Here is a 118524-nt window from a genome sequence, read left to right as displayed (position 1 = left end):
ATTATGCAATTAATTAGTCGTTAGAGACTTAATTGTTCTTAATGAATAAATACCAGTCTTTGGATCCTTGTGAGTGATTCACAGAGTAAGCCATTTTTACTTTTGCGCTCTACTAATCTCGTTGGTCAGTCACTTTCGGGTATTCCCAGGTTTTTTTTATGTTTTGTTTTGGTGTGTGTGTGTGCGTGTGTGTGTGTGTGTGTGTGTGTGTGTGTGTGTGTGTGTGTGTGTGTGTGTGTGTGTGTGTGTGTGTGTGTGTGTGTGTAGCAGTGTGACAAACTAGCTGAATCACAGAAGCATGTTCTTCTACTAAGATGTCTAACAAAAATACCCTCATTCATGTTTTTATTCATAAGATTAAAGAGAAGGAAGACCAGTCTGATTTTTTTTCTTTTTTTTTTACTTTGATACACTCTTGACATCTCTTGCTTTATTCATTTCTAGCTTCAAACCCCCTTCACACTGGCCTGTCACTTCTAGCAACTATAGCTTTTCTAATTAAAGATTTAATATTGAATGGAAGTTATATCCTGGTCACTACTTCAAATTCTAATCACTAGTTCTAAAATAGCATGAAAACAGTGAGTTTTTCTTGCATCAATCTTCTTACTCTCTGAGGTCAGGGATTAGTACAAGGTTTATGTTTCTTACCACCAGATGTGTGACTTGAAGTAGGCCTACATGTACCATAAGAAAGAAGTAATGTTTCACAACATTGTCAAATACATCATGATTGACTATTGTTATTGTGTTGTTGTTTGAGTGTGCTATTTTATTGTCTCTTGCATTTTTAGATTGGCGTTGTTGCATTTAATGTTAAGTGAAATAATGACATCTTTCTCTATTATCACTATCAGACAATGCATCGCTATTTGCTGTGAGTTTGTAGGGGTGATGGGTGATGGTAAGCCCACAGTTGTCTAACGAGAGAAAGTAAAACTCTGGCATCAATTGTCTAATCCTCAACAGTTGTCTGCCCAGAACAAAAAGGGTCAGCTCTGACTCATCACATTATTGTCATTGTCAATCCAGAGCAATCCTACGGGCTGTAAACAAATAAAACAAACTGCACTCAGGTCAAAAAACATCAGACCTAGAGGTAAGTTGGCCGAATTGTGCCCAAGCCAGCCTGACAAAAAAGCCTTTATGGTGACCGGCTGCTCTTTTCCCATGCTTCTTTTTGTGCCACTCAACCAGCTCAACGCATGCCTACCCCGGGCCCCGGCCACACCGTGCCAAGATGTCCAGCAGTCAGTGTCTACTCCGTCTCAGGCTGGGCACTAATCCCCGAGCTGTCAGGGAACCCCGCGCTGAACTCATCCTGGCCCGCAGGAAAAGGCTCTAATTGGGGGATTTTCTACATCATTAACCCTGATGAGCAGCCATCCCACCCGTGCTCCCACCCCTCACAATTATTAATACTTCCTCCCAAGGCAAAAAGAAAACTTTACAGGCTGCACAAGAATGTTGTTTTAATCAGGCAGAGCCTTGTGTGGTTAGTTATACATACTTTATGTTTGCATAGAAGGGGGAGCTTTTCAAGATTTGAACCAAGACATCATAACTCAGTTTCTTAGTTAAAAAAAAAAAAATTAAACTTGAAGCAAACGAATAACACAGAAATAATGATATCTGAATTACAGATGATGACAGTTCGACAAGAATTCTCATCAATGATTTGTACATCTGCTGTATAATTGAAAAAAGACTAACCTCTCTCTTGTGAAACAAGAACCAATGTAAACATCACAACACCATAAGTCACTCATATGTTTTTCAATTTCCCATCCCATATTTGCATGTACAAGTCAGACCCAGATGGCCCTGCGATAAAGGGCCCCCTGATAAGATGTCCTCCCTGCCTCCCATCTGTCTGAGGATGCAGTTCACACACTGGAGATGTGAGCCCGGCGGGACTGGCTCGCTCTGAACATGTGCTACAGCAGCAGCACCTGGGGGCAATTAGGGAGCACTGGCCCCTATGGCCTGCTGCCCCCCCTGGGGATCCTGATTGATTGGAGCCTCATCTTCCTAACGGGCTGGCAGGGTGCCACCAGTCAGGAACGAGAGGTGGGAGAAGGGCAGAGGGAGGAAGGGATGGGAGGGGGGGGGGGGGGATGAGGGGTGCCAGCCCATCTCCGCTGGGCGTCTCACTCTGTCCCTGTCCATCCTGCACATGCAGAGGACTGGACCATGTTTATAAACGTGTATGACACAGTTTACATTCAGTGCTCACACCTCTTTGACTGAGCTTGATTTGAATTCTGTTCCACAGAGAAATGGCAGACAGTGAAATCTATCAAACTAGACTTTATTTTTAAATCATAGTTGTGCAGAACATGGTCATGAAGATGTCCAAAATGTATCAAATGACATTACAGAATATTACATAATCTATACTACGGTATGTTCAAAGATGACTACACAGGTTGATCACCTGTGTATTTACCTCCAGGTGGTAAGACAGCTTTCAACTTTGGCTTACTTTCAGTCCAAAAAAGAATTGTCATCAAAGGCAGGAATAAAAGTTTTGCATGGCTTAGTGAATGATTTTCTCTGCAGAATTTGTGTTTGTTTGTTTTTTTCTTTGCATGGAAAACAGAGGCGAGGTGATGAAACTTAAAAGGGAGCGAAGGGAATTCAGGATAGCTCATTGGTATTCAAACAACCATATCTCTCTCTCCATAAAATAGAGATAGGCTACTCCTTAAAAAACACAACATTTTCAATATGAGATCCTATACAAAAACAATAGAACAATTTGAACAGGCGGATACCCTCTGTTCCACCAAAATGATTTTCCTTTTTTGTAAAAAAAAAAAAAAAAAAAAAAAAAAAAAAAGGACCAGCAGGAGAAGAACAAAAAATGGAACTGACTGTGAACATTGTGTTTGCTATTGCCTGTCAGCACAGACTATGCAAGTTTCCTTTCAAAAATAGTCCAATTGCACTTCTGTGTAGAGGGGCTTTTCTACCCTCCCTTTCCTCCCTCTATTCAAATACAGTACACTCATCTTCAGGGCACCTTTCAGAATGTGATGCTACTTAACAAAGCTGAGGAGAACAATGGGGAATTCAATTAAAACAGATCACTTTTATCAGGGTCAGTGTGCATAATTACTTTCACATGACTAATGTGGTGAACAGTAGCGGAATTACACGTCAGTGGAGTTCAGCAAAAGAGCCCATAGACCCCAGACCTTATTTCAAAATGTCCTTTAGAGACAATGTCGTTTTTTCTTCTTCTTTTTTTTTCATTATTCCATATCTGAATGCTGGTGCAGAGACCTTGTAGTGTGGCCCATGACCGTTTTTCCTTAGGAACTTTAAACAAAGGAGATGGGCTTGGATCAATTGAGCCGAACAATGGCGAAGCCTAGTGGGGTGACACATCAGTCAGGTCCCCTTCTGCTCCTCTGCACGTACAGGCCAGGATGGAAGGGTTGAGCTGCCAACAGGCTTTCTCCTCTAATGACCACTGAAGCAAAGAGGCTTCTATGGTTGACCTCTGCTGCTTCAGTGCCCTACTATTTAAAACTGCTTGTGACTCGGATGCACCAGCTAGTCGGTCATGATTGGAACCACTCCAGGATATACACTCAACAGTATAAAATGAGGTGCCTTGTGCCAAAACCTATTTTCCACCTACATCTCCAAATCGCTTGATAAATTCACATTATAGCGATTCTTGATTGTCATGGTAACTTTTGGGGCAACTGGCAACAGTTCAGCCATGGCCATACATAAAAGTTTATTAGACTTGTAATATTAAGTCACCAAATCCAACCAAAATACCAGGGTCAATTACTATGCCCTTGCCTGAGGGGGATTGACCATCCCTTCATACTGCATGCAACTCATCCCTTCAATATTGAGAAACATACCAACATCCAGGAGGTTGATATACATGTTAGCCATTGTTATAACAAAAGTGACATGAACCTGTATTTATAGACCCTAATTCTGTATGTCTATGACAAATCTGCCACATTTAACCTTGCATTTTAAAAGGTATGTTCAGATCTGCAAAATAGACAGCTCTCCACTAAATCCCAAATCTAAAAACTCAAGAAGTATTATACATGACAGTCCAACATGTAAATGATACAGAGTGGCTATGTCACCTTAAAGAAAAGAGTTCATTCAGTCATTCTTAGCTGTAGCCTATGTGCTTTGTACTCTAACTTTAAAGTTGCATACATTTGTGTGCAGTTACAGGTCTCAGGAACTTCAGTATCAGGACCAGGAATTTGTTTGCCAGGAATTATTTTGTTTGCCAGGAATCATTTAAGAGTTTGAATTTGGAAGATAAAAAAAAATGTGTACATCTGTAGAATAGATTTATATATTTTTCTTATAAAGCCTGGTATAAAAAATAGTTATGCCATCAAATTCCTGTGGTAGAGAGGATCACACCTTGATCAATGGGACCATGGTGCATATAAACTTTAGACTAGATGAATGCATATAATGTAGCACGCTGTTCTTTGACAGGGGGGCAACAGTGACCTCATACAATCCTCTTTCACAAAGTGAGGTCTTTGAAATAAACCATGAGATGAGAAACACAACCAAACCAATAAGGTTTGTAAAAAAGTACAAACTACCGCTGATTTAAAAACAAATCAGCACACATTAAAAAAAAGTCTTGAAAATGTTCGTTCCACAAGATTTCTCATAAACCCTCCAGTTTTTACAATCCCATTGCTCCATTGCAGCCGTAGTCCTTTTGCTGAGGTTCATGTGTTTGACAGATATGCAGGTGTTCAATGGCACTCAAGAAACTTGACACATTTTAGTATCATGTTCTATACTCCAGCCTGCGCCCCATCCGTAACCATGCACCCGACAGGTCCAGAGGAGGGAACACATAAACAACCCACTGTTACTGTTTCAATGTCAAGAAAGGAAGCAGGACAAAAAATATAAAATGTTCCCGATGCCCGCATCATGTGCTCAATATGAAATAGCCCTCTGGAGAGTGGAAGGACACAGTTAGGTGACAACCATTTATCAACTGATCACATGGGTTGCCACGTCTTGTCCATGGACTGAATGTGTTCCTTGGCTTTCATCCTCAAAGAGGCAATACTGGAGCTTCGCTGATCCACATCCTCCAGCGGGTACTTATCAGTGAAAGGTGCAGGGCACTGGTACGGTGGCGGGGCCATTGTCTGCATCGCTTGGCCCATGGGCTGAGGGGTGTTGAGGAAGCCATGGCTCGTATATCCTGGTTGAAGGCCCTGCGACGGGCCCATGAACCCTGGGATGCTGTGCACCGGCGTGGCACTGGTCAGCGGGGATGTCAGCCACGGGTCCAGGGGCAGAGAGTTGGTCACCTGTCCCATGTTGGCGTGCATGGGCGGCCGATTGAAGGACAGCACCGGAGAGTCGTGGAGCTTCATGCTGCTCGCGTCCATCTTCTCCTGGCGTCGCCACTTGGCTCTGCGATTCTGGAACCACACCTAAGCGCCATGACAACGATGACAACTTTTAGTATACTCTGTCCAGTTCAAAACATTTACAAGGCTTGATTTACAAATAAAATGCAAAACTTTCATTCAGAAACATAATCTAATGAGCTAATTTAGCGAAGATATGAGCTGAGTTAAGACTAAGAGAGGCAACATTCATTTCTGAATGAAATGCATCAACAGGTTTAGAGTGAACGCGAACCACCCAGTTCTAATTGTCTTACAGGGGCGTAAAAAGGTACTACACATGTCTTATGGGATTCAAGCATGTATGGCCAAATGAGACTTGAGAGGTGAAGACAGCATAACAAACACACCTGCACTCTGACTTCGGGGAGGTTAACTTTCATGGCCAGCTCCTCGCGGCTGTAAACGTCGGGGTAGTGGGACTTCTCGAAGGCACGCTCCAGCTCGTGCAGCTGGTAGGTGGTGAAGGTGGTGCGGTTGCGCCTGTGCTTCTTCTTGGGCTGCTCCTCGTCGGCAGGCTCCGGGGATTTGGCCTCGCTGTCGAGGCCCTTGTGGAGCTCATTCATGCCCACCTCACACTTGTTCGAGTACATCTCTGGATCTAGCCGAGCAGACAAGGCAGAGGATTAACACAGAGAAGGAAACTGGCCAGGAATACAGGAGGCCATCGACATACAGTCGGCAACACACTCAATGCTGCAATTGGAGATAGCAATGCGGTAAAAAAAAAAAAGGCAAAATCTAATTTTATGAAGCCAAATTTACAATAACAAAATAGTATAAATGCATACTAAAATAGTTCAAACACCAGTGTGTCATCGTATCACAAACATCAGCTAAATCAAAGTGCCCTTGTCATGCCATATACTGGTATGACGGCAAGTCCCAATGGCTTTCGCTTCAGTTTCTCTCCCTAATCCTACTGGTGAGAAACACCTCAAGACCAGTAAAGCCCCTAACAGTTTCCTTGTAGACTCAGCTCTAATCCACCTACAAGCGTTATAATGCAAAGACAGCTTTGTCAGTAAACACCTTAAACATTTCCTAGAAAAGAACACTAGGTTGTGTGCCTATATGGAGGGAAATGATTCAATTAGCAAAAGAGGACCATTAGATCAAGATCAGGCTGTCAAATCCCCCAAAACAGAGTGCAGGTGATGTTGCCCAGGTGAAATTTACGACATCATAGCAGACAACAATTAATAAATACATATTATCACAGTGACATTACATTCCAGTAGTAATTTCAAAGTAATAACTGTAAACTTTTACTCTCATGACTACATTCCTTTGAATGGGTATTGCATTTAAGGCTAATATGGAGCAATATTACAGCTTCAAATGGATAGCATTTTACAAATATACAGAGAGTGACATAAACACATGGTTGGTGCTGATATCAGAAACAGCTGATTTGTCTATTCTCTCTGTTGCTAAAGGATTGATAAATACAAGGCCAAATGGTCATATGGATGAAACTGCTTCAAAACATCAGATTTTTGGTTAATCTGGTGTGATGCTCTACTTTGCTCTCTATGCTTTGAGTAATGCGATGATGATGGCAGACACTTTCCATCAACTATAGTGAATGCCAGTCACAAGGCTGGCTCACTATAGTCACCTTGTGTTTTAGCAGGAGATGAACACCGTTTTAACTTTACCATGAGTGTATCGACTGTGAGTCTTACCATGAAAAGAGGGCTGCTCAGGATTGTCCCTCAGACTGGAGAGGTGTCCATATGAGTGGGTTTGGTCCTGTTTTCTGGGGTCTCCTAGGCCCTCCACTCCAACTTTATGGGGCCCAACATGTCCAGAGGAGTTAAGCGAGGGGTCCTGCTCCTTACTGAAGCCTAGGATGACATCAATGCTGTGGACTCGGGTTCCCACAGCCGCCCCACCTCCTTTAACCATCTCATGGAAATTATTGGGCGAGAGGCAACCTTCGTCCACCATGTTCATGCTATCCAGTGATAAATGCATTCGAACGTTAGGGATTGTCCCAAGTCCTATTGGAGAAAGATAGCACCAGCGGAGATCCAAATTTATGAAGGATTCAGAGGGGTCCACTGATATCAGAACCTGTTCAAGACAAAGGTGAAAAGGTGATTAAGGACCCCATTTAGAAAACTAGGATTTATACTGGGCCACCTGATTCTATGAAGAGATTCCATATGATACATACTAGTGAAAAGTTTATTTATCATGTCTAGGTAAAGGCTCCTACTTGCCATAACATTTGCAGTGGATGATGATGCAGGCTTAAAACCCAACGTTAATAGATCACTAAAAAGTAAAACAATAAAGCAGTAGGCTATGTGCCAACAGCATAGGCTAACTAATATTTCTAGAGCGACGCATGATATTCCATACAGAGAACAATGGTTTTCTGCATACTGAACTAAAACTGTATTCTGAACTATATTGTTCATCCCCATTCAAATGCTTCTCATCAGAATGACTACAGACTGAAATACATACTTCGATGCATGAACCTGCATTACAGTTGCGATTATTTTGTGAAAGTAGTTAACCTTATTTCTATGACATCAAAGTTCACAATTTCGATATCCCAAATGTAAACATCGACTTTTGTTTTGTATTTAGGAAAACGACAGAGGTAAAAGTTGGGACCTACCTCCTAGCGGATGTGATTCCAAGCTGAAGTATCCTTCGATGATATTCCACCTGTTCCTCTCCTCTCTGGCAGAAGAGCAGAACACGCCTTCGCTTTCGAAAAGCCGCTCAATCTCCACTCTGGAAGACTGTTTACTTTTGACGCTCATCCAGATTCGTCAACATTTGGTAATGTTGTTTGAAAGCACAACTCTCTCCTATTTTGTCTAGCGCCCTTTCTCAATCTTTAACCCCAAAGAACTTCACTGTGGAATGGCAATATCACGGGGAGTGAAGAGGTTTATTAATTGGAATCCTTCCCCTTTAAGAATGATTGACAGTTGTTTTCTAGTCAAGTAATTGCTCTAAATGTAGCTCGCATTCACCCCACAGGAGGAGGCCGAGGCTAATGAAGCCGAGACAAGACTGTCTTTCAAAAATCCATTGTTTTAAAGACAATGGACTGACCAAAAGTTTTCGTTAATCCCCTCATTATCCCAGTGAAAGACTATATCTCTCATATATAAACTTTCTACCCATGCACGTCATGCATGTGTATTCGAATGGAAGAGGAAATGTTACGATTTCATTCATGTTCAAACTATTAACATCTCAACATCCCAGTTCATTACTCTAACTGTGTCTAGCCTTTCGAATATGTATTATTATTATTATTATTATTATTATGTTATTATTATTATTATTATTATTATTAATAGTAGTAGTAGTAGCCTAGTAGTAGTAGTAGTATTAGTATTGTTATTATCATCATCATCATCATCATCATCATCATCATCATCATCATCATCATCATTTCCTATTTGTCTATAGCCTAAAGATAAAAGAACACATTTTGGTAAACAATTACCACAGTTGAGGAAATACATAGTTCATGATCTAAGGTTTCACCCCCACATTGCATTGAATGGCTGGCACAAAAAGAACTCACAAGAAATCAACAATTACCCTGCAATACACCACATCTCCTGTTATATATGTATTTTGCTTATCTTTTCAAATCTGTTATTCAACAGCTGATGTGAATATATTACCCAAACATGTAATTTATTGTTTACAATAATTACTGGTTTGACGCAAATATATCCCATATGATCTTTTGCATTCACAGCTTTAAGATTGGTCACCTCCATGACAGGAATTGGCACTTCTGGACATGTATGTCAGTCTTGATAGGTTAAATGAGGCAGATCTCCACTGCACCATACTGAGACCAAAGACCCACACTTCCTTTCTTTCCCTCAGATGAAACTCTTGAACTCAATCCAAATCCAAATAAAGGTTTAAAAATGCATTTGTTTTCACAAGAGAGAAAAAGGAAGAGCATGATTCCCTGGTTAGTAATAATGTGTTGGTCGCAATATTTGGTATTTATGAATAAAAGTCAATCAAAATCCTAAATGTGCAGTGTAGGTAATCTGACAATATAAATATTGCAAATCCCAAACAACCTCTGTTGTATGGCAATTAAAGTATTGAATCTTGATATTGCTGGTCAAATACCCACAAATACCAGTGAGAGTTTTGAGTTTCTTTGAAATGGACTCATTGACTCTTGGGGAGGGATAAGGTGTGTTTCCAGGAAAGCCTATGAGACTTGTAGTGTCTGGGATTTTGTACAAGCAATCCCATATGGCTACTCGTGCAAAATCCCCAAGTGTGCATGTGCGTCTCTCGTGAGCATCTCAGTGCACACATAGTTGTCCCTCAATTCTCAACGTCAGGATGAAAGAAGACAAAAATCAGGTTCTGTGATAGAGGTCAAAGACCAGTTTCTGTAAAGCTGCTCATGCAAAACTCCTATCCAGCCAAACCGGCACCACTGAGCTATACACAGACCAAGCCAAGTGCAACTCGGCAACTCGTTTAGAAAGGAAAGCCAATTGCCACAGAGAGGAACTATCAGGATACTTAACACCTTTTTTAGATCGCAGCATGGGCAAATGGCTCCTTTTCCCAGGGTAACTAAGTAAAGAGCTGGGATAATGTGTGTGTGGAAACAATAAATTACTGTGTATCAACAGGCAGCAATGACTCGATAGCCACCTGGCACTGTGAACATTCCTTGCTCCCTCCTGCAAATCAATTCATTTCTGAGTCTGATTGATAAATGCACTCTGCAGGGCACAGTGATAAGGAATGGTCGAGTGGAGAAAGAATCCAAAAGTCATCTGTGAGAGCACAATCAATCAAGCTCATGTATTTTACAATTATCGGCCATTAGTCAATCAACCCCATGCATTTTCTGAACTTCTGCTGTTGTTTTCCCATTAGCCTAATTGAGTACAAATTGGTTAAGAAGGTGCAGCACAGCTATCAAGCTGCTTAGGTTTATCAGATGACAATATAAGCCCCTCTGATCCTATTAGGGACAAAGTAGCTAACGCTTAAAGGCGCTGTGTCAGCTTACTGGGGACAGGGCTTTGGAGAGAAGAAAACAACATGAGAGGAAGAGAGAAAGAGAGAGGGAGAGAGAGGAAGAGAGAGGGAGAGAGAGAGGTGGAGAGGGTGGGAGGAGAGACAGGGGATGGGGAGATGGCTGAAGTGAGGATGAACAAGCACGACTCACACTGTCCAACATTCTTTCCCCGTCTCTCTCTAGGAAATCGTGACAAGGTGATCTCTTACAGGCAGAGATAACTTCATTGGTTCTTAAGACACACGCAGACACTTACTTAATAAAGGCCTCCTAGTCTCTTCTCCTGTATGGGAATTTTAGTGGTAGGCTACGAGTGGGGGGTAAGCACACATGAGGGGAATTAGCATAGGACTTTCCATTGTTAATTGAGACCACATATGTAAAGCTGTTCAAAGGACTAGATAGATAGATAGATAGATAGATACTTTATTGATCCCCAAGGGGAAATTCAAGAACATGTTTAATAAAACTAGCATGTTTAATAAAATCAGGACTCTTTTAAAAGACACTGATTGAAGACCATGTGCACAAAAAACCAACAAGATGTGTGAAACATGACAATATACACTGTGTTCTGGTCACACTTGAGGTCTTACTTCAATAATCCAAATAGTGAAACTTGATTAATTAATTTGTGAACATTAACATGGCATCATTAACATAATAAATTAACACATGTTAACAAATTCTTATATAAATAATAAATAAAAACGGTTCCTAATTTCAGTACAACTTACTTTTACACAACTCTAGTGAGTATATTGCACATTTTTATGTCCACAATAAAAGTATGTGAAGTGCCTTTACTGTCCAAACAAACTACTTGATAAGTGATTGTAAGACTCATAATGCAGTTTGGCAAGCCAATCAATTGATCAAGGGGCTAACCAAAAACCAAGAGTCGGATAAACAACTTGAATGAAGTTCAAGCAACTCTTCTAAAGTGCATGCCCAGGAAGATGCCCCTTGTTCCTTTTATATTAAAGAGTGCGGATTGAACACTTAACATCATCTGATGGACCCTCAGCTCTTTCTTTATCGCTTAATCTGATTCTCTTAACGTCATTAAAGGCGTAACTGCCTGAGACAGTGATGCAGACCAGCCTTTAATCTGCCATTTAAGTGCCTTACCTGCCATTTATTTACATCTGAACCTTCTGAACGAGTTTCAAACTGTCCTCTCAGTGATGACAGGAACAGGAGGCTGATGTAATATATTGCATCAAGAGAGGGAGTATCGACACATCTGTATATCATGCTGGAAACTAGAGTGGGACACATTAATTGTCGTGCACGAGTTGTATGATGAAGTGATAATTTTTCAGGAGCCAGCAGAGGGAGTCAGTCAGTCCAGCCACCAAACACCATAGCTGATTCTGCTTACAGCCTTAATAGGATTAAACTAAATCAAATTATTAATGTTTGCTTTTAAATCAGGCCCTTCAGGGCAACTCATGGGCCAATCATGTTGTACCACCTCTCCACTTTAGGCCCACCTCAGTGAGGCGTAATGCACTGAACATTACTCGTGTAACTCACACGCGACACATGAGAAGCTTTTAAGTAATACACACAGAAGAGAATGGTTTTCATGAAACTCTAAAGGTATAAAAGTTTTCAGGTGCCGCAAAACTTTGGCTTACATCGGATGTCTATTTCAAAGCGCACCTTCAGTTGATTCTAGACACGCATTATGTCCAAACATTGCTTTAGGGTATTTGATTGATGGCAGTCGTCATCCCAACCCCCCCCCCCCCCCCCCCCACACACACACAAAAATGCACAAATTTCAAGCTACGGTCCACAGGTCCTGCAATTACATATTTTAATATCATCTTCCCTGTCGGATCACTTCCTCCTGGCTGGCATGGCTTTATGGCCCTGGATTACTGCATTCCCATAGGGGATTAGGAAGGGCACAAATCATAAGAAACACACAAAGATAGAAAATCACAAAGGGAGACTCTGGGCTAATCCCTCTCCATATGAGACATTTTATTCATTTGTTTTATTATTTATTGAGGCTATATAAATGTCATTACTCCATATCTTTGGGGTTCAAATTCATAGTGTTCAAATAATTTTTTTATGATATGATCTTTTTAAGGTAAGAAAAGGTGAACTGTCATTATTGTTGGTCAGTGACCCTATCATGTCATAAATGTTGCTGACCTCACAAAGCAACATAATCAAATACAAATAATTTCTTATCCCAATACTTTATCATGTAGTCAGTTTTGTGAATTGGTCAAGATCACTATTCGTTCTTTCAAGTGTGTTAGATCATGGCCATTTACACTATGTAGGACAGTGGGAGAAAACAGACAGAGAAAGGTGGAAGAATGTGAATACTTTTGACAGCAGTCTAAATTTGACAAAGCCAGGGTAAAATACTAATATTTGGTAAGAGTTTTGATCAATCCTTGACCAATTAGTAGTAGTATTTTGACACTTTTAATCATTTAGAAGATGAATAGTTCAGCCTAGCCTCCCAGAAGTTCTAGAGAGACTTTCTTAATTTAGGTCTTCAAAATGAATGACATTTTGTTGTGAATTTTAACACAGAGATTCTTAGGAGCAGAGTTTTACAATAACAAAAATAGAATATAGATTTTTAACCTCAATAGAATAGTAGTAGAACTCTTGATCATATGAGCGCATTCTATCTCTATTGGGACCAAATACATCAAGTAGTAGACCAAACCCATGTCAGAGAATGTCCATTTTCAACATATGGCTGTTTTCTGGTTCACGAGAATGATTCATTTGACAATGAGTTCTTTTACCCTGATTGGCAAAAGACAATTCCCCAATGATGCATGTAGTGTAATCTGTTCAGTTTTACACATGGATCACCCTTGACTCGCATATGAATTTCCCATTCTTAATCCATAGGGTTTAATATGATGTTGGTCCACTCATTGCAGCTATAACAACTTCAACTCTTCCAGGAAGGATTTCCACAAGGTTTAGGAGTGTGTTTGTGGTAATTTTTGACCATTCTTCCAGAAGCGCATTTGTGAGGTTACACACTGATGTTGGATGGGGAGTCTCTGCTTGGATGGCTCTCAGTCTCTGCTCTAATTCATCCCAAAGGTGTTCTATTGGGTTGAGGTGAGGACACTGTGTGCATGTTCTTTATGATGTCTAGGTGGGATAGTGTAAAAGTGGAGAGGGCCTCCACACCAAATTATTCTAAGCATTATAAATTAAGAGAAAAATGGTCATGCCATTCACTTCATATCAGTCACTGACATGTATTTTGACTGTTCAAATGTTTAGGGCACATGACATTTCCTTGTACACTAAGAGGGTGAACCGAGGTGAGGGATGTAATCCCTGATTGACTTTACCAGTTAAATCCACTTTAAACGCCGATGATACCTGGAAACGCAAAGAGGGTTTGATCCTAAATGCCATTGGTCAATTAGCTACAGGCCATTCAGATGGGTAACATATACACTTTGGATGACACCTCAAAAAAGGCTCATGTCTTAAAACAAAATATTGGCACAATTCCACAAAGCATTCCATGGAAATATTGAAGGAGGAATTATGGCTTAGGCCCATAATGGACTGAACACTGGGATCCCACAGGAGGTCAGACATGTGAAGACCACCGTCACTAAGATACATGGCAGACACTAGCCATGCAGCTACCTGATGACCTCTCCTCACCCCTGGCTTACAACTTCCCAACAGCGACTCCTGTAAAAAAAGGGTGCCTTAAGTAGGAAGCAGTCTGCTGCCAGACTCAGGAGTTCAAATCTAAGGGGACAGCCTTGGCACCCACAGGAGCTTGCTCTAACAGCGCTGTCATCCTTTTTTTTTAAAGAACCTGGCGGTGTTCAGGTGCATGGCGTTCAGCTAAGGACAGCAAGTCTCAGAAGCCCACCTTTACTGTGTAAGTCACATGCTAGTGCCCTTAGTCCACAAAAGGCTCAGGGCCAAGAGCTGCTGCATACAATAGTCAATAGAGTATGTTAACTTTAGCTCTACTTCTACTGCAGTTTAATTTGAATTGTATCTCCAGTCAAATAGGTGTTTTCAGTTCAGGAGATAAATGCAATTCTGTTTTATTTTTGTATTTTAAATTTGCATAGCACTTCATGACTAAAAGAGTGCTGAATGTGACATCGGAGAAACCAGAGAATTCCAAGGAAATTCAAACTTGTGCCCAAGCCACATGTCACAGAAATGTCTCTGGCATAAAACATACATGTAACTGATTCCTGAACAATCAGAAAATGTATTTATCCTGAAGCAATAACATCTCACTCTGAAGAAGGCGAATGCCCTTTTAAATCCTCTAATATGTTTGAAATTTTCCACTTGATTTTCATTACTTCTTTAAATATTAGATCTCATCCTTTTACAAGCTTTAGCAACACAAAGCAAATCCAGTCCAGGCCCTATGGTAATGAAAAGAAAGAGGATAAAGACTCAATCTGTGGTATATCCCGTGGGTAAAAGACAAATACGAGGCTTACAAAGCATTAAATCTAATGACATATTTAATTTTGGATGTAACGTGACAACGAAACAAAACAAAAGGTGGGGGGGAACTCTCCCTGCCTAAGTCTTTGAAAATCTCTTCAGTTCTTTAGGACGACAGTGAGAGCAGGTTTCATTATGCAACATTTCAATGCTCCATGTCAAGTGTGAGAAGGGGGTGCATGACTCAATATCAAAACACCAGCAAATGCCCTTCTGTCCCAAGAGCTCTTACAAAACTGTGATGAGTCAGAGGAACTGTTGTCCTGAGATCTTAGCCCGGATGAATTGGGAAGAAAAGAGGATATCTCTCCCCAATCCCCTGTAACTCCAGAAAGCCTCTCCATGCAGGCAGGCTGCTGGGCGCTTTGTAATTCCTTACTTATATCAGCAATAACATTCAAGATTTCGCATATTAAGCCCTGAGGCGCTGGGCATATTGCTGGACAATTACTGTACAACACAAGCAGATACTGGTGATCTGAGTTTTAATCCCGGATAAAGCATTTCCCCCCCTCTCTCCCTTCCAGATTCCGCTCAGCTAGAGAACGGCAGCAAGAGAAGTGAATCACAGTGGCTTGGTGCGATACCTGGGCTAGACGCTCTGTCAGTGGAGAGCTCATGTCTGTTGAGTTCATCTCTGAATCACCCAGATGTTGCTGCAAAAATACTGCAGACCATCTGCAACATCTTGTAACATTTTATGTAATACATTAAATACCAACATTTAAATAGAAGGACACAGGTAGTTTTTCTAGAAAACGTACACATTTTGAAAATATCCTCTTTACAAAATATGAGCAGAAGTTTCCAATTGTATTTACACAATAATAAACTGACAAGCACAGCAACAATCAATTCAGTATACAGCATAAATATTCAATATAATGGTTAAAGAAAATATAAAGGCATAGACAGATGTATCAGTATTATTTACACACACACACACACACACACACACACACACACGTATATACATATATATATGTGTATATATGTGTGTGTGTGTGTGTGTGTGTGTATGTATAGGCTATATATTATAATGGCATAGTAGTAGAGTAGTAGTAGTTGAACAGCACATGACCATGTCTATGACTCCTCTGCTGGAGGGTCCAGCCGGTCCATCTCCTTCTGCAGCTTGTCCCGGAGTTTGTGGAACGAGGGCCTCTTCCCCGGCTCATGGTGCCAGCAGCTCCCCATGAGCTGGTACAGGGCCGGGGGGCAGTCCTCGGGGGCCTCCATCCGGTAGCCCTGCTCCACCCGCTCACGCACCTCTTTCAGGGACTGCAACAGCAAACACAGAGGAGGGTATGTTTATTTTTCTCCTTAATAATAAACTCAATATGGAAACTGTTTGCATGGTTGAGTCCTGAACAAAGGTTTTTTCACTTTCCCTTAGATCTAACAGGTTGGATCATTCTGTACAAGTATAGTGCTGTGCATTTGGTGGTATTTAAACTGATTCTGACTCAGAGAAAGACCTGTTGTCAGTCTAAGAACCACAAATAGGACTTAAGCATATTATGAAATACCCTTAAGAGCTAGTAACCACTGCAAAGTACTGTGGACTGTTGGCTGACAACCCCTGGAGACGGGAGGTCATCTGAGGAGAGTTGATCAGTCCAAAACAAGAGACTACAGAAATAAGGCTAGTTGGACTGTGTACCACTGACAAAGAGTTTAACGAGATGTCCTGATACTAGTCCTGACAAGCAGAGACTGTTGATTAAGCAAGACGACTCATAAGAGGGTCATTTCCTGTATCTGTTCTATCTACAGTATCTGAAGTAGCTTAGGTAGTAGGTGGTAGGTCCTAGCTCCAAAGTTATATTTAAAAATCTGATTTATATTCTCTTATTGCTTATTCAGAGAAAAGTTTATGTTTGACATACGTGCCATTTCGTTCCATTGACAACTCCCTTTAAGATTCATCTTGGCAACTAGACAATCTTTGTGACAAGGCTGTTTAAAAACTCATCATTGACTGAGTGAACCTTGCCCCATTAACAGACTTTTGATTAAGTCATTTGACTCATCTCATTAGCTCGAACTCTGCCCCACTCTTTCTCATTTTGCACAGCTCACCTTCCCCCTGGTGACACCGAAAAGAACAATCACTGTAAAATGTAATTTCAGGTCTCTACGGGAAGGACAAGGACATTAAAGAACCTCACACCTTATTCCACCCTAAAATCTGCTCAGGTCACACCGGCGGAAGTGCGTAAAGGAAATAATAGTGGCGGTTAATCTGACACAGTTAGTGTCGATTGGCTTGAAACTGTCTGGGTCCATGTCGACGTCAATGACACCACAGACAGGAGTAATGGAGGTGTGCAACAGACTGATGATTATCATTGGAGCATTCGTCGCAGTTTCACCATGTAACGCTAAACTAAAGAGGAGCACATTGAGGATACTCCTGAACTGTCTTGTGACCCTTTGTTGTGAATGACAAACTGAGCAGAGTAGCTGGTAGTAATGGTGCGTGGGCCAGGAGGTTTGTTCGACGAGCCTTTAGGACCATGTGTAACACAGGGATCTGTAAGTAAGATAATCCCTGCCCCATGCTGCCCCACCACTCCACCCCGCCCCACCCCACCCCACCCCACCCCACCCCGCTCACCCCACTGCATTTCCTCTGCTGGCTTGCTGCCATGAGGAGCTGTTGCCGTAGAAACAAGCCCCACAAGCATTAATCCGGGTTTATCCCTGCCTTTATTACCTGCTTAGTGAAACCGCTTTGATTTCTCCGTGTCACATACCTGTGTGGTGAGTAACTGACGGAAACGTAGGCAAAGGAGAAGATGGGCTCATGCAGTGGAAGCAGGTGACCATCATCAGACTACCACATGCATGCTATGATGACTGAGACTCAATCAACATTTGCCTAGACATCTTTAAATGACTTCCAAAACTAGCTTGCATTAACTATTATTATAGTTTGCAAGAACATTAATGTCTGCATTTCCTACTGTCTTGACTCCTATCAAATTTTGCTGAGTTCTGCTTGGTTATTTTTCCCTAATAGCCCATCAAAGCTGATGCACTAACAATGTTGATCTCCATGACCAACAATGTCTCTGAACTGATCAGGTAGCCAAGTGGGCCCTTCTGAGTGGATCTACTTAAGTCTCGTCCATTCATTGGCTTTAACTACATTCTGCATGTAGCTAAATGTTTTTAATCACATCCCAAGTCCTGACTGACCACAGACTATCCTTACAGTCTAAGCTGGAGAGGGCTGACCTTAACTCACCATCTTTGGGTAAGGCTGACGGCCGTAAGAAAATGTTTCCCACAGGAAGATCCCATAGCTCCAAACATCTGACCGAGTGGAGAATTTCTGGAACCAACAGAGTCAACAAGTACAGTGTTTTTTCAATACTGAATTATGAAAGATTGCTGTTGGCATTTCTATAAGCACAGTGCAAAGTGAACACCTCAAAACAAAGTGTGAAGGACACCAACCCCACCTCTTTCCTCAAGGCCTCAGGTGCTGTCCATTTGACAGGTAACTTCACCTGCTCCGAGCCCTTTGAGTCCCCTTTGGTGAGCCCAAAATCACTGACTTTGGCCACCCTGTCCTCGGACACCAGGATGTTACGGGCTGCCAGGTCCCTGTGAACCAACTTTTTGGACTCCAGGTACTCCATTCCTTCACATACGTCACTAATAACAACAAATGCAATAGCACACTAGTCTCAAACAGTGTCAAACAGTCTACTGTGGATCTCAGTGAAATATTTCATTCAATCATATGGTAGTGAAGACTGGACAGGAGGGAAAAAAAGACAAAGCCTTACAGTGCAAAACGCATCAGCTGGCCTGTGCTGATCTGAGAGCGCCCTCTTGTGCGTAGATAATTCACAAGATTGCCCTAAAATATAATAATCCATTTTAAGGCCTTTATGAATGGTTATTATTAACTTATTTATTATTAATGATTTTTGTTCATGTGTTTTCACATTAATCTAGTAGAACATAATATATCATAACATGGTTTGCTATAAACTTACCTTGACCATCAATTCTGTGACTATGTACAGTCCATTGTGTAAAATCACACCCAACAACCTGACCAAATTATTGTGCTGGAGTTTCCTATGGGTGATAACACAGCAATTTAGGGAGTTCAAAAATGTTCCACTAAACAGAATGAACTCTCAATCATTTTTTGCAATTACTTTACCTCTATGTATCTGTACATATTTAGTCATGTTGATTTGTTGACTTGCTTTTTATCATCCTGTTTACATTGTAGTGTATGTTGTGTGTGGTAACTTAAGATGCCAGGCCCTTGAATTTCCCCATGGGAATCAATATAGTATCTATCTATCTACAAACTGATGTTTAGTGTACAGATTTCAGAGATGTATAGACTGTACTATACTACTATAACACTAAACTCAAGAAATATTGAAAACCACCCATACTGAATGGCCTGTGGACTGAAGTCTAAGACAAATTAATGTGAAAATGGTTCTAGTTTAAGGCATAATAAAATATAGAAGAGCATACAAGAAAATGTCAACATGCACTTCCTTAGAGGGAGTAAAACTCACGTCATAACTGCTGTTTCTGACAAAAAAGCTTGAGCTGTAACATCACATTTGATGTTCTTCACTGCCACCTGCTGGCCCATGTACTCCCCTTTATACACTTCTGTTGACAAAAGAAGAACTCACTGTAACTGTCGTTAGAAAAACTGGTGAAAACTGGTTTCCATTGACAGAAATCATTAATAAGAGATGTGCGCCATCTGAACCACACCAAATACAGCGCCCTCCACAATTATTGGCACCCCTGGTTAAGATGTGTTCTTTAGCTTCTAATAAATTCATTTTTTTTCCCAAATAATATAGGACCACAATGAAAAAAAGCGTAAAATCCAACCTTTAATACAAGTGCATTTATTTAGAAGGAAAAAAATCCCACATTAAGAAATAATTATTCTTCATAAAATCACCTGTTCCACAATTATTGGCACCCCTAACAATTCCTAGGAAATAAATGTAATTCAAGTATTTCTGTCATATCTGTCATTTCTACAGTAGTTTACAAAGTCAATCAGAGTATGTAGGAACATTTAATTAGTAATTCTTAACATCCTGTTTCCCTGGGCTATCAATATGACGTGACACAGAGGCCATTTCTCTTCAACATGGGAAAGACAAAGGAACACACTATTCAAGTAAGGCAGATGTGTGTCGACCTTCACAAGTAAGGCAATGGCTATAAGAAAATAGCCACTCGCACACCTGCCCATATCTATGGTCAGAGGAATCGTTAAGAAGTTTAAAACAACTGGAACAGTGGTAAACAAGCCTGGAAGAGGACGCATGTTTATTTTGCCACCACGCACAGTGAGGAGGATGGTATGAGAAATAAAAAAATCTCCAAAACTCACTGTTACAGAATTGCATCAAATGGTTGCATCTTGGGGTCACAAAGTCTCCAAAACAACCATCAGGCACTATACATGCCAACAAATTGTTTGGGAGGCATGCAGGGAAAACAACCTTTCTCACTCAAAATCATAAGCACAAACGTCTGGAGCGGTACTGGGCCTTCAACTGGGACTGTGTGCTTAAGTCAGATGAGACAAAGTTAGAGCTTTTTGGCAAACAAACACTCTAAGTGGGTCTGGCGTAACAAAAAGATGAGTATGCAGAACAGCACCTCATGCCCACTGTGAAGTATGGGGGAGGATCAGTGATGCTGTGGGCCTGTTTCTCTTCCAAAGGGCCTGGGAACCTTGTTAGGGTGCATGGCATCATGAATGCTTTGAAATACCAGGACATTTTAAATCAAAATCTGGTGGCCTCTGCCCGAAAGCTGAAGATGGATCGTCACTGGGTCTTTCAGCAAGATAATGACCCTAAACATATGGCCAAGTCTACACAGAAATGGTTCACCAGACACCGTATCAAGCTCCTACCATGGCCATCTCAGTTCCCAGACCTCAACCCCATTGAAAACCTGTGTGGTGAGTTGAAGAGGAGAGTGCAGAGGAGAGAACCCAGGTCGTTGGGTGATTTGGAGATTTTGTGCAAAGAGGAATGGTCGAAGATCCGTCTTTCTGTTTTCTCTAATCTTGTGAAACATTATAAGACAAGATTAGGTGCTGTTTTATTAGCAAAAGGGGGTTGTACAAAGCATTTACATCAGGGGTGCCAATAATTGTGGCACACATGATTTGATGTAAAATAATTATTTCTTAATGTGGGATTTTTTTCCTTCTAAATAAATGCACTTGTATTAAAGGTTGGATTTTACGCTTTTTTTTCATTGTGGTACTATATTATTTGGAAAAAAATGAATTTATCAGAAGCTAAAGAACACATCTTAACCAGGGGTGCCAATAATTGTGGAGGGCGCTGTAGATATTATCTGACATCTGACATGCCAGTCATGTCATTTTGCTTAAAATGAATTGTCCAATAATTGAAAACATTCAATTTCAAATCCCATTTTAGAATTATGTCTTATTTTGAAAAGTGAAGAGACTCACCTCCAAACTCTCCCTCTCCAATGCTTGCTCCTAGGATGAGCTTGTCCAAATCGAGGAGCCATCCCGCTAAGACCAAACGGGGCAATAGACAAAAGCCAAACAAATCACTATCGATGAATGATAATATTGTATTTTATTTAAAAGTCCATCACTTTCATCTGTTTTGATATCTATCCAGTGAAATACATGACATCTACAACCCTTGAGGGCTTTACATACTTTTCTTTGGAAGGTAAAGAGAATGAAACATGCAAGTCTTCATCTGTGGGCTAAAATAAAGCTTCACTGTAAGATATTTCTTTATGTAAGAACAATGTAAGCCAAAATTCTCTACATATATATGAACACTTACTTTTAGATAGTTCTAACTCAGCCGATCGGATTCCTTCTTTCTCTTTGGCTTTGTGCAGAATGGTAGCAATGGCTCCCTTATTTTTGGAATAGAACTATAAAAACAGTAAGTGGAAACAAATGCTGAGAGGGTAATCTTAAAAACACTTTAAAAAAACATTTTTTATCAGGTACAACTAACACTGTCTACATTAATACAAAGAAATAATATAGGCCTAGACCTCATGTTTGAATTCATTTCTATAAGAAAAAGTGTTAGATTTTAAGTCCAGAGGGCAATAGAGGATTAGCATCTGTGGCTTGTGGACCTGCGTTTGAAAACAGTGCATACTGTCATTTTTTCATGATTTTGAAACCTAACAACCTTAATATGTAGTGTTGTTGTTCATCCAGATTTGTCTGGATTAATCAAGTCTTTTTCTGTGGTGTGCGTGGTGTGTCTGATTACAGGCTCAGGTAACTGTCCTGATATTGCTAGCTCTTTAGTGTGTTAAATACTGTACACAGAGGTGGACATCCCGGGTTCAGAAAGTAAGCACCTGCCAAGCACTTGATCCAACCATTTAGTGAACCATCTCATCCTAATTAGTTGCCAGGTAGATAATTAATGATATCACCTGTGTTACAGTAAATGCACTGGTAGAATATATGGCAGGACTTCTACTCCTTGGAACCAGGAATGTCCGCCTCTGACTGTACATCAGAGAATACTGCAACAGATTAGAGCACTGGGTTGAACAGGACTAGTCTTGAAATGGTGCCCATAATCACTTACCTAGCACGTGCTCTGGCTTTTACATTGTCACATTTGTATCTGTGCCCTACTGTAGCTGCTACTCTACATTTGCTACTGTCAAAGTTTTAAGGGTCTTTTAATGACACCTGAACAGGAAAACTGAATCACTTTTGACATTTTTTGTGCACTGGAAACGACAAAATGGTAGTGATTCTTGGTAGTCTTTGATATGACGAGTTAAAGAGATGGTGACGAGTTAAAGAGATGGTGATGTGGGGGAGATGGGACTACAAAGGTCAAAGCTAATGCTTGGTGTACTGAGAGGTAGTCTTTTGGAGTTTGTAGTGGCACTGTCACTAACTAAAGACTACTCTAAAAAAAGGCTATAGAGGAAGTAAGTCAGACACCACATTCCTGAGAAGGACAGATAGGGCAGGGAAGCTGTTCTGCAGTAGCGCTACTCATTCAAACCACTATCTCACGGTTCTTCAGAATACAGTTTATCTACATGACTAAGAACATGTTATTTTCAAAAGCGGATGATGACTGGGTTGCAACCATGGCTTCAATTTGATTATATTCTTCTATACATCTATAGCTCAAAGTAGGCTAATGTAGAATGCAATATTTTGCTGACAATCGGGCTGAATAAAATAGGAAGATCACATTATTGTCATTTCACCATATAAGTGTCATAAGTTAAGTGCAACATAAACATACTGAACGTCAATGCCTTGCAAGTCCTTGTCAGTATCCCAAGAAGTGGCTGTTTCAAAGAGGTTGAAGAAGTATATAAATCTATAGTTTAAGGGATGTTACGGATAATAGTTCCCAAAGAACGCATATCTTAAAGAGGACATAAAATGGATGAATCAAGTATTGTACTGTGTTCTCTGATGTTTAAATAGTATTATTCAACTTTGAATTATAAAAAATAACCTCAATTGCAATTTTACAAGGGCAATTAAAACCTTATATTCAGGCTGGGTATTGAAATGGTCCTTTTGACTTAATGGCGCCCTCTTTGGCAACTCCAATTGAACTTCAATGGCTTTGCGATATTTGACATCACATTTAGGTTCTGTTAATTCGCACATTTTTAGTGGTTATTTCTAAGTTAAAGATTTTCTTATGAAGGAGGACACAACCATGCCTCATGTTATGATAGCTCTTTGGTTATTATGCACATCAAAACTAAGACAAAAATGGTTTCCATTCTATGTAATCTTTAAATTCAGAAACCATAAATCTGTACAGGTTTATGAAGCACCCACCTCAATCATGTCAATAAGGTTATGAAAGAACTGTGTTTTGTCAATGGTCAGTTTGCTGTCCTGGTAGATGACTCGGTAGTGAATGACCTCCCCAGCAAAGTTGACACACAGGACATAATCGCCAGGGTGGCGGATGGACTCGCGGACCAGAAACAGACCATCCTCCCTGGGCTTCAACTTCTTCACAGCCTGGGGCCCTGAAATCTTCCCATGAAACCAACTAACCAATTGAGAAGAGATGTTTTAGTACAACACCAGCTTGTAAGTTAAAGACAATTTGACAGCTTTGGTGGAGTTCAGTTGTGCAGATGTGCAAAGAGACTGAACAGAATAGTTGTGGCTGTATATCATTTGGTTAAGCTAGGCTATTTTTTCATTCATTACTTTCATTTCTCTAAGTATGAACTTCCTACTACAATTCTGTATCAGGGGTCGATGAACCAAGTAGGCCCTAGGCTAAATGTTATGGTGTAACTTGAGGCTACATATGTGTACCTACAATGATATAAAGTAACAAGATAGGCAAATAGGCCTAATGGGGGAGAAAATCTTCATAGGCAGAAAGTAAAAACTCAGTTTGCATTCCAATAATTGGCTACCCCTCAGAGTGTAAGAAAGGATGATGAACTTTTGTCTGAGGGCCACGCAGCCATACAGCCGACTGCAGTGTCTATCTCAGCGAGAGATATATAGGCTAAACAAAATCATGTGGAAACTTACGGCATTAGGCTGAGGCAGGAGTCTATGCGGATAGCCTCTCGCTCCTTCATATTACTACAAGAAACCAGCCCTTCATCTCCCGTTTTGTTGTTTCTGGCTTTATATATACCACTGTCCTGAAAAACCACAAGCCATCATTGATTTGTTCGGTCATGTTCAAGAAATGTAGGCTTTAACAAATGAAAGTTGGCTTTACCTGCGTTATCTCCATAGTAGTAAGGATATCTCCTTTATGATAGGCAATTTCTCCAGGTTTAAGCTTTAGGTGGTCACATTTGGCGACACACTGACCACCTGCCACCAGAACATTCTTATTTGAAGAACAAAAAGAAAAGAAACACACATGATGTTATATCACTGGGCTAAATAATCCAACAGATATAGCCTTCAAAATCAACAAACAAATTAATTTCCTTACCGTTGCCATATTCAAGAGTAGCTGTTTATTCGCATTGACGGTGTATATTTTCTCTTTGACCAAGTCATCATCATCGCAATCGTTCGTCCATGACAGGTAAGGCGTAGCCAATTCTATTGCCAAATTTCAGCATTTTTCACTACTGCAGGCTATAAAGGACATTATCTTTGGACTAAATTGCGATTCGCTGTCTTGGATATCCAACAGTTTGTCACTCACTCACAAACACTCAAAGGACAGCCACTCAAAGACAGTTCAACCAAACTTCCGCTAGATCGTCACGTATTAGTCACACACTCAGTAACACCCTTCAGAAGCCTACTGTAGGCTACGAGTCTGAAGAAATATTACACATTGGGTGTTCTTTTATAGGTTATGAGGTCAGTGTTGTATCAGATAACCTACAAAAATCCAAAGAAAAAAACATAGGAGCTTTTAAGTTTCGTACATCTTTTTAATATTGTAATGGTTAGGCAACACTACAAAGACTTTGAAATTACATACGTTCACACAGTCTTTAAACAATATCTGTAAAACAGATGATTGTAACACAGTATACCAGTACTAAAAAAGGGAAATAAAATGGGTTAAAATAATAAAATTTAATAAGACGGACAAAGTAAATTAAGAATATTACAGTGAAAACACACACCTCACACAGACAATAAAATGCGTAAGTGCACTGTTCCATAGAGGAAATTGTTAATGTTTGTCATCACACCATTTTAGGGACTGGAGCCACCCATATTGCATGGTACATGTCAAGTTTATTTACTAAAATATTCACTTTCCAGAGTCTTCACACTAAAAAAAGTATGAAAACTCACACTGACCACACACACCCTTCATACATCAGGCAAAAGAAAGAAAACTCCAACTCTCCATCTTGTTCATGCATGCCATTCTCTTTTATAAAGCCCACACTAAAATAGAAGGCTTTAACCAGCAAACCTGACAGCATACGCTCATTACCTCAAGTCACAAGTGCCCCTCTGAAAGTGCCTTATTTGCAGCATGCTTGGTTCTCAATTGTGCAACTTAACAAATCTAAATATACTCAAGTCCCAATACTGAGACAATCGTAATTGCTTCAGCACTATTAATCCTATGATTTTGCTTAAAAATGTATCGAGTTTTTTTGGTGTACATTCTTTTTTTCACAAGGTATGACCTTACTATTCATGTGTCTGTTTTACAAACAATCACACATAAAGAACATCTTCCCACTATGTGGAAAGGTGCTTTTGATAGTTTTATACAGTTTATATTTTCCTTTTGGAATACCACTTAGGCATACTTAGGCTACAAGTTCTATCACATATTAATGTTTATTAATTTATCTGAAATTGGTCTTTTTTTTATTTTTTATTTATTGTCATCTGGCTTCCCCTTAACTTGTTCAAGTTCCTTGCAAACTCATCTCTTTTCAAGGCCTTTGAATGAGTGTAGTTTTAGTAGGTTAAAAAGCCTTGAACTGGCCTGTTTTGGTGGGCTTAATGCGTATACAGGACAAGATGTTTGAAAATGGCTAAATCTAAATGTACAGTCAGTAATATAAGAATAATAAAAGTAGTCAATTCAGATTACTCATTGAGATCTTCAGCAGCTAAACTGTCACCGGTCCTGGACACGGAATGATGCTATGATATCCTTCTCATTTAAGTGACAGTAAATCAGATTTGAGTGTAACCAAAGTCAATCTTACAGTACCTTAAGTAGGAGAAACAGCAGTGGTTTCTCCTGCCTCCTCAGCCCTAATCGCGGGCCAGTCATCACTCTAGTCATTTAAGGTGTCTGTGTAGAATATATGGAAAAGAAAGCATAAACCATGCTGATGCCAGTCAGTGAATTGCACTTAGCCTCGTATCATTTTCAAGCATCTTCTAAATCTTCCTTTTTGTCTTTTTTGCCTTCCCCTTCTCCCTCCCCAACTTCGCTGCCATCCCGTCGCCTCTTGCGGTTCCGGGCACCGGTCTTCGATGCCGGCAGGGAATCCATGCCGAGGACTTTGTGAATCTGGCGGAATGCGAGTAGTCGCAATGCATGCTAAAAAAAAGAAGAGGTGCAGATAGTAGTTGAAAAAAAAAAAACACTTGATAAATATGCACATACACACAGAGGTACAGCATCATCCTCCACAGTATAGCGTGATTACCTGTGCGCTAGCAGTTATGTCCTCTCTGGCTTGCTTGCTCATACCATCCAGAGCATCAGTCTGGTCTTTCTCACAAGGGTCCAGCAGGCCAGGGCCATCTGAGTGAAACATACAGAAAGAGATTGGTACACAATAACGATATCATTTAATTACAGACAAAACAAACATGCAGAACTACCATTTCATAATACATTTCGTAATGCAACTTCAAAGTCTCCATCTTCACGGTTCCAATTACAGGTGTGTCCAGAGATATGTTCAAATGCCTTGAACATAAGCAAACATGTACCGGGAACATGTTTTCTCTAAACAGATAATTCGAACAATTTCAAAACATTCCACCTCAACAGTAACCAACTCCCAGCATGTTTGTGAGAACTACCTCCTCAAACTGTTTGCGAGTGTTCGCAAATGTTTGAAGCAAACAAAAAAGTATTTGCAAACGTTTGTGAGCGTTTGCGAACGCCGAGCTATAAAGCACTTACCTGGCAAGAGGATTCCAGTGGCAAGGCATTCTAGAACCCTGCGCATGGCCTCTCCAGGACTCAGAGGACTTGAGGCACTACTGATGGCCTTCTCCACCAGCAGCTCCATAGCCTAGCAGTTAAGAGGAGACATGGTTGGTTTGCACAGCCCTGAAATAAAATTACATTACACCACAAGATTTGCAACTCACCCAGCTTGGCATCTTTGCCCAGGTTGGTACTCGCTGACAGAGGTCTCGCAACACCCTGATGATAATCACGCAGGATTGCAGGCCATTGGCTCGAGCCTGAGGTATCAAAGGCACAGGAAAAACATTGCTGATCTAATGTAGGCTACTTCCTGTGCAATGTGCAATATACATTTTTATAGCATTAAAACTCTACATGCTCATGCAATTCAAACAATGTGCCACTTTGTGTACATAATACATAATAACTTGAAATAATAAATCCTAGTCTTCATTTACCTGAAACCATTTGGCATGGCGCAAAGCAGCCAGGTACTCTAAACACCTTTTCTTGCTGAGAACGTCTGGCGGGTCTTTTTCTGTCACAACTGTAAAGAAGGAACTTTGTTTATTAGTCACTGCTGTGATTTAGAGATACAGTTAAAAAACAAATTTACCTTAGAGTAATACTAGCTCACACATTCAACACCAAAAGAATATGCCTGATATGTACTAAATACACCAAATTAGCACAGGAAATCTATATGAGAACACAGTAGCCTCAAAATGAACTCTTTTAGAACATTTCCAAGGAAATAAGATCACATAACAGGTCCTTATGTAACCTTATATAAAAACTCAAGATCCAGGGATGAGAGAGAAGTGGTACATTTACAAATACCACAGAAGTACTGAACTGTATAATCCTCAATAACTAGACTTGATTTGAAAGTTTTTCATCTAACCTTAAAATGAAGGCAAGTCAATGTATGCTATAAGCATATAAAGCTATACACTATAAGCTGTAAGCCAAACCCAGATTTGGGTTTTTAAGATGAAAAGAATAAACAGACTCTCATCCCTGGATATAACTTTTACAGACAGCTTCTTATCACCACTTTACGACTTTACTGTGAAGAGAGTCTATTTTGGCAGCAAACACATGCCACTGTGGCATAGAAAGGTGAGAGATCCTGCTTCCAATGTAAATTGAGCTTCCAAGAAAACAAACAAATAAATAAATTAACAAACCATGTAAGGGAAGGCCTGGACTATTAATTACCTGATAACACAGACAAAATAAAAAGACTGGCCAATGGTTTGTTTCCTTATTTTCAATGTCAAGGGGTGGGGGAGACCATTTGGACATTCTTAAAAGTCCGGTCTAAAGTTACTCTGACATGCTCCAGGGGCAGACTTGTTTTGGTCAGGAGAGACACACAGTGCACTTGGACTGAAAGCATGGCTTCTCTAACCTTTCTCGGCCGCCTTGGCTCCTGCCTCTTCCTCCTTGTCGGGGGCAGGGGCAGGTTCTTCCCTCATCACTGGCGACGTAAGAGAGATGGTGACCTGCATTTTTGGTTCCTTGCTCGCAAAAATCACGATGTTGGCTTCGTCTGGGTGAGCCTGCACCTCATACTGATCTTCAGAAAATGTCTGCCGGTTAAAAGGACACTGCGGATTACTCACTACAGAGGAGGGGCTGCTGCAGCTTTAGAGGACAGTTTCAGCTGGTCTCTTAACATCTGGAGCACACAATGCAACCAGACTGACCTTCTGTCAAAATACAGTGTGTGTGTGTGTGTGTGTGTGTGTGTCTATGGTGGGATGAATGGGAGAAGCATGGCTTTACTTCTTTTCTTTGTAATTCTTAGACAAATTATTGCCCCAATGTCACTCTGTGGTTTGGGTGTCATAACCAGGCAGTTACACTAAAGATCAGTTATAACATTTTCATTGACACATTCACTCAAACATATTGTGGAACTTCTCTTGACATTGTAGGAAGTAATAGAGCTCTACTAATGTGTGTGTAAATGGATGAAATTACAAGCACTTATACAGAAAAACTAACAGAAGTTTTAAGATGTTAAATCCCTCTAATAATTATTGAAACATCCAAACGTAGAATCCCTCGGAATCCTGTTGCTTTTAATAACAGCTCAACATTCTCATTTACCGTTATGTCTCCCCTGTAAAATCTGGAAATTTGTTTGTTCCACAACTTCCCCATATTACTGAAATTACTCAACCAAATGAGCCACATATCTTCTTTTCACAACATTACCACAGAAAGTTTGCTCAAGCAAAACATCGCATGGTGTATATCACAAACTTGTGGCCATCAGTCACATCCAGTAAACATTTCACATGCTGTTTATCTGTAGCAGTCTAAAACAGGCTCTTGTTGTGGACCTATTCCATACCAACTTTCAGATCAGAGTTAGCTCCAGGTTATAAACACTTCTTCAGGTGGTGCTTCTAAAATGTCTTTTAACACAATAATTCAGTCTTTTTGATCACATTCTATTAGATAAAGAGTCTGTACCTTTCTTAAGATTACACCGGAACTCTATCTAGTTTAGATAAAGATGAGTGGATGAACACAGCATTTTACCTCGTTTTCTAATGTTACCGAAGGAGGTATGCAAAACATGCTAAGATGCCATTTTCGGGCCCATTCACAACCCTATAATTAGGCTGTGGAATAAAATGGCCCACTTGATAGCACCATTTATTAAGTGTATCTGGCACCTAACTGGCCAATTTAATTCATCAATTTAATCTCAATTGGTCGTTTTCATCTCAAAATTCATCAGTAATGTTTTTTTTTTTTAATTCTGATTCCTGATGCAATACATTCATCAAATGTATGTTTGTTTGCCCCATATGGTGACATCATTCTTGTGAAATGCTCTTACCGCTAACTGACTGGGTAACTGCTCAGCGACCATCTTCAGCAGCGAGCAGGTGGGTTTCTTGGCGGCCAGGAGAATGAGCTGGACGTTCCTGTCACCGTGAAGCAGCAGGCCCTTGGCTAGGATACCCACACGCATCACCCCCTTTAGCATCCGGGCCTGGGGGTCCACTCTGAGTTGGGGGGGGGGGGGGTCACAGAGGAGGAAAACAGATAAGAAACCACCCAGACAACAGTCACAGGAAGTGTCACAGAGCTCCTGATCCGCGCACATTCTGACAACAGTTGAGTGCAAAAATATTACATATGGGTCATTGCTCATATATTCCCACTCTCCTTTTCATTCCACTTTGCTTCTCCACCTAACCTAACCTAATTTTCACAAACCACTAAAATGTAAATGAGATCTTTGAATCCCTCCACAATTGTTGTGGTAGGCTTTCTATGCAATGGATTAAAACAACTGACTATCTATCCATCTCCATCATTAGTGGAGGGTGTGGATCGCAAGAGAAGAAAAACGTGTTAGTAATACTTGTACCACTTGTACCACTACGACAACTACCACCAGAAGTTGCTTGTTTATTTTTTCGCTTGCTATTTCTCTTGCTTCCTGTCTGTTGTCATTTTGTGGCTTCATCTTTGTGCAAACATTGCCACAGGTGATTCCGGACTGCTTTGAAACGGGGTGTGTAATAAACCGTACGTTTTCTCCTGCTCAGCATCTTGTGCGTCCCCACAGGCCTCCTTCTCCAGCAGGGAGTCCGAGACCAGCTTGAGGGCCCTCTCGGAGTGCGAGACGATCCTCTGCACGGCCTGGAGCTCATCTTCCACCGGGTAGATGGTGGAGTGTTTGGCCATGATGTGGCGGTCATCTGGGGACACAGGCCGGCGGACAGGCTGCAGGACGGGACAAATCAACAATGATTTGACACATCTATGATATGGTTACGGTTATGGTTACGGTTACAGTATGTTGCTTGGCAGACAGTTTTGTCCAAAGCGACATACAAACAAACATAAACAGCGTCAATATAAGCAAAGCTAATGAAAATAAAACAATGACTAAATGGGAGAATAGTAGTCATTCAATCAATTATATAATAACAATAAGCAGAATAATAAAAACAATGTCAATTTAATCAATGGCCTAATGGAAACAAAACAACGCTATAACATACAAACCTTAATCATAAGAAACACTAATAGACTAAGTACATATTGAATAGATATGCCTTAATTCTTCTCTTGAAAGACTCAAAACTACTATTAGATCGAAGAGCACTGGGCAACCCATTCCAACAACATGGAACCACTGATGAAAATGATGCAACGTTGTTGTGGAAATACCCGCAGCACGGGTTGCAGCACACGCGACTGAAGTGAACTACTATGGAAGTGTATCAGGTCAGAAGACTCACACCAGAACCAGTCATGAAATTGCTTCCAAGCAATGCACAGAGAAAACATGTATGAATTGTGTAATTTATGATCACATCAAGCTCAGCATTTCATCTCAAAAGTGACAGCAACAAAGTTTTGTGATTTCTGACAGCACTGACTGCTGTACTGTTGCTACAGGGACTGTGTCAACTTTCTCATTTTTCCAAAACAAAAGAATAACAGGAGAGGACAGAATCACAGAACATTCAGGGAAACCAAAATATTACAATGCTGGCTAGCTGTCTGGCTGTTGAGCTTGACAGCATAACAAGCATAACACTATGACAAAGTGACTTAAACCACCCACAACTACCATTACCTTTAAACTAGTTTCAGTTGCTATGTATACTCTTTTAGGCTGCATACAATTTCCTCAATAAATGTGTATATACTATATATATCACTGTTTCAGAGTGCCAGAAATAAATCAACAAAACGTCTCCTCAGTTTCAAATGTGTCAAATGAAAACTTGAAGAGTAAAAACAGGCTTAGTCATGAAGCCCAAATAGAAGTATGAGTGTACAAATGTGCTATAAGGAGCCCATGGAAACATACCACCTTCAAACCACTTCCACCTTTACTTTAAAACTCATCAAAAAAAAACACAAATACTAGCCTTCAGCGCATTACCCCCATGCATGTTAAAGGTGACATAGAATGGAAACCATTTTTGTCTTGGTTTTGATGAATTAGGAGAGGTTGTGCACAACCAAAGAGCTATCATGAACATAAGGCCCTCCTTCATATGAAAATCTTGAACTTAGAAATAGGCACTACTTGTGATGTCAATATCGCAAAGCCATTGAAGGTCAATTGGGGTTGCCAAAGAGAGCGCCATTTAGTCAGAAGGACCATTTCAATACTCAGGCTAAATATAAGGTTTTAATTGGGCTTGTAAAATTGCAATTTAGTTTATTTTTTATAAATAAGTTGAATATATACTATTTTAACATTAGAGAACACAGTACATTACTCGATTCATCCATTCTATGTCCTCTTTAAAGTGAAAGTTGACTGGTATCTAGCAAACTCCTTTATCCTAAGTGACATGGACTCTCAATGACAGGTTAGGAAATTGAACCTGTTGGCTGATTGTCAGACGGAGACTCATGCTCCATCACAGCCACGTGTGCATTACGATACATATGGTACTGGACACTAACCAGAAGAGGCGGGACAGGCATGCCGGGCCGACTCATGAGTGGGGGAGGCGCCATCCTACGCCGCTGCTCCCCCCAGTACATCTGCTCCTCCTCCAGCCTCCTCCAGTACAGCTCCTCTTCGTAGCGCCTGCCGGGGCAGAAGGAGAAGCACAGTTAGTCATCACCTGCCGGACTCTGAGGAACAACTCCACAAAGGGGAGAAGTCCAGAAAAACGAGAAGAGGAACTGATGTCAGGAGGACCTTTTCTGACATTGTTGTGGACCTGTGTATGTGTATGATTGATCATCTGCCAGAAGGAGAACTTTCTCATGTGAAGCTGCTGTCACATGCCTCATCACACATGGTGTTGATTCACTCGCTCATGGTTTTCCCCATCCATTTCTCCGATTCATTCTTTCCCTTCTGTTTTTTAATATGTTTGATCTATTTTATGCAAGGGATTCCCAAACTGTGGTACGCGAGCTGCTTCTGCTTCTGTACACGAGATGAAAGGGTCTATGGCGGAACGGTGTTAAAAATTAACTTTTCAGATTTTCTGTAATTAATTCATGAATGAATCAACAATACTTTTGGATCGGGTTATAACGATATTACACATGAAATGAAAGGAAATCATTTGTATACTCTATAGTAGGCTACATTTCCAGTAAGTTAGATTTTTGTTGTAATGTAACACACAACTCCTGTTGTACAAATAATAGTGACCTGACTTGATTTGACAAACACACACACACACACACACACACACACACACACACACACACACACACACACACACACACACACACACACACACACACACACACACACACACACACACACACACACACACACACAAACCGAGAGAGAGAGAGAGAGAGGGAGAGAGAGAGACAGACAGAGAGAGAAAGAAATAGAGATTCCATACCAGCCCATGTCGGACCTCATCTCCATGTGCCAGCGCTGCTCATCCTCCTGCTGTCTCTTCAGCACGGCCTTCTGTTTCTGTTTCCTCAGCTTGCCCTCCTGCAGCTTCCGTGCCCGGTTACTCGGCTTGATCTCCACCGGCAGCTCCGGGTTCACTTTTTTCTGCCGGAAAAAAATGTCACTGCACATCAGACACCCCATCAAGCACCATACAGCTAATCTGAAATCATCCTGGAGTGGAGGAACAATGGAGGGGTACAGTTAGCTTGTCAAGGCTGCCATCTTGTGGTGAAGACATACTAAGACACGCAGACTAACCTTTGGGACTACACTAAATACAGCTTGGAACAGATGTATTAAGTGACTGGCAGAAACCAATGTAATTTGGGATTACATAACAAACACAGGGGAAGAATCACGCTATCTAAATCCACCATAGAATTGTGCCAATCTTGCTAAATGCTTGAAAAGAACTACTTGCCAAGCACCTCAATTGTTTTTTTTTTTTGTTTTTTTTTGCACTGATAGGCAAACTGATGCCATTTTGATTTCGCACTTAACACTGATGTGATTCTAGCTGTTTAACGGGCATCTTTTGCATGGTACTGCATATTCATGTCCTATTAATATTCCTTTCACTGAGCAGAAAGGAACCCGTTTCATTCCTGTCAATGTTAGATGGCAGTTTACTCATTTTCTTCTTTATTTTTTTATTTAGAAGATGCTCTCCAAAGCGACTTAGATGTCAATTATATTACAAAGGCATTGTTACCTTGTCCCCAGAGCAACTTGGGGTTAAGTGCCTTGCTCGAGGGCACAACAGTGGAAGCCGCAAATTTAATCCACAACTATTCAGGCTACTGCATGCTAGCCCAGCTCCTTTACCACTACACTACCCACCACACATGTTCCATATTCCAATTATGACCGTCAAAGTAAGCCAAGTCTCTGTTTGTACTATCATCTCTAATGTATCTCAGTACCCTTTTCGTTTTTTTTTTTCGCCCACCTTATATTGCAGACGGTGCCTCCGTCCCTTCAGATGCATCTCTTTAGCATTGGGATCATTAAAACTGCATTCGCAGAGCTTGCAGTGGAAACGGATGACCTTCCCATCCTCATTGTGAACCTGCACAATCGAAACAGCATGTGATCATTGCAGAGAAAAAAAAAATCAATGGTAATCCCTGCCAGACAAAAAGACAATAAATGTCATCAAGCCAAATCCATACTGTACCAAGCATGTATTTATAATATGGCTATGGGCCAAGTGGGCAGAGTGAGTAGGGTGCTGTTCGGAGGATATCTGTCCACCTACCTCTTCCACGTAGTCATGGCCGACAGGCTGGATGTCCCCTTGGCCACCCACACTGTCCCCTTCGTCATCGTCACTGTTCAGATGCTCGTCTGATTTGACCGGCGTCTGCTTGGCCTCGTCCAGCTTGGCTGGGATTGGCGGGGTGGGTTTATGAGCTAGGGCATCAAAGATGTGAAATGATTGTACATGACTTTCATCAAACACCTACGGTATATTCTAATGACCTTCAAATATGTTAACATTCTTTTTTTACATTGATCATGTTAATAATAAATATGAACAAAAATGACAACAAGCAGTATATTGAATACCACTATCCCAACATCCCCCACAGAACTATATCATACTATTTATATTACCGAAGCAATTACTACATAAAAGGTCTCAGATTTATCACAGCTGAGTCCTACCAACAATAGGTGCTTTGGGTGGGACAGGTTTTTTCGCAGGTGTTGAGGCTTTGGTGGTGTTCAGTACAGTAGCTTTCGGGGGTGTGGCAGCAGCGGCAGCAGCAGCAGTAACAACAGCAGCAGCAGAGGAGGTGACGCTGGGAGCTGTAGGCTTCCCTGCGGTCACTGTAGTGGTAACGGGGGCAGAGTTCACCAGTACCGGCTCAGTAGAGGGAATGGGCTTGCCAAGCTTTGTGTGCAACTTCACTACCTGTGGAGAGCAAACACCTTACTGACTGGAAACATGATAAACTTGAGCCAGTCACCTCGAGCCACTATCTGCTTACTCTCTACCGATAGTTAAAAAGCAATTCAGCATATTTTCCTCAAGAGGAACTAAAAGGCAAAACCACAAAAGAAAAATATTATGGTAGCATGTGTACTTGGGTAAATTCAACTCATGCCTTTGTCCGCTACTAATAGAGAACAGAGCAATTGTTATGTCTTAACCACCTGGACAACATCAATTTTGCATGCTATTATGAGCTAGCGGTTCCAGCTGCCATGCTAACCTTCTGGTGCTTGGCCCCCCGTATGTGCGCAGCGTAGGCGTCCGCTCCGGTGCAGGAGACGTCACACAGCTCACAGCGCAGCTGAGTCTGGGCACCGCGGGGCCCGTTGATGGGCTGACTGCCTGACTTCAGCGTCGCCTCCTTCTTCTTGTGCTTCTGACCTTCTAAGTGCTCGCGGTACGTCTGTGTGGGACAAGGACAGTAGAATGCAGAGCAAAAGACCTTCTTTGTGATAAATAGATAGATTACTTCACTATTATATGTGATACATTGGTTACATTAGCTACAATAATACGATAACTTGATATTTTTTACATCAATTATTTCTAATCAGCAACACAATAAAATAGCAAAACCATGCCTCCCCTTTAGAACATTACTTCTACTGTAACTCTACTAATGCTATTTCAACTTGATTTGCACACATCAATGCTAGACTGAATACAGTCAGCCCTCAACCGCCGTTATCTGGCAGACCCAGCAATGGAGGCCTACGGTACCTGTGGTCCTGCGCAGCTGATCTTGCAGATATCACAGTAGTGCAGCTGGGGCTGCTTGGGCGGACCTTTGGGCTTCTGCAGCTTGCCCTGGTGGAACACGGGCTTCTTGTAGGAGTTGACGGCCGGCGCCGTGACCATGTTGCTGCCCGCGTTGCTCCAGGAGGAGCTGGTCAGCTGCTTGGGAGGGGGCTGCTGTGGTGGGGGCGGCGGCTGCTGGGGGGGCGGCTGGGACTGGGGGGGGGGCATCTGGGCGGGCTGGTAGTAGGAGGGGGTGGAGGTGTAGCCAGTCGATTCATAACTGGAGTAGCTTATGCCTACCAGGAGGAAACGAAAAGAGAATTCATCATGTCTAGAAGTCTAAAGTTCTTCATTTTCGTACACCCACCTATGACGGCGCCACATATTTTTTAAACCTCTGCATTCTCTGAGAGTGGTTAAACTATGACTCATTTAGCACTGAGCACCGTTAGCGCTCTTACCCGAGTAAGACGTAGCAGCAGTGGTATTGACGCTGTAGGAAGAGCTGGGAGTGTAGGTGGAGATGGGGGTGGGGGCCTGCTGTACACTGGTAGACACAGGGTACAGGCAGTAGTTGGAGGACACGGAGTTGGCCGGGGTCAGCGGTTTTAAGGCGGTCACCTGTCTCTGAGGTGGCGGCTGGGTGTAGCCTGTGCTGACCGGACTGTAGACGCTCTTCAGCGCTGCAGGAAAACAGATGCAGTGAAGAGAGAGAGAGACAGAGATGGCCAGTTTAGTGTCTGCCCAGGCGAAAAGTGAATTATTCATTTGCTGCCAGTCTATGTCAGCAGAACTGTATGTGGTGCATCAAAGAGCAATAACAATCATAACCACAACCCAAATGTGATTCAGAGTCAACGGCTGATACTTACTGTATCTGTGGCACTAAGAGCTAAATAAGAAATATATAATCACCAGGCTGGAAATAAGTGTCGGTTGAGGTCCGCTGAGCAGGAGCAATGGTGGTCTGGTAGTACTGTTTGTTTTCATAACTGCCAACGGATGCAGCGCGGCCATAGGTGTAGTTATCCTGTAATATTGGCAAAGCAAAGCAAAACAAAGGATAATATTATATAATGACAATATTGTTACACTATCAGTGTATAATATTCTGGTAATAAATAATCAATATATATTTTTGGTGAATTTGATACATATCTCAAAAGACAACATAATTCTAATAGTATTACACATATTTGCATTTTGTCCAAGAATACAATGAAAAGAGCAAGAAGAAGTTGGCTCTGACAGCCCCCTAATTAGCCTAGATTACAGGGGCAAATGTGTGCAGATTAGCAGGAAGGCAGGCACTGACCGCCTCAGTGAAGACTTGGTACGTCTGTGGGACAGTGGTGGGCTGAGGCGTCGGGTCCTGCTGGCGGTAGACGTACTCTGGAGCCGGCTGGGTCTGGTACCCAGGATAGGGGGCCGCCGCCACGGGCCGGGCCGCCTGGGGGCTGGGGGCCGGGGCATAGGAGGCAGTCACAGCGTGGGCCACACCAGCTGCTGGCTGCACGCTGTAACTGGCTGAGGTGGGGTGTGAATATGCATTGGGAGGCTGCGTGCTGCGAGACATAAACATACAGTAAGACCACATAGCGTTAGGAGCATACTGCAAACAGGAGTACTACAAAACATACAGCAAACAGGAGTATTGCAAAACATACTGCAAATAGGAGTACTGCAAAACATAGCAAATGGGAGTACTGCAAACAGGAGTATTGCAAAACATACTGCAAATAGGAGTACTGCAAAACATACTGCAAATAGGAGTATTGCAAAACATACTGCAAATAGGAGTACTGCAAAACATATTGCAAATGGGAGTACTACAAACAGGAGTATTGCAAAACATACTGCAAATAGGAGTACTGCAAAACATACTGCAAACAGTATTACAATATTCTTCTTGCAGCCCCTCTTGGAGAGATGCTCATGAAAAAAGTCAACCAGGCTTCCATTATTTCTCCATTGACTACACTAAATAAATCTCAACACTAAACTACATAAGAACAATACACCTACAAAGGCAACTGTGCAGGATAAATAAGTATGTGTTAACAATATAGTGCAGACAAATGAATCCAACAGTTAAGAAAAAAACTTTAACAGGTCAGAGTACTTTATCATAACTATCATACTATCATGTCATAATCCTTTCTCGACTAGGTTTCTAGTCTATCCATGTTATACAGAAGCAATTCGCTGTGTTCACTGAACATAGCTGGAAACACTAAAGTTAGAGGATGTATTGAACTTCTACTGATGTAGGCTACTGAATAACACTGCGAATAAGGCACAGAACAACTGTCATGGCTCCTGCAAATAGCATAGCAGCTAGTATTGTAAAGTCAACCCACAACTTATATCTGAACAGATGAGGGTTGCTGGGATTTTTTGGAAATCTAGCAATTCTGCTGTGCCCTATTCGTCGTATAACTTTAACTATACAATCTAACTCTGGCAGTCAAGCCCACTTGACATAACTGACATAAGCAATCATGTAAGCTACATACTGACATTACACTGAGCCATTCAAGCATCGCATAACAAAACCTGCTTGCACATATTCTGCACCAACCAAGACTAACCTCTCTGACTTCTTTCGTTAGCAAGGATTTTTAACTAGCAAGGTTCAGACCTTGTTAGCTAGATTAGCCATTTCCTCATTCAAAGACCTCTGTAGCAACCCCAAAGCGACGCAACACTTTCAGATTTACAGTATGTCTGCAGGACACAATAAACTGTTACATGTTTACCGCATGTAGCTCTGACCCGGCAATTACCTGTACTGCGGACCGGCACCATGTGTGAACCCATAATAATTACTTGCAGCCATCTTGGCATTTTCAGAACCGCTGTATCGGTCTGTGGTCATGTGACAAGACCTAGCCACTCGCAAACCGCTGTTTTAACTATATGCGGGCTGCTGCGATACCCTCTAGTCTAGCCTTTATTACTTTCTCATTTTATGTTTTTAACCTCACTGACTGAAAGAAGCTCTCCAGAATATGTCATCCGTCATTTTACGACTAGAGTGACAGAGGTTGCATGGTTGAATAGTTTGCTGGATCTTGAAAACTGGGAAGAAAATTTGTGCAATTGTAGTCTACTCTTTTGCAGCCGCGTGAGATACATCCCAGGTTCTGAAGTGAACCAGATAGCCTACTATGGAACACAAACCTGATGCACGCTGATGTGATTGGAAGGGGTCACTTTGGGGAGGTCGGGTGAATTTTTGTGGATTGACTGGCAGATGCGGTTGCCATGGACCAGGCAGTGCAAAGACTATTTGAATAATTTCTTAGAATAAATTACAACGGAAGTGCATGAGAACAGCAGACTTCTTGCCGTGGGAGACACATTGAGACAACCATTAAGAGATGTTTGTTGTTTTATTGAAGTTAAGACCTTTCGAACAGGTAGCCCTCTCTCTGAAGTGTGCACCATGCGGAGTTTTGGCTGAAGCCATGGCACCTGGTAGGCCTTTAAAATAAACGATTTTTCCTCCCTGGAGGATAATTATTTTGAGAGAATGCGGTTTTGTACTGGATAGGCCCTCGTTTTTTCCAGTCAAGTTTTAACACTGATGAGGAAGGACACAATCGACCTCCTGGCATCTGCAACTGTGAGTATCAGCAGTTTACCTTATGTTCTTTAAAATGTTTTTGTCATGTTCAAATTTGGCTCAATTGTGTTTTGTAGATCAGCCAACATCTACACAACTCTGCAAGTACTTTCAAGAGAGGATATTGACAAAACAGTGTAGTTCACATGAGAATATTCAGATTAAATGGTAACTGCTCAAATAGTGTGAGACTCTGCCCACATGTCAGTTTTGCCTCAGCAGTCCAACTATTTTGCACAGATGAACAAAACCAAAAGCACATCTGCATGTCATACAGAATGCACTGCCCTGCATTCACTTGGTTGGTGGGTCTAAGAAGGTCACACATCAATTTAAACAGCAGAATATTGCATACATACAGTACATGCATAATCACATCATGTATCTGGCTCACAACCAAGTCAAGTCAAGTCAAGTTTATTTATATGGCACATTTCATACACAGTGTGTGGTACAAGCACAAGCAAACAAAGATAGCTAATAAAAGCATAGAACGGCAATAGTTTACAAAATAAAGAATGATAATAATAATAATAATTAAAAAAAAAAAAACTATCCAGCCTATAGCTGTCTTGTCTACATTTACTTTTTTTTCAACCCTCTACTTCAGGGAACTGCTGTTTCATTTCAGTTAAATATCTTACAGTGACATTGAAATCTCTAGCCCTCAAAATAGTATTTTCCAAATTGTGTGGTGAGATTTGACACAACAAAGTGTGACAGCTCAATTTAGGATTAGAGGATTGTGTAGGAAGATTACATTTTGCTTCTATTTAGGATGACTTTGAGGAAAGTCAGGGGGTTGGTCACATGTGCCTCACATGCTTTTGGTGAGGTAGGTCTTGTGACCTGAATGAAATATTAGATATTTAATCAGAAAACAGTATATTGCTAACAAAGCAATCAAACAATCAGATACAACTGAAGCCAGTACTTCCATAGCACTGACCATCATGTTTTTCCACTTCCATGTGATTCCTCAATGTGTACCTCATGTCAAAAAGTACAGGATATGCACTCCTCGTTTGAAATGAGTGCTGAGATGATTTTGTAATTCAAATGGATCAGGTTGTGCCTGCCTTGGTAACACAAGCCCCTCTTATCCCTTAAAGATGGCTGCCACTGAGGCCACATCACTGCTGGACAGCATGGAGGTGAGAGACGAGTGGCAGGATGAAGACTTTCCCAGGTGAGACCCTTCATGGGTTCATAGACCATTTGATTATCATTATTGAGTTTTAAAAACACAGCCACAATAATCCTTGATAGATAATCCAGCGAAAACCTTCCCATGTATCTCAAAGGCTTACTACTGAATTATTGGATTGTTATGTAGTAGGCCCTATGTTGTGTTTTATTTTAAAATATGGATTCATCTTGATTGATAATGCAGATTAATTACTGAATTAGAAGTAGTAAAAGTGGGAACGTTACTCATACTGAAACTTTCATAATGAAATTGAGTAATTTTAAATCATTGATTTGGGTTTTGGAAAGATTCCGTAAATCCTCCCACGGCCACTCAGAAAAGGACCAGATCTGACAGCAGAGAGGACTCGGGTGTCAGTTCCCTCTGCCTGTGGTCTTGCAGAGATGAGCAGGTGCAGCTCTCTCCTTAAATGGAAATCAGTCACGTCATGTGACGTGCACGGCAGCCAACAACACAGCATCACCAGGAAAATGGAGGCTGGTCAGGAATAGAGAGGAAAATAGCAGAGGCTGTGTTTTAGCATCTTTAGGCAAGGTCTTCAGAGATGTGGTTCTTAGCACAATACAAGTGAAAGGCACAAGATTATCATTGAGTGGGGATAGACTTAGAAATTACAGACACAGGACAATCAGTCTTCATCAGATCCATTTCTCCTTCTGTTTTTCTAAAGGTAAGTGCAAACACTTGATTTTCCATATTAGCTTCTCAGTATTTGCCCTCCAGTGTTAGTCGTATCCCTCTGGATCAATGGCATTATTGATGATACTCTTCAGGCATACTCACTGGCCAGCCATCTAACAGTTCTGTTTACAGCTCAGTGTGTATCAAATCATGGTTATCAGATATGCTAACTTCAGATAAGGTGCGTTACCTGCAGTGGGAAAAGAAACATGAGAGAGGGGGGGGGGCTTATAAATGGCTGCAGTGTATTATTTTTAACCAAATTGGCTACGGTACTGTGTTTGCGTCTATACTCTATAGAACGTCCAGTCCTTTGTTGATTTCCTTCGGACGCGTGCGCTTTGTTTTGCCGACATCTCTGCTCTCGCACCCCCAATGGTATTGTGTCTTTCCTGCTCCCCCTCTCCTCTTGCCTCCCTGCCTGCACATTGTGTGGGAGGTGAGGGAGATGACACCCCATGCAAGTTAAGTAGCGCGGAGACAGCTGCTACCAAATACAACCACCCCTTTAAGTACCACTAGCTATCCCTCCTCCTCTGTTGAATTCATTAGAATCCATTATTAGGGGCTTACGACCATAGCAGCCTCTCTGTTCTCTCCATGGGAGCTTCATAAAGACAGACTTGATCAGTGACTAGTGCTGTGTGAGTGATGAATAGAGTGAAACGGCAAGTGTGTGAAAGGGCTTTCAGGAAATCCGGCTGTTGTGATAAAGGCTGACTTGCTGCTGCAGTAAATAGTATATTGTTGCACTGCCTAAATTTCCCTTGTGTCAAGATTGTGTTGGTTTTTTTTAGACCACTCCCGGAGGAAGGTGAAATGGAGTCATCTTGTGGCCTTAATGATGACAGAACATGTAAGTGAAGCTATCGTAAAACTTCAATCTATCACCCAATCATGTTCATCACTCAACTACACTCCCCAGTTGATCATACTGTAATATTCATTATGTCAACTGCTTTAAAGCCTCATAAAGAATACTCATGCTTCTTCCTCAATGTCCTCAACCACACTTTTTGCCACCTTTGCCAGTTAGAGTTTATTTTCTCTAAAAAGAGATGTTGCGAGGTATATGATGCATCTTTAATTACACTCCTCAACTTATCAGCCAGCCTCCGCTTTCCAGTGGGCAGTAATTGAAGTATTTGTGTATATTCTGTTGGCCATTGTAGCTCCACCAAACTCCCTTCATCTTGGTGGGGCGGGGGGGTCAGCATCCCACCGAAAACGCCGCACCTTAGTGGCTCCAGACATGAACCTTTCGCTGGACCAAAGTGAAGGGTCACTGCTGTCTGATGACTTCCTGGATACACCTGATGACCTTGATATCAACGTGGATGATATTGAGACACCTGACGATGACTCTCTTGAGTTTGTCCCTAACGGCAATGACCTTGAGTGGGAGGGTTAGTCACTTTGACTTTGAGTTTTATGATTGTATTGCTCACACATATGATCTACAACAATTTTCAACAAATTGTTTTTACTACAATCTAGAATAATTTTCCAAAAGGACAAATAATAAATCTGTCTATCTACGCAAGCTGTTCTACTACATGCTTGTGTTTCTAGAATGTTTCTAGAATCTTGAGATCATTTGGATGAACTGCTGTAATATTTCGCCTCACTCAGATGACACCCCTGTTGCGAAAACCTCGGCGGAAGGAGCAGGCGCCGAAGTGGAGGATGACGATGCCGCAGGTGGGAATGGACGACTGTGGAGAACGGTGATCATCGGGGAGCAGGAGCACCGCATTGACATGCAGGTCATTAGGCCATACCTGCGTGTCGTATCTCACGGAGGTAGGCTTTGCCAAACCGCTAACAATTCACAGGCTCATTTGAATTTAAATGGAAACGTAAATGTCATGCATTCAAATTATTATGTCTGGGTTTGTATGTATGATTTTTCAGGTTACTATGGAGAAGGATTGAATGCCATCATTGTGTTTTCTGCGTGCTACCTCCCTGACAGTAGCTGTACGGAATATCACTACATCATGGAAAATCTCTTCCTGTGAGTATGAGTGATCCACAACGGATCATTTCAGTGAATGCTTTCGCCGACTGATGAAGTGTTTACCCCTCCACAAACTGCTTGCCCCTTCACCTCACTGAAATCCCTCAACTCACTCCCCCTTCCTCTGAACCACACTGACCCACCCACCCCCAGGTATGTGGTGAGCAGTCTTGAGATGCTGGTTGCGGAGGACTATTTGATTATCTACATGAACGGAGGCACACCACGGAGTAAGATGCCAGGCATAGGATGGCTTAAGAAGTGCTATCAAATGATTGACAGAAGGTATGAACGAGTGTGCCAAAATGCAAGCATGCCTTTCTTCACTTTGTGATGCATGTGTGACACAGACAACACACAGCCAACAAATACGACCGCATGTAACTGATTATTTGTGATGTCTTGTTAAGGTAATTTCCACACAAACAAATCTATATTGATGAAGAGGTTTGATTGGATAACATTGCTTACTCTGTCTAACTTTTTTTTTTATTCAACTAGACTAAGGAAGAACTTAAAATCTCTCATCATTGCTCACCCCTCCTGGTTTATTCGCACAGTGGTGGCCATTTCCAGGCCTTTCATCAGGTAATTACTGTTCTGTGTGTTGTGGACGTTCACTAAGGCATGTCAGTGTAAGTGATACCACCTCATTACGCTTTCACAGCGTGAAGTTCATGAACAAGATTCGCTACGTGCACAGCTTAGAGGAACTGGAGCAGCTCGTCCCCATGGAGCATGTGCAGATTCCCCAGTGTGTCATTCAGTGAGTATTTTTGCCACTAGGGGAAGACAGATCTGTCACCACCAACGCTCTCATCAAAAACACAGGCCTGGAAACCACCAAAGGCGGGAGAAATATTTATAACAGATGCGTCTTTAATCTGAGACTGTTATGGCATATGGGACAATGTTTTGAATATTAATTTGGTGTTAGGGGCAAATCTGTTTGATATGCAGTAATTTGGTTTGTGCAATGTCATGCTATTTTTTGTTGTTATATACATGATAAAACATTTCAGTTTCTCTTAATCATTATTTCAAGGTTTGAAGAGGAAAGGATTAAAGCACGGAAAGAAAGGTAGAGCTTTGATAACTGCAATATTTTCTTGCCCTCTGATTTAATGTTGCCAATGTGGAACTTCTAAAGAGTTTTATGCATGAATAATGTATATATGATTGAGAATAAAAGGATATGAAATAATCAATATTCTGTTTGAAGACTGGAACAGGAGCAAAGGGAACAGCAGATAAGGCAACAGCAGCAGCAAGGCCCAGTTAAATCCAACTCAGAGAGGTCAGTCAGACATGGCCTAATTTCTTTGTCATGCTTTTATTATTTATTATTTATTTATCCAATTTAAATACTCCTATTCAAGTAATCAAACATATCAACTGTTCATCATGTTTTACAGGCCTAAATCTATAATTGAGGACCAAGGATTGTGAGAGGAATCGGATCTCAAATGACCATTTACCATTAGGTAACAGGACCTGGAACTTTCTAGCAATTTTTAGATGGCAAAGTTAGAGGGAGTAACCTTTACATGTATGCCTCTTAGGTCATTTTAGACATTTAGCTATTTGTTTTCACAGTTCACAGTTCTGGTCATATATTGTCCTTTCTATTTCTCTGTGTTTGATTTAAATACAAAAGCTCTTTGTGTTTGTGTTGGGTAGATGGAGCGCCTCTTTCCAAATGCTATACCACAGCACCATATATCCAAGTTCCATCACAGGACTTGCCTCTGTCCTGGTTTGCCAAATAGGAGCATTCATCTGAAGATCCATGTGACAGATTGGAGCATAGCACATATTCTCCAAGCTTCCATTGCCTTGTCATTCGTGAAATGTTATTTTTTATATATTTCCTTAATGTGTAAATTGTTATGGCCAAGTTTTTCATTTTTTTTAATTTCTCATTGCCATATGCATGTTGACCTTATTGCTGTATGTCATTTGAAGGCACATGCACTGATAGACCAGAAGAGATTGTTTATTTTCTGTGTTAATCGAATGGCATTATTGGGACCTTACTGTATAGCTGCTTTGTTCAATATGTTATAATGTTATTGAATGTATTATTTGCACAGCTCAAGTGCGCCTTTGAATTAGCCCTTTTGTTACCTGCTTATGTCCATTTATATTATGTATTTTGGCATGGATTTTGATGTTCTGACAAATCCATAACAAGGGAACTTTTCCGATTGTATTCCAAACATAAGAAAGTGAGCTATGTCACCAGCTGTGGAATACAACACTATTATTACAAACAAATGTAAAAAATAATGATCTGTACTGACAAAGGAAGAAATGAAACAGCAATACAATCTGCTGGATATGGGCCTCTCTTGGACTTGTGAATTACTAGAAAATGCTGGTGCCTCTGTATAGCTTGACTATTGAATTCTGAATATGAATCACAACTGTTGTGAACAGCTAATATATCCTTTAGTTTTGGATAAAGATATGTGATATGGTACTGCAAAAAAAAAAAAATGCTGTCCAGTCATTTGTTACTGCTTCTCACAAACGTTGAATGTGACCATTTTGGTTTGATTAAAACAAGATTACTCTTTTAATATTGTGTTGATGCCGGTGATAATTAAAATCAATACTGAATGTTAATAGAATATTTTCAGAAAATAACTTATTTGGGCACACTACATGTTCATCACAGGTTGTGCCATGCCAAAACTTTATATAAGTCAGTCAAGACTATTCACATCTCTTTGTTGGGCTACAGCTATTTACCAAGCTTAACTGCTCATACACATAGATCATGTTAATCTCACTAGTCAAAATGTCCTCTGGCCAGTGAACGGAAAGGCAGGTGTTGGTCACATACTGTAAATATTGCTCTCATGCCTTTGACGATTTATGTGACATCTTGGACTGTGAACATCAGTCACTGGTCTTCTGTGTATCAGTATAATTTAATATGATGAATGTAAGTAATTTGTTTTACATCATCATCAAATTAATGTGGATGGCAGGCTACACTGCATGGCCAAGTAAAGGATAAGCATTTCACTGCCCAGGCTATTTGCATATCTGTTGTCTGGAATGGGTTGCCACTGAAAACGTGAGCAGCTTCCACACACTCTGTTGACAAAAGATGTTGGAATACCAGCAAGTTTTATCAGCTGTGCTGCTGTTGGTGCTGTCAGGTTGTTGCCTAGTTTGTTAGTCAGACCAAAGCTCCTCACTTCTGTTTTACATGGTTATATTAGCCTATAGCCTATAAAAGTTATCTCACTTTGAACTAATATAAGATAAAAAAATAAAAATAAAAACTCACCTGATTGTGCCCATTAAATCACATTAGGCTAGCCTACTGTACCCGTACCTACTTTATTGGGGCAAATAGTTAAGAGTGTGTTAGCAGGTATTTCAACTTTATTCACTGTAAGCAGCTAGAATACACATGATTCATAGGCCATCCAAACTGGTCTTTAAGATAGATAAGCTGCCAAGGGCACATTTGCAACACCATGTGTTGAACACCACGTTTACAGTGTAGCCTACAAGTAAGTGAAAGTGTATCCAGCTATTCAGCTGATGTGAAGTTTACGTGAAGCTGGTCACATTGTCCTGACGTAGGCTAATAGCCTACACAATGTGCCTGTACCTTATAGGTGTCAGTGCGTGCTCCATCAGTAATACATGTAAGTGGTCAGCAGTTACTTTGTCACAAAGACACAAAACAGGTGGTAGTAGATAATGTAAACCTTGGAGATCCCTAAACGCCGATTGGTTATTATCGTGATTTCGATTGGCTGCTCTAAAATAGCCGCGCCCACAATCAACCACGAGGGGTAAATATTCTAGTGATTCGACCGTGGTCTGGAATATAGCTCGTGGTGTCTGTCTCGAAGGTATCAATGAACTGCTGCGTGAAAAGTTTAGATAACGTTAGCCAGGCTTTTATAACGTTACAACTTCTGAAAGTTAGGTAGCGCTAGCTTATCGTGGGGATTTTGGTCAGTGTCATTGGAAACTTGTCCCTCTCAATTTTAGTAGCTGTCGTGGTCTGTAGCAGAACCGATTTCAGGATGAAGTACATCATAGGAATTGGCGGGTAAGTTGGTTTTTAATTTGAAACTTCAACTGTAACGTTATGCTAGTGCGCTTATACAATACATAATGTTTTACTAAGTAATCTACATAGGTTGGTAAATAAATGACATATTTGGTCATTGATTGAAACATGTCGCGTTAAGATGTCGAAATGTAAGTAAGTTAGCTTGGACACTTTCGCCAAAAGCTCTATACAGACGTTTCATTAACTTCACTTCTAAATATTTAATAACACTAGAGTTATACTAATCTGGTATGACTAGGTATGACAACCTAATGCCCATCTGCGTCATGTTGGTAGTTCGTTTTAAAAGTTTAAGCGGGAGATTTAAAATATTGCGCGGCACCGTGTGGGAAGTGGCACTGAAGTCATTAACCTTGTTGTCAATAGCCAATAAGCTAATGTTAGTAGCCAGACACAGGATGTAGTTTCCGGTGGAATGGACTATTTGTATCCAAAGTTTTGTTACTTATATGTTGCAATCATATTTGGTGTTATTAGTATCAGTTACCATGATGCCTGCACTACTGTATAATGTAATAACTGCTGTGCTGTCCAATGTTATGATTTGTTGACCACGTTGGTTGGGCAAACCAGTTAGCCAATTTTGCCTCCAACGTTGACTAAATTGTATACTAGTAAATAGTGTTAATGTTTCTGGAAGTAACTGGGAAAGAAATACCGCTACTTATTACTGGCAAATTTGTAACTACTAAACTTGCTAGACGTTAGCTTGCATAGCCTAAAACTGGACCGTGAAGCTTACAGCTAATGATGGTCCCGCCAATTTTAAGTATTTGTTAAGCAAAGCAGGCTAACCATAATTAACGTTACAGGATCAGCTTGGGAACCAAGTCTTTGGTCTAGACTTTTTATAGTATTATTAATCTGTCCATATTTATGTTGGATTTTATTTGCAGTGTGACAAATGGTGGCAAAACCACTCTAACGAAAAGATTGGTCAATCTGTTACCTAACTGCTGTGTGATCCATCAAGATGATTTCTTCAAGGTAAGTATTGCTTCAGTTTGTTGCTAAAAGGTTAAGTAACAGTGAGTAAAGGACATGAGCTCAGGGACACATTACAGCTGTGGAACAGCACAGTAGACACACCACACGCACTAAACATTTGTATTCTTGTTATGATGTATAGATATAATATATAATACAGATAGAGGATAGGGGTGTAAAGGTACACGTAGTTGTACCAAACCGTTTGGGTACAGGCTGTTCAATACAGATGTGTACCAAATGCGGTTTTCAGTAGTCAACAGTAGGCATTTTGCATATTGACCATGTTTCAAATTCAAGTGCCCACACAAACATATTAAGTGGCGGTCCATATGTCAGATAAGTTCATTAGCGCCAAAATCACTTGACATCTTTTCAAAATGCTAATCCTGCATATGTTTAGTGAATTATTGTCAGTGAATGAAGTACCAAAAATGAACCAAACTGTAACCTCAAAACAGAGGTACATACCGAATTGTGATATTTATTTTGTGTACCGTTACACCCCATCACATTCTACACTCCCACTTATTCTATGAAAGACAAGATTTCCAAACCCAGTCTTTGTTCTGTGCATGCTTCTGTGTGGCTAGAGCAGATGTGTGTTAGCTTGAGTTCAGGATGTGCTCAGGCCGTCTGGTGTGCTGGTCAACCTGAGGTTGCAGCAGTGTTTTACTGGTCACTGTTATTTCAGCCACCGGATCAAATAGAAGTCGGAGAGGACGGCTTTAGGCAATGGGATGGTAAGATCGTGTTTGACTGTAGGAAACCCAGCCATACATCCATTCCTTGTGCTATTCCACCTCAATGCTATTGTAATAATTTGTCACAATGAACATTATCTACATTTAGTAGTTTCACACCACTTGTGATCATATTTGGTCATCCACGGTTAACTCTGAATTGACACTAGCATTCCACATTTGTATGTCTGCTCCGCCTGTGTAGTGATTACAGCTCTGGATATGGAAGCCATGGTCAACACTGTGAAAGGCTGGATGGAGAATCCGGTCAAGTTTGCCCGTTCTCACGGCGTGCGGCTGTCGCCGACGGCAGAGGTGGAGGACCAAGAGGAGCAGACCCACATACTGATTGTGGAGGGTTTCCTGCTCTACAACTACAGGTGAGTCTTGCTGCAAGTTTGCATCATCTGACATCAGGTCTAGATAGTAAGATTCCGATCCGTTTATTCATGCAGGGCTTAAGGTGATGATGCATGGAGTAGCTTTTTGAACAATGTTGCTGGGCAGCCACATAACCAGCTTCCGTTATTCTGATTGGACGATCATGATGATTTGCCTACAGATGATTTCAAGTTCTCCAGGAAATAAATTGTTGCCCAAATATCAATGGGAACATGCCAGAACCACAATAATGAGGAGCGTTGCCCAGCAACATTACTCAGAATGTTGTCCCATGTACTATCAGCTTTACAGTTCTTGGGCGCAGTGGCAGGATTCTGGCATGGGTGAAACCGTTTCGAATGTAGATAATCGTACATAACAACTTCGAATGTTTTTGATGACTTCAGGCAGACATTTTATTTGCTTTAAACCCTGTCCATATTTTGCAACCATACTATGTACTATGGTACACATTGCAATCGCACATACTCAATCCTGGCATTTATTGACAAAGTACATCATATCCTATTTGGAATGTCACAAAAAAGGTTGTACACCTAGAGTTAAACAAACTAGGAATATTAAACTAATGTGTGTTAACCATAATGGTGACTTTAAGAGTCTGGAATGTCTTTAGTGACCTAAAAAAGAACATCTTTCTTTCTGGAGAAAGATAAAAATGAGCTTTGTCAGATAAGCTTCAGGGAAGTTTGGGGTACAGTTTGCTTAGTCCGACATCATGTGACATGTAAGTAGTAGAACACTTATAGCTCTGAGCGTAGCACTGCAGAGCTGCAGATAAGAAAGGTTGCTGCTGATTGGAGCAGAGCATGTTTTGGACATGGCTGATGAGCAGCGCTTCTTACGAAGTGTGATATCTTCTCACTCACAAGACTCACTGTACACTCGGGACTCCATAGAAAGGAGATACTGATGTTATAAGTTATGTAAGGAGGTGGGTTAGTATGTAATGAGGTTATGGCACACTGTATCTATATTATGCACATGTCTTCACACTGTTTGTGTCTTGTTTTGTTTGAAGGCCCTTGGTTGATGTCTTCGACAAGTGTTACTACATCAGCATTCCATATGAAGAATGCAAAAGGAGGAGAAGGTTTGTATATGTGCAGTTTTGCATAATTACAGTTTTAACATGTTCGCTGTGGACTCAATTCGAGGAGTCCCAATTATTAACCCATACAGACTTGGAGACTTGATCTGTGCTGGATAGAAGCCCCAAAATAACGACATGGAAAATATGATTGTTTTGCAGTACAAGACAGTACACTGTCCCAGACCCCCCCGGTTTGTTTGATGGGCACGTCTGGCCCATGTACCTGAAACACAGGAAGGAGATGGAGGATAGCTGCTTGAACATTGGTGCGTGGAAATGTTTGTTACATACAGATAAATTCATGGGACTATGTTCTCATACTGTTTAATATTTCCTATTTTTTTCTTTTTCTCTGCCTTTGAATTAAAAAAAAAAATGTTTTTTGTTTCAGAATATCTGGATGGCTTGAAGTCTAAAGATGAAATCTTCAACATGGTGTTTGAAGACATTCAGAATACATTGTTAAATTGTTTATAGGTAAGTGTAAATGATTAAGTGAAGAAGCATTTCTACAGTTAATCAACTGCTATCAAATATATCCAAAATTATATATTTCCAGTGTGTGACTTAACTTAGAATCTGGATTCTTTGTTGCAGTGCATGTTGTTATAATGTTTTTGTTTTCAATAACAATGTTGTTTTCTCTTTCAGTAACAACTCCACATCGCTGCCATGTATAGATCTGTAAATAGGAGGCAGTCTGAAGACATTCTTGTGGATGATTTTTTATTTTATTTTATTTTGTCTTTTGCCACAGTTGTTTTGTATATAGAATGATGGAATGAATTTAATTTATCTTTTTTTTTGAAAGAAATTGATTAGTTTTGTTTTTTCTGTCACTTGCAATTACTACTTGATTATGTATTTTTTTTCTAATATGTGTAAGTAGTTTATTTGTGTACTCATGCAGGTTCCATCCTGCCTACTTTGAAAGACCTTTTCCAAATAAATGAGTGTCACAATCCTGTGAATGCTCTATAACACAAAAATACTATCTTCAATCTTTTTTGTAACTTTATAACATAAACAATGACAATAGCGGATATGAGTTGAGTTCATCTTATTTAAATGATTTTACATTCTGCATACGGTTTGAGGTTTATTGTAATTGCTGATGCTATCCGGTCATTTCAGTGCATTTAGGACCTTGCATTCCAAGAACACATTATGATTGTAATTTAATTCTGCGTTACTGCTATAATTTTAGATGCAGAACATGGGCTCTAGGTCATCAGTAGCCTAGTTTCGAACCACATGAGTTTCTTGCACATGCCCATGTCTCACATTCCTGAGTTATAAATAGGGCTATGGGAGGATTAGAAAAGGACATTGTATGTCTCTGTATTAGTATACTACTGCTATGAAATTAGCCATGAATGTGGATTTATGTTTAGTTTTTACTCACTTGGAATGCATTTAGGGATAGATGTGGTCTCAGTAAATCTCACTGAATATTTCTCATACATATTTTCAGCTGGTTGACTTTTCTGGTTTGACAATTTAGTCCAAGTGATAACTACAACATACAGTACCAGAACAGTCTCCACGACTATTTAAAAACTTAAGGAGTATGAGTGTGGCAGTAAAAGGTCACCGATATAGCCTATATTTGCCTGTGGTTACCACAGGTTCATATGACATAATATTTAAGATCATATTAAAGTAATACAAGATATTAACATTTTCTCAAATAAGCTGGCAGCTTGGTAAACGAGAGTCTCCAGAAAGTGGAAAACATTTGTTGTATAGCGTCAGAGGATGAAGCCATGCAAGGCTTCATCCAGAAACCTGTCTGGCCATGGAATGAGATTAATTTAGCCTGTAGATCAAAATAACTGACTTTACTGCATTGGGCAGTGGTTTAGGAACCGCATGTTTGTTAGTAAATAACATCCAGGTAAACCCTCTTACAGAAAAGTGATCTATTTCCAGTTTAGGGTAATTCTACCAAAACATTTATTTGGTACACCTGCTAAAATGTATTAACCAAGACACTCTACGTAGGCTTAGAGGAAAATAAAAGTCTGTTAGCACTGTAACAAGATGGTCTATTTTGATATCTGCTAATCAGAAGTTAAATTGTGGTTTGAGTCAATTGAACCCACCCCATCTGAATGAGGCCATACATTTGATGATGCCATACATGAAATTGGATCTCCCAAATGTCTCCCCTGAAGATTGTTTAACAATGATGTGGAGATGTGTGAGGGGACAACCCCTGGATGTGTCACTGCTATGTGTGGTCTTAGACAGACCACAACTAGGCCCATGCCAGCTAACGGCCACGAATGCCCTGCCTGCATGGCTAGCATTGACCAAACAACCCTGTGAGGTGCGACAAGAATTATTTCCGTGGGTTTTTATGAATGGTATGGTTGGGTGGGGTATGGGTGATGAATCCCAGAGCAAACGTACAGAGGTCTGAAAGGCTGAGCAAACGTCAGCCAGTCAAGTGATCAGCTTTTCCACACCCGCTGTTTTAAGGAGCCAGAAATACTCCCAAGTGGCTTTACACTGGTGTCTGCACTGAAGGCTGACCTGAGCAAAAACAAATACTGTCTAGACTTTTTCCTTGAAAGTGACCTAGGTCTCATTTAAATTATTTTTAGAAAAATAATTTTATTTACAAATTGTCTGCCTCCCCTGGACATGTAGATATTCACTGAACAAACAGAAGATAAATTCCATTGTCAAATTCAAGGAATTACTGTGAAACGACAAATCTTAGTCAAAGTCTCAAAGCAAAGCATTGTATATGTTTTCATGAATCAACTGAAGTCAGAATATTCCAATGACATAGTAAAACATGAAAGGTATGGACACACTGTTTGTAATTTCATAAAAAAAAAAAAAAATGACCACAGAAGTCTCCAGAATGAACCATCATCCATCCTCACACTTCATGGTGTTGCTTAATTGCCCTTATAGCTGAAAGCTCCTCTTTCTGTCACACATTGCTGAGAGACCTGTAAGTGCTTGTGGCGCAGGGACAGTCAGTGTGTTTATATTTAGCCGTGACTGTCAGGGTGGCAGGGATAGGCCTTCATAATGGTCAACGTGCCATGGTTGACAGCTTGACTGGCCTCTTGCCCATAGCTATCAGCCAGCTACTTTCTCCTCATCACGTCCAGCCTCCATACCCTAAGACTGAGGACAGCTATACAGGGGAAAGGTGAGACGATCAGAAATACTTTCCATCTCTCCAACTGGCATTGCATTTCACACATTGTAAAAGAACCACATAATCTAATGCTACTCCTTATTAGGCTACTTTGGTTTGAATCCTAAATTTGGGTTTCTATATTGTATTTACTTTAGGAGTAGGCTATGTTGTTCTGTGCCCTCATGTATGACATGTTTGACATGTATGTCAAAAATCCTACTATTACTATTATATAATACTATTATATCTAAGGAGCCAAACAAATTAAAAAGGAAAGTGCGGTTGAGATGATGATGCTCAGCATCGCCATCGTGTGGTGATACATGTCAGACAAACACGCATTGTAATATGCCATTGCAAGCTGACAAGATCCCAATCACACTGGCGCTCTTCATAGTTTCCAATTCGTGACAAGGCCATTTTAGAGTGTTACGTTTCTCCCAGTTTAGCTGTGGTTAGAAAAAAAGAAAACAGTCTGTCTGCTTTTCCATTGCCTTGGTATTTGCACTTAATGTAAACTCTCCTCTCCTTAAAAAGTGTTCACCGCTCAGGCCAAGTTTTACCCCCGGCGCCCCCTGGTTACTGTTATTGGCCAGATGGGGGGAAAGGTGTTATAGTCGGCTAGCCGGACGGTGTTGGAAAAATGGAACAAGAGCATTTCGTTTCAATGCTACATGCAAAAGTTATCCTCCTTATTTAACCGGACTTTCCAGTTACTTATCACTTTACATATATAGTCTATAGTCTAAAGTCTATAGACTTTCATATTAGCTGTTAATCGCTATCCTACTTTCACTGCCGTTTCCCTCCAGTTTCAACATAACCTACTTGTAGTGCGCGTACTGCACGTTTAAATTTGACAGCCTTCCACGTGAAAACCACCTCTGATGCCACCTACTCGCCACATTTACCTCACTAAACAAATATCCTTGTGTAAGGATTTCAGAAACGAAATGGTTAAGTGTACGGTGCTTCTTCTCAAAATCCTACAGCTATCTGTGCATGCGTAGATAAACTTTGGAACAAGTAGGTGGCTTACACCTCCGTTTTGCCGTCTCTTTATAACGCACCACCCTCTTTAATAGCCAGAATGAAGCTTTAAATTCTCCAGCTGAAGTTTAGGAGCTATTCATCACATTAGAAAAAAACATCACAGTGGAACAGCTCTATCCATTTACCATGATTAAGTTAATAGTTCTGCTTTTTATTCTATTCCATACATGGGTTGATTTAAGCACCGGACAGCGCCATTTACGCGAGCGCGCTGGACCATGGCGGCATGAAGTGCAGTGGGAGAGCAACGGCCATGTCTACAGTTTATTGAGCACTGGATCGCAGTTTCAACGACCGGTGCAGTCAAGGAGACGTAGTCAGTTCTATTTAACTACACATAGAGGTTTGGGAATTCCAAGGAGGTCCGCCGCTTCCAGAGCATCAGATTCAGCGTCTAGGTCCCGGCGACCTCACCCCAATGTGGTGGACTCTGCTTTGCCACTGAATTTACGGGAGTCACAAAGTTTCTTAAGTTCCGACGCTGGTCCCTACGCGGCAAACAGCCTCATCTCCAGTAACGGGAATCAGAGGTTTTTGGCGTCTTTCCGCAGAGATGCTGTGAGTGCAAATCCAACCACCCCTAGCACTTACGATGCACTCCATGGCACAACAGGTGTGCACGCCTTAACGCAGGAATATTCTGGGAACGGCGGCTCGCGGGGACAGCGCAGTCACGTCGAAGAGGAGCCTGTGTCCGAAGCAGTACACGTCCAACCATCAGCATCATCACAGGACAATGCTGAAATAACAGCAGACCAAAATGCGGACATTGAGACTCAAGAAGTTGGACGAAACACCTCACTGAACGAAACTGAGCCCGAAGGTACCACTGAAGAGGTTGGACAGGACATAACTCCGGGAGAAATAGATGCAGTGCCTCAAGAAGTGTTTCCTTCTGCTGCTGCTTATAACACAACAGAGGAAGATACCCAGCCGACCAATGCAGCAAATGTGACCAACAATGATTCCCGCAGCAACAATCACAGGAATTCAGTTTTTCACAATATGTATCCCTCAAGTGGGAGAATAAGACCACCAGGCCATCCTCCACCTGCATCTGGTTATGGCACCAGGTACTTCCATAATGGTAGGTGATGATGACATCTGATGCTAGACATTTTCATACATTTCTAAAAAATTAAATGCATATGTTCCCTGGCCAGGTCCTGCCTTTAATAAAGCACATAATCAGGCCCTGTAATAGTGTAATAATGTCTGAGTTAATCAGGCCCTATTATAGGCTAATAGTGTAATAATGTCTGCGTTCTATATTGTTCTTTGTTTTCTCAGGTCTTCCAGACCTCATCCCTGACCCTTATTACATTCAAGCAGCATCTTATATCCAGCGTGTGCAGATGTATGCACTGAGATGTGCAGCTGAGGAGAACTGTCTCTCTCGGTAACTTAAACGTTTCTGTACTCCGCATTGCCATAGTACAGCTATTAGTGGTTAATGATACACAACAACAAAGATATTAATATATTTTTTGCAAGTCTTTTATAACATATACAAGACTATACAATAAAGATACAGTTGATACATTTGTAATATGTGAAAGACATGGTAAGACATCATTTTCTTTGTATTTCCCCATCAAGGTCTGCCTATAGTCCAAGTGTCAGAGACCTTGACTACAGAGTACTACTTCGATTCCCTCAGAGAGTCAAGAATCAAGGAACTGCTGACTTCTTGCCAGTAAAACCAAGACATGAGTGGGAGTGGCATAGTTGCCATCAGTGAGTTCACTATTAAATAAATTATTGGCACATTAAATATATTTCCACCTCCACTTGTTCCAACAGTCCATTGATGCATTGGCTCCAGGCTACATTTAGACCTATGAGTCAGTCAACAACATGCAGTAGTTATATTCATAGCAAGTAAAAGTTGACAGGAGAGAGAGGGAGCTGAACTAAAGATGTTTTATGGCATTTATATTTAGTGATACTGCCAGATAAGTGCATCTATTCTTCTCCACAATTATCTACGCTCAGGCACTACCACAGCATGGAGGCTTTCAGTAATTACGACCTGTTGGAAATCTCCACTGAGAGAAAAGTGGCTGAGGGACACAAGGCAAGTTTCTGTCTTGAGGACACTAGCTGTGATCCCGGTGTAAGGCGACGCTACGCTTGCACAGTTCACACACAGGTAAAATAACCTTCTTGAAGCTCCACTCAGCTCCTAAATAATGCTTCTGTCCCCAATGTTACAATTTTCTGCAACTCACCTTTTGCCATTTGCATTTTTATATTGTAAAAGATATTCTTCTTGTGATGATTCCCATAGGGATTGGGCCCTGGTTGCTATGATACATATCATGCCAACATTGATTGTCAGTGGATTGACATCACTGATGTGCCTCCAGGAAATTACATTCTGAAGGTAGTGTGAAGTCGTTTACTTGAACTCAGCGTTACAAAACAGAAGTGACGTTTCCTTTAAAAGCTGTGTCTTTCCTACAGGTCACAGTGAACCCTTCACGACAGGTGGAGGAGTCTGATTTCTCCAACAATGTTGTCAGGTGTGACGTCAGATACACAGGCCCGCATGTACACATGCGCAACTGCAGAATAACTGTGTAAGTATGTCCAATGTCCAAAAGATAGACAAGTTATAGACAAGGATCTAAATGTATAAGTTAGATCCTTGACTAAAAAACTGTTGTTCTTTCACAGAGACTAACTTCTTCAAGAGGAGAAATCAAGTTCTAAGGATTTCTATTTATTTGAGCACAGTACAAAATAACAGTTTTTCCTTTAATACTGATGCAATTGTGTGCAGTTCAGTCAGTAGTAATTGAGTAACTGAGATGTGAAAGAGGTAAGCCATTAACTACATGCATAACAATAATAACATAGTGTAATCAACAATGTGTCCACATCAATATCAAGCTTTGAGCTTTAAGGATGATTATTTCGGATGTCCTTTTCATCAGCTAGCTCATATATTCCACACATATCGCTTTAATGCCACACCTTTCAATTCAATGCATGTCGCTCTCTGTGCTGCAAATTTGGAATGTTGAACACAAAATATTTGTGAATGTTTGAATGACTGTAATTTGCACTTTTGTATGAAGTGTAAACAAATTGTATTTTTGATTAAAGTTTTTCATGTAAAGAGAAGCATCACTTTTTCTCCTTTTCCTTCACCCCATTTTTTCTCATTCCCAACACAAAGAGCACAGCTGTCACGTATGAACTCACCATATGTGTGCCGCGCTACAGATGAATCCTCTGTTTACTTTAACAAGGACGTGTGAAGCACATCCATCCAAAGGTCTAACTAGATAAAACGTTTGTCCCACATAAAAGGCGCTACACTGTCAGTCACTTTGTGTTTATGACATTAACGGTTCTGATTTAATGTCTTTTTAAATGTAAATCTAAGTAAATACTGTAGAGCTGATGGTTAAACGACTGAAGGATTTTGCTGTACAAGTTCCAACATACTAAGCTTCAGCCAAGGAGCGGCCCATGATCCTGGAGGTTGGGGATGGCACGGAGTGGAGAAATTCCACAGGTCCTGTGTCAGACAGAGAGCATGTGGAACAGTGCTGAGTTCAGTGTCTGGCCCAGCTCACCGTACGGCACAGGGATGTGTGGGGGCAGTTAAACAGCATGTGTTGCAGAACGCCTCGCTAAATACACACCTCATCAGTAAACCTATATACGCTAAATATAGCCATCTTGACTGTCTAGAGTCAGTGGATGCAAAGAGAATCACCGCTCACTTCTATATGATGCATTTCCAGTTTCCATAGTTTTTGTATCAGTAGTCTCACCAAGTGGCATTATGAAACAGGTCTTGAGACACAGTACACATTTCACCACCAGTTTATGGCAATAGCATATTTCTGTTTTTGTTTGTGCTGAGGGAGAAAATTAATGGAGGGACAGAATTACTGGTGTTTATTTTTACTGTGGGATAGTATTTACTCTGTTTTTTGTAGACTGACATGGCCATTTAAAATTGTCATTATTTATACCCTTCTTGTTTCCAGCGGCTTACAATGTCTGATTCTTGTAAAGGAAAATGTTTACTTGGTCTTAACAAGGGCCTCATTGTCCACAAATATGGGTTTTGTGAGTGCTTGTTGATCATACTCTTGACAGTTTGTTCCGTGCAGAACATCCTCTAGACTGTGCTTTCCCTTCATAGCTCCTGAATAAAACCAAATGGTCTGTGCAATGCATTTGTGAACTTGAGACTTAATGAACATCCTGAAATGCCTGTTATGTTTGGGCCCAGATGCAACAGTGAGGCCAGCTGGACGAGACAGGTGAGGTGTTTGTTAGACTGAAGCTGTTATTTTTGGAAGAGCAACAGCATGTGTCTGTGTTGTTCCATATTTATTATGTACATATATGAAAACCAGCCAGCTGGCTCTTGTATGGAGTGCGGAGGAGCATGGATTTGAGCGCAGGTGTAACTTTTGCTTAATGTGCAGTTTTCCACCTTCTGCTTGCCCATGTGCTCTGGTTGTTTGTGTTGAATTTTTTTTGTTTTTTTTTGGGGGGGGGGGTGCCTTATTTGAAACCAGATGAATACAGCAATAGACTAATCCAAAATCCCAATTTATATTAACATTTCGTGGTCTGAGAACCAAAGGGGCGTAAGTGACATTTTGGTAAAACATTTGTTATATATATCACCTGAAAGCTCTTGATGAACTCTCTTAGCTGACAAAATTATAGAAGTAAAATATTTATAAATATATAGTTATTGAACAAAAACCAAAGGTCTTTAACGGTGAACATAAAAGCAGTTATATTTGTTTTGGCTCTCCTGTAAAGTTGGTGAAATGTCACTTTGGTTCTCAGCCCTCGATTTGTGAAAATGAAGTGAAAAGAGACCAGGTATTCTCTGGGAGTATGCCAAGTTTTGTAGAATTTCATGCATGGGGGGTTATAAAATAAATATGAATAAATGTAGTGACTGTACACCCATCTGCCTGCAGATGGTGCTACTGAGCGAAGTGTTAAGATTTACTGCACACACACACACACACACACACACACACACACGTTACATATGTACACACCCACAGATTCACACGTACAGACACACACACACACACACACACACACACACACACACACACACACATGCACATAGACACACGCACAGACACACACACACGCATCCACACACAGTCTTATACACAAAAGCAAACAAACACATGCACACGCTCATTTATATACACAAGCTGCAAATAATTGCACAAATAGGAGTTACAGGAAAAGTTGACAAGCGTCAATCTATTTTTGTGGAGAGAATGTGCAGAACTGAGCGGCGGTCACATTGTGTACCGCTATGCGGTGCATCTTAATAACATTTCATGTCTTTTCTTAATATTCATGACAAGTTAAATATAAAAACAAATGGTGGTCCAACAGCAGACTACAAGTGGCATGTGTCTGGCAGCATGTCACCAGCAGTCAGCTATCTGCCAATCTGATTTTGCTATCTGGGATATTGACTCAAAATAAATGGACATGTATGGAAGTGTCTTTTGCTAGGCTTGTAGTTTGTCTACAGTAGTTGCTGATTGGATCACAAATGACCACGGCAATGAGGAGAATGACTTCTGGAGGTGTTGTGCACATAATTCAACGAAACACCGAAGAGGGAAGATGGCTGCTTGATAATCCCAGTGAAATGCTGTTGATTACTGTTTTGGTGATGTTGTGTGTCCCTGCTTCTGAGGTTTTCTATGGCCAATAGGCTTATAGCTTTACTTAGAGCCTGCATCAACACATCATGAGCACTTGCTAGTGAAGCCTTGTTGAAGCTTTATGAAGCCCCTATTTGTTAGAGGACCCATCATGAATATGGAGGGATGGGTGTGGGATGCCAGGCACCACTGTTGAGACTTCTGGAGGTGTCATGGGCCTAATTCAATCACCTAATTCAAGAGTATCTTTGATTCAATGAAACACCAAAGAGGGTACCTGCATGATGACCTCAGTGAAATGCTCTTGTTGTGCTCAATGCTCATTGTTCGGTTGGTGATGTTTCTGGCCCGCAAAGGTTGCTTTGTTATAGTGACTTTAAATTAACTGTTTTTTTTTGGGGGGGGGGGTTACCGTAAATAGGCTTGGTTGTGAAATCTAATAATTGTAGCCTGGGCCTTGTTTTTTTATTATTTATTCAAGAAAACAAATGACACCAAAATATCTCTATAGGTAAGACATGTTCATGGACATGTAAAGATACTGGAGTACTATTGTGTTAGGTTTTACCATAAGTAGCCTCGTAGTGTCTTTTGCTGAATATTTGGGGGGTCAGCTGTAGCTACTACTGTTGACATTTTCTCTCGTGACGTCACGCAATATCTGGCAACACTGGAACCTCCTTGCCCTCAACTCTTTCACTCTGTGCTGGTGCGTCAACCTAAAAAGCCAACATGGCCCTCCTCAGTAACAGCAGAAGTGCAGGTCCGTCCGCTAATATTCTGCTCGGAACTGTTGTTCTCATCGTCGTTGCGGTTGCTTCATCCGAGAACACAAACACGGTGGAATTCAACGTAAAACCCGGGGGAGTTGTTCACACTTTCTCCCAGAATATTGTAAGTAGGCTATTTAACATAGCTAACTAACGTTAGCTTGCAAACAGTGATGCCAAACTTTGACGAGTGAACTTGTTACCTGATTAACATGGGGTAGCAACTAACTAAAAGATAATCTGTGATCGTACTTGAATACTCGCACTTACCAGGAGATTGTCCTATGAGTTAAAATTGTGTCAAAACATGCTAGCTGGTCTTTCTTGCAGCTAAAGTACTAAGCTAGTTCGGTGAACTGCTAACTCAGTTGTCTGTTTTGAATGGACAGGTTTGTCGTGAATGACCGTTGTTGACAGGGCATACTTTAAATTCCAATTGATCGATGTAACGATCATATTAATATAGTATTTTGGAAAATAAAAGGTAGACGTTAACATCGATTTTCATTCATGTTTTTCCTTAGCTCGTGGTAGGCAGAAGAGTTCAGTTGCTGTGTGGTAGACGTGGCTAGCGGTGAATTCCACCAGTCAGCAGCTGCAGCTGCAGCTACGAACATCATCGTTTAAAGAGGAATACGGAATGAATTATATTAACTACACTCTGGTTGTTTTGCCATTTTTAAATATGATTAATGGGTTTACCCAATATAAGCCCATTGATTTGGTACAAAAAGCAACGCTTTAAATGTGGACACGTCAGTGCGGAAGTGCAACATTTCGGCTATTCATTGGTGGGCAAAACTCAACGTCACCAGCAACGATGGCTAATCATAATGCGCCACCTGCAGTGCATTTCACAAGTAAGCACATAGTAGTCAGTAAAGAGTAGACAGGTGAAAGGTCTTGATATATACCAGCTTTACTAAATTTGACCAGATTTGCTTACAGAGTTACTCTGCAGACTTTTAATCTGTGCCAAAACAGAACTCCACATATAGTGCTGGTCATCCAGAGGAAGGCTTGAACTCCCTTGTTGTAACTTGCGGCATAGCACTGCAAGTTGCTCTTGTTCATAACTGTGAATGACACATTTTCAGTGAACTGATGTATATGGGCATTTTCATGTGAGAGAAAACATAGTATGCAGCAAACATAGTTGCACATTGTAATGTGGCAGCGAGATTGCAGTGAATTAGACCTGAGTTAATTAAGCATTGTGGGGTTGTGAATTCCTTTTAGACTGAGAAACTTCTATGTTTGAGTTCTGAATTGTGTCTCTTTCTTCACCTTCCCTCTTATCTTGCAGAAAAATCACAAATGCTCCTTCACATATGCATCTCAAGGAGGGACCAATGAGGTAATGTGAGCTATTTTCAGTTTGTCTCATCAAGTTCAGAAACCTTGAATTCCATTTTAACTCTTTCTTTACTGGCTTCTTTAACTAGCAATGGCAAATGAGCGTGGGCCTCAGTGATGACGACAAGCTTCTGTCTTGCTCTGTGTGGAGGTAAGTTGTCCTGTTCCCTCGCATGTGTTGCCTTTTGGTGCCAAGTGAAGTGTGCCATACATTTTTCTGAGGTGTTTTCTCTCATTCTTTGACAGGCCGCAAGGCAAGTCCTACTTGTTTTTCACTCAGTTCAAGGCAGAGATCACAGGATCAAAAATGGAATTCGTAGGTGCTTATGTAAGTATCCAGATCAGCAAATCTACAATGATTGTCTTTATTGAGATCATTAATGCTTTGTGTTCACCTTTGTGTAATATTCCTGGAGAAGGTCCTCCATAGTAATACATTCACAACAACTGCTGCAGCATAGAAGATTTTACAAATAAAAAAACATTACAGAATGTTGAAGTTCAAGGTACATTTTGGTTTCAATTAATCAAACAGGTCTGTTTGACCTTGATGACTCCAAGCTAAGACATCAGGGCCCTATCAGTTTCTAATACTGTTATTGCTTTGTTTAAAGTGGCTGGAATTCAACCTTTAGAGTAGAGCTAGTATTGATATGTGAGGTTCACTATGATGCTTAAAGGTATAAAGTAAGTTTGAAAAACTTGCATGCATCCTTTCTGTAGTAGGCGAGCCACCTTAACCAATTTGCATCACAGTTTAGTCTGATGGATATGACTCCAACAATGTCTCTTGTTCTTGTAGAGCCATTATTTGCTATTATTAGCTTTTATAAGCTAATAATAGAAGAATGTTTGTAGAAGAATTTAATCATGTACGTATACCAGAGTGTGAAGGACTTGCATCTTACAGAGGGCTGCACGTGTATCGTGCTAACAGGCACTCTATGCAGATGATGTGCTGTTTACGAGAGGCTCGCATTTCTGTTGAGCTGTGCTGTCCTACAAAACCATGCTTGAGTGATGGTTGAACAGTGATGGGGACATTCGTTAGCTCTCTCTGGACCAGCCATGTTGTCAACCACAAAATTATTTGTCTGATCCTCTACACGAGTCAAAACATGTTTGCACCAATCGCTTTGCCCTGAGTGGAGGATAAGCAGGCCACACAGGTGACCCAGAATCCTTAATCGTCCTCCGGCACGCCAGACAGGCAGCGTTGTTTCTGTCACAAGTCCTGTTTCTGTGCCGGGCCTGTGATCTAGAAATGAGTCGGAAGAGTAGGAGAACGGACCGCTCAGTACAGGACGGCAGGATCTGATCCGAGTCCTTCACAACTGCAGTGCACCGAGCAAACGCTTGTCTCGTGGCCTCCATACAACTCCAGTTGCAGCAGCAGCACCTATGTATAGATACAAAAAAGATGGGTGTTTTTTTTTTTTTTATCTAGGAAATAAGTCTCACACACATACACACTAAAAAAAATAGAGTACACTTCTCTTGCCCTTGTCACTTATCTCTGCTTGTTTCAGGATGCAGTTTCTCCTTGTATCTCAGGCCTCTTGATGTTCGGGTTTGTCACATCCCGTCACTGCCACTGTTTTTCTTTTTATCCCCCCCCCTACAGTCCCAGTCTGCTGTGGGAGGACAAAAGGATGTGCCTTTGAAGGAGGAAGAGTACATCGTTGGGGAAACCTCAGGTGATCTTTCAAGGCCGTTGATGTATTCCGTTACCTGTCAGCTCCTCTACCTCTCCGAACTGGCACTTATTTCCTGACAACCATCTCAACAAGCACAGCTGTAAAGCGTGTACTTTGAACTGAGATCAAAGCAGTGCTTTTTTTTACTCCTCGAGCAGCAGTTGGCTGCCTATGGCTGCCACCGTGGGCCGGTTTGGCAGTTGACGTTTATGGGGTCATAGTTTTTCAGTAGCATTTGATTGGCTTTATCTACTGGATGACTCCCAAAAGAGCATAATCACAAAGCTAGGTTATTGCCTTTCTTTATTGTACACAATTTGAGTGAAGCATTCTGTTCTTTTTCATCCTCAGTGACCCATAGAGAGGGCAAGTTCCAGGCTCAGCTCTCAAAGCTGACCATGATCGCCCGGACCAAACACGACGAGCTGTGATTGCACGGATGCAGACGATCAACTGAATGTGCTTCAGTGAGATGAAGGAAGAAAGAAAGAAATTACCGTCGCCCTGCAGAAACCTCTGTGACAAAAGAGGGGATGGAACTGTAAATGCGAAAGAAAGAAGAGATTGCTCACTGTAACAGTTGAAGTGAAGTGCAACTGTTCTGTACAGTACCGTATAGTACAGCTTAGGGTTTGTTTTTCTAATGAAGAATCCCAAAGGATGGGTGGGGTGGTGTGGGTGGGGTGGGGTGGGGTGGTGTGGTGGGGTAGGGTGGGGGTTCTATGGGGATATTAGATGTAGAAAACTAAACCAGGGATTAGGAATCTGCTAGAATAGCCATGTGCACAGCGAGAGCTGCATTGTATCTGAAGATGCTCTGTTTCTCCAAATGAGGTTGTTCCAAGAAAATTAAGAATGCAGCTCATTGTATCTGCCATAACAAGAATCTCAGCATCTAGCACTGAACTCCCACTGAGAGAGAAACAAACCTGCAGCCTGCAGATTCTGTCTTCCTTGTGCTCATTCCTAATGCTCATCTAAAAAGCAGAACTTGGCAGGATGGTCTCTCTTGGTCCAGTGCAATAGACCCACGGGCGCATTCTAAAACCGTTCACCTACACACAATCTCACAGCTATTTATACACTCTAAGTTTTTCCCCCCCTGATGCTTATCTTCCCATAGAGTAATTTTTTGCATAAGACAGATGGAGGAAGATTGATAGGACTTACCCGATCTACTGCAGCCTCAGTCCTCAGGGTGTGTATTAGCTAGTGGTGGTGCATGCTCCCTCAGTAGTCCCGTGGGTCTTTCCTGGGGGGCCACAAGACATTGTTACTTACATTTTTGCCCCCCTTCTCATACATATTGCTATGCGTTCTACTGTGCAGCCACTTCTGTAAAATAAATATTGATTTTTTTTTACCAGACAGTTGCTCAAGTTATTGTTTCTTTAGACTAACGTGTCGAGCTGTTATTCAAGAGTCATTTATATATTTAGTATTTAGGACACAGATATTTAGGTGCTGCAGGCAGCACAATACATACTAATCCAAAGTATTAGCACAAATATTCCCCCCTCATTACAAAATTCTGCCAACAGAAGGCGTTTAAATTATGTCTTGTAGCTGTAATGATTTCCAACGTCCTCTATGGGGGTGATAAGTACTCTGAATCAAGCTCAGGGTGCTCAGTTTTGAAACTCTAATTCTATTATAATTACGTTGTGCAGCAAATGCAAGCGTGTCAGTAATGATTTTCATTAGCTAGCATATTTCGCTTACCTTGTAAGCAGCTACTTAAACATTGCCAGGGAGGCCCAGTAAGGGACCCACTCAGGTAATTACACAGAGAGCTGTTTTCTTCTGACACGTTTCAATGCCGAGGCAGAAGCGTAACATTTAACAAGGGACCACAAGCTTTTTTTTTCTGTGGAAAAAAAAAACTGTGTGCACTGTGTCGCTCTGGCACAAAGCCAGTCGAAGCAGCCCGCTAAATAAGAACACATCAATTTCAGTCAGGACACAGCAGGGGTTCCGGCTTCATACTCACTGAAAGGTTCCTGTCACCGTGGAGACCGACCTCTCTCACAGCTGGTGAGAACTGTGCCAACCAGCAGCGGCAGCAGCCCTGGCGCCCCGGGTCCCTCAGACTGTGGTGGAGAGCAGCCTGCGTTTCACTGGGTACGGGGGACAATCCCTTCCCTTGTCTGGCCTGGTGGTTTTGGGGTGCTGGTGGGGGTACGGCGGGGGCTTCTTGCCCCTGGCTCCTAGAGTGACTGCCCTCAAGATGGCTGGTTTTATTCCCTCCCTCCTGCCCTTTGGCTTGGGGCCACTGGACGGGTTAGCTGGTGGAGAATCAGTGTTAAGTGGGTAATTTGGCGAAGTGTTGTGGTCCTCATTAGAGTTCGGAGTGTGCTGTGTCTTGGCATTGGCCACAGTGCTGAACGACACGGGGCTGCTGCTCTCTGAGGCGACGCTCTTTTGGGAGGAGGGGGCACTGTCTGCCCTGCCCGACTCCACGTCCCCACTGTCCTCCCCCTCCGCCCGCGAGCAGCCCACCATCACCCCGCTGGAGCTGCTGCTGCCCAGCGTGTCACTATGGAGACCGGCGTGCGGCTCGTCCCCCGTGAGGTCAATGTCTGAGGTCAGGAGCTCAATCTGTTGGACCACCTGTGAGGCAGAAAGATGACACTAACATCTCCACAGCAGCTCTCTGTGCACAGACAAAGTGGCCCCATCCCCTGCTCTGAATTTGTCAGACCAGAATCTGGCATGGAGGGATAAAAACACCCCGAAAGTGGGCGTATTATGGGGACGCTTTTATGGCAATTACACCATTATCCACGGTAATGTTTTCATACAGTAGCGGCAAAGTATTTAAATAAATAACTTGTTCCAGCTGTTTCCAACATCTGTGGATGAGTGGACTCTGAAAAAAAGGTGTTGCATGAGCATTGCTTTCTGCCAGTGCATGCATTTGGTAAATGGAGCATATCAAACAGCTATTGCTCTCCTGCCTTCATCATTCTGAGCACTGGCCTCCTCTGCTGTCCTCTTCTTATGCTACATTATCTGAACCTGCTGTATTTCTGGATGGATTAGAGTGAACAGCAGCATAGCCCATAATTGCTCTGGGAATGCTGTGTTTACATGCAAATGAAGCTGGTCCATTTGTACCCAACAATTCGTAACACTGAATTATATGAATATATTGAAAGCTATCGGAAATGTCTCAAAACACAGCTCAATTCAATGTTGCTTGTGGGTCATTAATAATTTATGTCATTAATGTTTCAGAATTAGTCTTTTTTCCAATCCTTCGGGCAAGAAATGGAAATGTAATTTTTTTTACCTCTTTCATCTCCAGATGAACCTCTTTTAGGCCGTGCAAAATCCCCTCCAGTTCCACGACAACTCGTCGGATTTGGTCCCGGACGGCCCTCTGTTTCTTCTTTGGCCACGGCAGGCACGGCTCGGGCTCGGGCTCGGGCTCGGGCTCTGGTGCGGGCTTCGGTCCCTGTGCTGCACTGGAGGGCAGCCGCTCAGCATTAGTTGTGCTCTCCCCCATCTGGGAACAGCTCTGTTGATGCTGCTGCTGCTGCTGCTGCTGCGGCGTGTTGGCAGAAGTCAGCTCCCCACACGAAACTTGGGATGGGAGGATGGGAGAGTTACTGGGGCTGGATTTGTCGAGGCTTTCCTGTGCCAGGACCTTGGGTGCAACTTGATCCCCCTCGCTGCTATCCACTTTGCAATCAGAATCAGAATTTAAAGTGGTTTTTAAGTAGTCGCGTGGAGCGGGGTCTTGTTTACCTGTGTCAGGCATGTCAGCTCCATATGGCTCTCTCTGAAAGGGCTCTCTCACACAGCCCTGCTGTTGTCCCTGGCTGTGAACAGGAGCGCCACAGTTTTCTTGACCTTTGAACTGTGTCGGCGGAGCAGGCGAGCACTTCCCTGAGGAGGGGTGTGTGTCGGTCTGGTGGCAGTGCTCAACAAAGCGGCATTCTCTGTAGTAGTCCCTCACAAACAGGCAGTGTTTCTTCTCCCGTCCCACAGACCTGCTCCACCTCGCGGGGCTCGCCTCCGGCGCACAGCTGTATCCGGCCACATCTGGCTGCGCGCGGCCGTCCCGCGCGGCGAAAGGCAGCTTTGTCTGACGCCACCAGGGTCTGTTTGAAAGGTCGCCGCCGCTGCCGCCCGTGCTCTCGTGAGATTTCGCCGTGTGCTCTTTTGCCACGAATGGCAGGCTCCCGTTTTTGTCACATGTCATCTTGCGCTCACTGACGGCGCGCCTCAGCTCCAGCGGAAAGCCCGGTACCTTGTGTGGCCACGGGTGGTGGTGGTGGTGGTGGTGGTGCGTGCCGTTGTTGTTTTGGTAGACCCTGTCCCGGCCCCCCTGCCTGGCGTCTGCGAACATGATGGTGAAGTCCGGTCGACTCAGAGGAGGCGTGCTGCACAGAGCCTGTCGTCCGCTTCCCGCCACTTGAATTAGCATTGAATGGGGTTTTCTTCTCTCCCTCTTGTCTTCCTCCAACTTTCCTCCGCTCCCGGTGCACCTCACGCTCTCCCTCCCTTCCTCCTGTCCGCTCCCTCTCCTTCGCTCCCTCCGTTTCCTGCCTCGGCTTGTTTCTTGATGTTATCCCTCTGTTCTCTCTCCCCCCGTCTCCTCCTGGATGCTGTCCGCCTCTCTCTCTTCCTCCCCTCCTCTCGCCTCTCACCGTTCTCCCTTGTTACCCCGTGCTGCAGTGGGCCTCCCTCTTCCCCTCTCTCTCCTGCGCCCTCCCTGCATTTCTGTCTCAGTAGCAGTGGCACGCTTCCTGCCTCTCCCTCCCTCCCTCCCTCTCTCTTGCTCTCTCTCTCTCTCTCTCTCTCACTCACTCACTCCCCCTACATACTGCGCTGTCTCCCCTTTCTGGCTCTTTCTTCCTCCCACACTCTCTCACTCACTCACTCATACTCTCTCTCTCTCTCTGTCTCTTTATCCTTTTCTTTCTCTCTCTCACACACACACACTCTGAGCCGTTTCTCTCTGCTCCCTTTTGCTTGTTCATTTGTGTGGACTAGTCTGACTTCAATCAAGCCCGCTTTTAATCCCGGGTTAGACAATGTGCCTCCACGTGAGTCCCCCGCTTCTGGTCTGATCTGCCTCACTCACGTTCTGCCACACAACTCTACAATTAAACACAGCATGGGATTCCGAAGATGGAGGAGGGAGGGTGTGTGTGTGTGTGTGTGTGTGTGTGTGTGTGTGTGTGTGTGTGTGTCAGGAGGGGGTGGTGGTCGAGTGGGGTGCAGGGTGGGTTGAGGGAGGATAAGAGGGAGGTGGGCTTTCCCCCCACTTGAGTTACAGGAAACCGGCAAAAAGAAAATGATGTAATCGTGCTGATGAAACATTGCCTTCATTGTCATTCATTGTTTCCACTCACACAAATACACAGTGCGCCTTCAGTGTATTGTCTTTATTTGTGTTTGATGTTTTCATACCAAATTACTGCATTCAGCAGCAGAGGCTCTGGTGTGATTTCATTCCAAATGTGTCTCTCTGCACAGGCGACTTACGAAGCCAGTTTAAATGAAACTGAATTATAGGCTCCCATCGCAGACTTTTTGCAGCTGATCCTATCTGAGGCAGCAGAAAATAGTGGCTGTCACAGCTTTTGTCTCCTCTCCTTTCCAAAGGCGAAGGGCTTTTTGTCTTCCATTCTCGATGGAAATGGAACAGTAACTTCCCACCACTTGATGACATTTCATACACCTCTCTCTCTCTCTCTCTCTCTCTCTCTCTCTCTCTCTCTCTCTCTCTCTCTCTCTCTCTCACGAGGGCCCTGGCTGCTTGTGCGTCACATCACACTGACTCCCTCTCATTTCAGCCATCACCCACTCGCTGTGCACCGTCTATAAATAGGTCCAAATCTACATTATTTTAAATTCACAACAAGTACACTCTGTACCTGTAGCAGTGGAAAACTTCCCGTCCTTGTCTGCTGACAGCCCCTCAATTCTCCCTCTTCATCTATATAGGGGCTGGTGCACTGTAGAACGGGAGACTGCATCAGAATCACCTCTGTTCAAATAGCCCTCCTGCCCCGGCATCATGTGTTTGTGCAGCGGACCAACTTTAGCCACATACTGATTAATGGTCCACGTAAACAGCACTTTTATTTTCTTGCCAGCCCAACGACAGAGGATGACAGCTAGTAATGGTCCCTTTGCACCGTACCACATTTATGTGGGCACCCGGGAGTGTGTGGGGACAACTTTTAGTGCAGGGGCACAGACAGGGGTCGTTAGTGTCACCTCTGTTTGTGATTCAAGGGCTTGGTCATTTGGTATTCCTGAGGGTCGGTGTTTGTCTTGGCACGGCCTGACAGGGCAGCCTTCACAATGGCGGGTCTGTGGCTCTCGCAGTGGGAGAGTGGATTGTTTGTCAAGTGACCTTTTGACGTATGGTGGTCCGGGCCCAGTGCTGAATACATTAAGCCATAGCAAGTGTGGTGGGCTTATGCTGTTGTCAGGAACATATTTTTATAGGGTGCTGCTTTTCCTGCCGACACCCCCTCCCGTTTTATCTCAAATAAACATGCCAGTCTTGTTTCCTCAGAGGACACACTTTAAAGAAAAAAGCAAGATTGGAGGAGCTCAGGAACTGAGTCTCAGGTAACTGTCATATTTCCTATTGCCTGGAGGCAGAGGGTATTAAGCAAACACAGTGGAGCGAGACTGAGGCAAAGAGCCGTGAGCAGCAATAGAAATGGAGAGTGGCGAGGGACTGGGAATCTACTTAACAGAAACGGGAAATTGATTTCCGAGAATTAATAGACAGACAATCAATTTCAATTAATATATTTTCATTGTGTTCTTTTGAGTAAACATTGGAGTGGATATGAAACCGAGATACGCATTCTGCTTTCCTCCAAACTAGAAACTAGCATGAAAAATTCCATCATGGTAAGCAGACTTCACTACTTGTGGGAGTGGGGGAAAAGCAGGAGTGCTTTGTTTGGGGAGTCGGAAGCACAGCCTCTAAACATAACAATGCTCTGGCCAAGAACGACTGATTTGAATGGACTAATCCAGGTCAGATGCATGGAGATTAGCTGAATGTTCTCTCCACTGTTTTAAGAGACTCTAATACTGGAGATCTGTAACAGAAGTATACAGAGAGGACCAAATATAGCAATAACCTCCAAGTAATGCAAATAATGCAATCACTGTTACTTGTCTAAACACTGTATTTGTCTATTACAATTGTAGAAAAGAGAACGGATGTTGGCAAAACCTTTATGTTCAGATGACTTGTTCACACATATCACTTTCAATCAAAAGGTATACACTGGATTCGACTAAAAATATCTTCCCTTAATGGTCATGGTGAGCACATGATGAAAAAACATATATATACAGAAATAACAGTTCACCGTCATTTCGTTACTGACTCACTGACTAAGAACAGACGGCCTGAGAGACTCAACTCTGAGTGCTTAAGTTGGAGACGGATATGGCATTGATTGCCGTTGAACTTTACAGCTCCATAAAAAGATATTAGGCCTATGGTCTATTGTTCTCTTTTCAGTACTTGTGTTGGCATACTCTTTCAAATCCTTTATTCATGAGCTCAAGTGTCACATAACCAACAGAACAGTCCAACAGGTGATCACTTTACAGCTGGGAGATGTATATTTAGAAAATACAAAAATATTAACCACTAATCTACTAAGTGCATAGATAATGTATAGTAGCATTCCAAAGCTGAGCTTCCTGTGGAATGTAAACACAGCATTCCAAAACAAAACCTCCTTGGGAATGTTTGGGTCCTCTACTGTGACTTTAAAACATTCATTTGAAACCTCTTTGGCAGAGCTGCTACAGGTTTTGATTCAGTGACAGAACGATTACTCCTCTGGTGTATCCCATGAATAGACGGTCTTCCAAGAGTCTCTGATCTTCGCCAGAGACAACATTAAATGAGAATAACATGTCTTTCACAAACAGCAATATAAAAATAAATCTAGAAGAGCCTGTGTGTGCAGAGTAGCATCATAGAGGCAAGTAGATTATTCACATCAAACTTCATTCCTGCTTGAGGACTTGCATCAGAGAGCAGATTTCTAGCTATCTCTATCACATTAGCTTGGGGTACAGGGTTTAGAGTGGGCTGTAAGCGAATACTACTAAAATACTAGATCCTGGTCTCTGGGTAAAATCCGAAATGAGTACAATCAGTACAATCCATTCGTTATTCCTATTATAAAATCAACAGGTCTAGAGCCATGCTAGTACTGCATTTCAATTAAAAATCATAAAATATTTGAGCTCTACACTGAATCTACACTATATTTAAGGTACTGGTGAGTCTCATAACATGGGATTTCATAATATGACAAATATATACATTACAGTTCCAAAATAAAGGTCAGGTTTGTTAAGCACCAGCTACATGGTTTACACAAACAGGCTTTGGTCTTGCTGTTATCTAAGAGCTACTTTCCACTAAAACAAACACACCTGTGCATAGACGAGAATAAAGCAGGTATGGGGATAGTGCTGGGGATTACATGTAAACTCAGGATTACATATACATTCATATCCTACCTGTAATCATAAATGGTCCTTCAACATGTTAGTATACTTAAGAAACTGCAGTGCTTGTTTTGCTTCAAGTTGTGCTTTAAGTTCATCATATTCTCACTATAGGCATTAGGGCTTGTTGGCTCATGGTAATGTCCTTAGACTGCACTAGGTCGCAACATCCTCTCACAAATTTGATCATAGGCTTTCAGTGAAAGACCGTTTTAGGTAGATAGTTCAGTCATCAAAGGAAGTGTCTGTCTGCATTATAAGGATCATCATAAATGATAGGAAAGGGGCAAAGTGTCTTGAGTCTGGAGATATCTTGGAGTTGTCTTGTGAATAGGGGACACACAAAGACTGAAAGGCACACAGAAAAACATGTAAAATGTTCACAAACACACACTGTTTTGTTTTATAAAAAATGGAGATGATGGAGGAAGAGAATAGAGGGTGGTGAGAGGTCAGAGGTTGCCTTCATCCAACATCTTGTTCACGCCGTCACAAATCCTCTGCAGGTGGCCTCGGTAGACGTCGGTGGGCCCGTAGAGCGTCGCCAGGAAGTCACAGTCAGCAAAGTGGTTGAAGACGTGGTTGATGCGGGAGTGCGACTTGGCGGTGAGGTGGCGGTTGATGGCCTGGTGGAGCAGCTCGCGGCACTCGTTGAGGATGCCGCTCATGATGCGCCGGTCGAACGTGAACTCGATCTGGTGGAAGCTGACCGCCGTCATGGCCAGCGTGTGCACCTTCTTGCGGAAGGCCTCCACCAGCGCCAGCTCGTCGGCGCTGAACTGGTTGTTGCGGTAGAGCACGCCCAGCTTCACCACCATCTTGATGAGGTTCTTGATGATCTTCTGCGCCTCCTTCCGGTTCCGCGTGTACTCCTTGGTCACGCGGTACAGCTCGTCCAGCACCTCGCTGCTGGTGTCATCGATGAACATGTTGGCCACCGTCTTGTTTGCCATCTTGCTCATCAGCTTCTTCTGGGCCTGCAGCGCCAGGTTCTTGGTGCTGAAGGAGTCCATGACGTCTGTGGAACGAGATCAAGCAGAAGAGGTTTGAGACACTTCCCAAGTGCTCTCCCACACAGAGATTATCCTATTCTAACATCCAATGGCCATCAAATCGTGTTCCATGCAGTGAAAAATACAAGGCGCATCATAAAAAAAACAACATGAGAGGGAGGCCTAGACATGAAAAACTCTCTTTGAGGACACTGAGACATTGATCAAAAGAATGTGCTCGTGAAACCGCAATCCACTAATTACTTCCACTTTTTCATTCAGCTCAATAACAATAGATTTCATTCCACACCAACCAAGATCTGAGAAAAACAGTGGCCCGGTTGTCCTAAAAAAAAAATTTTTTTTTTTTTTTTAAAAACCACACACCGCTCGGCACGCAATGGAGGCACATGAAAACTACCAATCATCTCACGCAGAAATGCCAGTAGCGAGGCGAAAACGTCGCTGAAACATCCTGCGCTGCCGCTGAGAGCGCTGAACCGCCGGCAGTGGAAGAGAGCAGGAGAGGTGGGGCCGTGAGTTATCTGAGCGCCGCCTGCCAGCCAGCATGCTGTGAGTCACTGCTACTTCACACGCTGATGTCAGCCAAAACAAAAAAAATAATAAAAAATACAATGCACCGGAGGAGCACAGCTTCATGTCAGGACTTCACTGGCAATGCTTCTCTCAGCCTGAAGGAACCACTGCCAAAGGTGTTTTTAACATCTCCGCAATGAAGGATGATCAGACTTGGTTGAAAAAAACCTCTAATAGTAGAAATCACATGGTTTCAGTTGATTTACTTTAACACTTGTAACACCTACTTTTGTGATCAATATGGTGAACCAGTGATGGAGATTGAGGAGATTGATTCAAGTGATGCGATGTAAAAATCAGGGGCGCAATATAAACGATACAATGGCCAACTTTGGCAGGAACTGTACTGAACAAATTCATGGCCCTTATGGAGCAAGGGTCTGACCTATATTTGCATTACCTGCATTTATATTTTATGCATAGAGCAACATTACACAAATTAGAATGTACTTGGTGAGACACTAGTCATTTGTATTCAAAGACACTGTCCCTCAAAGAACACAATTTGCATTCGTTCATGTATGCTCGATGGGCCTTTTTGCCCATTGAAAACTTCAGTAATAAAGCGCAGGAACAGTTCCACAGGAGCGACATGACAGGAATTTCAGATGATGTAAATCTCCCACTCTCTGCCTCAGTTAATCAAAAATGTCAGCCGGGATCAAACTGAAACGCTTTGAGGATCTAGAGGAGATCATGATATTAGGCTGTAGATATCAAAAGACTTCCCCATATCTACTGTAGACTATATGCCTCTGTCACCCTCCCCGTCACAGCATACCAACGCATACACTCACACACACAAAATGCAAAAGGGGTCAATTTATATAAATTTGTGTGCTCATTAAATTTCAACTTTCAAGGCATAGTCCCAAAATCAATGCAACTTGATGGCTAGCTCCTCAAATAAAGTCTGATGTGCATAATTTGGATTTGAGAGTTGGCACAATCCCCCTAGCACTACAGCTCCGAGCGAAGCACACAAAAAATGTCACTTTGTCATTGGCTGGCAAAGGTGCCTTTTTATCTCTATGAAGAGATGACTGCTTCCTCAGAGCAAACGATGTGGGGGAACGAGAGGAGGAGAGACGAGGAGAGGAGGGGCGGGCTGAAGCACCGTTCAGAATCATAAAGAAGCATAAAGTGCTCTTGTGCGCCTTGCGCTTCAAGTGATGGTGCCAAATGCAGGCATCAACTGCTACACAGGGTGAATCATGAACTCGGATCTTTTAGCTGCATTTAGGAGAATTAGAGGTGACATGAATAAACAAACACAAAGGCGACGCATCTCCAGCAAGGCGCATCGACCTCAGAATTTGGATAAGGCAATTTGAACCGATTTAAAAATTCTCTGCATGCACAGCAATAAATCCCAGAAGCCATCCGATGCAGATGCTACAATACAGCAACCAGACTAAAGAGAGTGAATTCACTTGGATCTCATCTGGCACATATGAGTACAAATGGACCCCTCTGCCAAGCTAAATGAAACAAGGGATCAGTGAACAACTCCCAGTTGCATAGCACCCATTGTGACAAGTCACTCACCCTCAGAGATGTACAGAACAGCCTCTAGCTCCATGGTAAAGTATGACTATATAAAGTATGAGTGGCTACGTTTCTATGGGGAAGGAAGTTCATGAGTTTAGCTAGACTAAACAGTTTTGTCTGAGCAGAGTGAATGGCGGGGTGGTAAACATGTGGGTGGAAGAGTGGGGGAGGTGGAGGAGGTGTTGCAGGCTAATTGTGTCAGGTGAGATGGGGTGTCAGATTGGATTCACCTGGGGACTGCAACACAAGTCCTCCAATCAAGTCCGGCTTTACATTTGGAAACCCTCCAAAGGCTCCTCACTGCCGAGCCTCACCAATGCAGCAAAACAAACGGTCCACAACTGTGGCAATACACTTTCAAAAACTGACTAAAGGATGCACCAGTTGTCTTTCTTTTTTCAGGCTATTCTCTCTATTCTTGCACTGTTACATAAGACACAAATCACTACACTAGGTGGTGGAGCGGGACCTTATTTAGTATGGCTGTGATGTGTGTGTGGCTGTCTCTCTCATCCTCCCACTAGCAGCTAGGCTTTGAGCAGAATGCTGAGAGTTTAACAGGCCCTCCAACTCCAAACAAAAAAGCAAGCAATGTTCAGCATGCTCTCATAACACCTTGAGATGCCTGTGGTGCAATGAATTATTGAAAAGAAGTGAACTGACGCCAAATAAATAATAGGCGCTAAATTATGCCTCAGTCGTAAGAAGTCACAGTGCAAACTCCATGTCACTTGTGTGAGCCTGTCATGAAGAAAGCAATCACTACAAAATAAGACTGTTCGATATACATTAGACCTCTATAGTTGAACCACTTGTGAATTATTTCAAAATCATCAGTGTCAAGGTGTCAGGAAGGTTCTTTAGTTGACACCCCACTATTGTGTCAATGTGTAGGATACCATCTGCCAAAATGGAAGGGATGTGAGGCCGCAACATTGTTTATGTCCTATTGTTAATGAATAGAATAGCCACATCACACACGTATTTCCATGGTAAATTTAATACCATTACAGCATACAGTATCCACTAAAAGAATGCTCTGACAAACATTGACCAACACTGATAGCCCATCACACATAACATACAGTCTTCCTGTCATGAAAGACGAGGACACCTGCTCACAAAACAGGAAAGCGGTCTGAAATGAATGAGCCACATATTCACAACTTATGCTTGGGTGTTAAAATACTTCAGGCTGTTGCTGTGGAGAGTGGAAGAAAATGAAATTATACAAAGGGCATACTTTAAACCTGCTGACGGCATGAATCAAAGAGCAAACTGTTAATGTTTCCTTGGCAACAAATGAAGCAGCCTACCCACTTTGAACTTTGCAGTCTAGGAAATCAGGTCAAACATATCACCGTCTGTAAATAAATGACTGACAGTACCACTCTCTTAAAAACAATGCAGCAATTCATTGATATCTCTTAAATCAATATTAGTCAATGAATCGACTTGTAGCAAGCTAGGCTTGGTTTGATACCCCTAACCCAACAACAGCAGCCTACATTCAGTGAAAACCAACCATCCATTCATTCACAAATCTGTTTCCAAAATAGATGCGAGTTTTTAATGTTCACAACAATATTAGATTATCCAATTTGGAATAAAAGACAAAGGCTGTACTGTTTTGTTATAGCTTGGGCTATAGCAACGTAGGCTTAGCCTGCAAGTTTACATTGACAAGCAATTAGTGCTGAGCGTTAGGGTAGCCTATGTGTGTCCAGGCGCAGGTCTGTCCAGTGTTCAGTAACATGGTCACTCAGAACAATTATCCCTCTCACACTCTGACCCATATAGCAGATAGAGCCATGACATCAATTCATGCAGCCACCCTCTGCGGTGTTAGGGAATAATGGGCCGATACACAGTAAAACATGACAATATCCTCTTGGTGAACACTTCAGGAGATACATTTAACTTACAGCGCAGCTTTGTTTCTGTTAAAGCAGTCCCAATGCGAACTGAGAGCACTAAAAAAAGGCAGCAGAGAAATTACATTGTTTCCAACAGAAAAGCACACAGAATTACAGGTACTTCTTAAAAACTGTTGAACATGACACGAGGCGAGGGTTAAGACTTCTGCTACAACCAGTTTCCTTACCTTCCTGGGATATCTTAATTTTGAACCGGATACGGGCGAGGGAAAACCGTGATCTGGCTACAGTGTTGCTTGGCTACGTCCAACTGTTCAATACAAAGATCAAGATAAACGTCGAATCTTCATGATGACAGCCGATGATAAAACAACTTAACAAAGACCTTGTAGACTCTGACTTTGCTACTGTTGGCTGTTTTAGGTCTCATAACCCCTTCGGTGTTTCTATCTGCATCGTCGTAAATAATTGAAATGGTATTTTCTTCCCTATGTTTCCAGATCGGTTACAGGAGTGAGTAATCTGACTCCTCCTCGCAAAAAGTTTCAAAGTTGAGGGTCTCAAGAAAAGGGAGATTGATAGTATATTTGGCCAATCGTTGTCCTAGGTGTTTCATGGACCAATCATAAATGGCAAATAGTCCGTTAGAGCCTCAATTTCCCTGCCCCCATTTCGGTTTCCAGTAATTATCCTCATTTAGCTTCGAAATCCAAGGCTGAGAATTTCCCAAAGGAAGTTGCATTAGCCGAACAATGAAGAGGAACTTCGGCATATTTCTATAAACAAAAAAACTTATATATCACACAGCTGAACAGAGAGACAGATTTCAGACGTCAATTTAGATGGCTCACTTAGGCTCTTGCTTGGCTTGGCCTGCAGTTCTTTCATTGAGTAATAAACGCGCGCGCGCGCGCGCTCGCACGCACAATTATACATACACACACACACACACACACACACACACACACACACACACACACACACACACACACACACACACATACGCATAGAGAGACAGACAGACAGACACACACACACACACACACACACACACACACACACACACACACACACACACACACACACACATTGCCAGCTGATTATAAATCCAGACGTGCTATAGGTGCATTAGAGCCGGATGTTTTCTGGACAGCACAGTGTTGTTATTTTCCGTTCCATGATGAACTTTGCAGGAAGTCTGGCACAGAAGAATGTGTTGTAGCCTAAGTAAGTACAATAGGTCTAGTTTATTACAGGCTACTCCAGATGGTGTGACATGAGGGTGTAAGGCAATCCTTTTCATTTGCTAAGATTGTGTTGGGAAGAATGTGACTTGATTTCATATTTCAAAATGTGTGTGTCTAGAATTATTTTCAGTTAATGAATAGGTAGCTTTCCATTTACACTTTGTATAATAGATTATTAACCAGAAATGGGGGGGGGGGGGGGGGGGGGTCTCTCTGTAAAAATAACATTTCTACATGAAAACATGATAGATAGGCTATGTTTGAAATTCAGTAGCCTATTAGGCTACCATTTTATTGTGTGAATCCAGTTCAATCAACTTTGCTTTGGTGTGTACACAATCTCTTTTGACACCTAATGCTTTTGTCACGCTGAATAGAATTTTTCTAAAAATTATCAAAAAAGTAACCTCCACTATCTGGAGCATGCGCTGAAAAACACATTTTCCTTCTCCTGCAAACTACAAACTCTAAGCCTTTCAGTGCAATTGTTTGTCCGTTTACAGTGTGCACACAGGATAGCCCTACTTTCTCCATCAAAAACTGATGGGTCTCTTTTACTGTCTGACTACTTTACTACTAACTAAAAACATTCAGAAAGGCAATGCTATTTTTCATGCAGTAGTTAGGATCTTAAATTATATAGATCCCATTTCTTCCACTAGGTGGCGACGTGGTACTGATTTTGGGCACAAGACAACAATGGCTTCAGTGTGAGAAGTCCTTATGCCATTAAAAACGAACCTAATTGAGGTGGTACTGATACGAAATTCAGGGAGGATCTAGGCCTACAGCAAAATATAAAGCCACAATCAAGCATTGTGATGATTTTTTTTGTTATTACTTTTCTGAAACTAAATTTAATTTTCAACTAGATTTAGTGAATGATGGGGCATATTATGTTCTCAGGTCTCACTCACTCTGGTTTTGCTTAGAGCCCGCTTCAACAGGGCATAAACATGCGGAGGATGGCTGCTTTGTCTGTGAAGTTGTTTTTTGGCTGCTTTGGATCTTTGGTTGGGCATCAGAGATATGTTAATGTTAAATAGGCCTGGTTGTTGATCAGCCACTGTGGGAAGTCCCCAATCTACAGCACAAGGGATTTAAAACCTCTCCTGTGCATATTATGTCAAATGAATAGGCTAGTTATCAAAATACACAGTGAGACTGTGTTACTGCAATTGATCATCATCTCTGATCATCTTGTGATCATTGTCTTCTTTTATTATTATTATTATTATTATTATTATTATATGATAGTGTCATCACCACCCATGAGACACATAGGCCTACAGTACATGTATTACTTAGCCTGTGTTAGTGCTACCAAAGATCATAGAGCACTACCGCTCTATGATCTTTGAGTGCTACAGCCAACATAAATCAGAATGTTAACTGACATATAGTATATCAATCACTTAGCCTTCAGAATACCATATAAGTTCATGCGCACTGTGTCCTGTTGGTGAGTTAGAATAACAGTGTGCTAACAACACTATTGTCATGATACAGCACATATACTGGTTAATACACTGACTTAGTTTGGACAAATGCACCTACTAAGAGAGCTTGCTCGGGACTTCAGCATCAGACTGATCTGTGCGCTCTTTTATAGGAATGTGCCACTAACGTTGCGCTGCTCTGGCCTGGGACATCATGCCTTGTGGCTCATGCCTGGAGAATCACCTCATGGACTTATTGTTTATTAAATATTGTGTTTGTTCTGTGAAGAGCTTTGAGGGGCATGCTCTAGACATAAAGAAAATGTTCCTTACCTTACTAACTGATTCAGTGGAAATGTAAGCATGTAATCTAAGTTTTTTTTTTTATGTTTTGAATAACCTGTATTGCTCTAGACATAAAGAAAATGTTCCTTACCTTACTAACTGATTCAGTGGAAATGTAAGCATGTAATCTAAGTTTTTTTTTTTTATGTTTTGAATAACCTGTATTTAATTAGCCGGATGTAGCCAGACACAATTCTATTCACAATCTCAATGTTTGTGGGCGGGGTAACTTCGGGTTGGCTTCCAGGCTAGTATTGGCTTTAGACACCTATTTGGCCTATAGATGGCACCACTGTGTATGAAACCACATTGCTAGCATCAAGTGAGAAAAACGTGGCCTGTTGAAGATTGTGACTAGTTTGACTGTTATGAGGCAGTGACCCTTGGTTAAATAATACCAACAGGATTATGGCAGACATTTCCAAGGTGGTATTGAGCTCAGCCTCAGTGTCTGGAATGTTGCTCATCAAATAATTAATTACATAAACCCTGACCTCATAACACCTCTGAACATTTCAGTGAAAGTTCATATGCGATGCACATAAAACACAATTTGTGTTCCAGGCTAGTATGCTCATTCAGTTACCACAACAGGTGGTAACTCCTCCAGACACACCTTATAATGAGACAGAAATTGTTGTTTGCATAGCAGGTCTCGTCAGAACTTTATAGTTTAGTGCCCACTACACATATGTCTCAGGCCTTTTTTTTTTTTTTTTGCTTTGCCTAAGCCGTGCGATTAAGCTACAGGCTAAAGACTTGCACAAGATCCACTAAACCTGCTCAAATAGAACCTCTCTCCATTAAACCGAAGCCCTGGCCATAAACAACAGGACACAAAGTTCACTGATAGTGAATTGTGCAGAGCTGCCAGATGGGAATGATAGTAAGTAAATAATCAATAGAATCATTCATCTCTGTGTGGAGGTCAAAGTTGGCTTTGATGGTCTTTCCTGAGACATGCATGCACTGAGTGAATGCCATCTTTCACCTCTCATTACCTAAACAACCCAAAAAAAATGTTGAGCAGAACTAGAATACCTACACATGGCAGCTGTTTTGGCCTTTTCTTGACTGCATGGTATCATGGTGCTATTGTTGTTGTTTATTTACATATTGTGAATACAGTAGTCACATGTAAAACACATGAAAATGGTTATGATTATGGGATTTGGCAGATGCTTTTGTCCAAAGTGATATTTAACCAATAAAGATGTATTTTTTGCAAATGTATAGCAATAACCAATAAACATGAATATACAATGCTGAGAATACAGTGAAAATACACCTCTTTCACAGTCTGGAAGCTAGTTATATTCAGATGACTTTCGTGTTTTTTTTTCTTTTTATGGTTTTCTGACTCTGCTAGTTCATTAAGGTTCAATACACTCCCATACAATATTGTCTTCTCCCCTCTCTCCCTGAACTGGCTGCAAAACCTCTGTTAATCTGTGATGTGTCATGTTAGGTCTGGATTTATTGATGCGTAGTTGAACCTGTATTCACTTGTAAAATGTGATGGTGTCTATAAATCTGTCGAGAAGTGAGCCTATGACAGAATCAGGAAAACCTAGACGCCTAACCAGGCAATCCTGACCCAGTCAGGAGTCACAATATCAGACTTTCCGAGCAGCTTTTCCACCAATATCAGGGCAGGCACCATGTTTTAGCAAGTTTAGGAACTTATTCTGTAAAAAAAGTCTTTCACAGGTGAATGGGGCACACCAGGAATACAACCAAATTGTACAATATGCTGCTGAATGAAAGACACTCAGGGTGATCTGAGTAAATGGTAGCTTTCTAGATCAACCATATAGTTACATATAAATCATGGCAACAGGTGTTAATAAATGGCAATGGTAGAGTCTGAGGTAGCCTACCCAAGAGCCTCTATTACCCATTCACTCTTACTTCCTGCCAACCTTAGTGAGATAATAGACTTCAGTTAAGCGGTCTTTTACATGTAAAGGGATTTTAGAAACAATAGAAGCCTTCAAGTCAGAAGAGCAGAGAATGCAAAAGTGAAGGATTGTATCTAGTCATGGCTGGGCACAGCAGGGACAGAGCGCAAAGGAAGTAGGCCTACTCAAGATGTAATTGTGACAGCACACACAGACACAGTAGCCTACACAAATAGGCCTGGCTTAACAGCAAAACGATTTGTATGGTTACAATTGAATTGCTAATTAGCCTACATGATTCGAATAGTGTTAATTAGTCTACTTATCGTTTGTTCGTGTGAACTTTCATTGTTTTTCCCTCCAAGCATCTATGATTCTGCGATGTAACATCCCTTCAATTTATTCTTGAATTCTAGTAGGGCCATGGAAAGGCCTACAGAGAGTAGGCCTATTGATCAAACTTACAGTGATTGGATTGTAGTTTAAGACAAAGAGAAAAGTCAAAAGTCAAAAGCAAACGTTGCAAATCTAACGAGGGAATAGACATGAGTCTACACCCTGTCTAGGGGGAAGGGATACTTTTTTTTTTTTTTTTTTAACATTAGGCTACAGTTAATTCATGGAAATTCATTCCATGAAATACAAAGGCATATTTCCATTTGAAATAGCCTACTGAGCCAGCGCGAGTGTTCGGTGTTATTTAATACTAGAAAATGCCTTACAATGATGTGCAGTAGTTTCAGAAATGAAAGGTTTTGTTATGCTACAATTTGTTTTGTTGAATTTACACGTCTTAAATGTTTGCTTACAATTTGTTTTGTTGAATTTACTCGTCTTAAATGTTTGCTTAGATAGATAGATAGATAGATAGATAGATACTTTATTGATCCCCAAGGGGAAATTCAATAATTTCTTCTATAGCTTCAGGCTATAGAAGAAAATACAGTTCTTTCCAGGCATTGGCCTCGCGTCCTCATTCCCAAAACTGTTAAGATTAAATTGTTTGATCCATGTTTGAGGTTCTACATAAATAGTGTAGGCCTAGTAACATTTTTCGAAAGCATTCGCTGCACCGTCCACACTGCCAGTAGAGGCACTGTGTCTTTAACAGTTTTTTCCTCCTATAATCCTTGCAGTTGAAGAAGATAGCGGGCCTTAATTACGTCACGTCACCTCTGCTTTTTTTTTTTCGCAAAAGCCTCCGCTCTTAACCGTAGCCTAGTGTGTCTCTCAGATCTCTAAGAAGAGGTGTTCGTTACCACGCTTTCTTGGAAACTGGTCACATTTACTGGACGCTCGTGTGCTCCTTCAACAGCGGCTGAAAGACAGCGCGTTTTTTCTTTCACGTTTGTCAAGGCGCAGCAGCCAGTCTCGCACCCTGGACACGTTGACCAGACAGAGCACTCCACAAGACGCTCATCACTGAGGATTACAGGATATCAAACCAACGTTTCTTTTTTAGTGCTAAGATGTTCCAGGTTTGTAGATTAATGTGACAGGGACATTGATTTTACGAAATGAAAGAAGGAAGATGTGTTATATAATGCGAATAATAGAAAGGAGCGGATAGTCTGTTTGACGTTTGCCTCTTTCAAAGGCTGCATTTGAGGCAACTGAAAGCATCACTAACAGTGCTACCGTTAACATTATAGTGGTGTTGAAATGGCATTGATGATATTGGTCGATAGCTAACTCTTTTACTTATGTGTGTTCACTACATTGATACCATCCATCAATTAGGCGAATTTAGTGGTCTACAAAGACAGCTAGCTAAGAAGCTGACATCTACTGTAACGTTAACGTTAGCGGCTTCAGACCGCTCGATTAATAGTTAGCTACCAGCTAACGTTAGCTAGCTAATAACGGTATCGTTATCAGGTAACGTGATTTATTGTAAATCATCATTTGAAGACCCAATCCTTCGTTTAATATGCATTTAATTGAGATCGAACCTTTATCAAGTACCCTTCACTCTGCTATGGTAGAGGGGTCGTGGTACTCGTAGCTGGCCAGTTAGCCAGCTCTTAAAGCTAGCTGACCGCGCCACATTCAGAATTTTATATCACCATTATCTGCCTAGCTAGCTACCACTATCAAGTGATCATACATCTGTGGTCCCATAATATGCCAGCTAAAGGTTTGGAGGACAACGACTCAAATATACTAACATTAGCGGAAATATATCATCTAACGTTTTTCGACATGGACATATGTCATATTCATGTCTGTATATAGCAACAAAGTATTAGGCTACTTGAGTGGTTAAGCAGCTTAAAGTTTTTTTTCACGTTATAAGGTTAGCCAAGTTAGTGGCAGGGATTTGCGCAAAGAGCACAGTGAATACAGTGAGAGGAGTGTTTACTCCGTCACCTGATTTTTTTTTACCCTGCAAGTATTGTAGTAGTTACTTAGCACAATGGACGAGCATAACGGAGATGATACTATGAACCTCGGCGTGGCTGAGGATCCCATGCCTGGTTATGTGGACCTCTTCACTAGAGCATGTGCCGTCATGGCCAGTGCCTTGAAGGAGTGTAGCGACTGCGGCTTGGAGCTCTCCAGAAGAACCCTGCTGGACAATGCCTATATTACCTGGACCGAGATGGGGCTGTTCTTTATCTGCGCTGTTATGTGGACGCAGATGCGACGGGGGCTGACCGGATGCCTATTCAAGGTAAACAGTTGCCCATAACTTGGCATATTGTGTGACTCTGTCCACCCTCGTGGACTACTAAATACATCTGGCAACATCTTTCCCTGAACAGCAACAACAGTCAGTAGTAGTATTTGTGGGAGAACCTGTCAACTGCAAAGCTATTTGTGACATTTACACATTTTTCGCATACCCGTTCAGAACATTCAGGCACAAAGGTTGAAACAGATAAGTTTGCCCACAGTACCTCTTCAGATTTCTAAGAAAATTAATTTCAGGACAAAAGGTTTGGTGCCATTATTTCCAGCACTGGACTGGTAATGTGTGATGGGTTCAAGGAAGGTGAGAGAAGTTTGAGGTTATGTGGTCATGGGTGAGTTTTACTGTTGCAATTGATGGGCAACCACAACATACTAAAACCCCATCATTTCATCAGCTCTGTAGCCATCTCCGCTTAATTAATTGCCCTACAATTGAGAACTATGACAAACAGATATTCTGTTTCCTATACTGTTAGGGTAGGCTGTCGATCCTGTAAATATTTTAGACCTAGAGGAAACTTCGGCCTTGGCATCCATGGCATGATGTTTATTAAGGAGCATTTGAGCTGATGGGTTCAGGTGGAGATGGAGTTACTTAGACTTGATTAGTTTAAACAGCTAAGGACATGCTGTGAGGCTCTATAGCTATCTCTCCAAATGACATTAGAACGTTTCTAGAACAGTATACACTAATGAAGATAATTAATCAAGGGGGCTATGACGACCTTAGTCATATATACCTTCATTGTATCTTGAGGGTAACATTTTAGGCTACTGTCCCCTGATCAAGAAGAGGGTGGCTCTTATAGTCAACCAACCTCTTATAGTCAAGAGTGTCTAATTCAGTCTTGAGTCTTGAAGCATATTTAAATCGAGTACCCACAAAACAGCAGTCTCTTGTTGGCCCCACAGTGTCATGGTGGAGAGAATCGAGTCTCTGTCTGAACGCGACATGTGTGACTGAGAATGCTATAATAGTTTCACTTCCTGCAGAGACACTGCAGCGCGAGGGACATGGAACGAGCCTGTTCATGACCCATGTGTGAGCAGCACACACTCGAACACACACGCACACATACACATTTCTGTGCTAGATCAGCACACTGAATCGTCATAAACAAGGTCAATTTGCCTCACTGATACATGGACTCTCCAGATGCACTTATGGGGCAGGAAGCAATGCCCGCCCAGGGTAAAAACACCACGCTGCGCGTTATTTTCCCCTTGTAAATTCCTCACAGGCCGCCTGTCGAGAAGCCACAGGAGACCGCTTGCAGGGGTGGTGATGTTTAGCTGCAAATATACATTGTTGTGTCAGATACTTGCCAAACACATTTGTTTCAGGCCAGCTATCAAATTCCTTAGCCCAACTAGCTGGAGAAATGCTACAGGCTAGAATTCTTACTCCTGGATACCATCCTGGTGTCTTGCATTCACATCAATGTCTGCTAGTGACTGCTAGCAACAGACGATAAGTATTACTCGTGTGCGCCGTTCACATCATGACGAAAGCTGTAGTGCTTCAGCACCTTGATTAATTGAGCTTTTGAGCTTGATGTGTAGGAGGAGAGACATGTCACCCAGTTGGAAATCCAATTTGTGCGAAATTGTGCTTTGCACACATGCACGGCACTCAGATGCCGGCACCTGAGTGACCGTTGCCTTCACCAACACACGCCAGGTCGGAAAGAGGAAGAGTACTTTTCTAATTGCACAACGGCCATACCACTCTAACTGCCCCAGTGTTGACCCATGGAGATCTGAAGCAGGGGTCTGCTAATAGGTTTGCTATCAAATCCCGATGGTGGCGTCCGGGCCTGCGGCTGTCCTGCCCTTTGCTTGTAATCGCCGACTTTTGGTCTCCTGTTGCACGGGCCGCTGTCGACGGACACTCTCCCCACAGATTGGAAAACAGGAAAGGGAGACACATTTTTGTGTAATTGTCGTCCTGCGTTATTGGTCTCCTCCCTCCCCGCATCTGTGAAGCAAGCCAGGGAGAGGGGTGACGGATGACTTGGGCTGGAGTGCGTTGTGCGAGACCATCTGGCACTTATTATGGGGAGTGACCCTCCACAGATACCAAGGGGCTGTGCTCTTTAGTCGGTGGTCGATATAGTTCACGTCAACATGGTGATATATAGGCTATGCTCCAAAGCAGCCCCACCCAGTTGGATTCAGACCACGCAGAGCTTGACTTCATATGAATTACCCTTATGCTGAAGGAGTGGTGATGTGCGGTATTAATTTAGTATACTGCATGACAGCCCGCACCAGAAGAATTGTTTGAGTGGAATAAATTAGATTACAGTGGCAACCTCTCCTTTCACTCTTCCTCTGCTGAGGATGCCAGCCTGTTGCATTATAAATGATGGCCAGATGGTTATTCAAGGAACAGACTTGGGTCATGAAACAGTGTAACAATAGCTTAGTCTGCTGGACGTTTTGTACCAGTTGAGTCAGTGGAGATGATTTAAAGAACTCCCACTGGTTTGACCAGCTGTGGAAGTTAATTTTTAAACTTTGAGTAACTGTGTTTTTCTCTCGTTCACGGTGAAGCGACCCACAGATTCAATCAGTGTCCTCTCTGTGTTTCGTGCAGAGGAGATCTACAGTAGTTAATCATGTGGTGGTGACGAATCGGTATCAGCCATACCCTACTCAAGTCATTGTTTCACGTGAAGTTTGATTAATGCCTAATCTTGTCATTCACTGACAAAAGAACCCACATTAATTATTCATATTGTGTGTTGTCTCATTCAATAGCACGGGAGAGTGAGTCTAAATCAATGTTGCATTGTTAAAAATAACCATTTTATTTGAATGGTCAACAACATAAGTAAGAGCTCTCCATAGGCAATTTGTCTGCTTACCACAAATGGGTGAAAAGGGAGATGGGCACTTGTAAGGAGAGCAAGCGCTGACTGAAAGCACCTTGCTGGCTCGGGCTCATGTTTCTGGAGAAGAATAAAGTGTGCATAATCCCGTGACGAAGTGTTTCCATGTTCATTTGATCTCATTCGGCAAGTCAATTAGGGGGGATGACGGCCGTAATGCCTCCCCGAGATTAAGGCTGCTGGACAAGTCGAGCCAGCCTCAGGTGTGTGTGAGTGTATGTCCGTGTGAGTGTATGTCCAGAGGAGGTGGACAGGCCTTAAAGTACACAAAGGAATTCCCCTGCAGACCACCTCACAGTTCCTCTTTTTCTCTTCACTGTCATGGTGTTGTGGTCCTGCATACACACAGCCTTATGTCTATGGCTGTGAGCGCTCTCAAACCCTGTGTGAAAGTTAGTGGTGGGACTCGTGGGAGAAGAAATCGATACAATGTAGTATCAAAATATATTTTTCCACAATATTATGTCGATACTGTGGTACGAACTACAGCAATATTAATTATATGTAAGCACTTATATTTCAGCACTACTACTCTGTTGACATTACAAGTCCACAAGATAGGACAAGACCTCACAGAGAACAATGTACTTTATCAAGATGGCTGCAGAGACTACCAGCAAAGACACATTGTATATGGGAGACATACATCTCAATGTAACTCAAATTTGAATCAATGTGCTATATTGTAAGATACCACATTAATACTGTATCATGGCCCAAATATGATATTATTGTCTCCCCTGGCAGCTCCCACCTTTAACAAACATGATATTTGCTAGCACTCCACTCTGCTGTTTCAAGCTGAAAGATTGCCATGGAGAGGGATGTCTCAAGCTCATCAGGTTTGACAATTAGTCTTTCAAATTGCCTAGAAGTCATCTCTCTGAATACGAGTGGACGTATTGATGTCTCCACGTCACAGGATGAACGACCTTTCCACTTACCTATAATCACTGCATTGATGTAAGGTCAGTCTGGGGCATATTTGCACCAGTAACCCTGATTCCAACCCTGATGTTTTTGTTTTGAAGGGGTCAAGTTCCACTCAGTCGCAACAGTTATTTACCACACAATTCCTCCCTCCCCCCACTCCCTGCAGTGACTCAGCAGTGCATGCTGGGAAGGGGCTTGTGGTGAAGGTTTGATGGGGTGGGAGGGGGTCTGTTTTTTGGGGGTTGGCTGCTTTGTCCTATGCCGGCAGATGTCTCCGGGGAATGTCAAGCTCTGCTAAATGTATTCCCCCCCGACACCACCACCAACCCTACAGTTGAGGCCCTTTTGTGTAGTGTTTCTAACTGAAAGTGAAAGGAAAAGAGGGAGACACAAGTGAGTGAGATACTCGTGGCAGTGAACAGCTGGTCAGATTGTGGCCTGTGAGATTTTGGCAACAGAAACCTGCCATCGTTAAGTGGTTGCTACGGATACAAGAGCCTTCTCCTTGACTGAAAATGGGGGTAGAATGGAGAATTTTTCCGGGGATATCCGTTGTGTTCGTACAAGTAGGAAGAGGTTCAAACAGAGTTCAAATTCAGTCTGTGATGATTAGTTTTCACAGGTCTCTTGGGGTCTTGCAGAAAAGCCCTTAAAGTGAATTTAAGGCAGTGTGTGATTAGAAAGAGAACTGCTAATTTGAAGCTCAGACCTTAGTTGTAGGACAATCCCCCTTCTCACTGAATCTCAAATCCTCCTTCTCGGCAACCAAACATCTTTGCACCCTGGCAGAAGCCTGACTGCCATTCGTGCGTGCTATGCCACAACAAGGTGTCAGGCTATTTATTCTATGCATCTTGAGAACTGCTGATAGCAACATCACATTGTGCAAATAGAGGAACTTGCAAATGTTGTGCAAGAGACGCAGAGAATCACCCCCCGGCCAGACACTACACTACACTACACTACGATTGAGAGGAACTCGGTAGGGTAGTCCTCCGTTCCACAGCGGTCTGGCCTAGGCTCTCGAGCCCCCACGCTGTGCCTTGTTCGCAGGCGGCGGCGTGGGTGATGACGGGTCTGGACCATGTGGTGCGCGCGCCGGCCGTGCCTGCGAGCAGCAGACGTGCCCAGGCAAGGCGGGTAGGAGGGGGAGGAGGAGGAGGGGGAGTCCGGGCCCGACGCTGGAGACGGCCGAGTGGTGGACGTGCTGCTGACAGCTGGCCTCTATAAATAAATGCGCTGGGGCGGAGCGAGGGGCAGGAAGGCACGAGGTGGATATCCTGCTGCCGATTGCCGCCGCCGCCGCTGCCGCTGCTCGGGCTGCCGCCGTTGCTGTTGCCGCCGCTGCTGCTGCTGCTGCACATGACTCACAAGCAGGAACACATGGCCAGGTCTCCTCGGCCAATCAGAGGCCGACAACCAACGTGGCTCAGTGCCCCAGGATGTGGTCATGTGACAAGCGCGCGCAGCCTTTCTCTCTCTGTCTCTTCTTTCTATCCTCTCTTCTTTCTCTTCATTCTTTCTCTCTCTTTCTCCCTTCCCTCTCTGTCTCTCACCGGAGGACTGGCAGTTGGCTTGGTCCCCAGGCAGGTTCTGGTCTGATGGTGTCCTCTGTCTGCGTCTGTGTGTGTGTGTGTGTGTGTGTGTGTGTGTGTGAGAGTTTGGGGGGGTATACGTGAAGCTTCCACGGGAATGAAAGCGAATAGGAGCAGTCGACCCCGGCTGCCTGCCGTGACCGATAAAAGATAAATGATTACGACGCACTCCTGGGTAAATTGCCCTTTCGCTTTTTTATCTCCGGTTACGACGACCGGGCTTGGGTGACCATCGCTCGACAGCGGCAGATACTCTGTCATGTGGAGAGATAAGACGCGGCACACTAGTTCTCACTTTCTCCCACCGCCACCTGTGAGAGTGGAGCCTGTGTGCTCTCGCTTCAACTCGCTCAGTGCGCCTGCTCCCCCCCCCCCCTCCCCTCAACAACACCCCCCCAGGCTTATCTGAGCATGTGCACTGTGTTTTTGCTAATCAGCTCACCCCCCCACACACGCACACACACACACACACACCACTAGGCCGCCCACAGTTTACTCCAGGATTCTCTGACGAAGGAAGCACGTCTCAGCTTTTCAGCTTCCTCTTTTTCTGCTGGCGTAGCACATGAAGTGAATAGCCATGAGGTTCACTGAGGGGACTCGTCCAGCACAACACAACTCAACTCCACTCAACTCAGCTCCAGTCCTCTCGCCTACTCCCCACTGTGTTAAAACAAACACGACATAAACATGTGTGCAGTCGCAGATGTTGCCGTGCGAACCCTGCTTTGATAGATCACAGTGTCTGTCCCCCGGCGGGAGTGTGTCTTTGTGTTTTGATAAGCAACCTTTGTGTGTCTCTCTTGTGTGTGTGTGTGTGTGTGTGTCCCACAGCCGTTTGCACAGTGGTGTTGTCTCCAGCCCAAAGACACTGCCAAGATGCCGGAGAGCGCGTGGAAGCTGGTCTTCTACACCATGTCGTGGTCCTACAGCACCTACCTGCTCTTCTTCACCCAATACACCTTCTTTCACAACCCGCCGTCCGTTTTCTACGGTAAGCCGGAGGCGCAGGCCTCTCTGTGGGAGTCCCCATGTGTGTTCGAACTCAAGGGGCTTTCCACAGCCTGTCATTGGGAAGGTCTCTTATTACAGTGTAAATTGCTGGTGTCAGCTGATGGTGATCCACTGCTTTTACTTGCGGTTTGATGGGTGCTTTTACAAATGACCACTTATTAATCCTGCAACTGTCACAGCCCCACTGCACTGAATGCCAGTGTTGTGGCTAGGAACTTGGCCTATTTTGATTTGTATCAAGTTACTAATCCAAATCCCACTTTTTATTTTTCAGTTTAAGACACACCAGTATTTTTCACAAAATTACACGGCGTTGAGTTCAATGACTACAGAAAAGGCTCATATTAAATAGATATTTAATATTGTAATGCAACTCTCATCCTCTTCAGAGATACAAAAGGCCATGGAGTTGTATTTTTTTGTTTGTTTTAATATTGTGCATTAGTCTACGTACTGGTCTGTGAGCTTAACCGAGAAAGGGCTTTAGCGCCTCAGAATGAATTTTATCAGTTATGATTTGTGTCAAAAATAGATATCTCATGATCCAGTATTTAGCTGACCGTTGTTCTGTGGGACAAGATAAGGGACCATAGACTTAGTTTTGAACAGTGACAGTGTCTGTCTGCCTGTGGACACACACATTGGCTGGTTTTCATAGGCCATTAAAAACTCATTACATTTTATCTGGGTAATTATGTTAGCTGTACTGTGTTTGGTGTTCATGATTGTTTTGCTGTTTCAGCTGCAGTCTGAAAATTTGACTGAATGCCATACTTTATGTTTACTTTGTAGCTAAACTAGGGGGATCTTCCTAGATCAGAAAGGCAGCTTATTCCAAATGAGCAAATGCTCTTTCGAGTGGCGTACCATATCCCTTGTCAACTGTCATTCTGGCAAATTTGCATGTTTCCATGTTGGTGTGTTTGCATATGGACATATACTTAACTTTACAAGGATGCTTAAAATTTATGGTAGTAATAAAACGCAAACCTAACACAGACACGTAATTTGTATATTGAGTAATAAGTATATGTGAACCCTACCAGGATTTGCTTGAGAAGCTACTATCGGTAGCCACGGTCATTGAACTGTTGTTAAAGTATAATTGGGCACTAATTTCTTCACCAACAAAAATGCTTCAGCCTTTTTTTTTTTTTTTGTAGTTTTCTATCAATTCCTGCGCCAGTTTTGAGACTGATGTTTACTCCTAGCTTTGGTCCTGTAAGATCCTCCATTGTGTTGATGAGCACTCTCTCCCTCATAACAGCCCGGTCAGAAAGCTTTAGAGCCAGCGCTGATGGCTCATTACGAGGCCCTCTGAGCGAGCGCTTCCCAGCCTAAAGCTGCTCCGGCGGCCCCCAGGTCCACGCCGACTGTTGTAATCGTGTTCTCAATGTTTAATGACGGGGAGGGGGGATCAATACGCATTAAAGGCTGTACCGTCAACAACAGTAGCAGCGGCAGTAGCAATAGAGGCAGCAGTGGCCCTGCCTCAGCTCGGCTCAGCATGGAAAGTTCCTCAAACTTCCAGGTTAATGTGTCCCCGGGGGAAGCTCCATAAATACTGCATGGCGTCCTGTCGAGCCGAGCCTCTATATCCCGCGAAAATCAGCCTGTTGGGCACTAATGACGGCCCTGCCGGACATGCCAATGGTGCATCACAGGCGCATAAATTCCTGTCCGGGGGAAAGTGGATGGAAAGCTGCTTAGTGCTTTTGACATAAGCTAATGGAAGTGGATGTATGTGTCTCTTAGGGTGTGTATTTGTGTCTGCGTGTGCTCTTTTACGTTTGTGTGTGTGTGTGTATGTGTGTGTGTGTGTGTGTGTGTGTGTGTGTGTGTGTGTGTGTGTGTGTGTGTGTGTGTTTGCATGCGTGAGTGGTGACGTGTGTAATCGATGAGATGTAAAGGTGTGTTTCGTTGCGTCGTGTCGTGTGTGTGTGTGTGTGCACCATGCTGACGACTCATTTTGCATGTTCTTCCCGACGACAGACTGGAAGAGTGGCATGTCAGTGCCCACGGACATCGCCATCGCCTACCTGATCCAGGGCAGCTTCTACGGTCACTCCATATACGCCACCGTCTACATGGACGCCTGGAGGAAGGACTCGGCCGTCATGGTGGTCCATCACGTGATCACGCTGGCCCTCATCACATTCTCCTATGCCTTCAGGTGAGACGCCTCAGGAGCAGTCACATAAGTGTCCATCAAGCACTCACCCAAACTGCTTGACCACCACTACTGCCCGTATTGGATGTAGGCTATCACTTACATGCACGGGAATCTAATACGTTGTGTTTTCCTACTGCAGATACCACAACATCGGGGTGCTGGTGCTGTTTCTACACGACATCAATGACATTCAGCTGGAGTTCACCAAACTGAATGTCTATTTCAAGACCCGGGGTGGAAGCTACTACTTGATCAACGACATTCTCTCCAATATGGGCTCTGTTAGCTTCAGCATCACCTGGTGAGGTTTAGCTGGTAGACAGAGACATAACCACCCACACACACACACACACAAACACACACACGGTCACTGACTTGTCGTGGAGTTCTGTTTGTGTCTGTAGACGCTGGCTTATTTATTTACAGGCTGCGCAGTTGCCTGTTAACTTGGTGTGTGTTTGTGCGTCTGAGTCATGGTCGGGATCCCTCACGCAACACTAACGAGTGAGCGTGTTCTCTCTTTTGTTCTTCCCGGCAGGTTCTGGTTCCGTCTGTACTGGTTCCCCCTGAAGGTTCTCTACGCCTCCTGTGTGGCCAGTCTCCAGCTGGTGCCCAACATCCCCTTCTACTTCTTCTTCAACGCCCTGCTGCTCGCGCTGCTCCTCATGAACATCTACTGGTTCCTGGTGAGACAGCATGACCACTTCCTGCCTCTCTGTCCCTCCCCCCTGTGAACTATCAGAACTGGCTCGTGAATAAGGCTCAGGCCCACATGTGCTTGAGTCGAGAGTCCAGACACTGGCCCAGTTCTCTCTTTCTCTCTCTTTCTTTCTCCCTCTCTTTGTTCTCTCTCTCTCTCTCTCCTTTTCTCTACTCCTTTTCCCTCTCTGGACTGACCGTCTCTTCATGGAGATGTGTTCAACCTTCTTCATCCCTCTCCAAGTCTTTCTTCCTGGATGTGTCTGCTCTCATCTGTGCTTTATACCAGGTTCACTGGCCCAATTGTGTTGTGATTTACACAGAAGTTCATGCCTCCATGCTTGTCATTGATGTTTCATGCCTGGCTGTCTTAATTGAAGCCACCTGAATGTGTGACCATGTGTGCTGTTGATGAATGTTTGACTGCTGACAGCTGAGAATGTTGTGTGATTCCTCTTCCGTGCGCATGTCGGCAGCCCCCCTCTAAAGTAAGCAGCAGATTCCGTCATTCCGGATTCCGAGGCGGACGTGGGTGAGGAGGAGTGTGTTGGTTTGGCGCAGGGTTTTGGTGTTCGGTTCTGGTGCCGGTGCCGGGCAGTTGGAGTGGTGTTGGGTTAGAGGCCGTAGTGTTTGGGTTCTGAGGTGTTGGGAGTTGGTGCTTTTTTTTTTTTTTTACCCCATTTATTTATTTTTCACTTTTCTTCCTCTATTTGGTTATAGTGTGGGATTATACACCTTTGATGTTTTCTCTCTCCCTCTCGATCTCTCTGTCTGTAGATCAATGTGCTATCTTGTCATCTCACAGTATATCTTATCTGATGGCATATTGTTACCTCATAGTAATGTATCTACAGTATCTTATCTCTCTCTCTCTCTATCTCTCTCTCTCTCTCTCTCTCTCTCTCTCTCACTCTCTCACTCATATAGTCCATTCTAGTACTGACTTATGTTGTACCCTTTCTTTTCTACCTATTTTCCTTCCTTTGTCTCCCTCTTTCCTCCCTCCATCTTTCTCTCTTTGTGTCTGCAGTTCATCGTACTGTTTGTGGTGAAAGTGTTGACGGGCCAGATGGAGGGGGTGAATGATGTGCGGGAGTACGAGGAAGAAGAGGCCTCTCTGAAGGCAAAGCTCAAGAAGCAGAACCCTGATGCTGGCCATCAGGACAACGAGGAAGGGTATGTACACACACACTCTCTCACACACACACACACAGTACACACACAGTACACACACACAAGGTGTGGCACGGTTCGCTTGTCTCGATTCGGGGCGTGTGTGCATCGTACGGTGTTGATGGTTCATGTCATGCGCAATGTAACCTCATGCCCCTATGTGACCTCAGATGTTTTTTCCCCCCGTTTTGGGTGAAAGTGTAGGTGAGGAGTGCTGGAGTTATGTGTAGAAATGGCAGGTGAGATAACGAGGCCAGCCCGGACTTAAAGGATGTGCCAGCGTCGCATAAGTCTGTTGTGTGGGAACATTTTGGATTTAATTTTACCTATGATGACGGCGGAAAGAAAACGGTAGATAGAACTGTGTCTGTGTGGAAGCATTGTGCAATACATATTCATTATGCTGTAGTGCAGGCCTGGAATGGCTAATCGGGAGCTTCGGGAGGATCCCCGGTGGGCCATTAACGTTTTTGGCCGGTCTGAATATCATGAGCTTCGATATATTTTTCTGAAGTTCATTTGCTGTGCCCTCACGGAAATTCAGCAGCCTAGGCTAAGCGGTCGCAGCTCCTTTCTCACAGTTCCCCAAATATTAACAAAGTAGCATAAAAACGGGTTGGAAGTCGCAACCAAGTCTTTATTTGCAACAATTAAGGGGATTGAGCGGCCTCTTCTGCAGTGGCATAGCTCTGACGAACTCTTATGTACAGGGGAGATGTGTTGGTTCATTGGTTCATTTTACTTAGTGTAGGGTAATAAGTAACTGCAGATGTCAAAAGCCCTCAAAAATAAAATGTTGTTAAAATGTGTGTTGGGTCCTCCTCACATAGAAGATTTAACGTTCAGTTTCATTGAGCAATTGGCCCTAGGGGAGCGTAAATTGGTAGTAGACAGGAGTGAAATTGCGCATTTACACTGTGTGGTAGCCTAGTATCTTGCTATCTTGCATAGCTTGGGTAGGCTTAGGCTATGCTATGTGTAGAAATAAAATATTCCGTAATATTTCAGTCAATCTTCCTGTGCTAAAAGGACACAAAAGCTCATGTAGATGGCTATGACACATGCTACTTTTTTGAAATCATCAATGTCCTCACTCATTCTGTATCAAAATCTCACCCTTCCTCAGAGATGGTCTCAGTGATGTGCTTAAAGTCAAGTCAATTGCTTTCAGTTTGTGCATGAGTACATTATAAAACTATTTTAATGCTGTAGCCTAAAGGGCAAATAATTAACGCATGATATTTTTGAAGTGTTAAAGATAAAAAGAAAAAATAATAACAAGAACCGAAAACTACAACCCTAGAACCAGACCTGTGATAGAAATTGAATCGTGGGTTTTGTGAACTGTGCCATCCCTAACACACACTCAGGTTCCAAATGTAAAAAGCAACCACTTGTGATGACATGCACATACAGTCTTAACCACAGATAGTTTTATGATATGCATGCTTTGATCGAGACATGACAACCACAGACCACATATACAGATATACAAATGACGACGTATATAAAAAAAAAATGGCGCCGTGACAAAGACTGGTTTCGCACAGATGCAGGCAGGACATGTTTGCACATCTGTCCGTGTCCAGCAGTCACACTGCACTCTCTCCCCCCAGCTATCGCAGGGCTACATTCGGACGTGGGACACTGATGAGTTGGAGGGGGTAGCATGGGATGGGGGCAACCTCCTGCTGTCAGTAACACAATCTCGGGGCGATGAGATACCGCGCACCTTGTGTAACATGCAGATAGGATCAAAGAGCTCATTTCGATGTGATTACTAAGCATTCCCAGAGCCCTAGCCCTTATCTTGCTAACCTTGAAAGAAGTGATATCCCTCAGTATTATTCTGCAATGGCTGATCATCATCTCATCACCTGATCTTTGTCCCCTCTCTCACCATAGGAAACACGTGCAGAACGGGATCACCAAGGAGAAGCATCTATAAGAGCCTCTCCAGCACCACCTCCTGGCACATACCTAGAAATACAATTAAACTAGATCTATTCTACGTACATTGACTTGTGCTCCAAGTGGTTAGATGGTTTTGCAGGAAAAAACACATGTAGACAGTGATATGTTTTCAGTTACACTATTCTGTTTTTTTTTTTATTATAGCACTGTGAATGTTATTTCAGGTGACTTGTCTTATACTTTTACTTTTTTGGAGAAAAAAAAGGTGTAAGTTCTGTGAAGTTCCTCTTGTGTGGTGGGTATATATAGAAATAGTGTCATCTCTTTCACCATGCTTTGACAGCGGAAGAGAACTCTGTTTCTTAACCTCAACGCGTGAAACATCCCTCAACATTATGAGGACTTACCGCATTCACAGTAACACTGGTGAATTGTGCTTTTTCGAGACCCGAACATATTTCAAATTAGTGTTCTTTTAAGAGCCGATGGCTTTGTTTTTCCAATTTGATGTTTGATTTACTTTTAATTCCAGGAGTGACGGCTGTATAAAGGGAAACATTGGTGCGTTTGTATCCTGTCTCTGTGTGAGAAAGAAGGGGACAATGAGAGAGTGCATGTCGAGTCTCTGGTTTTAATTTCCTAAAGACATGCACTGATGATCCATATCATTGCACAGGTTACTCCAGACCAAATGGACTTTACCCAGCCTGACCTGTTGTTAATGTGCGAGCCACACATCTTTGTAGTATTGGTGTGCTTGAATGTAAAAAAAAAACACCACATGATTTTAAGGGAATTTTGTTTTGTTTTTTCACTTTTTTTTGGTGTGGATAAATAGGGATTGATCATATTGCTTGCATTCCTGTTTGGGGAAGATGTGGCGTGACATTTTCTGATTTTATTGCATCTGTTGTTGCACTGATATGAAGGCATACAAGCTGACCATTGATTTACGTATGATCTGACATAGCAGGAATTGATTGAATTGGTTGCATAATTTATTCCAAAAGGATTTTTTTTCTTTTTCTTTGGAAAACTGCGAATTACAGAATCCAATTGACATGAATAGCCCTTAAACTTTGTGTAATTCCTTAGGCAAATATTAATATATATGCACATAATATGGTATTCTGGAAATGCATGATATTGGAATGGCTCCAAGTATGTTATGAAGTAGTCCTATGACAAAACTTAAATGAAAAACTATTTAAATGTAACTAATCGACATGCGACGTCACACTCAAGAACAGAGACCACAATCATACATACAAAGAAAATCTACTTGCCTACAGTACATACTGTTCTGAATGTTTTCATGAGTTTTAAATGTGTACGTTTGCATCAGGTCTGGATTTATTTTTAATTTTTTTTTGTTTTTGTGCTGAGACCAAGTGCTGTCACTCTGATCAAATCCATGCTACTGTTTTATCTCTCGTCATGATGGACAGCATGCTTGTGCTGGAACAGTCCGCAGATGCCAGTAAGAGAAAGGAGTCCAATAAGGAGTCCAATGGACGTGTCTTCCATTCTCCGGACTAGGCTCTCCCACTAGTCCGCGCTTTCCAATTGTTATGTTAGGACATTGTTATTGATCTGAGTCTGCTGCTGTTATTTTGTTTTTCTCTCTGAGAACACTGTTTGTAGATGTCTTGTCCTTCTCTTGTGTATGCATTGGTTTGGTTAACTGTTTGTACAGATGAGGTGCCCTTTGTCTACCATGGTACTGTCCACAGTGTGCACTTTCTTTGGTCTCTGCCCATCTCCTTGCGGGCTGTTAAGACAGACGCCATGATATGGAGAGCTAAAACAGTCCTTCAATGCGCAACTGGCAATATCGCATCAATTTTAGAGTAGTAAATTATCATTCGATTTTGAAACCTTTTGGGTTGTAGAACTCTTCGCTGATTTGGCAGATTTAAGTTCCTTGCATTGATTGGAGCACGAATCCATCCAGGTTTGGGGTTTAAAAATGTGGACCTGACTTTGCTTACAAAGTCTGAACCTATGCATTTTCTTTGATAGTGTATGTATCCTTTGAGAATGTGCCAAATATGAACTTGTAAAACCACTGAGAAGTGTTATGACAGAGAGACCTGGGAATAAATAAGGAGTCTGGGGTTGCCCTGCCGGTGTTTCATACAAATTGCACTGTAATTTATTGCTATTATTTTTATTGTTCATTAGGAAATAGGGAAGATACTGGGGGATTTTTATGAATTAGTTTCATAAGACTTGGATCAAATGAAGTATTAAATATTGCGTTTGAACTTAATTGTTCTATTTTTTCCTTTTTAAACTTGGACCAGACTTTTACTCAAGGATCCATAATCTGCCCGATACCCCCCCCCCCCCCCTACCCTTAAGGATCATGATCTGACCACTTTCTAAAATCTGACCACTTGGGTATGACAGGTACTTTCTCTTTTGTAATGAAACAGTTTTAATAATTCCATTGAACCAGTGTTATTGTATTGTTTTCCCATTAAATTATGTCAGAGGAAAAAAAAAAATCTGGTTCTCATTTTTATTTCAACAGATCTTTATTTTTTCTATCATTCATCCCTTTTGCAAAAATGAAAATTGGTGATGGGAGGAAGAGGTTGGGAAACAACTGTTAATCTCGTTTAGCTGTACCACGCAGTGTTTCCTCAAAATGAAATGTACCAGTAAAGAACTTCACTACATGAATGTTTATTTATTTTTTTATGAAACCATAGGCATGCAGGAAATCAAATAATTTCTTGCCACTGCTTTCAAGTAGAAAGTACATATCTTATTAGAACATTGCATACATTTCAGAATCACCTGTGAGGTCTGGCTCAAGATAAAGACATCTTCATCTCTAAATTTTAAAAATGTGTAGGGCATCATCATCTCCCATCACTTCAGAGCAATTTTCACAGCAAGACATCCCGGTACAGGACATGACCTCAAAAATGGAAGTTTTAGTTAAATAGCTGTAACGACTGAAGAGTATTTTCACTTCAGGGTCAGGGTTTAAAAACATCTGAAGCACAACCGATGCAGGAAAAGAAAACAGAAAAAAATATATATAATCACACACAACTGCACATTTCAACAGCACAGACAAGAAAGGCAGGCTATCAGAGAGATTTCATCTCGGTAGTCCAGGTCCCAGTTAAGTTCTACACAGTGAAAGCTCATCTTAGCTGCCTGAGAATGACACCTTTTAACACTTGGCCGAGAAAACAATTTGAGGAAAGAAGACCGAAAATTTCAAAAACAGACAAACATGGCAGTAGAGAGGAAGACGCTGAAGCTGATCCTGACATGAATGAGGGGGTCGTTTAAGGTCAAACTCTTCAAAACACACTTTTTAGTGGGATGGAGGGGGGGGGGGGGCAGGGGAGTGGCTGATGATATTAGTGAGTTTTAAGTAAACATGGCAGCTCTTGGGTTGAAAGTCCATGTGGACCAGATGTAGAGCTCATTCATCTCAGAAGCAAACAGGACTGTGGGTCTGGGTTCCTGTTTCAGTGAAAAGAGAACTGAGTCCATCCTGAGCTGAGGTTCTTAATGCTGCTTAGCGGCCTTGGGTTGGGTGACCCGGCGCAGAATGTTGTAGAGAACTCCGAAGTTCTGCCAAAACAAAAAGACACATTTTATGTCAGCAACAGCATATGCACTGAACTCCATCCTTGCAGAACAACTTCTGTTTAAAAGGAGTCATCAGACTGATATTTTACCTGCACAGCTAAATACATGACTCCAAGGTAAGCAGCAATGCAGACTGCCAGCAGGAGGTCGAAGATGGCTGGCTTTACCCTGTTGAGCATCAAAATCACAATAAAAAACACAGAAGAACATGAACGATAAAAATAGACTACATGATCAAACAGGCAAACAAACAAACGAACAGTCTTACCTGTAGGCGTTCATCGTCTGCTTGAGCTGGTCATAAAATACAAACTCTGGGTCTCTGGGGAATAAGAAAACAAACACTTCTAAAAAATCTCCCCACACACCCTTGTTCCTTATCTACAATCACTCTTTTGGCAACAGAATTTAAGCCTTTAAAAAGCTGCCATGCAGAGATAAAAGTTGTGCTTGAGACCAAGTTTCCGATCCTTCCCATCTCACGAGGGATATGTAGACCATCATATGCTCCACACACACCCATTTCACTAAACTGTCACAGTAGAGTGTGAAAAATGCATCACCTCTTGTCAGCTTTGACGTAGTGCCGCTTTACGTCCTTCAGATAGCGGGCCAGATAGTACTCCAGTGTACTGACTAGGCTGCTGTCCTTGTCTACCAACTGCGCAGCCCGGGGCTGGGCGGTCAGCCAGTCCACCACCGAGGACAGCTGCTCCTCCTGCACCTGCTGAAAGAGAAGTGCAGGGCGCAGACAGTCAACCACGCACGCACACACACACAGACACGCGCACACACACACACACACACACACACACACAGACACAGACACGCGCACACACACACAGACACGCGCACACACACACACACACACACACACACACACACACACACACACACACACACATACCAAGAATGTGTATAGTACACAAATGACACATTAACAGGAACAGGTGCACACAGATATGCAGACGACAGTTTATGTTTGAAAGTATGTATGTGTGTGTGTGTGTGTGGGAAGGGGGGGGTCCCACTTGCTTGGTCCCACTACAGTTTGCATGCGTGTGTGAGGGGGTTCATTTGAGGTTATTTTAGACAGGAGAACCCAAGTACTAATACTGTATTTTCCCAACTATTAGCCCAAACAAATTCCCAAAAATTGATTTTGCTAAATTTCTTCAGCTATGAGGTTAATACACGGGGGCAGTTCATAATTAATATGGTCTTGTTTCTTTTTACTTGCATAAAAAACTGTAAACAGGAAATTACTGTACTCACCATTTGCTCTGTGAAGATCTGGAGGTCTCCGGGCGCACCCTGATGGATTGACATGCAAAAAAGGAGATATACATGAATAACTGTAGAACATGCAGGAAGTAACAACTAGGCTTTCCTGTGGTACAAATAATTTGGGTGAGGTTCTATATTAATAAAAAGGGATATATATTATAACTCTGTGGTACTGGTTGCTATTTCAGTCACAGTAGCACTATCAGCATATAGCTAAGTTATAAAAGATACAGATGAGAAAAAAAAAAAACATAAAATAGTAACATTTGCAGTGAGTGTGTAATTGTAACACTGCTGAGCTCTCCCTGTGTGTTCCTGGCTTCGTTTCACTGAAGCTTTCCAGAGAACATAAGGCAGTTGGAAGTAAAACAATTGTGGGTCCTTCTGGTGGACAGTAAATAAGATTCAGTGTGTGGTGGGCTGGAGGAGCAGATGGATTTTCATTGGTCCATTACCTTCTCTGTCAGGTTGTAGACGACTCTGGCCAGAGCCTCTGCAATCAGCTTAGTGTTGCGACCAAGCTTTTTTAAGTCCACATGAGGTCTAGAATGAACAACGGACAAAGCAAACACAAGTGCAAATTACCCCTCACAATAAACAAAGTACAGAAGTATTTCTGCAGACAAATAAGGAATGATGAATGGAGGCGATGGGAGAATGGGGGAATCATGGGTGACGTAGGGTGACGTAGGGTGGACAAGTGGAGAGATGAGGGTGGGGGCGGAGTCGGGTGGGGTGGAGGGGAACAGTCGGGACACAAACACAGAAGGGATGCGAGCGGCGTCCACCCACCCAGCTGTCACCTCTCCCGCCCCATCCTGAGAGGGGGACACTGACCGCATGTCCATGATGCTGCTGCGCAGGGCGTGCCGGTGGCTCTCCAGGTGCGACAGCGTGAAGGCCGGGAGACGGCGGATCCCGAAGCGCTCGTGCTCCCAGGCCAGAGTGTCGTCGGCCAGGTTGATCTTCTTGTGGACCATGGAGAACTTCACGTCAGAATACTGGCTGGCGGCCACCTGCGAGAAGGGTGGGCGTGTGTGTGTGGGGGGGAGGGGATTGGGGGCAAAAGAGGGAAGATGTGAGGGTGAACATCTGTGGTCTATGGATGGTGGCAGGTCCAGGGACCAGAGAGAAGAACAAGGCTTGCACACGGTCACACACCGTCACACACGCTGAAATCAATTCCTTTGCTTTTATCAAGGGTTTCTACAGCCACGCTCTACTCAACTGCTCTACCTTTGTGGCTTCTCAGCTCATTGAATTCACCCACAATCTCTGCTTAAAATTTGTTTTTTTCCCCAACTGAATTTATGGAAATGTCTACAGGGAGTCTAGCTAGTAGTGCTTCCAGCTCTGAGGCTCTATGAGGTTCACTGCTAAAGGGAGCTTGTTGACTGCGGAAATAATTACCTCACACACAGCATGTGGTGGAGATACTGTAGCAAAAAACAACGGAATAAATCACATCATAAAAATAAAAACAATGATCAGGGCCCATTAGAGATTATTCATAAACAATGAGGAGACTTTCTTGCCATCATCCAAGTAGTCATATTACATCCTTATTCATCAGCTCTCATATAATACTATCAGATGTCAGACTTACAGTCTCCAGTTCTCTTAGCAGGGTGTACTGTGGGCTGCCCTCTTTGGGAGGTTTGGACACATGAAGGTGAAGGCTGTCCCCGTTGCCCAGAGTGTCTAAGCACAGAACGAACGCTACATTGTCCTGCAGCAGGCTGGAGTCTGTGAGGGTGTGGAGAGGGAAATTAGGTCACCATGCCATGGATAAAAACCCTTCCTAAAATGGCAGCACTTCAGGTGGTATACATTCTCAGATAGGTATTTTCCACCGATAGAGAACTGGCTCTGTTCCAGTTTGTGAAGCAACATTTTAATTGATCGGAGCATTTCAACCAAAGCAAAAATGGTTCGGAGCTAGTCAACTAGCACTAGTCTGCAAATGTTAGCATTTTACACAGCTAATTTCTGCCATTTTTACGGGACAGCTGTTAATATCATTCTGCCATTAATCTCGTTAATTTGTACTGCATCTCGTAACCTCTGTTTGGTTCAAAACTGGGTGGAAATAATAGCTGGTTCACTAGATTGCGCCAAGGTTCAAAGAATTCTGAATGGAAACAGTTCAAGAACAGGTTCTCTTTCGGTAACATTTAGCTGTGAATTTTGCAATTGTTTTACCTGTATGGTCTAAATTATCTTCCAGCCAACGCTTGGTGCCTTGATAATTGAACTTTCCACCTCCAGACACAAAGAACAGCAAGTTGTATCTAGATATAAGAAAGGAGAATTATTTCAAGACATGTCATTTTTAGTTCAAATGATCACACATGGCTTGTGGCTTTAATCCATGCTTCAAGGGTCCAGAAAACAGAAAAAAAAGTGTTGCAAACATAGTTGCCATGGTACTAAAAATCCCATTAGATGGACCGTCTGTGCCAGCATCTTCAACATCTGTTAAATATCTCAGTGATGGCTCTGAACAAGAGATACTGCTGAGTGCAGTTACTCAAAGAGCTATTCATCAAGCAGCGACACAACTGCCTTTGTCTTCACTATCCAACTGGACAAGTGCAGCTGGCCTCTTGCCAACCAGTCCATTGACACTATGCTATCAGTCCATCAGCTTTTCTCCACTGCCAGCCAGACGGGACATGGCAAGATAACGACGCCGTTTCTCGGCTGCTTTGGGACGGATACGTACGCGGCGTGCGTCCTCTTATAGGTGTAGAGTCGGGAGAAGAGACGGGCCAACTCCAGCAGAACCGACACCCCACTGCCGTTAGAATCAGCGCCATAGGACAGCCACTGTTGGAGGAAACAGCCCATCAGATTAGAGTTTCAAAGTGGACCAATGCAAGAGGGGATGGGTCCAGCTCCAGGAATGTCAGTGTGCGCTTATCACAAAGCCGTGCCGTTTGCTACAAGGCTGTCTAGCAAACTACTACTTTTGGTGAAAGAAACATGCAAATCCTCTTAAATTGGCCGGGGTCACTTTGCCAATCCCATTTCAGCTACATCCAAAGATCTCTTAAGCATGAACGAGTACAAGGAACAAGAAGAAAACTCAAACTTCATTTTACAGACTATAACAGCACTTAAAATACATGACAGCAAAACAAAAGAACAATGTTCCATTCATTTTCAGTTGGGGAAGGCAATGGACAACGAGCTGGATGAAAAAAGTTGGGGAAAGCTGAATATCATGCAAATGAGGAGCACATTTTGTGGGCGGCTGCCAATCAGATTAGTTTGTTGACAGTTGGAAAATTGCAGGACTGTGCCATTGTTCAATCAGTTAATTTGATTAAAAAGAATAGCTTGGAGGGCTTGCTGGTACATTAGACATTTAATTAGGGGCTTACTTTCGATGAAGTGCCAGCTCTGACATAAAGACAAGCGACTGGACAGCCAACTAGCAGGCTAGTTAGCTAATTAGCTCGTCAGTTCTGCCTGCCGCACCGTCTCCACACACCACAGCACCCCCAGAGAGCGCAGGAAGCTTTTCACTTCGCCTGCATGTAACTACTGTAAGCCCCAGCTCTGGTCTTCCAACATTTAGGAGATATTGCGATCAGTGTCAAAGGGAATGACTAAAGCTTACCGGTGCCACTCCAAAGGAGTCGTAGTGAGCCACCAGGACGATGGTTGGCAGGTCTTCTCCTCCAACTCCAGCCAGTCTTCCCTAGTGGAACACAATCAGTATCAGAATCAGTGATGCAAGAAAACACACACCTTTGTTTAGACTGGACACCTTTGTCTAATGCAAGAGTAATGTCATGAGATATTCTCTAAATTGTTAAGTGCTATTGATATGGTTGTACAATATGAATATTTTAAAACATCCTGATGAAAGTAGTCTGCCACAAGTCTGATTAACAAGTAATTTAAGGTGATTACAATGTTTTTAAAAATCAATCATGAGTACTAGACACTTTTTAAGTGCACCGAGTAATTTATGAGAAAGAAAATGCAGTGACATTTTGCCAATGTTCTGTGGAAGCAGTGAAGTTGTGAAAAGCATCTGGTCATGTGTCGTAGTAATGTGTGGTAAATCAGTGGCTAGTTCTGTGGCCACACAGAATAATCAGCCAACATATGTAATCTTCAATCTTTCCAAACAGTTCTGATTAATGATAAGCCATTACAAACTAATCTAACCGGCGACAAACGTGTTCATGGCAATGGCCTTGACAATATTAATGGTATGAAAATCCCTTTCAAACGACACACTGCTGTTGAGTTGAACCGGCAGGTTTCCTTTCTTGCGGCAGTCTTTCACGATTTGATTTAGTGGCGATTAGGCCATTAACCTGATCAGGTGACCTGTCCATAGCTGGAACAAAGGCCTGCAGATCTAGAAGCTCTTTGTGGGCAGAACCCTGGCCCCCCACCCCATCCAGCACCGCTAAGCCTATTTATCTGACCTGCTTTTCAAACCAGCGCTTTGGTTCTATATGTGTGTGTGGGGTCACAGATTCATGTGCGCACGCACACACACACACACACACACACACACACACACACACACACACACACACACACACACACACACACACACACACACACACACACACACGCACACACACAGCAGTCCAAAGGGCTCTTCTCATTAGTCTTTTTATCTACCCTCCCTTCCTCGGTCCTCCAGCTCGTTCCCACTGATCTATAAACAACACTGAGTAGACTAGCCCACTGTTGCCGCCCAATCATTCTTTATAGATCAGTGGGAGCCAGCCGAAGGATCGAGGAGAGAGATTGAGAAGGGGCCCAAGAATGTGGAGCGAGTTGTGTGACTTGAGGTTACCTCCACACAGAGGGTTAATATTTTTTTTTTTACAATATGCTTTGAGTACATAAACTGATCACGTAGACCTAGACATGATTTTAAAAACACATGCAAAATGCTATTAATTCACTACCTACATTTTAAAACCAGGTCATCCCATGTCAAAACATAAGCTCCATTACTGTATGTAGAGCACAAATACTTAGTCGTGGCTTTGGTTTAATTCAAACGTGAAGCCCGATAGAGAGATAGCGAGCTGTAGAACCAGTCTGCTCACCTCCAGGCTGGTGATGGCCCAGTCGCTCACTGCCTTGCTCTGTGCGCCGCTGGTGACCATCTGAAAACCATTGGCAGTTGCCGTGTGCAGCAGCACTAGAATAAAGAAAACACACCTAGTAAGCATGTGGTCAAGTGTGGTGTAGCTGGTATGAAAAATGCTGCTGTTCAATGCCATGTTCATTCATGTTCACTTTGAGTCTGCTCCATACCCTCAGCTGCTGATGAAGATATTTGTGATGATGACGAGATCTGAGTCTGCTTGTATATGGACAGCAGCTCATCATCTTCCAGTGCAAAGTACACTGGAACAATGGTCTCAGTGGCAAGGAGCTCTGGCTCCATTTCCATGAACTGCTGTTGAGAGAATCGGACACATTGTATCATGAGAAATAAAGAAATGACAAATGGCATGGTCTCCATGACTGAACTATTCTTTACACAAAATTATGCCAATGGAGACACAGAAAAAGGATGTAATTGTATGTGAAAATCTAAGACACACCATTACCCACACTATGATAAATATAATTCCACATAGTATGTAGTCTACACTCATTTAGTCTACATGGTGCACTACCTAGCAGGATATTATTAACAATATTGTACCTGCAAAACGTCCTGCGGCATGGTGGACATATTTTTTGGCAGAATAATGACGACAGCTCCGGCAGACTGTCGAAGAGCTTTCTGGTACTTCTCATACGAGAAATCTGCTAGTCGGAGTAGCACGCAGCGACGACTCAGCACCTCTGCTTCCACGGTGCGAGCCTCAGTGTTTAAAATCGCGTTTCTGGTGCCTAAGGGGGACAAGTAACATATCATTACGAATGTGATTGATCTCTCGGAGTACACAAACTATATAAACAAACAAGCAACACTTTAAAAGAATATCTGGTTGGTTATATCGCCAGACAAGTTTAGCTACAGTAGCCTACTCATTTAACGTTAGCCTCGATAATTAGCCAATTTAGCTGCCTGTGTTGAAATACTGTTAGGTGATTTTGGTTCCAGGCATAGCTGCCACTATGTCTCACAGCCAAATAGTTCATGCTGTCAAACTTGAAAAGGTCATCTGGACATGTCTGAGTGCCTCCAAATGTTTATACTCGTACTGGTAGCTAATCTAGCCTGACATTAGCCAGTGGTAAAAGCTCGATAGCTTCTCATCTGGCCAATGATGTTAGCAACCTTGAATGAACGCAACTAGCAAAGCAATATTGCTAACTAAGCTAAGGCAAGTTATCAAACGGTTGTGGTAAACATTAACGTCAGTTAGCAGACTATCCCATATAAAACCCATACATATATGTAAATTGGGATTAAGTGTAAATCTCCAAACTGTATCAGTATAATTTCTCATTCACTTAACAGAGTGTAACATACCATAGGGCTGTCCCTGCAGGTCGTACTGCTGCATGCGGTACACTGTGAATTCATGTGCCGCTTCGGCTGGAAGTGGCGAGACCAAAATGAGCACAGCCGGCAAAAACACAATGAATGTTAAAGGAAATGAAGATTTAAACATGTTCTCAAACACTTCGCTAGCTTCTTCGAACATGATGAGGCTAGAATGTAGCAAGTGTAAGAAGAAAAACGTGACAACTGAGCGTGTTTCTTCCGGCAGTCGATGGATGTTGGGTACACCGGCGGTCGCTGTCAGAGGCTTGTTAGCTATCTTTAGCTAGCTTGGTGGTGCCATCATTTTGCTACAGGCAATCTGAACTGCCACCTAAAAGCCGTCGCGTGCCGTTTTGCGCTCTGGTTGCGCGAGTCGAGCAAGATCATTTTTGAAGCCAAAAGGGATCATATTGATGGGACCCTTAATGTTAAGCGGACGCTGCAGAACTTCTTACATGTGCTTAAATGTGGGTGTGTGGTGGATATACATTCACGGCAATATACACAATGCACTAATACAGGTTTTAATGTTTAACAATATTACTTCAGTGGTTGAAGTCTTAGTCCTACCAACATGTCTGACACTGTGAGTGACATCAAAGGCAGTTGTCATAATATTCATATCATATGACAGATATTTGTATGACACTTCATTGTCTATTTCACTGCGTTTAACGTGTTGAATGTTAGACTAATCAACACTGTACGGAAATTAATGCATCATGATGATAATCTCAACTAGATGGGGTCCTTCCAACCATTCATTCACTCAAACCATGCGACTACAATCTTATTGGCTCTCCGGCCCTCATTTGTTTGACAGTTTGATTCCGAGTCACATCAGAGATGTTATCAGGATGTTGTGTCTCTGATAAGAGCATTCTCATTATAGCCTCAAGACCGCTTTCTATAATTAGGAAAACTGTAACAGTCCAACAGTTTGTAACAAACGGTCAGCCCTCACGTTGCAACGTGTGTCAAGCAGAATCAGCAACAACTAGGCCTGCACAGGCTGCTCTCACTTTGGCCACCAGAGGGACCCCACACCTATGAATAGTTTTCAAGTAGCCTACGACGGTCTTGAAGTACAGTAAAGTGTCAAATGTGAGTAAACAGTCGAACAAACGCGTGGTCACATGATTATCAAAAATATATCTTAGGTTGTACATTTTCAGCAACAACTTGAATAGGAAAAGCTAGATATTACACACCAGAGTCATTTTATTCTCATGTAGCCTATGTGTATTTTAACATTCAAAGACCAATGACATACAGATTCGTTAATTAAGGCCAAGCAATGGTTTGTAGGGCCGCATTGTGTTCCTACCTTTATCTGGCCTACTAAGGGGCAAGCAGTGGATCTGCTTCATATCCACTTACTATTTTTTTCTATACCAGTCTATGGTAGCCCAGAATTGTATTACTCATTTATTATTATTATTATTATTATTATTATTATTATTATTATTATTTGGGACCAAGCAGCTGCAAATAGGCTACACTGTTTCTAGGCTACAGATTTTGCTTCCTTTTTCTGTGGCAGCCCCTGGAACTGTATGGTTAAGCATTTGGCCCACTCACTGGTAACAATCCCCTGATTATTTTCAACAAATAAAAGGGAAGCTTTGTAGCCCCTAATTGTGTTTCCCTTATATCATTCATTCATCACTTTTACTATGGATGAAGCAAGAAAGCTGTGTGTCTTTCTCTTTTTTCCCTATTACTCCATCCATTCAGGAATGTGTTATTATTCTGCTTCTGTCCCTAGAACAATATGGTTAAGAAATGTGGCACACTTTCTTCAGATAGTCATCTTGGCTAGGCCTATTAATTTAGCAGCGAGCAGCAGTGAGGGGGAAGCAACCTACAGTAGCAGGCAAGAGCTGTGATGCAAACTTGATATCCTCAGGCCCTATCTTAACAAAATCTAAGTAAGTACATGGTGTTTAATGCATTGTGAAAGTTCACACAGGGTGTCTTTATATCTGCTTTTACTCATTTAACAGATAAAATGGTTGAGACATCTGGTGTCTGGTTCAAAATGGTTGCACTTCAGTTTTTTTTTTTAAATTACTCATTGGTGTGTTTTGAGTGTTAGATAATTTTTCAGTAATGTAATAACTTGAGTAATAATGACAGCGTTATTTTAAGAAATGGTATTACATGGTCATGAGATTTGTTCAGATGGAAACGATTGTTGACAACATACTCTTACAACCAATGAAATAGAATTTCACTGAATTAGTGATTAATAACATTTGTGGGAAGTTAAGTTAATATCATAATTTTAACCTTCACATAAATGTAATAGCTTCCTGCAAATGTAATAATTATTAGATAAGCAACAGCTAATACATTTGTGGGAAAGTACTGTTTTTTTTTATTGTGTTCCTGCAATTGTAACAATTATTATGAAATAATTATTAAGCCATACACATTCTTATGTTATAATGATGCTTTTTTGGAAATCACTGATTGCGTATGTGGTAGGCAACGGCCTATTACATCTGTGATTGTTTTAGTGGAACATTTGAAATGTATTTGTTAACATAATGTTTAGGAAACATTACTTTGCCATAGGTTACTGTGCCAGAATATGCGAGAGGTGATGTCATGCACTTTCACTCAATATCACGTGGCTCCATTAGGAAGACAAGTGAGCAGGCCATCAGATGTTGTTTTGCCATCTCACTTAATGGAAGAAGGCCTACTATTGCTTGTGGATAGGCCTCCAAAATTCTGTCCAGTCTGTTTGGGTAAGTAAATCAAGCAATTTGGTTACAAACATCAATTTTGCAATATAGAAAAACATGCATGCTTATCTTATAAAAGTAATTTTAGAGACAACTGTTTTGCAGCACCAAAGAAATAATTGAATCATCCCTTCCTTTAAAGTTTATGACATGTCTTCACCATCTGTGTAATCATTTTGTAAACAACTCATATCAAGCTTATGTAACAAACCTTTTGAACGTAAGCGTAATGCATTATACTGCATTTACAGTATAGTTTCCATTCTTTTCAATTACTTAAGAACACAAATATGATTAAATCTAAACATCTATAGATAAAAAAACAGCAATATTTTAGATACATATTACACACCGAACTGGCTATGGTAAACTGGTTTCCTCCGTATGAGTGTGAGTGAGTGTTTATGAGAAGTCAATGCTGTAATTTGGTCAGCATCTCGTAAGGTAGGGTATGGACACAGACATAATGGATGGGAAGGTCCTGTGGAGCCACAGATTCCATTAAGTTACATTAATGCATTCAGGAAGGTCTTTTTTTTTGCTCATGTCTGCGTATCCTGTTACAGACTGCTCCAGTCACAGCCAGAGCTCAGCCTCTCCAAGAAATCTGATTTCACCACCTCATCCTCTCAGTTGTTCATGAAAACACAGAGGTAAGGAATGCTTAGATATTCCGCTAGATAGAATAAAATGAACTTTTGCAACACATGACTAGCTATGTTACAATTGGATTTTGATTCTTCCATGTAAATCTGATAATACGACTGTGAGGTTGTGACTGAAATGGACTAGAACGGATGGACAGATATGGATCTGAACAGCGAGTGCATCTCTTGCTGCCTCTGTTTTTAATTTCAATCTTCTGAGTGACTCGTGTTCACTCCCATAAACACAGAGCTGAAATGCTATAGCCTTTTTCATTTGTTTTTCTCTCCTCTACCTTTTACTGTCAGTAAACAGGGTAAAGTGTATTGCCCACAAGGAGCGCAGCCTGATTAGATGTCCTGACAGCATTGCAATATGCCCATGGCGAGCAAGTGGGGGGGCCAATGGCTTTGATGTTTCTGACCTGTTGATTTCACTGTGTACCTGTCCTCATGGCATCTGTCAGTACTGTTTCCCAGAAATGTGCCAGAGTGGATTCCCAAAATGTGTGTTTTGCTGACATCAAAATGCCCCCCTCCACCCTTGTTGTAGGAAACAGAAAGGTCATTATCATGATGCATTGTGCTTGATGTTTATATGAATTTAATTCCTTAATTACAAATTCTTAACTGTAGCCAGAGGGAGCGACTGAAACTGTATGAAAGAGTCTTGTCACAGCATTTTCCATCTGACCTTTCCAGAACAGTCCAAAATTATTCTCTGCGTTCCACTTGTATTATTTCCTTTAACGTTTGATTTGCATGGCTGGTGAATCACAAAGCAAACATGTCTGAACCGTTTTTTTTTTTTTCTCACACAATACTGTATGCTGACCTTCTCTGTAGAGACAAGCGCCTGGCAGTCGAGGATCTGACAGTAACTAACAAACACAACAAATTGCGGCAAGTCGGAGGTATGTAGCGTGGGCCAAGCAGTTAGCGTAATGAACACAGCAATGGAAATACAAGGCAATTATACTCCCACGTAGGCTTCTGGCCAGAGCAGTTCGAGAGAATGGGTCTATTTAGTAGGTGTCCCCAGGAGTAGGAAGTGGGGCCTGTTTGACTGCCAATAAGACAGGAGTATGGCCATAGGGTTAGATTGTGGGGTTAGATTAGGCTACCACCAAAACTCGCTCTCTGTTTATTTGGATTAGCCTTATTTGGTTGGGATCTCACTCTGCTCACTGTTACTAATGTGGATAAACAGAGGAAGAAGAAAATTAGGAATCCAAGTGTGTACATCCATTTTGTGCCTTAATTTGTGCGTTGTGTTTTCAGTAGATACATGATATGATGACACAGATCTGCTGGAGAAGACCATTTACATTTCCCTTTCAGCATGGAAATGGGTCAATTAGTGCGCGAGACAGCTTTGTCCACACATGATTTGTATTGATTATATTGGCTGACAAAGCCTCAGTGTCTATCCCGTTCTCCATCTCACCAATCATTGTTTTTGTGGTAAAAGTGGAGTGATGAGATCTGGCAGCCACTTGAGCCATATTGCTTTTGTTAGCATTTCTCCTTTGCGTTTTTCCGTGTGGATTCACTGCTTGTTATGAATCCAAACAACAGCTATGGCCAGATGCAGCGGAGACACGATTGAAATTTGAGTGTGCTTCCAAAGAGTAATCTCCTACAGAAAAGGCTCTTTCCTTGAGTTAAAGCTTACGCTCACCTAGAGATTTGTGTGGTATGAGACTTCTTTTCACACGACCTAAGCAAAGTATGTATACTGACCTACAGCTTATCCAGTGTGCTACTCATGTAAGTAGTAGCGTTAGCAGGATCTAGCTGTGCAAATAGAAAATAGTAGGATCAAAATAGTTTTTGGACAAAGGACAAGGTGATATACTGTACGCTCAGGTGTGTGTTTATCTCCTTATTATATGTAATGTACCTGACACAACTCACAGGAATGGGTGGTTTCTAAGTGGCTTCAAGCTAGTCTCATCCTGCTATATGAATGTACCATTCATGTTGGGAATCAGATGGTATTTTCAAAGAGTGGGTCTGTGGTTGCTGGCTCAGACTGAACTGTTGAAGACGGAAATGAGGAAACCAAAATGTAACCATTAGTTGTGAAATACAAATGTATGGGGCTCATAGCCTTTAGAACCTTACAGGAAAGTACTCTTACTCACCATCACCAAGGACATTTTGTTAATTTTAGCAGACTGTGTCCGGTTGCTTCAGAAGGTCTGTGATTAGTTAGACATTGAGTAATCTAACACACCTCACTTGTGTCATTTCTGGGATACCATGTGGGTTCATTCTTTAAAGTTTCTTGTTTCCAAATATGCCCTGTGCTTCTGCGAGTCACATGGCTTGCTATTTGAACTTTTTCTTTTTCCTTTTTGCCACAACATAGCACAATAATGACTCTAGATGTAAAAACAAGATTTTAATCTAAATAAGGCTTTGGTATGTTGTGCCCCATATTTCCTTGTCACTGATTTACAATAGAATGGTCCCAGGAGGCAATAAGCAAACATTCAACAAACAGTCTTCAAGATGAAAAAGTCACATGATAACATTGAGGGAATATTATAGGATCTTTGTGCTATTTACTGTATGAGTTGATGATCCATACATACATATCCTTGCAAGGTAAAATATATTTAAACTGAAACCTTATGCTAAATGGATATGGAAGGAACTTAAAATGGTCAGATCATCATACTGTACGTTACATCATCATGGGTTTTTTTTCAAGGTGATAGCCAGGTGTTGGTGAAGGTTAATGCTTACTTGCTCTTGCATGACCTGTCTAGTCTTGCATGATATAATCCATTTGCACTGTTTGTGTGTGTGTGTGTGTGTGTGTGTGTGTGTGTGTGTGTGTGTGTGTGTGTGTATGTGTATGTGTGTGTGTGTGTGTGTGTGTGTGTGTGTGTGTGTGTGTGTGTGTGTGTGTGTGTGTGTGTTTGTTTGTGTGTGTAATCCATCAAATGCATGTGTGTGATGCTCCAGTGTTGAATCAGTCGTGGGGGTGGAATGATGAGTTGGCTTCCATGAGGCCAGCCCTTTCTATGCAGGTTTGGGCAGGCATGTGGGTCTACTCTACAGTATACCCTCAACAGACCCAGTATTTCTTTTATAGGAGGTTGCGCTGGCGGCGAGGTTTGGTAGCGTGTCCTGCTTTTGGGCGCGGCACGTTTCATTACACGGGAGCCCTGGGGGAACGCAGTGGGATTCTACAGAGGCTAGGGGGGAGAGGGGGTTACGGGGAGGGGCTTGCAGCGGCATTACTGTGCCACCTGTCTGCATGGAGCGAGCCCAGCCTTTGATGTCTGGAGGAGGGGTGGCCGCCAGATGTGGAGGCCCAGCTGTGGTTCAGAACCGGGGAGTTCATTTGGTCCCGGCAGATTTTCGGACCATCCTCGGCAAGCGGAAGCCGCACAAGCCGCACATGTGCTGCCCCTCTTGGGCACGGGCGGGTGAAGCTGAAGCAGTAATCTCGGCATCTCTCCTGCCCCTTGCGCGAGAGCCACCCCGCAGCCAGCGAGTGCAGGGGAACAAGTCATGGCGGTCTCGGTCTTGCTCTCCGAATGATCCAGATGGTTGTTTTAATGAAACAACGACGGCTGCAACAGCACGACAAGCTGACTGAAAATAGCTTTGGCAAAGTGAGATGCTTGGCAAGCAATCTGCCCCACACTCCACTCCGTAGATGGCTTAAAGTTAAACTCTTATAGATTTGGAAAACATGTGTGTGTACTTTCAATTGAAAAGTAATTTAGTGTCCTTCCCAACTGGCTTCTGCAGGATATCACTTGTCCCTGTATACTGAGAGCAATCTTTGTTTATCTCTCTGGGCCTCAATGTATTTCTGGAATTTATGTGCCACCTACAAATACAAAGAAAGTATAGCAGCATTCATTTATGGCGATATCAATTGTTCAGAAGAACACTGTTTATCATATTTGCATCTTTTCAAAAACACTTGCGCTCATTGTACATCTTCACGTATGTAAATTAAAGCATTTGTTTTGGATAAAAGTGTCTTCTTCTAATAAATCTTCGAATTCTTAAGCCAACTTCTCATTGCGGGGCCTGAGGGCTTGACGGCTTCCTGATGAAAAGCTAAATTCTTGCTGCGCTCATTTGTGGGCACAGGAGCCTGGCATCTGCTACATGTCATGCAACCCTCTCGCAAAACTGCAGACTGGTGCCCTTGTGTGTGGGTGTTTCTCGGTGGGTAATTCGAATGGCATCCAAACGGCTCATGCCCACAGTCCCCTCTGACAAAGACAGGCTACCCCTTTTTGGGCTGCCCTGGCACCAGGCTCTGGAAAGTCTAAATGCCCCATCTTAGAATAAATAAACCAGGGGCAGAAAAAATGAGGCCCACTTATTCATCCAGAGCCACATGAGTGCTCGCTCCGTGTGGCTGCCTCCATTTGCCCGGAAAAGAACAACAAAATGATTGTGGACACAAAAAAGAAGCTAATCATTCTGTATGTCACAGTGTTCATATTTGTCAAGCCCCCCTGTCCATTCCCAAAACAGAAATATGCTGTTAAATGCTCTCTCTCTCTCTCTCTCTCTCCATATATATATATTTCTCTCTGTCTCTCCCTCTCTCTCTTTCCCGTAACTTAAACATGAGAAGGCATAGAGACAGGCAATGGCTGCACTTGCTAAGCTAATATTTCGGGAATTTTATGGACAGTAAAATGTTTTATGTGGTAGACAAGATATCAGCTGACGTAGATAATTATTCCGTAATGCATTTAACATTCTTTTTTTCGATGTGCTGTGCAGTTATTTGGAT

General features: G+C 42.3%; 11 protein-coding genes across 18 annotated transcripts; 5 read left to right on the top strand and 6 right to left on the bottom strand.

Moving 5' to 3' along the window:
• Nucleotides 1-5021: 5021 nt before the first annotated feature.
• On the bottom strand, nt 5022-7421 carry rx1 (retinal homeobox gene 1). The gene is made up of 3 exons (XM_062556781.1): nt 7130-7421; nt 5792-6042; nt 5022-5465 (listed from the first exon to the last, which is right to left on the bottom strand). Exons 1-3 carry the CDS (start codon nt 7419-7421, stop codon nt 5022-5024), a joined length of 987 nt encoding a protein of 328 aa, XP_062412765.1.
• A 7580-nt stretch (nt 7422-15001) lies between these two features.
• Nucleotides 15002-25295, bottom strand: matk (megakaryocyte-associated tyrosine kinase). The gene is made up of 12 exons (XM_062555626.1): nt 24996-25295; nt 24774-24887; nt 24578-24693; nt 23858-24077; nt 21849-21942; nt 21497-21562; nt 19548-19647; nt 19002-19086; nt 18789-18862; nt 18459-18654; nt 18242-18328; nt 15002-16269 (listed from the first exon to the last, which is right to left on the bottom strand). The coding sequence occupies exons 1-12, from the start codon at nt 25002-25004 to the stop codon at nt 16075-16077; spliced, it is 1356 nt and encodes a 451-aa protein (XP_062411610.1). The 5' UTR covers nt 25005-25295; the 3' UTR covers nt 15002-16074.
• A 139-nt stretch (nt 25296-25434) lies between these two features.
• zfr2 (zinc finger RNA binding protein 2) lies at nt 25435-39657 on the bottom strand. The gene is made up of 19 exons (XM_062555625.1): nt 39598-39657; nt 38127-38376; nt 37727-37841; nt 37273-37494; nt 36794-37107; nt 36294-36476; nt 35743-35992; nt 35333-35487; nt 35024-35143; nt 34016-34176; nt 33108-33234; nt 31207-31400; nt 30505-30673; nt 29059-29239; nt 28103-28191; nt 27827-27922; nt 27636-27747; nt 27151-27248; nt 25435-27041 (listed from the first exon to the last, which is right to left on the bottom strand). The coding sequence occupies exons 1-19, from the start codon at nt 39648-39650 to the stop codon at nt 26868-26870; spliced, it is 3063 nt and encodes a 1020-aa protein (XP_062411609.1). The 5' UTR covers nt 39651-39657; the 3' UTR covers nt 25435-26867.
• Nucleotides 39658-39799: 142 nt separating this feature from the next.
• atcaya (ATCAY kinesin light chain interacting caytaxin a) lies at nt 39800-46972 on the top strand. Of its 2 annotated transcripts, XM_062556975.1 has the most exons (13): nt 39800-40439; nt 41552-41628; nt 43128-43186; nt 43503-43736; nt 43963-44133; nt 44245-44347; nt 44504-44635; nt 44852-44938; nt 45018-45116; nt 45396-45431; nt 45573-45647; nt 45766-45834; nt 46031-46972. In XM_062556975.1, exons 1-12 carry the CDS (start codon nt 40401-40403, stop codon nt 45797-45799), a joined length of 1146 nt encoding a protein of 381 aa, XP_062412959.1. In that variant the 5' UTR covers nt 39800-40400; the 3' UTR covers nt 45800-45834; nt 46031-46972. The 2 variants fall into 2 exon arrangements, with proteins under 2 accessions (XP_062412959.1, XP_062412960.1); XM_062556976.1 differs by lacking the exons at nt 39800-40439; nt 41552-41628 and adding an exon at nt 42088-42319.
• A 1217-nt stretch (nt 46973-48189) lies between these two features.
• On the top strand, nt 48190-52669 carry mibp (muscle-specific beta 1 integrin binding protein). Its single transcript, XM_062556715.1, has 8 exons — nt 48190-48431; nt 49352-49442; nt 50137-50185; nt 50391-50565; nt 51609-51680; nt 51840-51946; nt 52072-52157; nt 52332-52669. Exons 1-7 carry the CDS (start codon nt 48406-48408, stop codon nt 52155-52157), a joined length of 606 nt encoding a protein of 201 aa, XP_062412699.1. The 5' UTR covers nt 48190-48405; the 3' UTR covers nt 52332-52669.
• Nucleotides 52670-56830: 4161 nt separating this feature from the next.
• On the top strand, nt 56831-58891 carry loxl5a (lysyl oxidase-like 5a). Its single transcript, XM_062556298.1, has 7 exons — nt 56831-56983; nt 57187-57295; nt 57496-57633; nt 57892-58048; nt 58187-58282; nt 58363-58478; nt 58576-58891. Exons 1-7 carry the CDS (start codon nt 56902-56904, stop codon nt 58580-58582), a joined length of 705 nt encoding a protein of 234 aa, XP_062412282.1. The 5' UTR covers nt 56831-56901; the 3' UTR covers nt 58583-58891.
• Nucleotides 58892-62260: 3369 nt separating this feature from the next.
• Nucleotides 62261-66066, top strand: mydgf (myeloid-derived growth factor). The gene is made up of 6 exons (XM_062556307.1): nt 62261-62471; nt 63654-63704; nt 63793-63854; nt 63950-64031; nt 65328-65400; nt 65752-66066. Exons 1-6 carry the CDS (start codon nt 62310-62312, stop codon nt 65829-65831), a joined length of 510 nt encoding a protein of 169 aa, XP_062412291.1. The 5' UTR covers nt 62261-62309; the 3' UTR covers nt 65832-66066.
• Nucleotides 66067-66118: 52 nt separating this feature from the next.
• On the bottom strand, nt 66119-69947 carry LOC134102256 (uncharacterized). The gene is made up of 3 exons (XM_062556305.1): nt 68693-69947; nt 67391-68010; nt 66119-66652 (listed from the first exon to the last, which is right to left on the bottom strand). The coding sequence occupies exons 1-2, from the start codon at nt 69830-69832 to the stop codon at nt 67486-67488; spliced, it is 1665 nt and encodes a 554-aa protein (XP_062412289.1). The 5' UTR covers nt 69833-69947; the 3' UTR covers nt 66119-66652; nt 67391-67485.
• A 2977-nt stretch (nt 69948-72924) lies between these two features.
• tnfaip8l1 (tumor necrosis factor, alpha-induced protein 8-like 1) lies at nt 72925-79459 on the bottom strand. 2 transcript variants are annotated; one of them, XM_062556725.1, is made up of 2 exons: nt 79162-79459; nt 72925-74935 (listed from the first exon to the last, which is right to left on the bottom strand). In XM_062556725.1, the coding sequence occupies exon 2, from the start codon at nt 74928-74930 to the stop codon at nt 74370-74372; it is 561 nt and encodes a 186-aa protein (XP_062412709.1). In that variant the 5' UTR covers nt 74931-74935; nt 79162-79459; the 3' UTR covers nt 72925-74369. The 2 variants fall into 2 exon arrangements, with proteins under 2 accessions (XP_062412709.1, XP_062412708.1); XM_062556724.1 differs by lacking the exon at nt 79162-79459 and adding an exon at nt 77055-77951.
• Nucleotides 79460-85019: 5560 nt separating this feature from the next.
• On the top strand, nt 85020-100650 carry cers1 (ceramide synthase 1). Of its 2 annotated transcripts, XR_009941556.1 has the most exons (8): nt 85020-86540; nt 92817-92976; nt 94989-95169; nt 95309-95470; nt 95708-95855; nt 96345-96400; nt 96899-97044; nt 98947-100650. XR_009941556.1 is itself a non-coding variant. In XM_062557047.1 (7 exons), the coding sequence occupies exons 1-7, from the start codon at nt 86283-86285 to the stop codon at nt 98987-98989; spliced, it is 1098 nt and encodes a 365-aa protein (XP_062413031.1). In that variant the 5' UTR covers nt 85021-86282; the 3' UTR covers nt 98990-100650. The 2 variants fall into 2 exon arrangements, 1 of the variants encoding a protein (XP_062413031.1); XM_062557047.1 differs by lacking the exon at nt 96345-96400 and having other exon boundaries at nt 85021-86540.
• Nucleotides 100651-101630: 980 nt separating this feature from the next.
• ncln (nicalin) lies at nt 101631-110632 on the bottom strand. Of its 5 annotated transcripts, none has more exons than XM_062557043.1 (15): nt 110333-110632; nt 109556-109746; nt 109159-109303; nt 108948-109042; nt 107486-107566; nt 106586-106689; nt 106063-106151; nt 105467-105606; nt 104653-104876; nt 104316-104403; nt 103849-103887; nt 103137-103291; nt 102842-102895; nt 102663-102741; nt 101631-102555 (listed from the first exon to the last, which is right to left on the bottom strand). In XM_062557043.1, exons 1-15 carry the CDS (start codon nt 110505-110507, stop codon nt 102490-102492), a joined length of 1725 nt encoding a protein of 574 aa, XP_062413027.1. In that variant the 5' UTR covers nt 110508-110632; the 3' UTR covers nt 101631-102489. The 5 variants fall into 5 exon arrangements, with proteins under 5 accessions (XP_062413027.1, XP_062413025.1, XP_062413026.1 ...); XM_062557041.1 differs by having other exon boundaries at nt 103137-103300; nt 110333-110631; XM_062557042.1 differs by having other exon boundaries at nt 103137-103297; nt 110333-110631.
• Nucleotides 110633-118524: the final 7892 nt, after the last annotated feature.

This window comes from Sardina pilchardus, chromosome 15 (genome assembly GCF_963854185.1).
Source record: "Sardina pilchardus chromosome 15, fSarPil1.1, whole genome shotgun sequence".
Taxonomy (NCBI): Eukaryota; Metazoa; Chordata; class Actinopteri; order Clupeiformes; family Clupeidae; genus Sardina; species Sardina pilchardus.
The sequence above is the reverse complement of the archived record's forward strand: the minus strand, read 5'-3'. Positions and strand labels throughout refer to the sequence as shown.

Coding starts and splice junctions, on each gene's coding strand:
- LOC134102256 (XM_062556305.1), bottom strand. CDS start 69,832: ATGCTAATTCAAGTGGCGGGAAGCGGACGACAGGCTCTGTGCAGCACG. Junction 68,011..68,692: donor TTCATCTGGAGATGAAAGAG/GTAAAAAAAATT, acceptor TCTGCCTCACAG/GTGGTCCAACAGATTGAGCT.
- rx1 (XM_062556781.1), bottom strand. CDS start 7,421: ATGCATTTATCACTGGATAGCATGAACATGGTGGACGAAGGTTGCCTC. Junction 6,043..7,129: donor TGAGCAGCCCTCTTTTCATG/GTAAGACTCACA, acceptor CTGCTCGGCTAG/ATCCAGAGATGTACTCGAAC. Junction 5,466..5,791: donor TCCCCGAAGTCAGAGTGCAG/GTGTGTTTGTTA, acceptor CATGGCGCTTAG/GTGTGGTTCCAGAATCGCAG.
- mibp (XM_062556715.1), top strand. CDS start 48,406: ATGAAGTACATCATAGGAATTGGCGG. Junction 48,432..49,351: donor TACATCATAGGAATTGGCGG/GTAAGTTGGTTT, acceptor TTTTATTTGCAG/TGTGACAAATGGTGGCAAAA. Junction 51,947..52,071: donor GGATAGCTGCTTGAACATTG/GTGCGTGGAAAT, acceptor TTTTTGTTTCAG/AATATCTGGATGGCTTGAAG.
- mydgf (XM_062556307.1), top strand. CDS start 62,310: ATGGCCCTCCTCAGTAACAGCAGAAGTGCAGGTCCGTCCGCTAATATT. Junction 63,855..63,949: donor CTGTCTTGCTCTGTGTGGAG/GTAAGTTGTCCT, acceptor ATTCTTTGACAG/GCCGCAAGGCAAGTCCTACT. Junction 65,401..65,751: donor CATCGTTGGGGAAACCTCAG/GTGATCTTTCAA, acceptor TTTCATCCTCAG/TGACCCATAGAGAGGGCAAG.
- tnfaip8l1 (XM_062556724.1), bottom strand. CDS start 77,088: ATGGAGCTAGAGGCTGTTCTGTACATCTCTGAGG. Junction 74,936..77,054: donor TGTTCTGTACATCTCTGAGG/GTGAGTGACTTG, acceptor CTCGTTCCACAG/ACGTCATGGACTCCTTCAGC.
- ncln (XM_062557041.1), bottom strand. CDS start 110,507: ATGTTCGAAGAAGCTAGCGAAGTGTTTGAGAACATGTTTAAATCTTCA. Junction 103,888..104,315: donor TCTACAACCTGACAGAGAAG/GTAATGGACCAA, acceptor TCAATCCATCAG/GGTGCGCCCGGAGACCTCCA. Junction 102,556..102,662: donor TCATGTATTTAGCTGTGCAG/GTAAAATATCAG, acceptor TTGTTTTGGCAG/AACTTCGGAGTTCTCTACAA.
- matk (XM_062555626.1), bottom strand. Junction 24,078..24,577: donor TCCTGCCTCAGCCTAATGCC/GTAAGTTTCCAC, acceptor TCAATTGGTTAG/TTGGTTTCATGGGAAGATTT. Junction 16,270..18,241: donor GTCAGCCTTACCCAAAGATG/GTGAGTTAAGGT, acceptor TTGCTGTTGCAG/TCCCTGAAAGAGGTGCGTGA.
- zfr2 (XM_062555625.1), bottom strand. CDS start 39,650: ATGGCTGCAAGTAATTATTATGGGTTCACACATGGTGCCGGTCCGCAG. Junction 35,993..36,293: donor GGGGGGCCAAGCACCAGAAG/GTTAGCATGGCA, acceptor TGCTCTCCACAG/GTAGTGAAGTTGCACACAAA. Junction 31,401..33,107: donor TGCCTGTCCCGCCTCTTCTG/GTTAGTGTCCAG, acceptor CCCGTCCTGCAG/CCTGTCCGCCGGCCTGTGTC.
- atcaya (XM_062556975.1), top strand. CDS start 40,401: ATGAGGAAGGACACAATCGACCTCCTGGCATCTGCAACT. Junction 44,134..44,244: donor GCGTGTCGTATCTCACGGAG/GTAGGCTTTGCC, acceptor ATGATTTTTCAG/GTTACTATGGAGAAGGATTG. Junction 44,939..45,017: donor ATTTCCAGGCCTTTCATCAG/GTAATTACTGTT, acceptor ACGCTTTCACAG/CGTGAAGTTCATGAACAAGA.
- loxl5a (XM_062556298.1), top strand. CDS start 56,902: ATGTATCCCTCAAGTGGGAGAATAAGACCACCAGGCCATCCTCCACCT. Junction 56,984..57,186: donor CACCAGGTACTTCCATAATG/GTAGGTGATGAT, acceptor TTGTTTTCTCAG/GTCTTCCAGACCTCATCCCT. Junction 58,283..58,362: donor CAGGAAATTACATTCTGAAG/GTAGTGTGAAGT, acceptor TCTTTCCTACAG/GTCACAGTGAACCCTTCACG.
- cers1 (XM_062557047.1), top strand. CDS start 86,283: ATGGACGAGCATAACGGAGATGATACTATGAACCTCGGCGTGGCTGAG. Junction 86,541..92,816: donor TGACCGGATGCCTATTCAAG/GTAAACAGTTGC, acceptor TGTGTCCCACAG/CCGTTTGCACAGTGGTGTTG. Junction 95,170..95,308: donor ACATTCTCCTATGCCTTCAG/GTGAGACGCCTC, acceptor TTCCTACTGCAG/ATACCACAACATCGGGGTGC.